General features: G+C 36.5%; 1 pseudogene; it reads left to right on the top strand.

The window, feature by feature from the left end:
• The first annotated feature begins 107994 nt into the window (after nucleotides 1–107994).
• On the top strand, nucleotides 107995–108081 carry LOC147345988 (U6 spliceosomal RNA; annotated as a pseudogene).
• Nucleotides 108082–144179: the final 36098 nt, after the last annotated feature.

The raw sequence follows: 144179 nt of genomic DNA, 5'->3' as shown, positions 1-144179 counted from the left end.
TTTATTTTTAAACTTTACAATATTGTATTAGTTCTGCCAAATATCAAAATGAATCCGTCACAGGTATACCCGCTTTCCCCATCCTGAACCCTCCACCCTCCTCCCTCCCCTCCCCTCCCCTCCCTCTGGGTTGTCCCAGTGCACCAGCCCCAAGCATCCAGTACCGTGCATCGAACCTGGACGGGCGACTCGTTTCATACATGATATTATACATGTTTCAGTGCTATTTTCCCAAATCTCCCCACCCTCTCCCTCTCCCACAGAGTCCATAAGATATTCAGAGTACATCATGAGAAATGCTGATTGGAAGAAGCACAAGCTGGAATCAAGATTGCCAGGAGAAATATCAATAACCTCAGATATGCAGATGACACCACCCTTATGGCAGAAAGTGAAGAGGAACTCAAAAGCCTCTTGATGAAAGTGAAAGTGGAGAGTGAAAAAGTTGGCTTAAAGCTCAACATTCAGAAAACGAAGATCACGGCATCTGGTTCCATCACTTCATGGGAAATAGATGGGGAAACATTGGAAACAGTGTCAGACTTTATTTTTGGGGGCTCCAAAATCACTGCAGATGGTGACTGCAGCCATGAAATTAAAAGACGCTTACTCCTTGGAAGGAAAGTTATGACCAACCTAGATAGCATATTCAAAAGCAAAGACATTACTTTGCCAACAAAGGTTCGTCTAGTCAAGGCTATGGTTTTTCCTGTGGTCATGTATGGATGTGAGAGTTGGACTGTGATAAGGCTGAACACTGAAGAATTGATGCTTTTGAACTGTGGTGTTGGAGAAGACTCTTGAGAGTCCCTTGGACTGCAAGGAGATCCAACCAGTCCATTCTGAAGGAGATCAGCCCTGGGATTTCTTTGGAAGGAATGATGCTAAAGCTGAAACTCCAGTACTTTGGCCACCTCATGCGAAGAGTTGACTCATTGGAAAAGACTCTGATGCTGGGAGGGATTGGGGGCAGGAGGAGGAGGGGACGACAGAGGATGAGATGGCTGGATGGCATCACTGACTCGATGGAAGTGAGTCTGAGTGAACTCCAGGAGTTGATGATGGACAGCGAGGCCTAGTGTGCTGCCATTCATGGAATCGCAAAGAGTCGGACACGACTGAGCGACTGAACTGATCTGAACTGAAAATATGTTTTAAAACTTAGAATAATTTTAGATTTACATTAAAGTTGTAAAGATAGTTGAGCGAGTTCTTTTATATCCCTTCATTTATTTTTTCTGAATGTTAACATCTGTCATGATACATTTAGCAAAACTAAAACTCATCATTGTAAAAAATACTATTAATTAAGTCACATACGTTAAATGAATTATATCAGATCTTGCACTAATGCAACTTTATTTTTTTTTCCTCCAAGGATTCAATCCAAGTTTTCACATTGCATTTCATCATCATTTTTCCTTAATTTTCTCAGGTCTGTGAAATTTTATCAGTTATCTTTTCTTTTCTTTTATTAACAAATTTTGAGGACAACTGAACTTCCCTGATGGTTTCACAGTAAAGAATCCACCTACTAATGCAAGAGACACAGGTTCAGTCCCTGGGTCAAGAAGATCCCCTGGAGGAGGAAATAGCAACTCCTTCCAGTATTCCAGTATTCTTGCCTAAAGAATCCCATGGACGGAGGAGCTGGTGGGCTCCTCCGTCCATGGGGTAGCAAAGAGTTCGACCCAACTTAACGACTGAGCACTTGCACATGTGGACAACTAGTCAGACATTTTACAAAATATCCCTCAATTCGGGTTTGTGATTGAGTTTGTTCTCATAGGGTATAGTAATGTGTTCTGGGGAAGAAAACCACAGAAATAAGGTGTCCTTTTCATTAAGTCATATTAGATGGAGCAGAATGCAGTATTTTTTAAATGCATATGGAATCAAATCCCTCCATAACATTTCTGTAATTACCATGACTTTATCTGGGCTACTACCATCTTACTTTTGAATCATTATGATATCCTCCTAATAGATCGATGCATGTTGATGTTTGACAGAAAGCAACAAAATTCTGTAAAGCAATTATCCTCCAATTTAAAAAAATAAATACATAAAAAAAATAGCAATCAAAGTCACCTTTTTAAAGGATTAGTCAGATCATGTCATTCTTCCACTGAGGCTCCTGTTAGAGCTTGCCATCAGACTCATAGTAAAATATATAAATATTATCATAATCAAAAATGTTCTCGACATCCCTGTTCCTCAACCCAACACTTCTCTCATTGTATGTTCTTATCCCCTTTTTTTCTCACTTCAGTCACACTGGCTGCCTTGTTTCTATAGTCACATTAAATAAACGCCCCCTTCAAAACTTTGTATTTGTTCTTTCTCGATTGCAGCTATTCCTCCTTCAGAAATGCCCACAGTCTGCCTGTTTTAGGTCTATGCTCAATGTCTCTTTCTCAGTATTATCTTCCAAGAGTCTTCTATTTAAAATCCCTCTGTCTACACTCTTGCCTACCTTTTTGGCTTTATTCTTTTATCATAACACATCACTTTCTGTGTTTAAATATGTCATGTTTTCTATGTTTCTCTTCACTAAAGTGTAAGATTTGTGGAAGTGTGGATTTTTGATTGTGGTATCTTCTTTTCTTGGTATATTAAAAAAAAAAAAAAAAAAAACCTCAGGGAATATTTGTTATATGAATACATGAACCGGGAGAGGAGATGCTGAATTTTGCTTTGTTTTACTTTATTTCATTGTGTTTAACTCTGTTCTCTGTTCATCTAATTTCCCCTCATCTCTAAACATGATGAATGCTTTTATATGCATAGGTCCAAATTCCATTATCTCTCTTAATACAGCAATCTGTGATGATCTAGAAGTCTCTTAGCTTCTCTGCTTATCTCTCAGATATTCATTAACTAGAACATATGTAAAACTAAAAGCTCAGCCACACACTGCTCATTTTATTTTCCCTCTACTTCTCTAATACACTTAAACCATCCATACAACATTTCATTAAAGAAATCTGCATATCACAGAATATAATGTGTCCCACCTGATGTGAAGAGCCAACTCACTGGAAAAGGCCCTGATGCTGGGAAAGATTGAGGGGCAGGAGAAGAAGGCGGTGACAGAGGATGAGATGGTTGGATGGCATCATCGACTCAGTGGACATGAATTTGAGCAAGCTCCTGGAGATGGTGAAGGACAGGGAAGGCTGGCAGGCTGTAGTCCATTGGGTCGCAAAGAGTTGGACACAATTAAGCAACTGAACAACAAATGTGTCCTCTGCCATCCTCACTTCTTCCTTCACTATTGTTTGCTCAGAGTTATAGTCTATGAATATTTTTTTGAAGTGGAGAGGCTGGAGAGTGGTACTATGCCTGTCATAAAAATACAGACCCAATACTGTCCCACAATGACTGTATGTGACAACATGCACATATGTGAGTACAATTGTGCATATGTATGTGTGGTGTAAGGTATACATCTTTGTACGCCCCTCTATATGTACATATGAATCTGTGTGTGCTTTCTATTTACAGTATTTTCATGAATATTTGGAAAATAATAATAAAGATGCAATTTTAATTTTAATGCCCAAATATTTTTTCACTAGTTTCCTTCTGTAATTTCTTAACTTTTTATTTTTTCATATATTGGAGTATAGCCAATTAATAGTGTTGTGATATTTTTAACAAAAATGTTATCAAATAATACATTCAGTAATAAATCTAATGTACACAGGAATCTAATGTGAATTTAAATGAAACTGAAGAGTCTGTAATTTAACTTTTGGTATCTTCTTAATGACATAAAAGACACTCCTCTTTCCTATAGGTACCAACATAAAATAAAGCCCCCCATATTTTATTGTATCTAAACAATAAAAATATCCCCAATGAGATCGTGTTAGGCTTAATGATATTATATTGGAAAATGATTTTTTTAAAGGTATTTTGTATTAAGTAAGTTGTTCAAAATGATTTGGCTGTTTAAATGACATTATAAATTAATGCTAATTGACAGAATATGACACTGTATAATCATTAAATATAGTTATAATTTGATTGGCATTTAACCCCAGAATAGTGTTTTGTGGGCAATCTGAGGAAACCTTATAAAATAATTTTTAAATAGAGGTTGAAGTATATGATGTGGAAAAAAAAGTGTAAAATAATAAGGACACAGTTGACCAGTTGGATTGCTACTTAAAATCCTCATCCTCTCTTCTCTTCTTCCAGCACACACCAAAAGAGCAGGCTGCCAATGTCTAATGCAGAGTCATTTTCATCTGCTCGTTTTATTTCTATTGCCAATTATCTTTAATTATTGAAAACTTTTTTTCAGTGTATAATGGATGCTGAAATGTTAGTATGCTCATTAAATGGAAACTTTAGATAGAGCAATAGATTCTGATAAGCACTGGTTTGTTATGGTACTGAAATTTCAAGTTATTCCTTACTCTATTAACTTCAAATTCATACTCCACAAAACATTTACTCAGAATTAATAACTATTATTTTGCCAAAGAGCCTTCACCAAATTACTTAAATGATAAAAATACAGGAATAATGTAAACTGGCATCCATGAAGGACAATTGGACCCAGAGGGTACAATTTGCTCTCGTGTGAAAGCAGGAGACCTTTAGATGGAAGCAAAATCCTTCATGTATTACTACTTAAACCTCTGTGAGTGCTTCCTTACTGTAGAAGTGTGTCCTGTCCATATTCTAACAAACTGGTGTCAGCTGATAAAAAGCTATGATAAATGATAAATCCATACACAGAGCATCTTGGAGGTCAAGAATTTTACATTGTAGATGTGAATATACATGTTTGCCTCTGTTTCACTGAAAATCAAGTTGTTTCCGGAATTCCCTCTTCTGGTTAACATTAGCCAAAAGAGAACCGAAAGAGATATTCTTTATTAGATTTGAAGACCAAGGGCATGTGTATTTCTGTGGTGTTCTAAGTCGCTTTAGTCATGTGTGAGTCTTTGCGACCCTATGGACCATAGCCTGCCAGGCTCCTCTGTCCATGGGATTTTCCAGGCAAGAATACTGGGAGGGTTGCCATGCGCTCCTCCAGGGCATCTTCCCAATCCAGGTATTGAACCCGTCTCTTATGTCTCCTGCATTGGCAGGCAGATTCTTAACACTAGCACCACTTGGGAAGCCCATCTCTAAGGCAATGAGCAACAATTTTTCTTCTGCCAACCATTCCCAGTATCAGGGTGGGCGGTGACGGAAGACGATCCCACTATGTCCTTGCATGTTCCAGTTGTCAACTCAAGTTCCAGTTTATCTTTATTCTTCTGCCCATTCAGCTTGCCTTCCCAAATGCCAATCCAGCTAACCTATATTGACTACAGGCTAAATACTACATGCAGAAACACCAGCTTGCAATGGGTGCTCCACCATTTCCTACATCAGTGGAAGGTCTGAGCCCTGCAAAAAAAAAATCTTTGTTAAAAATCAACAGTAGTTTGGCTTCTCTGATCAAAGCTTGGCTGATTCAGGTGCTATCCTCCCTTTCTTTAGAAGGTACTAGAAGAAAATATGCTCTACCAGAACAAGAGAGTAAATGTGAGGAAGACATGGAATCCCTGAAATGGGGATCCAGTGATAAAGGAAGGCCACATCATGGATAGAGTGAAATTCAAGAATAACAGCTCTTTGGAAAAATCCAGATAGGGTGTAATATAGATTTAAATATAATATCAAAGACTATAGAAAAAATAATTCCAATATAAGAGAATTAGATATCTTATATAGTTGAACACTTTTAAACTGGATTAATTAGTACTGAGTACATTTACAAAATTAAACAAAAATAAAGTGAAAACAAATGGGCAATGATTTAATCATGTAATTCTCACATGTAAAATACACTCCATTCCAACATCTCCAAAGTCTTACTAACCCATTCCAGAATCAATCGTTTTGAAAGCACTATCTAAGGATAATTAACTTAAAAACAAAATATCCCAAATATCATATGATAAATCACATAAGTCAAGTATGGGTGAGACTCTAGGTATACTTAATCTGGGGCAAAATTTCCCTCCATCTGGGTAACTACCATCTCCCTGTGTTCAAATTTCCTTTTTCTTATAAGGATACCAGTTATATTGGATTAGGGCTTAATCTTATTAACTCATCTTTACTTGAATATATCTGCAAAATCTTCTTTCCAAATAAAGTAATTTACAGGCTCTGTGGGTTAGGATTTCAACATGTCTTCTTTGGATAGGGGGTAGGACCTAATTTAACTCATAAAAATGCTATAGTAAACAAGCAAATAAAAACAATTCAACTTAAATTAATATATACCTAGATTCTAGTACCTTTCTGTTCCCACATTTGTTATTCCATCCTGTGCAGAGTGTGATGGATGTTCTCTAATGAATCTATCATTTTATAGACCTCTGTATAAACAATCAGCTCAGTTCAGTTCAGTCGCTCAGTCCTGTCGGACTCTTTGGGACCCCATGAATCGCAGCACGCCAGCCCTCCCTGTCCATCACCAACTCCTGGAGTTCACTCAGACTCACATGCATCGAGTCAGTGATGCCATCCAGTCATCTCATCCTCTGTTGTCCCCTTCTCCTCCTGCCCCCAATCCCTCCCAGCATCAGAGAATTTTGAATGAGTCAACTCTTTGCATAAGGTGGCCAAAGTACCAGAGTTTCAGCTTTAGCATCACTCCTGCCAAAGAAATCCCAGGGCTGATCTCCTTCAGAATGGACTGGTTGGATCTCCTTGCAGTCCAAGGGACTCTCAAGAGTCTTATCCAACACCGCAGTTCAAAAGCATCAGCTCTTCGGCGGTCAGCTTTCTTCACAGTCCAACTCTCACATCCATACATGACCACTGGAAAAACCATAGCCTTGACTAGACAGACCTTTGTTGGCAAAGTCAAGTCTCTGCTTTTCAATATGCTATCTAGGTTGATCATAACTTTCCTTCCAAGGAGTAAGCGTCTTTTAATTTCATGGCTGCAGTCACCACCTGCAGTGATTTTGGAGCCCCAAAAAATAAAGTCTGACACTGTTTCCACTGTTTCACCATCTATTTCCCATGAAGTGATGGGACCAGATGCCATGATCTTCATTTTCTGAATGTTGAGCTTTAAGCCAACTTTTTCACTCTCCTCTTTCACTTTCATCAAGAGGCTTTTTAGTTCCTCTTCACTTTCTGCCATAAGGGTGGTGTCATCTGCATATCTGAGGTTATTGATATTTCTCCTGGCAATCCTGATTCCAGCTTGTGCTTCTTCCAGCCCAGCATTTCTCATGATGTACTCTGCATAGAAGTTAAATAAGCAGGGTGACAATGTACAGCCTTGACATACTCCTTTTCCTATCTGGAACCAGTCTGTTGTTTCATGTCCATTTCTAACTGTTGCTTCCTGCCTTAAGAATAAATTGTTCTATAGAAAGATAGAATAACAAAGACAGCAAAAATAAGTGAACTATGATTTCAAGTCTAGAACACATCTTGATCTAATCATGTGGTCCCCTCAATACATATACTTTTTTTCTTTTTCTTTTGCTTTTATCCAAATTTTCTTCTTTTATCCAAAATAAAATCTTTAAGAAATGAGATCTGTAAGTATCTTCAATTTTGATTAAATACAGATCTTCTGTAGAATGCCTACCACCTCGAATGCCCACCACCTCTTTGAGTGGGCAAATCAACCCAGACAACAGATGATATGTCTGTTTAAAAATGCATTTTTAAGTTAAAAACAGAATAAATTGATTGATCTGGTTACTTTTAGATTTCACAGGGCCTTTAAAGATGTTAATAAGTGCTACTAATGACTGATATGTTTATCTTCTTCTCAGATGCACTAATTCTCCAAAGGGGCAGGGGGAAGTTTTGTAGGTTAGAAGTGGGAAGGCAGAAATTCATTTCCCTCTCTTAAACATTAGGTTTTAAATTTTTCAGAATTTAATTTATAAATTCTCCTGCAATACATGCAGCTCAATTTTGAGATAGCCAAGTTTTATGTCTTCATTTATTTACCACTTTGTTCTTTTCTTTCTTTTCAGTTTTCCTTGAGCACCTCCAAGTGTCTTTAGACTCTTACTGCTCAGCCTTGTGACCTGCTGAGCTAACAGTTTATCCCAAGATTGTCTCTGCCTGCATTCCTTAGGCCCAATAAGATTGAATTTCACAGTATTTTATCTTCCAGGCTTTTCATGATGCTGAAATTTTCCAGTTGATGCTTAAGCGTCTCCAAAAGCCAAATATCTCATTAATACTTTCCTTTCAGCCTTCAGATTTTTTTCATTGTGAGGATGCACACAAAGGCTTAGTAAATTAACTCAATCATTTAATAACTTTGTTCTTATAACTATTATTTGCTAGCACTCTCCTCAGTGATTATTAAAATCGAAATTCATTTTTGGACACATGCTACAAGCATTTATAAATGCTAACAAATGTACAAAAATGAATAGCTCTTTCATGTCACATTTTATTCTTTTCTTATTTTTTATTAAATATTTCTTCTTCTAGAATGTAATTAAGCTTTGCCGTTTTCAAATAAGATTCTACATCAGATTGGTATCTTATAATACTCTCCAATAATTAATCATAGCTATTCTGACTTCAGAGGATTTACAAATAAGAGTATGATATGAGAAATTTTACCTGGAGTATTTTATCAAAATATAAAACCACATAAAACGATTTTAGTGCATTTGCAATTCCTATCTGATGTCTAACTGGAAAATACAAAATTCATTCTGATTTTAAGTAGCACACTGTCAGAGGGTTATTTAAAGAGATAGATGTCCCAAGAGAGACTGTTCTTAGAGTAATTTTAGCCTCACCTTGAAAAGTTCAGAAAACCGCATTTCCCCCTCATGGTATTTAAATATTAGGTTTTGAAATTAAAAAGGGTCTGATAATAGGGAATAAAACATTCAGAATTTCATTTTTTTTTAAAGGAGTGTTCTACTAATCCTTGTGACTTGACTAGCAATAAAAATCTGACCTTTTCACCTTTAAAAGCACTAAATGGTTTAAGTATTTTATATTTAATCTCTGTGTAAATTTTCTCCAGTCTTAGGTCACATAGGATAATATAAGGAGACTGTGTCAGAGGGTTGTTGTCCCTATTAATCAAGAGTTGATGAAAATACTAATATCTCAGTGGCAGAAAGCTGACAGTTTCTTTTACAAAATGGTTTGGAAATGATGGTTACATTTTTTCATTATAAACTAAATTGTCACTTGTATTCAAAATTACATCTCTAATTCTTTTCATAATTCTTTCATTGACTTTAGAAAACTCTTTTTACTGTTTTTAGATATGCTATTCATTGATTGAATACACAATTGAAAAAATTAAGCATAGCTACTCTCTACAGATTATTGTGATGATGTCAGACATTGAGCCAATAGTTATATTTTCACATATACTGAGATACACAGATTACAAATCAGATTTTTTTTATTTTGAACACTTGATATATGTTTATTAAACATATCGATTCCTTTTTCTAAGATTGACTGTTTTTATATTGCTTTATAGCTAGTTCTCAGAATATGTTCTTCTAGTCCCATAGTTTTCAATTTCAAACCATTGTATTTGACCTTGCACTACTTATTTTTGACTATGTAATGCCAGTGCTTTATTTGAATCCAGACTCATTGAGCATCTTGTCCTCTTTAATTTGAACTCTTTGACAATTTATTTATTCAAAAAAGCTGAGTAAACATTGTGAATCCAACAATTTGCTCATTTTTTAGAAAATGCAAAATACATGAAAAGACTACACCTGACTTAAGTACTTATATCTTGCTTGTAAAATGGAGTTTTGCTTGAAAATTTCTGATCTGAAATATGACATCAGAAGTAGACATAATTGTATAATTATCTTAAAGATTAACATACAATTGGCATTTGAAGATTTGAAAAGTTTAGGCTAATAAAATTATCAAGAACAATGATTCCTGCAAATGTTTGTTCTTATTTTTTAAAGGAAATAATACATTTCAAAATGGAAAGTGAAGACAATGAGAATAGTGGAAGATGAACAGGAGAATTTTCCTCTGTGGGGTATGATTTTAAAGAATAATAGAGTAAAAAATAATGTAATGATGAATTAATTGCAGTATAGTGACAGAGCTAAATGACGGAGAACTCTGAATGATCAAATGAAACATTTGGACTTATTCTGCTTTTTGAGGGGAAAATAATACCTCTCATTATCTGTCATCTACTTATTTAATTCTGTTCTTTGTTTACATAAAAATGCATAAATATTTTAATGTAAAATGTTTCATTGAAATGCATGTAAATAATTATTGGACTTGGTAAAATATATGAAAAATAGGATAAACCTATGACTGATATTTAAAATTAAACAAAAGATAAATTGAAGAAATACTTGATGTCATAGGCCAGGAGACAGTAAACTTTTTCCATGAAAGGTCAAATATTAATAGTAAATACTTTAGCCTTTAAAGGACGTTCTCTGTCTTTACTAGTCAACTGCCATTGTTGCATGCCTGCTGCTGCTGCTGCTGCTAAGTTGCTTCGGTCGTGTCCGACTCTGTGCGACCCCATAGACGGAAGCCCACCAGGCTCCCCCGTCCCTGGGATTCTCCAGGCAAGAACACTGGAGTGGATTGCCATTTTCTTCTCCAATGCATGAAAGTGAAAAGTGAAAGTGAAGTCACTCAGTCATATCCGAGTCTTCACGACCCCATGGACTGCAGCCTACCAGGCTCCTCCGTCCGTGGGATTTTCTAGGCAAGATTACTGGAGTGGGGTGCCATCGCCTTCTCCGTATTGCATGCCTACAGCTATATAAATGAATCAGTATTACTGTATTCTATAAAACTTGATTAAAAAGTGGCAAGTAGGATTTGGCCTGTGGACCACAGTCTGCACGCCCATATTTCTTGTAGGTAAAAAGATTTTGCATTTTTGGAACACCACTGTTCATTAAGTATGAGGAGAACAAAAGCTACTCCAGAAATTTCTACTTTAAAAGGATTTAGTAGTTCTTACAGACCTCAAGGACAAGTTCCACGGCATTTAAATTGAATGGGATTGAAATTTTACTCACTAAACAATGATTAAACTAGATGAACTATGAATTGGCCTGGAAATAGAATTTACTTAGAAAAAGATCTAGTCTTTCTATTGATTGAATAAGAAGATACGGGTGGGGCAGTATGCTATTTCCCAAGCCAGTGTGTTGACAGGGCATTCTACTTAAACAGACCAGATATCCTGTGATTGAGGACAGATATGGTGAAAAAAAAACACATATTACTTAAAGCTAATGAATGTTTTTTAAGTACAAGAATGTGGGGAAAAAAATGAATTCTAAATGTTTAAATTAGGCACAGCTCCATTTAGTGGTATATTTTAAACACAAGTTCAACACTAAACTCAAAAGACAGTGATGTGAATCAATGATCTATTGCTACAATTATGGTTAGTAAATCATCCCAAAGCTCAGTGCTTCATACCAGCAAGTGTTCATTTAGTTCCCAAGATTGTATTGATAGTTTAACCATTTAGTCTGGGCTCATCTTGATTTACTCATATGTCACCTGATCAGTATAGATTGACCTTACAATGGGTGACTGGGTAGATTTGTCTCTCTAATTTTCTCATTATTTAACAGGCTATCACTGGAATGCTCTCATGGTAAAGGCAGAGGAACACAAAAACAAGTAGAAAGGCAAAGTGACATATTTGGATGTAGGAAAGTTTAAAGAAATAAAGCCCTGGATACAGTTGCTTTATCCTTCTAGTGTATTTCCAAAGGTAGATGCATAATTTGTAATTTCTGCAAACATTACAGTCAAAGTTCCATGAATAGCTTCAACTTCTGGGAGTCAGTCTCTGAAATAATATGGAAATAATACTTTTCTGGCCTGAAGACTTACTATAAAAATAAATTTAAAATAGTGAAATGATTTATGGTGAAAGTGATAATTATAAGTGATCTCTAGAAATAAGGAAATGCATTTTAGGCATTCAACTTGATATTTTAAAGCAAACCTATTTTTCATTTAGAATAAGGATTCTGTGGATATCCAGCTATCTCCACATTTGTTCTGGTACTCAATACACATACTAAATGACTTCCTATGAAAAAGTTTTGCACATTATCAGTTCACTGGTGACTTCTGATTGCAAACAAACATGCTAATGATGTTTCAGTAATTCTATTAATTATTAGCTTATATACAGAAAAATCCATGATTCCTTTTTTTGAAGTGAGAATAAGATTATAATTTATTTTTGCATTCCATCCATCATCATCTTGGTTTAAGGTTCATTGTTAACATTAAAGAAAGTCAAGAAGGAAACTGGTGGTATGTTTGAATGCTATTAGAAAAAGCAACACAGTGCACCATATGCATTCACATTATATTTGATATGCTATGGTGACAGCTAGAACAATCTGGTTTTGTTGGTAGAGTTAGCACATATGATTAAAGCACACGTGGGATAAATTTTCATGATGCTGTATAGGGTTTTAGCCTTGCATCTGTTATTAAAGTCATTAGAATTGGAATTGCTAAAGCCTTTCGTTACTCTTTGACAGTTTACTCCATATGAAGCATATAAAAGAAGCAACACACTGTTACTATTCTCTTTTTCAATTAAGTAGTTTGAACGTGGGTTACATTTCAGCCTTAAAGATGACAGATCCTATTCTTCAGGTAACAGCATTCCAATTTGACTCACTATACAAAAACAGGCACATATACACTCTGCAGATTCAAAATTATATGCCTTCAGAAATAAAACATCTTTTATGTAAATGTCCAATTTATAGATAGTCATTTGAGAATTCCAAACAACTAGCAATGCTTCCACTAGAATCAGAAGCACTTAACATTTGAATTCAAATTATGTTCTTTATATACTTTGTTTTAAAAATGTCTGGTGTAGATCAAATTTTAAATGAGTAATAGAATATTTAACAATGAAATTGCTTCTCTCATTCAAATGCTAATAGTAATTGGGTATATTACTTTCTTTTCAGGGTCTAAATTACATCCTGAGAATACATGAGCTATTTTAGTTTAGTAAGGTGTCTGTTATTTCATTAACCTTATGTTTTGTTACATTATTTAGAATCTGACAGAGCTGCACTCTACTCTCTTTCTATGTGATCTCAACCATGTGAGGCTTCAGTTTGCTCATCAGTGAAATGGCAATCTCATTCTTTATAGTGAGAATTAAAGAATAGTCACACAAACACTTCACCTTATGTCTATCACAGAGCTAGCACTCAATGCAAAGTGATTAATATTAATATGTTTGTCAAGTATAATTTACTATTATTATCAAAGGTTAATTCTAAAGTTCATGTAACCCGTTAACCTGAAATTTGAAGTATCTCAGTATCTGATTGATACTGAGATGAGGAGAACAAAAGAGGGAATTTGTAAGAGATATGTTTTCCTGGATTATAGTACAACCTGTTCCATGTGACCTAAACCACAGTAGTAATTAAACAGGTTTAGGGAATTTGAAAAATCTGATGCTGTATATCAATATAATGTTTTAGTAGAATTTAAGGTGTGAAGAGCTTTTCTAAGTGGTTTACATAATATGTCCATACATAGTAGGGAAATTGTTACATTTCGGGACGAATTTTCAGTTCAGTTCAGTCACTCAGTTGTGTCCAACTCTTCGCGACCCCATGGACTGCAGCACTCCAGGCTTCTCTGTCTATCACCAACTCCCGGGAACTTGCTCAAACTCACGTCCACAAGTTGGTGATGCCACCCAACTATCTCATCCTCTGTTACCTCCTTCTCCTCCTGCCTTCAGTCTTTCCCAGCATCAGGGTCTTTTCAAATGAGTCAGTTCTTCGCATCAGGTAGCCAAAGTATTGGAGTTTCAGCTTCAGCATCAGTCCTTCCAATGAATATTCAGGACTGATTTCCTTTAGGATGGACTGCTTGCATCTCCTCACAGTCCAAGGGACTCTCAAGAGTCTTCTCCAACACCGCAGTTCAAAAGCATCAATTCTTTGGGGCTCAGCTTTCTTCACAGTCCAACTCTCACATCCATACATGACTACTGAAAAAATCATAGCTTTGATTAGACAGACCTTTGTTGGCAAAGTAATGTCTCTGCTTTTTAATATGCTATCTAGGTTGGTCATAGCTTTTTTTCCAAGAAGAAAGTGTCTTTTAATTTCATGGCTTCAGTCACCATCTGCAGTGATTTTGGAGCCCAAGAAAATAAAGTCTCTCACTGTTTCCACTGTGTCCTTGTCTATTTGAACAGAACAAACTTTGGATAATCATAAAAATGAAAAAGCACTTTAGGGAAAGCAAGTAATCCATTCGGGCCATAAGGCTTAATATCACCTGAAGTGTCTGGTTTAAATTGCTATGCAGTGTGCCTCATTTATAATTTGACTGCTCAGATACCTCACCAGCCTCATCTTTGGCTAAGCCTCCATTCACTATGCAAATAATTCAGTTGCTATTCTGCTTATGTATATTTATTTATCCATTTTAAATGGCCATTTTCTGTTTTTTCACCTGGCAAAGAGAGATAGTGAGGGACAGGGAGGCCTGTTATGCTGCAGTCCATGAGGTTGAAAAAGAGTCAGATGACTTAGCGACTGAACAACAACAAAATAGAGGAGATTCTTAAAGTCTCAGCTCAAATCTCATCTCATTTTAAAGTATTTTTCTGAATATAATGCAAGAAATAGTAACCAATGAAGCTGCAGCTCTAGCACTTTGGCCACCTGAGGGAAGAACTGACTCATTGGAAAAGACACTGATGCTGGGAAAGATTGATGGCAAAAGGAGAAGGGGACAGCAGACCACGAGATAGTGAGATAGCATCACCAACTCAATAGACAAGAATTTGAGCAAACTCTGGGAGATATTGGGCTTCCCCGGTGGCTCAGAGGTTAAAGTGTCTGCCTGCAATGCGGGAGACCTGGGTTTGATCCCTGGGTTGGAAAGATCCCCTTGAGAAGGAAATGGCAACCCACTCCAGTATTCTTGCCTGGAAAATCCCATGCTCCGGAGGAGCCCGGTGGGCTACAGTCCATGGGCTTGCAAAGAGTCGGACACGACTGAGCGACTTCACTGGGAGATAGTGAAGGACAGAGAAGGCTGGTGGGCTATAGTCCACAGGTCACAAAGAGTCAGACATAACTTCATGACTGAACAACAACAGCTTCCTTATGTCTCCCATTTTGACCCAAATACAAAACTATCAAAGCACCTGAAACATTTTTTCACATATATTTAATTTATAAATCTCTCTCCATATTTAGGTTCTCTGAGATAATGATTTTTGCCATAATTTGCATGCTAACTTCCAAGGTGAAAAAAATTATTAATGAATGATGATTTCCCAATGAATGTTTCCTAATTTCATGACTGAGGCATAGTTCAACTGAAAGTTTTATTTGCTGCAGTTGTCTAAGAGATATAAGAGAGCAGGCAAATTACCATAACCTGACCAGGTCATTTAGGTTGAGGGCATTTGACGAGGCTTAGTACTGACTGCAAATAAAGTAATGTGTCTTAAAGATAGCCAGAACAGCTTTGATTGTCATATAGCAGTGGAGTTAAGGCATAAATCCTGTTTAATAATTACTAATTTAATTGAGTTAAACACTGAACTGAAACACTGGAACATTCATTTGTCTCAATGAGATCAGGGGAGGTCAGATCCCTGGAATTTATTGTAGATAAACTGCTGGCATTTACTTTATTTCAACTAATATTTACTTACCATACATTCTATCCCAAGCAACTAGTGCTTTGTAATCATGGACTTTCTTCCCTGAAGAAAGAGTTTCTATCCCGTACAAAAAATATACCCTAAGGAGAAATGATCATAGCAATTATTTTTCACCTTCACCCATTTTTTCCTTTAAATAAGTTTTATTGATGTAGTCACATGCAAAAGATTCCATGTATATAGAATTTACAGCTTAGTAAGTTTTGACAACTGTATACACCCATGAAGTCATCATCATAATAAAAAACAATAAACATTTCTATTACCTCCAATAGTTGCAATATACTCTGTTGTAGTTCTGTCCTCCTGCCTCTCATTCCCCCGTTTTATTCAGTGACTACTGACTTTTTGGCACCATAGATTAGTCTGCATTTTCTTTAGTTTTATATGAATGTGATCATGCTTTCTGAAATCATTTTCACCCTTTCATTCAACCTAAGTATTATGCGATTCATCCATGTTTTGCGCTGATAAATGTCCTGTCATGAATTTTACTTAAAAAATGTTATAAAACCTGTAACATATTTCAATTCCCATTTAAATAATCAAATACTGCTTAAAAATTTGAATAATAAAAATTATATATTTTTCAATGTAGTAACATTTGAGGACTCTCTATGCCTTTGTATAGATACAAATTCCTATCATGTGCCATTTTTGTTCTCAAAAAAGTTTTATAATACATATTGTAGTGTGAGTCTTCTGGTGAATAATTTTTTCAAAGTTTGTGTATCTAAAAAACAAAAGTCTTTATTTTGTCCCTATACTTTATGTTAGTTGAGTATAGAATTCTATATTCACATCTTCTTTTCTGTCAGAACTTTAAAGCTATTGCCCCATTGTCTTCTTCACTGCATTATTTCAGATAACAAATATGCTGTAATCCTCAAGTTTCTTTCTGGGAAGTTTATTTATCTTTTTTTTTTTTTTTTCTCTTTTGCTGTTTCTAAGATATGTTTTCTTTATGATTCATTTGGGCAATTGGATTATGAAATGCATTCTTGTGTTTTTATTCATGTTCCTTGTGGATGGAATTTATTGAGCTTCTTGCATTGGTTTTCATCTAATTGAAAACTTTTTTGATATTACTCCTTAAAATATGTTTTCTGTTCTCTCCCTTTGGAGACTCCAATTACACATACTGAAACTGGGAAATAATTATCTGAAATGAGCCTGTTTCACGTTTGGGGTAGTTTCCTGATGTGTTCATGGCTTATCAGGATTCAGATGAATATTAAGGGCACCCTTATCATATTTGCAGTTCTCTGTGTAGCTCTCTCTTCTGTAGTTTTCTATCCTTCAAACTCTAATTGGCTTTGTCTCTTCAGATTTTCAGTTTTATCAGTTTAGGAATCTGCTTGGTTCTACATGGCTTTCCCCCATGGCTCAGCTGTTAAAGAATCTGTCTGCAGTGTGGGAGACCTGGGTTCAATCCCTTGGTGGGAGGATCCCCTGGAGAAGGGAACAGCTACTCACTCCAGTATTCTGGCCTGGAGAATTCCATGGACTGTATAGTCCATGAGGTCAAAAAAGAGTTGGACACGACTGAGTGACTTTCGCTTTCACACTTTCACATTGGCTCTGCATGATCTCCCTCTCACAAATCCATAACCTGTAAATACTCTCAAGGCCATCAACTGGATCAGGCATAGGATTCATTTCACTTCTCAGGAATTACTGTCCTTCTATGCCTGATGTCCAGTGTGTTGAAAACCATTTTTTCAAATACTATGTATGTATTTTAGTTGTTTTAAGTATCTGGGGGTGAATAAATCTACCCCTTGTTACTCTTGCCTGGAAGAAGAAATCCAATCATAACTGTTAAACCAGCTCATCACATGTATACTTAAACATAAGACTTTTAGAATGATTGACTAATTCTCTTTTTTCTGCCTTGACAATCTGAACACTCTTAAACTTTGTTTAAAATAGGCTCACCAGCTCTTTCTGGTCCTCTCTATCTCAGATATTTTAGGTCCTGGAGTACGTAGACACTCCTGTTTATATAGCAATCTAACCACTTCCCGTGATTTTCTGGAAGAATATTAGCATATATCCATTCCATCATTCTCATTTATAATAAAGAGAGGGAAAAACAACAACTCAGAACCAATGGTTGGTTCACTCTATACTCTGAAGATACTAAGTTTAAGGGATAATTGTTTTATTTGTCTTGTTGCTGCTTTTTTTATAATTACATCATGTTCAGTTCCCATTTGATAAGACACAGCTCAAAAACTTTGATTCTTTTGTCAAATGCTACATTCAAAATATCCAGATTGGCAAATAATTTGTCATGATGCTTTAAATATATTAAATGGGAAAATTCAAACATTCAAAGATAGAATGAATGTTTATCTTTAGCTGCTCATTTATCATGTCCATAATCATTAACAAAATAGAATTTGAGATAGGTATAATATGATATTGTATTAGATTCTGAGTCAGGATCTTGAGGCACCTAAATTTTTTTAGGTTCTGAGTATTATTGTTGCTTTTTGGACAAGAGCTATGTCTATACCAAAATTCAACAAAGAAAATATTAAGGGAAAGTATTGTTTATTAAAAAAATACTATATACCTGGTATTGATATCTATATATAAGTTACAAATGATTTTATTTACACAGGAAACCTGATATCCAGTAAATAGTTCTTGTATTTTACTAGTTAGAGGGTTTAGAATCATCATGTATTCAACAGATACTTATGGAATGTCTACCAGGTTCAAGAAACTGTATTCGACATTAGAAAATCTAGGTAACCTAACAGAATGTGTACGGTGCATAAGCAATTCCGAAACTTGAACCCATATTTAACTTGTGTAAAGGACCACATGATAAATGCTATAAACTTTGTGAGCACTAGAGTCTCTCACTGGAGAAGGCAATGGCACCCCACTCAAGTACTTTTGCCTGGAAAATCCCATGGATGGAGGAGCCTGGTAGGCTGCAGTCCATGGGGTCGCTAGGAGTCGGACAGGACTGAGCAACTTCACTTTCACTTTTCACTTTCATGCATTGGAGAAGGAAATGGCAACCCACTCCAGTGTTCTTGCCTGGAGAATCCCAGGGACAGGAGCCTGGTGGGCTGCCATCTATGGGGTCGCACAGAGTCAGACACGACTGACATGACTTAGCAGCAGCAGAGTCTCTCACAAATGCTTACCTCTGCCATTGTGACGTGAAAGCAGCCAGAGATAGTATATAACAAAATGAGTTGACCATTTTCCAATAAAACATTTTTTAATACAAAACAAAAGCAGATAAAGGGCTAGATTTGTCCCATAAGACATTGCTGAGTTGTGTACTTGTCCAAATTGAAACATGACAATTTTTAAATGGATTTAAGGTACAAAACAACTCATGCAAATGGTTGATACCATCCCCACTAAGACTATTCTAAATAATTAAATTTTTTTTTTAATGAGTTTATAAGAGCCAGTGAAATAATGTTTTAAGTTTAAATCCTTTTCTCATGAAACTACTGTTATTTTTCCTCTGAATTTCATTTTTAAAACATTTGTTTTTATACAGTTATCATCATACATGGCCTAATGAAAATGTAATATATATATATATATATGTATACATAGATTTATAGACATAAATACAGATATAGACTGACAGAGATAGATATGGATATAGTTAGGCACATTTAGATAGATACATTTCCTAGACAAGAACCCAATTCAGAGATGACAGGTAAAAATTATAAAATTACAAAAACTACTTTAGAAGTAGTTAAAATTTTTAAAAAGATATGTTTGAGAGCTCTGTTTAAAAGCCATTCCACCCACTGCTTCACAAAAAAGTTCCTCACTGCTGTATCTTGCCCCTGGCCTGACTTTTCATTTCTGTTTGTTTTTGAAAATTTTAAAAGTGATTTGAGAAATGGTTCAGCATTATGGATGATTTTAATTTCCCTAAAATAATTTCTAAATGAAAATCTCCCTCCAAGATTTTGTTGTATTTTTCTTTAACTCCACTACCTTTGTAAGATTAAAGGGTTTATTAGCTTGTTTTCTTTTAAAAAGTATTGAGGCTCAATCTCTTGGTCAAAACCTCACAGAAATGTCAAATTATGTATTCACACTTCCTCAAGATCTTAGTGTTGTTATTTGCTTCAACATTCTTTTTCTTTTTTCTCTTAGCCTTAATGAGGTAGTAACAGAATATTAGGGCACCGAAATAGTTCTATAAACTAAGCAATTCTAATTGGAAGATTTACATTTAAATGGAAGAACAAATATATATGTAAGAAAATATTATTAACAACCTATACTGAAGTTGAAAACAACTAAAATTTGGAAAATAATCTAGGAATGTATAACATCTTACTTGGCAATTAAAATTTAGAAAAGAAAGTGTTAAAGTAGGTACTGAAAGTAGACTTAATTATATGGAATTTTTAGAAAATCATACTTCAATTATGAAGAAGACATGAGCTAGTTAATTATATATATAAACACATTCCATGTGTAGGCTTAGAAGGGTTGGTACTGAGAAATGAACATTTGTGGTTTAGTTGCCAAGTCATGTCTGACACTTTTGTGACTCCATGGACTGTAGCTACCAGCCGCCAGCTGTCCGTGGGATTTCCCAAGCATGAATACTGGAGTGAGTTGCTATTTCCTTCTCCAGGGGCTCTTCCCAACCCAGATATCAACCTGTGTCTCCTGCATGGGCAGGTGAATTCTTAACCACTGAATTACCAGGGAAGTCCAAGAAATGGACACATTCATAATATTAGGTAAATCTAGTTGCTGTTGTTTAGTTGCTAAGTTGTGTCCAACTCTTTGTGATTCCGTGACCTGTAGCCTGCCAGGCTCCTCTGTCTGGAATTCTTCAGGCAAGAATACTGGAGTGGGTTGCCATTTCCTTCTCCAGGGGATCTTCCCAACCCTTAGGTAAATCTTACTAATATGCATTTGATAAATTGATGCTTCTTATGAAATTATGAATAAAGAATTTATTTAGAACATAGGAACTTAAGACAAATTCCTAAGCTAGAACATGAGCCTCTGTGGGGCTGTATTAATTTCCTTTGGCTACTTTAACATGTTACATAAATGTAGAGGATTAACACATCACAATTTCATTTTCCTACAGTTCTGTAGTAATAAAGTCTGACTGAGGTCTCACTGGATTAAAATCAAGGTGTTGGCACTACTGTGTTCTCTGTGGAGGCTGTAAAGGACGATACATTAAGTGCCCCCATTCCTTGCCTCCTGGCCTCTTTCTTTGTTTTCAAAGCCAGTAACATTACATCTCTCTGGTATTTCTTTCACAGTCAACATTTCTCTCTAACTCTTTCAGTTGCTCTCTTTCACTTTTAAGGACCCTGTGATTACATTGGGTTTTCCTGGAAGTCTATGATAATCTCTTCACCTTAAGGTCAAGTGATATATTCCATCTGAGAAATGGAGTTTTTCCTGCCATATCAGTGGACAAAGGATATCATAATTATCAGCAATGCAGCCACCACTGATAGATGGTGAGCTGGTGAGTTCTAAGGGAACTCTGGAAGGGAAAGAATATGTGCCATCTAGGAGCCACTTCCTATGATGAGCCCTGAGGAAACTCAGGATGTGAAAACACAGGATACTGGCCCCATATACCTGAGATGCATATCTAAGGAACTGATTTCAGTGAGCCCAGACTCTTGCATCTTCCCATATATAGAAAAGCACTAAATTCCTTGAAATATAGATATCTGATTTTCTTTAATTAACAATAATCCTCTGACTTTCAAACGATCTGCCCTTAGTTGCAAAATTCCTGTATATCTTTGCTCCCCCCACCGCCTTCCTCCTCATAGAAGTTCTCTCACAGTTACTTGAGACGCTGCCTCCCAGACTTGAAGTGTTAAACATTCCTGTCAATTAAAACTTAACTCTCAAAAAAAGAGGTCAGGTGATTAATTCCTTTAATTTACATTTGCCTTATAAGATAACATATTCACAGCTTAGAATTATGATACACACATGTTTGGGGGACCAATATACTACCATAGTGGAGGAGGGAGCTGTAAAACCAGGGTGAGGAATGGGGTGAAGAATAAAGGTAGTTTCTACTGCCAAGGGCATGGCATTTTGAGTTCTACATAAGATAAAGGGATAAAGGTGGGAAGAGCAGAGACTGATTGATAAAGCAACAAAGAAAACCAGATAACTGACACAACTCTTGAGAAGATTCAGTTCAGTTCAGTTCAGTTCAGTCGCTCAGTTGTGTCTGACTATTTGCGACCCCATGAATTGCAGCACGCCAGGCCTCCCTGTCCATCACCAACTCCTGGAGCTTACTCTAACTCATATCTATCAAATCATCGATGGCATCGAGCCATCTCATCCTCTGTCATCTCCTTCTCCTCCTGCCCACAATCCCTCCCAGTATCAGAGTCTTTTCCAATGAGTCAACTCTTCGCATCAGGTGGCCAAAGTATTGGAGTTTCAGCTTTAGCATCAGTCCTTCCAATGAACACCCAGGACTGATCTCCTTTAGAATGGACTGGTTGAATCTCCTTGCAGTCCAAGGGACTCTCAAGAGTCTTCTCCAACACCACAGTTCAAAAGCATCAATTCTTTGGCACTAAGCTTTCTTCACAGGCCAACTCTCACATCCATACATGACCACTGGAAAAAGCCTTGACTAGATGGACCTTTGTTGGCAAAGTAATGTCTTTGCTTTTGAATATGCTATCTAGCTTGGTCATAACTTTTTTTCCAAGGAGTAAGCGTCTTTTAATTTCATGGCTGCAATCACCACCTACAGTGATTTTTGAGCCCAAAATAATAGAGTCTGCCACTGTTTCCACTGTTTGCCCATCTATTTCCCATGAAGTGATGGGACCAGATGCCATGATCTTAGTTTTCTGAATGTTGAGCTTTAAGCCACATTAATTTAAGCCTTAATCATCTTTCAGGATTAGAAATAGCTCAACTGGAATTCCAACACCTCCACTAGCTTTGTTCATAGTGATGCTTTCTAAGGCCCACTTGACTTCACATTCTAGGATGTCTGGCTCTAGGTGAGTGATCACACCATTATGATTATCTGGGTCCTGAAGATATTTTTTGTACAGTTCTTATGTGTATTCTTGCCACCTCTTCTTAATATCTTCTGCTTCTGTTAGGTCCATACCACTTCTGTCCTTTATCGAGCCCATCTTTGCATGAAATGCTGCCTTGGTATCTCTAATTTTCTTGAAGAGATCTCTAGTCTTTTCCTTTCTTATCTCTCCTTGCTATTCTTTGGAACTCTGCATTCAGATGCTTGTATCTTTCCTTTTCTCCTTTGCCTTTCGCTTCTCTTCTTTTCACTACTATTTGTAAGGCCTCCCCAGACAGTCATTTTGCTTTTTTGCATTTCTTTTCCTTGAGGATGGTCTTGATCCCTGTCTCCTGTACAATGTCACGAACCTTCAACCATAGTTCATCAGGCACTCTGTCTATCAGATCTAGGCTCTTAAATCTATTTCTCACTTCCACTGTATAATAATAAGGGATTTGATTTAGGTCATACCTGAATGGTCTAGTGGTTTTCCCTACTTTCTTCAATTTAGTCTGAATTTGGCAATAAGGAATTCATGATCTGAGCCACAGTCAGCTCCCGGTCTTGTTTTTGCTGATTGTATAGAGTTTCTCCATCTTTGGCTGCAAAGAATGTAATCAATCTAATTTCGATGTTGACCATCTGGTGATGTCCATGTGTAGAGTCTTTTCTTGTGTTGTTGGAAGAGGGTGTTTGCTATGACCAGTGTGTTCTCTTGGCAAAACTCTATTAGCCTTTGCCCTGCTTCATTCCATATTCCAAGGCCAAATTTGCCTGTTACTCCAGGTGTTTCTTGACTTCCTACTTTTGCATTCCAGTCCCTTATAATGAAAAGGACATGTTTTGTAGGTGTTAGTTCTAAAAGGTCTTGTAGGTCTTCATAGAACTATTCAACTTCAGCTTATTCAGCGTTACTGGTTGGGGCATAGACTTGGATTACTGTGATATTGAATGGTTTGCCTTGGAAACGAACAGAGATCATTCTGTCGTTTTTGAGATTGCATCCAAGTACTGCATTTCGGACTCTTTTTTTGAGAAGATTACCCAAGTGGATCTGGGCAAAAATGGAGAAACCGAGATTTTTTAGAGCATATAAACTTCTTTCATATTACAAAAAAAAAAAAAAAAAAGACATAGAGGGAATCTGGCATAGCAATTCAGAGCATACTTGTCACTTTCTGTACTGCTACTATGACTTAGTTTTTCATCTATAAAATGGTTAAAAAAATAGTACGTATGCCATGGGTTTGTTGTGATTAGATATGCATAGGTCAATGCATAAAGTAGAACCCAAAATAAGCATGATATATGTTAGTAGTTTTTATTACTGTTTCTCACAAGTAGTAAGTCAAATATATTAGGCTAGTACCATTGAATATCAGGCAACTTTGTATTTGAGTTTAGTATCCAGGAACTAAAAAATCCTATCACTATGTTTTATTATTGTCAAACATCATTTAGCTATTGAGGTGCAGATGCTGAATAGGTGGATGGCTTCACAGAGTCTTCATTTCTTTATTTCCCACCTGAAATTTTTTCAATGGAATAATTTTCATAATCCTGAGAGAGTTAGTATTCTGAGGTCAAATTTGTTTATTCTAAGGACTTGTTCTAAATCTATGTATGAATAGTTAAACAGTAAAGACTGAAATATATAGCATTCCATGCCAGATGCTCTACTATTTGGTGTTAACTTACCTCTTAGATTGTCTGTCCTATTGAGTTCCTGTTATATTCTGAGATACTCATAATTCTCTGAAAACACACTATTAATGCCTTCAGGTCTAGACAGAAAGAGAGATATCGTGATATATACGCAGTTGTCCTACATTAGTCCGTTGCCAAATTCTATTCTTATTTTGGACTCAGAAGTTAATTTCTGCATAATAACTTCAACAAACAAAAAGTAAGAATCTCTGTGGATTTATAGATTTTATTTGTACCTGTAATATGCATTTTCTTCTTCTTTGTCATTTATCATTAGTTCTACTTGACTATTCTTTCACTCCAAACATGGATAATGCCTATATAATTTTTTATCCCCAACTCTGGCTGCCATAATGCCTTATACAAAGTAGAGACTAAATAATTTGCCTTTTGAGTTGAATATTCAAATTACATAACTATGTTGTAGCCCCTATGTCTTTTCTTTCCTTTTTATGTAATATATATTATTAATAATAATTACTATTATTATAAGTAGAAAAAATCCAAAAGTGGTTGTAAAATTTAAAATGTGTGCAGACTGATTATTTTCATAGTTCTGCCAGTCAAATTCCAAGCAAAATAATTGCTTCCCCTGGGTCTTCAGTAACCCAGAGAATGTAATGTATATAATAATAATATATTTCAATAATGATTCAGAAACAACATAAGTGAGGAAATAGTGGTTTGGGTTCACATTCTAAAATTAAAGAGTGTTATAAATAATTAGTCACACTGGATAAAATTTATTTTTTTTACAAAATCAATCATAAACTGTTCAAAATATTGCTTTTAAGCCTGACTGCACCAGATTTTTCTGATATATTTTTACATATATCTTCAGGGCTTCCCTGGTAGCTAGGAGACCCTGGTTCAACTCCTGAGTTGGGAAAATCCACTGGAGAAGGGGTAGACTATCCACTCCAGTATTCCTGGGCTTCCCTGGTGGCTCAGTTGGTAAAGAATACACCTGCAATGCGGGAGACCTGGGTTCGATCCCTGGGTTGGGAAGATCCCTTGGAGAAGGGAAAGACTACCCACTCCAGTATTCTGGCCTGGAGAATCCTATGAACTATAGTGTCCATGGTGTCTCAGAGTAGGACACGACTGAGCCACTTTCACTTTCACTTTAGAAGGTGTACAAGAGTTTACTGGGAAAGGAAATGTTTCTCATTGATATAGTCTGTGGCTATTTTGAATAGTGCTTCAGTGAACATGAGAGTGCAGGTATCACTTCTTAATCCTAATTCCAGATAGAAGTCATAGAAGCAGAAGGTAGAATGATGGTTATCAGTGGCTAGTGGGAGGAGGAAACGGGGAGTTGTTCAACATGTATAAAGTTTCATTATACAAGAGGAATAAGTTCTAGAGAGCTGCTCTGCAACACAGTGCCTACAATAAACAATTGTTGATGTTTAGTTGCTAAGTCATGTCTAACTCTTTTTGCGACCTCAGACCTCATGAACTGTAGCCTGCCAGGCATCTCTGTCCATGGGATTTCCCAGGCAAGAATACTGGAGAAGGTTGCCATTTCCTTCTCCAGGGCATCATCTTAACCCAGATATCAAACTTGTGTCTCCTGCATTGGCAGGTGGATTCTTTATCATTGAGTCACCAGGGAAGCCCCAGAGTAGACAATACTGCATTGTAAACAGAAAAATTTGCTGAGAGTAGCTCAAGTTAAATGTTCTTAGCATAAAAAATGTGGAGGGCAGGAGGAAACTTTTAAAGATGATGGATATGTTTACTACCTTGCTTGCGGTGACAGTTTCACTGGTGTATGCATATGTTTAATCCCATCAAATTAAATAGTAAGTATATGCTGTTTTTGTATGTTATTATCAAGGCTATGGTTTTTCCAGTGGTCATGTATGGATGTGAGAGTTGGACTGTGAAGAAAGCTGAGCGCCAAAGAATTGATGCTTTTGAACTGTGATGTTGGAGAAGACTCTTGAGAGTCTCTTGGACTGTAAGGAGATCCAACCAGTCCATTCTAAAGGAAAATGGTCCTGGGTATTCTTTGGAAGGACTGATGCTAAAGCTGAAACTCCAGTACTTTGGCCACCTCACGTGAAGAGTGGACTCATTGGAAAAGACTCTGATGCTGGGAGGGATTGGGGGCAGGAGGAGAAGGGGACGACAGAGGATGAGATGGCTGGATGGCATCACCGACTCCATGGATGTGAGTTTGAGTGAACTCCGGGAGATGGTGATGGACAGGGAGGCCTGGAGTGCTGCAATTCATGGGGTCTCAAAGAGTTGGACACGACTAAGTGACTGAACTGACTGAACTGATTGATACTTCATTAAAGCTGTTAAAAATAAGATATAGCAAAATAAATGCTAACCAGATTAAAATAATAAAATATCAATAAGAAGAGAAATTTGAAAATAAAATGTTTTGGGAAAAGAGATACAGGTAGTAAGAATTTAAAAAATATTATGTCTTTGAATTTCAGGTAGAGATTAAATGCACCTACCACAACCTCTCCATAAAATAACTCTTGGTTATATTGGTCTTAATGCTGTTCCTAATGTTCCAGTTTTCTGGATAGTATTGGATGTGTTTTTCTTTTAAATTTAAGAACAATACATGTATATTTAATATAATTTAATAATAAAAATACTTTACAAATTTTGATCCATCAGTAGCTGGTAAAACATACATGTGACTTAGTGTCAGAGTAATGCTCTCAAAATTCTAGAAAATTTGATCTCTCTTTTATAATTAGTTACAAAGAAGCAGTCTAATTTCTTATATAATACTAAGGTATTTCTTTTGATCAATAAATGAAGCACTAATGCTTCTCATGGAACTGTCAAACCTAGGTCACACTGGAGTAAATATTATTAGTCATTGTATACTAAACTTTTCAATTTATGTAACTGAAAGTCACTGAAATTTCTCCCATACAAGTGATATTTTAGTATGTTCTCAGTGCCTCTAAGAATCAAGAAACATCCCAAGGTGTTCTTTGAAAATAAATGGCATCTTAGCTATATATCTCATAAAAAATTAATTTTAAAAACCTTTATAATTTCAGGTAAGAGCTTGTATTATTTTCTAATTTTAAAGTACATCTAATATTTTTACTAACTTTCTGATAATTTAGATAATAAAATATAACTCTGAAAGGAAAGTAATAGAAAAAGAAAAAGTAATAAATTCTAGAGAATCCAAGATGAAAAATAGGACAAATATTCAGCTTTCTTATTGTTAACTATGTAAACTCTAAAATCATAATTGGACATATGGAGAATTTATACAAAAAAGACAAGTTTTGATCACCTATAGGAGAAAATTCCTTGATGAAAATGAACTCAGACTAAAATAAGACTATGTTTTCTTAAGTCTTCCCCCTACATTCAGTTGTTTATTTGAAATGTCATTAGCTGAAAATTAGCATTCATTTTCAATTCTAACTAATTCTCCTGGAAACAAATATTCTAGATGAAAATTTACATTTGTGGAAAAACAAATGGAATGTATAACAATGATGGTATTAACACAGAGATTCAATGCTAGAAAACAAGAACAACTTTGTGAAATAGTTGGCATGCCTAACCAGAAATCAGAGCTAAGTCCCACCTCTGCCACTTAGAAGAACCTTCACCGGCCTGAGCTTGAGTATCCCCAGCTGCAACGTGGGCCTTGGTGCCTAATAAGGGGATCAAAAGCTCAATGAGACTAAGTACATAAGAAATCCAGACTTGGGAACAAATGCTGCCTCTGGCCTTTGTTTTTTTTTTGTTGTTGTTGTTTGTTTATTGTTGTTTCATTTCTCCAAGTTCTTTAAATAGACATTTGTGAATGATAGTGTCTTCCCCAAACTTCTAAGAACTAATTAGGTCCTTCTATAGTTAAAACTCTTTGTTGCTTTTATGTACACTTTGTTCCTTAGGATTAACAGACTTGTCTCACTAGCACATCAGATTAGTGTTTATTGAAAGTGAAAGTGTAGTTGCTCAGTCATCTCTCACTCTTTGCGACCCCATGGACTCCGCCAGGCTCCTTTGTCCATGGAATTCTCCAGGCAAGAATAGTGGAGTGGGTTGCCATTCCCTTATCCAGGGGATCTTCTCAACCCAGGTATTGAACCTGGGTCTCCTGCATTGCATGCAGGTTCCTTACTATCTGAGCCACCAGGGAAGCTGTTTATTGACATTAGAGACAAATCTTACTGACAAAATGTCTGGAAACAGGTTTAGCACTCTCTGGCTATTAGGAAAATATTTTATGATCGCCACCATGGATATTTTCTAGGTTTTTGCTTTTGCATTAAACTAGATGTTTTCTAGTTCCTTGCATTTATATTAAATAAATGTGTAAATGTGTGTTTCTGGTGTTTGTGTACTTTTGGGCTTTTTATGTGCACTTTCTAATTTTTCAGGTAAAAATTTTATACACACATGAATAATTTGACTGGTACTTTTATAGTTTGAACTTTCACAGTTTTGTATTGCTATGGTTAATCATATAAATTAAAATGATCTCATTGAACATATAGATATAACAGTCCTTTCAGAAGCTACACATCAGCTTATCACTTTTCAATAAATATTATTTATAATATATCTCTTTTTCTTCATCCAGTAATATCTTTTTTAAAAACTCAAGGTCAATTTATTTGAAAACATAAACCTCTGGAATCTTTTTAGTTTCATACTAATGATTCTTTCCTTCCTACTATAACCATCACATGTGTAATACAAAAATACTGTAACCTTTAGCTCATTTTTTCTTGGTCAGTGATATTTGGATACTTCATGAGGGTAAAATAATTAGAGGTAATTCTCTCTAATTGAGATAGAATAATTTTCTCTGTATTTTAAAACTTGCACAATGATTATTTCTCTAGTGAACACTGAACAAACAATTCAAATATTAAACTAGCCCTAATTTAAATTCAAATTTTAGTATCTTATACAAATCATGACTCTTGAAAGGACACTGTTTTTTGAGTCACATTTAGTATATATATTTTTCCTACTTCAAGATTCCATGAGGCCTCTGAAAACGGGGATAAAAAGACATGATCTGGACATCTCTCTTCATTTCTTTTTGTTGATCCATAAAGATTCAAATAATAAATAGCTGATATTGATTCTAATTTCCTGAAAAATTCTAAATAAATTTAATAAAGCCTCTGTTACAAGGTCATGGAAAAGTGTAAATCCTTTGACACACATTCTTCACATATCTGTTATCCAGTTAAACAAGTTTGCCAATGATGATTTGTGGGAAAAAACAGTGACCACAAAATGAGAATAAAATGTGTTACAAATATGTTATATGCTAGCTTTGAAATCTTTGGAAAATTACCTAAAATCAGTTGTTCTTCATATTTAAAATGTGATTAAAATAATCACATCAATAATTGTTTAAAGAATTAAATGAAATAACCATAAAATCCTTAAGCACAGTGATGGCGATATAGTGAGTCTCTATGAAATACTTTCTCACATTAGTCTTTATAGAAGTGAGCTTTTGGGTCTTTTTTTGTGTCCTTAGAAGGATATTAAGTCCAAGTAAATGTCTACATTTTTCTTTCCTTCATGTATTGTTCCAAATCCCAACATGGTTCCCTAAAGAATTATGTAAAAATTCAAGGTGGGTCCATATAGTCTAGGACATCTAGGCATCGAAGTGATACAGTCTAAGCCTCTATATATAGCCTCCTTTACTTCTGACCTTAGACACACAACAGAACAGGTAAAGGGGTTAAGAAGGGTTGCATCTTAACCACATTCTTTAAAATAGTTCCTCTTCACTGTCTCTAAAATATATTTTGACATAACAGGTGCTAATACTCTGATGAGAAAACATGAGAGAAAAGGAAGTGGGGACTGAATAACTGACTCAATGTTCAGAAAATAATTGTGTAGAGAAGGTAGTTAAAAAAGCAAAGTCTTCATATATATATATATATATTAGGGTTAGGGTTATGTATATATATATAATATACATATACATACATATATATGTATATACAACTGCCAGCTGTATATACATATATATATGTATGTATATATATGTATATTATATATATAACCCTAACCCTAATATATATATATATATATATATATATGAAGACTTTGCTTTTTTAACTACCTTCTCTACACAATTATTTTCTGAACATTGAGTATATATATATATATGTATATATATATATATATATATACCTCCATCAACTGCCAGCTGGCTCCCTGCCTCAACACTGTCCTATATAAATGAACATTACTGGATCTTCAAAATTATTCAACTATAAACTTGCTACATAAAATTAGGCAATTTTAATTGTTTAATTCAGCCCTTGAAATTAATAAAAAAATTCTGCAATGTACACAAATTTACAGACCCTTCTGTAAAGGCAAATATATAAAATTAAATAAAAAGATTATCACAAGTTTAAAATACATCTTTTGTGCTAAAATTGAGAAACTGTCCAAAAAATGAAATGTAGAATTCCTAGATGGCAAAGAATGTGTCATTTGTGTTTTTTTCTATTTATTTATTTATTTGAGGTTAATTAGTTTACAATATTGTATTGGTTTTTCCATATATTGACATGAATCCACCATGGGTGTACATGTGTTCCCCATCCTGAACCCCACTCCCACCTCCCAATCCCATTCTATCCCTCTGGGTCATCCCAGTGCACCAGCCCCAAGCACCCTGTATCATGCATTGAACCTGGACTCTCAATCTATTTCACATATGATAATATACATGTTTCAATGCCATGCTCCCAAATCACCCCACCTCCGCCCTCTCCCACAGAGTCCAAAAGACTGTTCTATACATCTGTGTCTCTTTTGCTATCTTGCATGCAGGGTTATTGTTACCATCTTTCTAAATTGTATATATATGCATTAGTATACTGTATTGGTGTTTTTCTTTCTGGCTTACTTCACTCTGTATAATAGGCTCCAGTTTCATCCACCTCATTAGAACTGATTCAAATGTATTCTTTTTAATGGCTGAGTAATATTCCATTGTGTGTATGTACCACAGCTTTCTTATCTATTTGTCTGATGATGGACATCTAGGTTGCTTCCATGTCCTGGCTATTGTAAACAGTGCTGCAATGAACATCGGGGTACACATGTCTCTTTCAATTCTCGTTTCCTCAGTGTGTATGCCCAGCAGTGGGATTGCTGGGTCATATGCCAGTTCTATTTCCAGTTTTTTAAGGAATCTCCACACTGTTGTCCATAGTGGCTATACTAGTTTGCATTCCCACCAACAGTGTAAGAGGGTTCCCTTTTCTCCACACCCTCTCCAGCATTTATTGCTTGTAGACTTTTGGATAGCAGCCATTCTGACTGGCATGAAATGGTACCTCATTGTGGTTTTGATTTGCATTTCTCTGATAATGAATGATGTTGAGCATCTTTTCATGTGTTTGTTAGCCATCTGTATGTCTTCTTTGGAGAAATGTCTGTTTATTTCTTTGGCCCATTTTTTTGATTGGGCCGTTTATTTTTTTGGAATTGAGCTGCAGCAGTTGCTTGTATATTTTTGAGGTTAATTTGTCAGTTGCTTTGCTATTATTTTCTCCCATTCTGAAGGCTGTCTTTTCACCTTGCTTATAGTTTCCTCTATTGTGCAGAAGCTTTTAAGTTTAATTAGGTCCCACTTGTTTATTTTTGCTTTTATTTCCAATATTCTGGGAGGTGGGTCATAGAGGATTCTGCTGTGATTTATGTCAGAGAGTGTTTTGCCCATGTTTTCCTCTAGGAGTTTTAGTTTCTGGTCTTAAGTTGAGATCTTTAATCAATTTTGAGTTTATTTTTGTGTATGGTGTTAGAAAGTGTTCTAGTTTCATTTTTTTTTGCAAGTCGTTGACCAGTTTTCCCAGCACCACTCGTTAAAGATTTGTCTTTAATCCATTGTATATTCTTGCCTCCTTTGTCAAAGATAAGGTGTCCATAGGTGCGTGGATTTACATCTAGGCTTTCTATTTTGTTCCGTTTATCTATATTTCTGTCTTTGTGTCAGTACCATACTGTCTTGATGACTGTGGCTTTGTAGTAGAGCCTGAAGTCAGGCAGGTTGATTCCTCCAGTTCCATTCTTCTTTCTCAAGATTGCTTTGGCTATTCGAGGTTTTTTGTATTTCCATACAAATTGTGAAATTATTTGATCTAGTTATGTGAAAAATACCATTGGTAGCTTCATAGGGATTACATTGAATCTATAGATTGCTTTGGTTAGTATACTCATTTACACTATACTGATTCTTCCGATCCACGAACACAGTATATTTCTTCATTTGTATCCTCTTTGATTTCTTTCACCGGTGTTTTACAGTTTTCTGTACATAGGTCTTTTGTTTCTTTAGGTAGATATATTCCTAAGTATTTTATTCTTTTCGTTGCAATGGTGAATGGAATTGTTTCCTTAATTTCTCTTTCTGTTTTCTCATTGTTAGTGTATAGGAATGCAAGGGATTTCTGTGTGTTGATTTTATATCTTGCAACTTTACTATATTAATTGATTAGCTCTCGTAATTTTTTGGTGGAGTCTTTAGGGTTTTCTATGTAGAAGATCATGTTATCTGCAAACAGTGAGTTTTACTTCTTCTTTTCCAATCTGGATTCCTTTTTATTTCTTTTTCTGCTGATTGCTGTGGCCAAAAATTCCAGAACTATCTTGAATAGTAGTGGTGAGAGTGGGCACCCTTGTCGTGTTCCTGACTTTAGGGGAAATGCTTTCAATTTTTCACCATTGAGGATAATGTTTACTGTGGGTTTGTCATATATAGCTTTTATTATGTTGAGGTATGTTCCTTTTATTTCTGCTTTCTGGAGGGTTTTTATCATAAATGGATGTTGAATTTTGTCAAAGGCTTTCTCTGCATCTATTGAGATAATCATATGGTTTTTATTTTTCAAGTTGTTAATGTGGCGTATTATGTTGATTGATTTGCGGATATTGAAGAATCCTTGCATCCCTGGGATAAGGCCCACTTGGTCATGGTGTATGATATGTTTAATGTGTTATTGGATTCTGTTTGCTAGAATTTTGTTAAGGATTTTTGCATCTATGTTCATCAGTGATATTGGCCTGTAGTTTTCTTTTTTTGTGGCATCTTTGTCAGGTTTTGGTTTTAGGGTGATGGTGGCCTCATAGAATGAGTTTGGAAGTTTACCTTCCTCTGCAATTTTCTGCAAGAGTTTGAGTAGGATAGGTGTTAGCTTTTGTCTAAATTTTTGGTAGAATTCAGCTGTGAAGCCATCTGGTCCTGGGCTTTTGTTTGCTGGAAGATTTCTGATTACAGTTTCAATTTCCATGCTAATGATGGGTCTGTTAAGATTTTCCATTTCTTCCTGGTCCAGTTTTGGAAAGTTTTACTTTTCTAAGAATTTGTCCATTTCTTCCAAATTGTCCATTTTATTGGCATATAGTTGCTGATAGTAGTCTCTTATGATTCTTTGTATTTCTGTGTTGTTGTTGTGATCTCTCCATTTTCATTTCTAATTTTATTGATTTGATTTTTCTCCCTTTGTTTCTTGATGAGTCTGGCTAATGGTTTGTCAATTTTATTTAACTTCTCAAAGAACCAGATTTTGGCTTTGTTGATTCTTCCTATGATCTCATTTGTTTCTTTTGTATTTATTTCTGCCCTAATTTTTAAGATTTCTTTCCTTCTACTAACCCTGGGGTTCTTCATGTCTTCCTTTTCTAGTTGCTTTAGGTGTAGAGTTAGGTTATTTATTTGACTTTTTTCTTATTTCTTGAGGTAAGCCTGTATTGTTATGAACCTTCCCCTTAGCACTGCTTTTACAGTGTCCCATAGGTTTTGAGTTGTTGTGTTTTCATTTTCATTCATTTCTATGCATATTTTGATTTCTTTTTTGATTTCTTGGGTGATTTGTTGGTTATTCAGTGGCGTGTTGTTCAGCCTCCATATGTTGTAATTTTTGATAGTTTTTCTCCTATAATTGAGATCTAATCTTACTGCATTATGGTCAGAAAAGATGCTTGGAATGATTTCTTTTTTTTTTTTGAATTTACCAAGGCTAGCTTTATGGCCCAGGATGTGATCTATCCTGGAGAAGGTTCCATGTGTGCTTGAGAAAAAGTTGAAATTCATTGTTTTTGGGTGAAATGTCCTACAGATATCAATTAGGTCTAACTGCTCTGTTGTATCATTTAAAGTTTGTGTTTCCTTGTTAATTTTCTGTTTAGTTGATCTATCCATAGGTGTGAGTGGGGTATTAAAGTCTCCCACTGTTATTGTGTTATTATTAATTTCCCCTTTCATACTTGATAGCATTTGTCTTACATATTGTGGTGCTCCTATGTTGGGTGCATATATATTTATAATTGTTATATCTTCTTCTTGGATTGATCCTTTGATCATTATGTAGTGTCCTTCTTTGTCTCTTTTCACAGCCTTTGTTTTAAAGTCTATTTTATCTGATATGAGTATTGCTACTCCTGCTTTCTTTTGGTCTCTATTTGTGTGGAATATCTTTTTCCAGTTCTTTACTTTTAGTCTGTATGTGTCCCTTGTTTTGAGGTGGGTCTTTTGTAGACAACATATATAGGGGTCTTGTTTTTGTATCCATTCAGCCAGTCTTCGTCTTTTGGTTGGTGCATAGAACCCATTTACATTTAAGGTAATTATTGATAAGTATGATCCCATTGCCATTTACTTTATTGTTTTGGGTTCAAGTTTATACACCCTTTCTGTGTTTCCTGTTTAGAGAAGATCCTTTAGCATTTGTTGGAGAGCTGGTTTGGTGGTGCTTAATTCTCTCAGCTTTTGCTTATCTGTAAAGCTTTTGATTTCTCCTTCATATTTGAATGAGATCTTTGCTGGGTACAGTAATCTGAGCTGTAGGTTATTTTCTTTCATCACTCTAAGTATGTCTTTCCATTCCCTCCTGGCCTGAAGAGTTTCTATTGAAAGATCAGCTGTTATCCTTATGGGAATCCCCTTGTGTGTTATTTGTTGTTTTTCCCCTGCTGCTTTTAATATTTGTTCTTTGTGTTTGATCTTTGTTAATTTGATTAATATGTGTCTTGGGGTGTTTTGCCTTGGGTTTATCCTGTTTGGGACTCTCTGGGTTTCTTGGACTTAGGTGATAATAATCACTTCCCCATTTTAGGAGAGTTTTCAACTATTATCTCCTCAAGTATTTTCTCATGGTCTTTCTTTTTGTCTTCTTTTTCTGGGACTCTTATGATTCGCATGTTGGGGCATTTAACATTGTCTCAGAGGTCTCTGAGGATGTCCTCATTTCTTTTAATTCTTTTTTCTTTTTTCCTCTCTGTTTCATTTATTTCTACCATTCTATCTTCTACCTCACTTATCCTATCTTCTGTCTCTGTTATTCTACTGTTGGTTCCCTCCAGAGTGATTTTTGACTCATTTATTGAATTATTCATTATATATTGACTCTTTGTTATTTCTTCTAGGTTCTTGTTAAACATTTCTTGCATCTTCTTGATCCTTGTCTCCAGGCTATTTATCTGTAACTCCATTTTGTTTTCAAGATTTTAGATCATTTTTACTATCATTATTCGGAATTCTTTACCAGGTAGATTCCCTATCTCTTCCTCTTTTGTTTAGTTTGGTGGGCATTTATCCTGTTCCTTTCCCTGCTGGGTATTTTTCTGCCTTTTCATCTTGTTTATATTGCTGAGTTTGGGGTGTCCTTTCTGTATTCTGGCAGTTTGTGGTTCCTCTTTATTGTGGAGGTTCCTCGCTGTGGGTGGGGTTGGACGTGTGGCTTGTCAAGGTTTCCTGGTTCGGTAAGCTTGTGTTAGTGTTCTGGTGGGTGGAGCAGTATTTCTTCTCTCTGGTGTGCACTGTCCAGTTTTGAGATGTCAATGGGTTGGTTGTGACTTTGGGCAGCCTGTATACTGAAGCTCAGGGCTATGTTCCTATGTTGCTGAAGAATTTGCATGGTATGTCTTTCTCTGGAACTTGTTGGCCCTTGGGTGGTGCTTGGTTTCAGTGTAGGTATGGAGGTGTTTGATGAGCTCCTATTGATTTATGTTCCCTGGAGTGAGGAGTTCTCTGGTGTTCTCAGGATGTGGACTTAAGCCTGCTGCCTCTGGTTTTCAGTCTTATTCTTACAATAGCCTCAAGACTTCTCCATCTCCTTTCAAAGACACTGGGCTGCCTTTCTGGGTGCCTGATGTCATCTGCCAGCATTCAGAAGTTGTTTTGTGGAATTTGCTCAGCGTTCAAATGTTCTTTCAATGAATTTGTAGGGGAGAAAGTGGTCTCCCCATCCTATTCCTCCACCATCTTAGGACTGCCCCCCCCCCCATTTATTTTTGTTTCCCTGGAATTTCTAAGAGTTCCACAGCTAATACTAGTAAATAAATAAATAAAGTGAATTAGTAAAAAGTAAATAAATAAATTTAATAAATAAAACTATGCTTTAATGCAATGTTTTACTCATTTTGCACTGTTATGCAAATAGATTTTACCTCTTTGATTCTGTTCATGAAAAACATTTTCACAAACATTGGAGAAATTTGAAATATGTCTACAAGCAAATATTCCAGTGTGATGGGAACTCAATAACCCTCCAAAACTTGAAAATTTGTTGTAAATTATAACTTAGCCAAGTTTTCTTTTGTTAATAATTGATTTTTTTAGGAGTACTTTGTTTTCTCTCTGTGACTTACACTTTAGAAATGCTGTCTTTGAAGAGTATTTCAATAACTGGTGATATAAAAATATAAAAAACAATGCTTTCTTACTCAAACTGAGTTTAGTAACATATTTCAAATGTATTTATTCACTTATAATATTAAAATATTTAATTTTCAATAAGGCAATAAATTATATTTAATACAGTTAAAATCATTTTATACAGTTAAAAAATAAGTCTAGTGATAATAGAATATAGATCCAGCTGGGTTACACATCAGCTTCAGCAAATAATGACTGCCACATAAAGTCTCCTCCATTGAAAATAAATTGGGATATTTAGGAAAGTTTATTCCTTTAGACACATTAGGAACTTTCTAATCATTTTAGATTTCCAAATTAAAATCCAAAATTGTTATCAAAGGGTATGACTTATAAATTGTTAAAAAAATCTGCTATTATAAAAGGGAAATTACATTTTAACTAAACTGATACCATTTACATATCTTACATGATCTATACATGGCCATAGGACTTGCAAGCCTAGAGAGAGAAAACTTATTTTCAAATTACTAAGTACCATTGAATTACTGTGGGGCTTTTCTAAATTTCATTTCTGAGCATTAGTTTGTGAAATTAGCATTTTCATGCCTGTCATACATAGTTTACTTTTAAACTAAGGTGTAATGTGAGATAACACTAATGTATTTTAAACTGTCAATTGTTACACAAATTATACTTATGCTATCACAAATTGCAATAATTATGTATACTTAAGTTTACTGGAAGAGGTCAGTTTTCATACCAATTCCAAAGACAGGCAATGCCAAAGAATGCTGCAATTATAGCACAATTGCACATATCTCACACGCTAATAGGGCTTCCCTTGTGGCTCAGCTGGTAAAGAATCTGCCTGCAAAGCAGGAGACCCCAGTTCAATCACTGGGTTGGGAAGATCCTCTGGAGAAAGGAAAGGCTACCCACTCCAGTGTTCTGGCCTGGAGAATTCCAGGGAATATACAGTCCATGGGGTCACAAAGAGTTGGACACAACTAAGCAACTTTCACACGCTAATAAAATAATGCTCAAAATTCTCCAAGCCAGGCTCCAGCAGTACATGAACCGTGAACTTCCAGATGTGCAAGCTGGATTTAGAAAACGCAGAAGAACCAGAGATCAAATTGCCAACATCTGATGGCTCATAGTAAAAGCAAGAGAGTTTCAGAAAAACATCTACTTCTGCTTTATTGACTATGCCAAAGCCTTTGTGTGGATCACGATAAACTGTGGAAAATTCTGAAAGAGATGGGAATACCAGACCACCTACCTGCCTCTTGAGAAATATGTATGCAGGTCAAGAAACAACAGTTAGAACTGGACATGGAACAACAGACTGGTTCCAAATTGGGAAAGGAGTAAGCCAAGGCTTCGTATTGTCACCCTGCTTGTTTAAATTATATCAGATCAGATCAGATCAGTCGCTCAGTCATGTCCGACTCTTTGTGACCCCATGATGCAGAGTACTTTATGAGAAATGCTGGGCTGGATGAAGCAGAAACTGGAATCAAGATTGCTGGGAGAAATACCAATAACCTCAGATATGCAGATGATACTACCCTTATGGCAGAAAGTGAAGAAGAAGTAAAGAGCCTCTTGATGAAACTGAAAGAAGACAGTGAAAAAGTTGGCTTAAAGCTCAACATTCAGAAAACTAAGAACATGGCATCTGGTCCCATCACTTCTTGGGAAATAGATGTGGAAGCAGTGGAAACAGTGTCAGACTTTATTTTTCTGGGCTCCAAAATCACTACAGATGGTGATTTCAGCCATGAAAAAAGATGCTTAACTCCTAGGAAGGAAAGTTATGACCAACCTAAAGAGCATATTCAAAAGCAGAGACATTACGTTGCCAACAAAGGTCCATCTAGTCAAGGCTGTGGTTTTTCCAGTGGTCATGTATGGATGTGAGAGTTGGACTATAAAGAAAGCTGAGCATCGAAGAATTGATGCTTTTGAACTGAGGTGTTGGAGAAGACTCTTGAGAGTCTCTTGGACTGCAAGGAGATCCAACCAGTCCATTCTAAAGGAGATCAGTCCTGGGTGTTCATTGGAAGGACTGATGCTGAAGCCGAAACTCCAATACTTTGACCACCTGATGAGAGGAGCTGACTCCTTTGAAAAGACCCTGATGCTGGGAAAGATTGAGGGCAGGAGGAGAAGGGGACAACAGAGGATGAGGTGGTTGGATGGCATCACCAAATCGATGAACATGGGTTTGGTTGGACTCCGAGAGTTGGTGACGGACAGGGAGGCCAGGTGTGCTGTAGTTTATTGGGTCACAAAGAGTCAGACATGACTGAGTGGCTGAAATAAACTGAACTGAACTGAAAATCACTGCAAATGGTGACTGCAACCATGAAATAAAAGACGCTTGTTTCTTAGAAGAAAAGTTATGACCAACCTAGGCAACATATTAAAAAGCAGAGACATTACTTTGCCAATAAAGGTCCATTTACTCAAAGCTATGGTTTTTCCAATAGTCATGCATGGATGTGAGAGTTGGACTATAAAGAAAGCTGACTGCCGAACAATTGATGCTTCTGAACTGTGGTGCTGGAGAAGCCTCTTGATAGTCCCTTGGACTGCAAGGAGATCCAAGCAGTCCATCCTAAGGGATATCAGTCCTGAATATTCATTGGAAGCACTGATGCTGAAGCTGAAACTCCAATACTTTGGCCACCTGATGTCAAGAGCTGACTCATTTGAAAAGACCCTGAGGTTCAGAAAGATTGAAGGTGGGAGCAGAAGGAGTCGACAGAGTATGAGATGGTTGGATGGCATCACCGACTCAATGGAGATGAGTTTTAGTAAACTCCGGGAGTTGGTGATAAGACAAGGAAGCCTGGCATGTTGCAGTCCATGGGCACAAAGAGTTGGACATGACTGAGTTACTGAACTGAGCTGAAGTTTTCATTCAGTATAATGAATAAATATATTTCATTTTCAATCAATATATTGAAACAACATAGATAGAATTACCGGAGAAGGCAATGGCAACCCACTCCAGTACTCTTGCCTGGCAAATCCCATTGATGGAGGAGCCTAGTGGGCTGCAGTCCATGGGGTCCCTAAGAGTTGGACATGACTGAGTGACTTAACTTTCACTTTTCACTTTCATGTATTGGAGAAGGCAATGGCAACCCACTCCAGTGTTCTTGCCTGGAGAATCCCAGGGACCGGGGAGCCTTGTAGGCTGCTGTCTCTGGGATCACACAGAGTCGAACACAACTGAAGTGACTTACCAGCATCAGCAGCACTAGATAGAATTATTATGACACAGTCACAGTAGCAGAGGACTGAAATCGTTTATACAAATATAACTATGCCAACTAGTTTTTACTAAGTCTTATTATTCTCAGTTTTATCAACAACAAAATTGGGATACCCCTGATTTTACAGTAGTATGGTGGAAAGAAAAGGAAAAATAATATAAAATACTTGATTCATGGTGAGAACTGAGAGCATGTTATTAAGTTAGCAAGTTGTGGTATAGGTAATTCATATAGGTCTATAACATTGAAAATAATATGGCCATTTGTTGTAAAATAAACATTATTTTCTTCCTAATTCATGGGAGAATTGACAGAAAAGTAACAAAATTCTTGTAAAAATGTTTATAAAATTAGCAAGAATGATTTCAAAGCAATTTTTCAATTTATTTTAGAAAGTAGGAAAATGTTTTGTAAAAATGATTTCATACAATTTGCTTTAACATTTGAGCCCAGAAACTCATTTTACTGAGAATATCTAGAAATTTTTTTTAAATTACAATCTAACTCTTCATATAACAATCCTTTGGCATAATTTTATCTGAAAGTTTTAGGAGTTATGAGTTAATTTACCAGCCTGTAGATGCATAGATATAATAACCCATAGGTCATACAATCAATATTTACTGAGCAGGGGAGGGGTCCATTAAAATAATAGTATGTTCTAAATTCAGGCCCTTTGCAAATTCTCTCCAGTCTGCCTAGATCAATCTTCTTTGAAATATTCACCTGTTCATTCTCATAATAAAATTGATCTCTGCTCAAATGTCACCTCACCAGAGAGGTTCTATTTCATTATCTAATATAGTATCTATATCTATTCATAAACTCATCCATGTTCTCTTCATAGAACTTACTGATTATGTATTACATTTTATTTTTTAGAGCACTTTTAGGTTCACAACAAAACTGAGCAAAAGGTACAGAGATTTCCAATATACTTCCAATCCCTTCAGATGCACAGCCATCCCCATTATTAACATTTCCCACCACTGTGGAACATTTGCTACTGTTGATGAACCTACATTGACACATCATAAGCACACAAATTCCACAGGTTAATTATAATTCACTAATGATGTTGTAGCCATGAAATTAAAAAACGCTTACTCCTTGGAAGAAAAGTTATGACCAACCTAGATAGCATAATGAAACGCAGAGACATTACTTTGCCAACAAAGGTCTGTCTAGTCAAAGCTATGGTTTTTCCAGTGGTCATGTATGGATGTGAGAGTTGGACTGTGAAGAAAGCTGAGCGCCAAAGAATTGATGCTTTTGAACTGTGGTGTTGGAGAAGACTCTTGAGAGTCCTTTGGACTACAAGGAGATTCAACCAGTCCATTCTAAAGGAGATCGGTCCTGGGTATTCTTTGGAAGGACTGATGCTAAAGCTGAAACTCCAGTACTTTGGCCACCTCATGTGAAGAGTTGACTCATTGGAAAAGACTCTGATGCTGGGAGGGGTTGGGGGCAGGAGGAGAAGGGGATGACAGAGGATGAGAAGCCTGGATGGCATCACCGACTCGATGGACAGGGAGGCCTGGCGTGCTGCGATTCATGGGGTTATAAAGAGTCGGACACAACTGAGTGACTGAACTGAACTGAATGATGCTGCATATTCTGTGAGCACAGACAAGTGTATAATGACATGTATCCAACATGATAGTATCACACAGAATAGTTTCACTACTCTAAAAAACCTGTCTTCTGCCTATACATCCCTCTCTTCCTACTAGCATCAGGCAACCAATGAACTTTTTACTATTTCCATAGTTTTGCCTTTTCCAGAGTGTCATATATTAATAGTTTGAAATCATACAGTGTTTTACACTGCTTGGTCTACTGTAACAAAATGCTACAACCTGAGTGGTTTATATAGATAACAAAAACTTTTTTTTACAATCCTGGAGGCTGCAGAGGATTTTCTGATTTATCTTCAGTTCAGTTCATTCACTCAGTCGTGTCTGACTCTTTGTGACCCCATGAATCACAGCACGCCAGGCCTTCCTGTCCATCACCAACTCCCGGACTTCACTCAGACTCATGTCCATCGAGTCAGTGATGCCATCCAGCCATCTCATCCTCCGTTGTCTTCTTCTCCTCCTGCCCCCAATTCCTCCCAGCATCACAGTCTTCTCCAATGAGTCAACTCTTCACATGAGGTGGCCAAAGTACTGGAGTTTCAGCTTTAGCATCAGTCCTTCCAAAGAATACCCAGGACTGATTTCCTTCAGAATGGACTGGTTGTATCTCCTTGTAGTCCAAGGGACTCTCAAGAGTCTTCTCCAACACCACAGTTCAAAAGCATCAATTCTTTGGCGCTCAGCTTTCTTCACAGTTCAACTCTCACATCCATACATGACCACAGGAAAAACCATAGCCTTGAGTAGACAGACCTTTGTTGGCAAAGTAATGTCTCTGCTTTTCATTGTGCTATCTAGGTTGGTCATAACTTTTTTTCCAAGGAGTAAGAGTGTTTTAATTTCATGGCTGCAGTCACCATCTGCAGTCCTTTTGGAGCCCCAAAAAATAAAGTCTGACACTGTTTCTCCATCTATTTGCCATGAAGTGATGGGACCAGATGCCATGATCTTTGTTTTCTGAATGTTGAGCTTTAAGCCAACTTTTTTCACTCTCCTCTTTCACCTTCATCAAGAGGCTTTTATCTTAGGGATGGTAAATTATTTTTCAAAATTATACAACTAGTAGGTTTCAAAGCTAAGAAATGTAGACATATGGTTTGAGTTCATTAGATTTCACTATGTATAATTTTGCCTACAAAATCACTTTCAATAACTTGTGGCATTATTGTAGAGACAGCTATATAAATTAGATGCATTATTGAAAAGTATGTGATTTGAAAATTGGACATTAAGGAAAAAAAAACACTAAGGCATATTAAGATAAAATTGCTTAAAGGAGTAACAAATGGAAAATCTTAAAAGTAGACCAAACACAATGAAATTACATGTAGTGTCACAAAGATAAGAAGGAGAGTAGGCTTTTAGCCAGACATTTTGCAAGCTAGAAGACAATGCGGGGAAATCTTTAAAGGCCAAAAAAAAAAGGTTGTTAAACTAGAATTTTATGCATAGATAATTAGTCTTTTTTTTAGACAAACAAAAGCTGATAGAATTTATCACCATCAGACATGCAATTTAATAAATGTTAAAGAAATGTATTCAGAAAATAATAATTAATTAGAGTGAAAAAATTGTATATTTATTTTAAAAATATCTATAAAAGATAATTGTGACTTCTGAGGTGCTGAATTCAAAGGCAATGGTCTAGGTGCCACCTCCCAATTTATCCTCCAAACACAAAATACTAGAAGGGAAAAGGATTTGACAAAATTTGACATAGCATTCATTTAAAAAACCACTTTAAACTAGAAAATAATGGGAAATCCCTTAGCCAGATAAAATGCATCTGTGAAAACCTGTAGCTACCATTTTTCTTAATGATGAAACACTACACTCATTCTCCCCAAATTAGAAAAAAGGCAAGGATTCCATTCTCCTCACTAGTATTCAGTATTCAGTGGAACTCACAGCTAGCACAATATGAATGTGAAACAAAATGCTTGTTAAGCTTTTCAATTTCACATAAAATCCTCTTACTATTTATTTATCTATATATTTGGCCCTTCTCCATTTATTTAGATATTTTAAAATTTCTCTTATCAACAGTTTGCATCTGGAAGTACAAAAGGACCTAGAATGAATAAAACATTTTTGAAAAATCTAGTACAAATTTGGAGAATACATATATCTTAAAACTTATTGTATGTGGGAAGCTATTGCTGTTTTTCAGTCTCTCACTCATGTCTGAATCTTTGCAACCCCATGGACTGCAGCACACCAGGGTTTGCTGTCCTTCACTATCTCCAGGAGCTTGCTCAAACTCATGTCCACTGAGTTGGTGATGCCATCCAACCGTCTCATCCTTTGTCACCCGCTTCTAAGCCTGCCCTCAATCTTTCCCAGCATCAGGATATTTTCTAGTGAGTCAGCTCTTCACATCAGGTGGACAAAGGTTTAGAACTTCAGATACAACATCAGTCCTTCCAATGAATATTCGGGGTTGATTTCCTTTCGGATTGACTGGCTTGATCTTCCTTGCTGTCCAAGGAACTCTCAAGAGTCTTCCCCAGAACCACATTTCAAAAGCATCAATCCTTCAGTGCTCAGCCTTCTTTATGGTCCAACTCTCACATCCATGCATGACTACTGGAAAAAAACATAGCTTTGATTATATGGACCTTTATTGGTGATGTGATATCTCTGCTTTTTAATATGCTGCCTAAGTTTGTCATAGCTTTCCTTCCAAGGAATATGGAATGAGGACATTTAGGGACTGATGAAAATACACTTTGCCTTGATTTTGGTACAGGTTGCATGTCTCTAGACATTTGTTCTAACTCATCTGGATGCATAGCTAGAAGGAACAAATTTAATTGTGTGTAAATGACCCCTTTATAAACCTGAATGACTAAAGGTAAAAATAAAATTTAAAAGATAAGCCATAGAAACACCAATCAAACCTAAGAGACTATATCAATATGAGATAATGATAACATGGACTGTGGAAATGGAATACAAGCATGTGCAAAGAGGATAATTGTATAATGATAAAACAATCATTTCAAGAGAATCAAAAAAAGAAAGAAGACACTGCAAATTCTAAATGAATATGCACATAATAGAGTTTTAGAAAACATGAAGCAAAATCTGACTGAACTGAAAGGAGAAACAATTATAGCTAGGAATTTCAAGGCCCTTTCTCAGATAAATCTCTTTGGTAGAACTAAATAGACTAACAATCAGTAAGGTTATACAAGACCGCCACAGCACAATAAAGAAAACTGACCTAATTGACAGTCTACCTAACAAGAGGAGAATACACATCACCTTCAACTCACATGAACATTTATCAAGATAGAAGTGATTAAAAAAGATACAGGTGATTTTTTTAAATTTTTCTAACAATTGGGAGAAGATTCTACATGCATCTTTTTGTTAATGATTCATAATTTAATTTTATCATAAAATATATTCTGTAACTTTGAATATTTTAGAAATTCAGTGAAATTTATTACATGATCCAGCATTTGGTCCTCTTTGGTGATCACACTGTATACTTAAGAAGAATATATATTATACTGTTTGGCATTAGATGGTGTTGACCAGGCCTCTATATCTTTTTCTATTTTTTTCTAGTGGTTCTGAGTGGCTTCTCAAAAATCTTCATCTTATGTCTGTGGTTGTGCCTATTAGTATCTTAATTTGGTCAGTTTTCTATCTTTATTGAAGATATTTTTACCAGATACAGAATTCTATGTTGACTATTTCCCCAGGGATTAAATATAATGTCTATTGTTTTCTAGTCTCCATTGTTTTTTGACAAGATGTAAGTATATACATATAAAACACTAGGAGATAGTGAAGGACAGAAGAGCCTAGCATGCTGTAGTTGTTCCTGGGGTCACAAAGAGTCAGATGTGACAAATGACCTAGTGACAGAACAACAACAACGAAGTATTTATAAATATATTAATAGATCACTCTTCTTCTTTATACAAATTATTCTTTTTCTCTAGTTGTTTTCATCACTTGATTCTCTATTTCTGACTTTAGTCACCTATATGTGACTTAGTTTTTATTTAGGATTTGAGAATGTCTTAGGATTCACTCGTGTTCTTCATTTGTAAGTAAATGTGTTTCACTAAATCTAGGAAATTTGCAAAATTATTTCTTCAAATGATTTCAACTGCCCCTTTTCTCTTTCTCCTTCTGGAATGCACAATAAAAATAGACCTGTTTGCACATCTTTGGTCTCTGAAACACTTCAATTTTTTTTTTAAGTCCTTTGTCATTCTTTTCCTCTGATAAGATTATTTTACTATTTGATGTTTCAGTACCTTGACATTTTCTTCTTTGATCTAGTTAACTGATGAGTGAAATTTTTCTTTCCAGATATTGATTTTATTCATAGAATTACCATTTAGTTCTTGTTCTTACGGTTTCCATTTTAATCCACAAATTATCCATTTCTTTACTCATTATTTTCATTATTTCTTGTAGATTAGGTATAAGGTTTTCTGTTTGTGGGTAGCATAATTGTAGGAAATTCAAATCTATTATCTTCCTTTCACTAGTGTTGATGTTTGGCCTAGATGGCAGAGATTCTATTCAGTTAAATCCTAACCTCTATTACTCCTCTGATGAGCCAGAACTGAAACTTCTACTTTTTTATTTTAGATTTCCAGATGTTACTTTCTTTTTTCCCCTGGGAAATTTGACGTGTCCTCCATGTAGGTGTATTTCAATGACCAGACAAGGACTGCATAGTATATATGCAGATTTTGGAGTACTTTCCTGTGTTCATATTATACAGCAAGGACTCTATTTTCTCTCAGGTAAAAAGACTTATAAAGGCAAATCCAAATCAGTAGCTTCATTTCTCCAGTGACCACTTTCCTTCAAACTCTGCCTTTCTGTGTCACTCTTTAAGTTACTCTTTAACAGGCAGTTGTTGGTATGTAATTTTCCAGAGATTACATTGGTTGTCAGTAGGTGGGTTAATCAGATCTCCTATTCCATCACTACTGAATTGGATTCATACTATAGCAGCTTTGAGTAAGAAACTTAAAATATTTTAGGTTTTTTAAGGGTAGATTAAATAATGATGGGATACAGTTTGCACAACTGAACATTTTCTAAAGAAAGACTACCTTGGAGCATGCTGCTATTTGTCAGCAAAATTTTAATAAAATTTTTATAGCATTTTACTCTCTGGATGTCACTAATATCCACTAAGCATTCAGGCAGGTTTAAACATCTTTACTGCAGAAAAAAAGTGTAAGTTATAGCATTAAAAGCCAAAATAGTTGTGCTATAGAGTCTTCCTGATGGATTTTTGAAAATGTTCTGTGATGTGTAATATAATGAGCTAGAATTAGCATTTACCATTTAACTTATATTTACCAGGATTCATCAAGATTGCCTGAAAAATATCAAGAACTTCAAATATGCAGATGATACCACCCTTATGGCAGAAAGCAAAGAAGAACTAAAGAGCCTCTTGATGAAAGTGAAAGAGAAGAGTGAAATGTTGGCTTAAAGCTCAACATTCAGAAAACTAACTAAGATCATGAATCTGGTCCCATCACTTCATGGCAAATAGATGGGGAAACAGTGGAAACAGTGACAGGCTTTATTTTGGGGGGCTCCAAAATCACTGCAGATGGTGACTGCAGCCATGAAATTAAAGACGCCTGCTCCTTAGAAGAAAAGTTACGACCAACCTAGACAGCTTATTAAAAAGCAGAGACACTACTTTGCAAACAAAGGTCTGTCTAGTCAAAGTTATGGTTTTTCCAAGTAGGCATGTATGGATGTGACAGTTGGACTATAAAGAAAGCTGAGCGCCGAGAATTGATGCTTTTGAACTGTGGTGTTGGACAAGACTCTTGAGAGTCCTTTGGACTGCAAGGAGATCCAACCAAACCACCCTAAAGGAAATCAGTCCTGAATATTCATTGGAAGGACTGATGCTGAAGTTGAAACTCCAATACTTTGGCCATCTGATGCCCAGAACTGACTCATCTGAAAAGACCCTGATGCTGGGAAAGATTGAAGGCAGGAGAAGAAGGGGATGAGATATTTGGATGGCATCACCGACTCAATGGAGATGAGTTTGAGTAAACTCTGGGAGTCGGGGATGGACAGGGAGGCCTGGCCTGTTGCAGTCCACGAAGTCACAAGGAGTCAGACATGACTGAGCAATTGAACTGAACTGAACTGAACCAGGATTCAAAATTTCAGAATGGAGGTCATGAACAGTGGGTAAGAACATCTCGATTTATAATGTTTAGATACAACTAGAAAATGAACAAGTACTGCAACTGGATGTAAAGTGGTCAACAGATGTAGCTGGAACTCCTTTTGTTTTGTTTCAATGAGAAGCACAAAGGGAAAATGTAGAGATGAAAAGTATGTGCCTATAAAGTACAGCATATATTCACACACACTGTATCTTTATACAGATTATGTGTTTATTTGTATACAAATTTTTATTTTATAGATAAGAAATATAGCATTTATTGAGGTCAACTATTTATCTCATGTGACAGAGTTTCTGGGTAATGGAACCAGAATCTGAATAGAGGGACACCCACTTCTAGATCTCATGAATTTTTGAGGCCATCCGCACCATGTAGTCTTCAGCAGAATCTACCACCTTGAATATAAGCATCTCCTCTCAGGAAGGGCATGCGGAAACTCAAATATAAAAACTGCTCTGAGTTTACAGATGGCAAATAGGTGAACAGGAAGATTACAGCATATGGTTCATGTTCGGTCCTGCCAATTGAGAATGCAGGATTCACACAGAGATGGCTAAAAGCAAACATTTTTAAAAGATATCTATTTTAATTTCTTGATGTGCCCAAGAATATAGATGTACATTTAGCAATTTGAGAATTTTATGGATTATATTTGTATTTTCAATCACTATATTTTGTTCAAAGCTTTTCTTCATTTCTTTTCAATCCCTTCATGAATTCAAATGTTATATTCCCACAAGAAGACTTTATTAGATAGTCTACCATAATTGGTATTGCTATTTTTAAGTGCTTAATAATATTATAAGAACTTACTTTATATTATATAAATATAGTCATTTATTATGTATTTATTTTATGACCCATTAAGATGACAGAAAACAAGGGCTAACTCAAGTTAATTAACACTTTAGACACTTAATGTACTCCGTCAATACTCCTAATTTTAATGATAAAACATTTTGTAGTAGTTTCACTCTATAAATTGGCTCAGCCATTTAGGAGTCCAGTGTATAGATGAGCTCTAATTTTTTCTTACTTTTCACATTAAATTAAACAAAACATTGTCTCAATTTATTTATGTTCCAAGGATTGTTATAATGTGGCTCATACATAGATTTTATTTTATTTATTTATTTTTTTCATACATAGATTTTAAAAGGCTATTGTGGAATAATGGATTTTCTTCCAAACATGTTCTTAAGGAACAGAATCAATAATATGACTGCAAGACATTAAATTCATATTGAGTCTCTTTTCTGATATCCAGTCACTTTTTTCCATAACTCTATGTTACCATGTCTTCTCAGGTTTATATAATTGATTGCCTAAACTGCAGTATTTAGGAAAGTTTGTGCACTTGGCACCATAGTATCTTAAGTTTCTAACCTCATTTCATTTGTGACTTTTGAATGCTAGCAGTCAAGTCATGTCTTTTCAGCCTAAGACTCTAAGGAATTACACAGCTAAAGAACTAAAAGAAAAAGTGAGTTGAAAAGAGTCAAAAGCAAGCTGGACTAGAAGGGGATACAAGCAGCATAGAAACAACAGAAAGCACAGCTTCAAAGTAGGATATGTGGAATCTCATGGTACACACAGATATCAAAAGGAAAACAAAGGATAACATTTTGGTATTCACCTAACCTTCAAAAGGAAGCCTCTAGAGAAACTGGGTGGGGAAAAAAAAAATAATTTTAAGCAATTTTTACCTCTGAGATTGAATTTGCTCAAAAGATGTAGATTGTGATGAATAAAAACCTTCTTTCAGAATATATTTTCATTCTCTACATGTAGAAATAATGCTTTATAAACAGATAGGCATGTCTCTTTGTTTTCCTGAAGGAAGCTGTGATTTTGAGGAGACTGGTAGGATTTCTCAGGTCAGAAATAGGTAGTGTTTCTTCAGTTATGTAAAAATGCACTTGGCATAGTGAGTTTCACTTCAAGCATACTTAACTAAAATTGTGTTTCATTTTATACATAACGTACAAAACTTTGTTTCATGAAGATAACTATACCATAAGTCACTATTTTCATTGATTTTAGTTAAGATTTATAAAAAAAAGTTTTGAGATATTCAAGCCAACCTTCATACCAAATCACCTTACCTAGTAGATTTATAGATAATGTATTGAGATTGTCCTTCACTTTTTGAATGGTAAGGTAGCCTTCAGGTGTTGTTAGTAATATTGAGATTTAGAATCAAAATGGATATTCTAATATAAGTTTAATTTAAAATTTATTTATATAATTGTATGTAAACAGGGAACTGTATAAATGAGTCTGAGTACCAAAAACACCCATTGGCAATAATATTGCTTAGGAATCAGATGGATAATGGGTTGTGCCTACAGACAGATCCACAATCATCTGTTTGATAAAAATCACTTCTTTTAAGTGGAATCTTGTTTGGTTTATAAATGTTGTGATCTATATATTTTTAAAGTCAACAGTGAGTAAAAATAAAACAGATATATCTAAAATGCTGGTATTTCTTTTTGACAGTGGAATTTTTACTAGTGGAATATTTATAAAAACAATATTGGGGTATTTAAATACATTACATGAAGCTTTCTGAAATAAATCAATTAGTAGAAGGATTAAAACTGTTCTTCTGTAAATAATTTTCCATGTGTTGGAGCCATTATATTAATAAATGTTATATCTACCTTTTAGGTAGATATATATATGTATAATATATATATATATATATTATACATATATTGTCCTCATTCATCCTTAAAATTATATTGGAATATATAGTGATACATATATTGGCCATCTGGGAAGCCCAAAGTAAGTTTTTTACGCGTGCAATTATGGGGTAAACACAGGTTTTGACACACCTGACTTTAAATTTAAAGCATCCTTTCTCCAGCCCTCCACTCTTGCATTCCTTCTGATCCTCAGTCTGTATTTCCCAGTGGTCCCCTTTCAAAGGCTCTGACTATGATCTTGGGGGTTTAGATTTCCTTCACTTTTGCTGGAGTTCTTTTCCCCAAGGTCTGACACTATCCTATTTGGAAAAGGACGAGTTTGCTCTTTGTTGGCACTTGTCTCGTGTCTAAACAAAACTCAGTGTCTTCACAATCCCATAAGACTCATGGAAAGGTGTACTGACCCCAAACCTCAATAGAACACTCCTCTGGGATTTTAACAGAAATTTAAAAAAAAAATTTTTTTTTAAGGAAAAAGCATGTAAGAGTCTAAGTTGCAAACGTTCTGGTGATATTTAGATCTATTCATTGATATATACTTATCTCACAATCTAAGAGATGAGACAATTTACTTCCCTTTATCATCTTCGTTTCTACTTTGTTAAATGTCAGCATTCAAATATTACTGTTGTATTGTGATGGGGTTCATGGCAGGTCACCTCAAAATATGACACTTTGGTATAGTGATTACTTTGAATTAAAGTGACTTAAAAAACAGCCAATACAAGAAGGACACCTTAACCCTCCTAACCTACCCTTTGTTCTGAAAGCAAGAAATAAATCTCGCTTGTGAAGGTACTATCCATCAAGAGAGTTGAAGACATTCTTATCACCAGAAATAGGAAATTCAAGGCCAAGAAGCCTGTAGGAACAAAATTTGTTACTTCTTTGTTAATTTGCTACTTCAACAACCTTCCTATTTTATTACATCTTCATGAATAATTGCTTCTATCTCTGAAAAATTATAAAAGCATCCTACTTTGATCACTTATTTGGGTCTCATATTCTTATGAGACTCCTGTGGTAGTGGTGGTTTAGTTGCTAAGTCAAGATCCGCTCTTGCAACCCCATGGGCAGTAGCCTCCAAGGCTCCTCTGTCCATGGAATTCTTCAGGCAACAATACTAGAGTGGGTTGCCATTTTCTTCTCCATGGTATTTTCCCAACCCAGGCATAGAATCCACATCTCCTACATTTCTGGCATTGTAGGCAGATTCTTTACCAATTGAGCCAGCAGGGAAGGGAAGCTGTGAGACTGCTGTACATACATGATTAAATTTAGATTTCTTTCTAAAGTTAATCTGTCTTGTGTCAATTTGATTATTAGAACAGCCAAAAGAACCATGAGGGTTCCCCTCCTTGGCAGATGCTTTCCCTTTCCACAAATGATTGGTTACTCAAATTGGTAAAGATTTAGGAGCAAATGGCATGAAATCTATTAGCATAGAAATACTATCTCTCTACTCATTACAAACTATAAGAATATTCACTCAACTAGCTTTTATTCTCTGTTTCAGTTCTTAAATATTATTTCTATATTGAGTACAATAAAATTAATCATTTGATACCTTCAGTCATGCCAAAGCAATCAATAATTCCCACGAATCCCCTGAAGGTGTGGTATATGAAGATCTACAATACAAGAAGCAGGTAACATTTTCAGGTTTTTAAAACATGTATCAAGAAAAGGAAATAATTTACAATGGCAACAATACTACATTATAGCCTTTTAAAAGCCCTCCAATCTCCTTCAGTCAATACAAAAATGCTTTCTTCTGTCTCCTTATTCTCTTCTCATTAGCATCTGCTAAACATTGCATATGAATATCAAGATAAATTTAAAATGGTTTCTTACTACATTTTATTGTTTTTCCTTTTGTCTAATTAGTAATATTGCATAAAATTTATTTTTATTGTTTTGTTACTTTGTTTTAGATTAAGTAATGATTTGGGAGATAGAGAACGTGAATTTTCTTAATAAAGCACTATTATGGGAGAATGTTTTCTATTTCTAATATCTATTTACCAAGGAACTTCTGGGAAAGAAAAACATTTAATAGTTTATGACTATGTAATGTAGCAGACACTAACAGAACACACAAAAAATCTTATTAAAGCATCATTTTGTAGAAAAGATACTTACCTAATGCTTCCCACCATGAGCAGTTAAATAGTTTTCACTGTCAGGAGGACTTGATCATTCCATCTTGTGTAGCTGTTTATTCATCCCAGAAATTTCTTAAAGAAAAATGAAAAATGGAGATTATTTAAACCTTTAAGAAAGAACAGAAGGTATACTAATTAATCATAAACATATAAAACAATGAAACATGTTAGTTTCACACATGTACAATGAACTTTGTAGCAGATTACATTATTTCCTAACTTTTTTCTCCTTACTAGGAACTGGAATGGATCTTTCCTGGTTGCTCAAATGGAAAGGACTCTTACACCATGTGGGTAAGATGAGTCTCTCTTTTAGACTGCTTTGTATTTCTCATTATATTTGTTGATCCTGTACCCTCACAATTTTCTGCTAAATTGTCTGCCTTGGAAATGAATTTTTGAGTGGTGGTTAGTAAGGAGACCTGGTTTCATATCTTTGCTGAATCAAATTATAGCTAACTGATTCTGAGTAAAGTATTTAATCTCTCTTGGCTTCAATGTATAATATATCTCTCTTTGCTTTCTATGGTAAAGGAAAAAAGAAGAATTAATTGCACTATTTACTTTTCCTTGCTAATGATAGGCTACTTTCACCATACCTCCAGGGTTTATCTACTTACTTGCACAATATTTTCTGAAAGACATTGACTTCTTGCTTGTGTACAGCTCTACATGATGAAAGTGAAAGAAGAAAGTGAAAAAGTTGGCTTAAAGCCCAACATTCAGAAAACAAAGATCATGGCATCTGGTCCCATCACTTTATGTGAAATAGATGGGGAAACAGTGGAAACAGTGTCAGACTTTATTTTTCTGGGCTCCAAAATCACTGCAGACAGTGACTGCAGCCATGAAATTAAAAGACATTTACTCCTTGGAAGAAAAGTTATGACCAACCTAGATAGCATACTGAAAAGCAGAGACATTACTTTGCCAACAAAGGTCCATCTAGTCAAGGCTATGGTTTTTCCAGTAGTCATGTATGGATGTGAGAGTTGGACTGTGAAGAAAGCTGAGCGCTGAAGAATTGATGCTTTTGAACTGTGGTGTTGGAGAAGACTCTTGAGAGTCCCCTGGACTGCAAGGAGATCCAACCAGTCCATTCTGAAGGAGATCAGCCCTGGGATTTCTTTGGAAGGGCTGATGCTAAAGCTGAAACTCCAGTACTTTGGCCACCTCCTGTGAAGTGTTGACTCATTGGAAAAGACTCTGATGCTGGAAGGGATTGGGGGCAGGAGGAAAAGGGGACGACAGAGGATGAGATAGCTGGATGGCATCACCGTCGATGGACGTGAGTTTGAGTGAACTCCGGGAGATGGTGATGGACAGGGAGGCCTGTCTTGCTGTGATTCATGGGGTTGCAAAGAGTTGGACACGAGTGAGCGACTGAACTAAACTGAACTGAACTACGTGTTTTCTTAGCCCTCTAGCTTTGTGTGTCTACACGTTGTAAGTTGTCTATTATGATCAAAGCACTTGGGGGTATTAAGGGAATGTATATGAAAGGGAAATCTAATCTGTGGAGGGAAATCTACTTTATATGAAAATAGTCTGTGGTAGTGTATTACACTGAAAAATGCCCCCCTTGGTAAACAGTAATATACTGGACATGATTACACTGGATACACTATGGGTAGAAACTCCTTATTTTTATTTTTATCAATATTCAAGGAGCTGATATACATACATACATATATATATATATATAAATCATAGTCCTTTAAACAATAATACCATTTCTATTTTTTTATGTTTTTACTATATTATTTATTTTTAATTTTTGAATTTTATTTATGATAGACAAATTGAATATGAAAAATTTGTAGTCAAAAGCATACAAATGTTCAGTCATAAAATGAATAAGTTTTGGGGATCTATTGTGCAGTTTGATGACTAAGGTTAATAATACTGCGTTATACAGCTGAAATTTATTAAGAGAGTAAATCTTAAGTGTTTTCACCCCACATGTTCGTGTACACACACACACACACACACACACACAAAGGTAAGACGTGAGATGATCAATGTGTTAATTGTGGTATTCATTTCACAGTATGTACCTATACTGAACCATCACATATAGACCTTAAAAACAATGTTTTATAATCTAGACTGGATTATGTGCTTCAGTGGCCTTTCACATGTTTGGAGAATGACATCTTGATATAGACAAAGCAGATGTAGCAGTTGAGATAGTCCTGAATCAGCCAAAATAGGAAAAAAAAAAAAAGTATACAAATACTGGATTACTAAGCACAAAAACATTAAGGTATAAGACACAAAGATTCAATATCAAATGAGAATCTGAAAGTTAAGGTTTGTGTTTCACCCCACAGAATAGATAAAATAGATCACAGAAAGTGGAAGAGTCAAAGAAATCAAGTAGATGGTACAGCATGATGCTGCAAAGCTCCAGATTCTACCACATCTAATTCCACCCTTCCCCATTATTGTGGAGTTGTGTGGATTTTGAATCAATATTGCCAGTTACAAACTAACAATCAAAACACACTGATCATGGTGGGAAGTGACTCTTATATATGGGTCACTCTATTTAGAAACATACTTGCACCAATGACTCAGTTCTATTTCATGGTGACAACCTTCAGCGCAAGTATAATCACTTCCTTCCCTCCAAATATATACAGAACATTTTCACGTTTTATGAAATGAATTTAGTGTGAAGAATTATATACTTCACCATGGAGGGATTTAAAAAATCCAGTGAGAAATATCCCAGCAGAGCCATGAGAGTAGTATAACACCTAGCCCTTCACACATCCAAGGCCCTTTACAGATTCAACTTACTTTTCAAGTGTCATCTTCTAAGTAGCATTAAGTATGAACACATTTTAATACACGAGGCTCTGAGATATAGCCTTGCTCTTTAACTTCTCCATAGGTTCCAGTGCATTATTTATGTAAAAGCTAGCTAGAAGTCACATTTTTCTCTTATTGTTTAAAGATTACTTTTTTCCTTATCTGTATTCGCATTGAAGTTTAACTCTTCACTTATAGTTCTCATCCCAAATACTGTATTTTTTCAATTATCTTCTGTCTTAATTCTGAAGAATTTATCACTGTCCTCTATTAATGCTTTGTTTCACTAATAATATTTGATGTTTCAACTACAAGAAACGATTAAAATCTGACATTAATTAGTAAGAGTGGCCAGCATTTAGTAAACATTTATTAAATATTGAATACAAAAATAGGTGAGAGATTTCTTTAGGGTAACATGATTGATTTGTGGCTAGCCACAATTATAAGCAAAGCCTCCATATTTCTGGACTTAACTACTTTCTACAGGGTAATAAAATGATATTAAATAAGTTAATTATTAAATTTAATCACTCCATAAAAATACGAGGAAATCCACCTGACCTGCCCCTTGAGAAACCTGTATGCAGGTCATGAAGCAACAGTTAGAACTGGACATGGAACAACAGACTGGTTCCAAATAGGAAAAGGAGTGCGTCAAGGCTGTATATTGTCACCCTGCTTATTTAACTTATATGCAGAGTACATCATGAGAAATGCTGGGCTGGAAGAAGCACAAGCTAGAATCAAGATTGCCGGGAGAAATATCAATAACCTCAGATATGCAGATGACACCACTCTTATGGCAAAGTGAAGAGGAACTAAAAAGCCTCTTGATGAAAGTGAAAGTGGAGAGTGAAAAAGTTGGCTTAAAGCTCAACATTCAGAAAATGAAGATCATGGCGTCTGGTCCCATCACTTCATGGCAAATGGATGGGGAAACAGTGGAACAGTGTCAGACTTTATTTTGGGGGGCTCCAAAATCACTGCAGATGGTGACTGCAGCCATGAAATTAAAAGACGCTTACCCCTTGGAAGGGAAGTTATGACCAACCTAGATAGCATATTGAAAAGCAGAGACATTACTTTGCCAACAAAGGTCCGTCTAGTCAAGGCTATGGTTTTTCCTGTGGTCATGTAGGGATGTGAGAGTTGGACTGTGAAGAAAGCTAAGTGCCGAAGAATTGATGCTTTTGAACTGTGTTGTTGGAGAAGATTCTTGAGAGTCCCTTGGACTACAAGGAGATCCAACCAGTCCATTCTGAAGGCGATCAGCCCTGGGATTTCTTTGGAAGGAATGATGCTAAAGCTGAAACTCCAGTACTTTGGCCACCTCATGCGAAGAGTTGACTCATTGGAAAAGACTCTGATTCTGGGAGGGATTGGGGGCAGGAGGTGAAGGGGACGACAGAGGATGAGATGCCTGGATGGCATCACCGACTTGATGGACGTGAGTCTGAGTGAACTCCGGGAGCTGGTGATGGACAGGGAGGCCTGGCGTGCTGAGATTCATGGGGTCGCAAAGAGCTGGACACGACTGAGAGACTGAACTGAACTGCATTGCACTGCACGGCACTGCACTGCAAAACATCAGCATCCTCAATAGGCCACCTAGCTGTACTCTAACTAAATTGTTGTGGAACACAGAACAATTTTTATTGTACTTCATTTTCTTTTTATATCAAACCACCTTACAACATGAAAGAAAACAACTTAGAAAAAAAAATTCATTAGTCAAACTCTTTCCATGAAATGTTTAATTTGACATTAAATTGCCATTAAAGTTTTGAAGGTCATTAAAGCAATTCATATGTGCTGCCTTAAAAGTAGTTTGGGCCAGACTATTCTATGATATCATATGTCAAATATCGACCTTATTTGTAACTGCAGAATCTTACAGCATTTTTCCTGAAGTAGGAAATTCATTTACTATGTCTCAATCCTGCAAACAGGGTAAGGCCACAAATTCTAAGAGCTCTCGTAAGTGGCGGTTTTGGATTGACTTTTTTTTTTTTAATGTTCAATTACCCCTTAAGTGAAGCTGAGTTGCCAAAACTTGCTTTTAGTTTCCTCTTTTATCCTGGTTTATTCTTAATGCTTTGGAATTGACTTGTAGAACATTTTGTGTTCTTGAAATAAGTTCTTTAAACTATGTACTTGTATACTACAGAGTTTGAATACATACTTTCTGTTGACTGTATGAAAGATTTTAGAGTTAAAACATGTGTCTTAATATTCTCCCCTCCACTCTCCTGAAATGTACTTTCCTATCTAGTATTTCCTAATTATCCCTGGTAATACACAAATATATGGCTGGCTAAGGCTTTCATTTATTAATTTTACAAGAAAGATACATACACACTTTCTGATCTTCTTCTTGCCTCTAGTATTTATGTGTTTCTTCCATGCAAAACAGTCTTGGATACCTATATACATACATCCAAAACTAATAACAACTTTCCTCTCATCCATCTAATCTCATTTGTTTAAGCTGAGGCATTTATAAAGCTTATCTTGTCATCCATTCCTGAAATTTTATCAATTACTAATGTCAATCTGTTCACTGATGTTTGTATAATTACTACTTTATACATTTAGCTTGAATAACTTAAAGTTACTGAAGTTTCCATTTTCCTGAACTGGTGGGAATTTACCTTGAATTACCAAGTTTGCTTCCCTGTCTGTATTCTTCTAGGATCACATTTGAATGAAGTAGGCTTTATAAACAGCCTAGGGTGGGAGGGGGGTGACAGTCCCCTAATCTCTATTCTATTGTGGCTATAGTGACATCCCCACCAGGGAACAATTTCTCACTGAAGTTTTATCATTTTCTCAGATATTGTCAGGAGTGCTCTGTAGAGTTCCCAGTATGTCAGGATCCACAAACTTGTGTATTTTCTCTGGTGACAGAATAACTAAGACTGTTTTGTTCCTTTTATTGCCTGTCTACAGTAAAATGATCTTAGTTTTCAGAGAAACACAGCCAGAACATATATAGTTTTTCTGGAAATATGTAGTTTTTTGGTTGTTTGTTTTTGTATTTTTTTGAGGGGAGGAGGATGGGGTCTCTTCTGTTTCTCTTGCTATTGTAAACTTTAAATTTTCCTGAGGCAGAGAATATGTTCGAGGGTTTAAAATGTTTTATGCCAAAAAGTGAGCAGTACTACAGTGAGTAAAAATGAGTTGGGTCCTGGCTTAAGGTTACAGTATAGGGACAAAAAATTCATCTACCATACCATGCTGCTGCTAAGTCACTTCAGTTGTGTCCGACTCTGTGCAACCCCATAGATGGCAGCCCACCAGGCTCCACCATCCCTGGGATTCTCCAGGCAAGAACACTGGAGTGGGTTGCCATTTCCTTCTCCAATGCATGAAAGTGAAAAGTGAAAGTGAAGTCGCTCAGTCGTGTCCAACTCTTGGCGACCCCATGGACTGCAGCCTACCAGGCTCCTCCATCTATGGGATTTTCCAGGCAAGAGTACTGGAGTGGGGTGCCATTGCCTTCTCTGCTACCATACCATACTGGTAAGCAAAAGATGTTGAAGCCATCAAGTCATCAGCCAAAACAGTCACCCCCAACTGTGCACTCTGAGGGGATTCGGGATGAAGAAAAACAAGACCCTGGCCCTAGAGAGTTAATCTGTATAGCAGAGGACTGATTTCAATAAGCCCAGACTCTTACATCGTCCCATACACAGAATAGCTGAACAAAACTTAATTCTCAACTTTTAGGCTGTGTGTGTACGTGTGTTTCAGTTAACAAGTGGAATAACTATTGTTAGAGCAATCTATTTCTCTGCTGATAACAATTATCAACTCAGAAATAACACCAAAAAAAAAAAAACATAAAACCCCCCAAAATAAAAGAAGCAAACACACAAAAATTTAGAAGGCATTGTAGAGGGACCAAAAGAAGCAGACCTGAAGGGAATATGGTCTTCATAGAAGGTGAAGATGATGAAGTGAGATCTGCATTCATCCACCTTCTTTTCTGAAGGCACTTCCAGGGTGTTCAAGAGATGAAGCTCAAGTAGAAGTAGCTGTCACTTAAGGCTGAGGAGTCAGAGACCACAGTTTGAGCCTGCAAGAACTGAAAAGTATAAGCTACAAGGGTGGGAGTCCTAGGGTGTGAATAGAAACATATCATATATCCTTGGGTGACACCAGCCAGCATTTCTGCAAGAATGACTCCAAACAGCCCAGGGAAGTACTGCAGAGTTTTCATCATCTCTACCACTAGGAACACAGTGTTAGAGGTTGTATTTCTGCCAAGTTAGAAGGATTCAGTAACATCTCAAACTTGTGATTAAAACTTAGCATTATTCCATTTTGAACATTAAGCAATCAGTATATAAGTCTGGTTTTAATCTCGTCTTTCTAACAGTTTACATATTCAAACTTTTAGATCTTTCCCTAATTCAATAGATGAGAATTGATATTTCAGTTCAGCTTGCTCTTTATATATAGTGAGGATAAGTATGTTTTCATATGTTCAAGGACTATTTGAAAACTTTAGACTACATTAAAACATAAAGATGTATAGAAAATATAAAAATATTTCCTGTAAAATTTTGAAAAACAGTAGTAATGCTCAAACAATTGCAAAGTACTATAATCTCTCACAATTATGGAATTCATCAACATTAACATCAATGGTTGACTTTTATCATAAAATATAGAAAGCAGAAGACAATGAAGTAACACTTCTAATGTGGTGGGGAAAAAATAGACATAATAAAACTGCATTGATCTAAGCACACACACATCCATAATGCATGAAAAACTAGTGAACCTGAAAAAGCTGTCAATAATACTAGTATCAATGTCTTGGTTTTCATATTTTACTATAAATACACGAGACACTTTCACTAGAGGAAACAAGGTAAAGAATATATGGAATACCTCTATAAATTTTTCCAACATTGTCTGACTCTCTAACAATAAAAACAGAACTTGAGAAAGTCTACATTTTAGAAACTAGAATTGCAACCCATAAGTAAGGACAACACTTATGGGAAATACTAAAAACCATCATCCATAACATCAAGATGATATTGTAGCAGTTTTTCTTCTTCCAAGAATAAAATTCAACACTTTGCTGAATATAAAGACTTCACTTTCTCTACAATGTATGACTGACAATTTCTAGTTTGTGATAAAAGCTAACATACATATGAAATTACAGGAAAATATGATCAACATCAAGGGATATATAGTCAATATAAACAGAACTAAAGTGAACAGGTACTATAATTAGCAGAAAATACATTTAAAACCACCATGATGAATATGGTAGAGAATCTACAAGAAAAGATTGAAATGAAACATCACATAGGATAATACATAAATAGTATGGAAACTTTTATGGAAGTGTACAATATAAATATTAGAAGTAAGAAATACAACAAAACACACACACATACACACACACACATACACACACAGCCAAACCACACCTCAATAAACTGGATTAACAACAGAGTGGACACAGTAGAAAAAAGGGTCGATAGAATAATGATAAATCAACAGAATTGGTCCAAACTGAAAAGCACAGAGAGAGGAAAAAAGTTTTGAAAACAGTAAAGTGTCTTAAAAGCCTGTAGAATAGCTCAAGTAGGCTAACATATATGTATTAAAGTTCCAGAAAAAGAAAACAATAGCAGGGCCCAAAAACATTAAAAAAAAATACAAGCCAACATTTTTCTAAATTTAAACAAAAATCCAATTACATATACAGAAATTAAAGAAAATGACAGTAGAATAAGTGCAAAGAATCCAACTTAAAATGATGAAATTATGAGTTTCTTTAGACATACAAAAAGATACACGCACCTCAATGTTCATTGCAGCATTATTTACAATAGCCAAGACATGGAAGCAATATAAATTTCCATCATCAGATGAATGGATAAAGAAGATGTGGCACATACATACAATGGAATATCACTCAGTCATAAAAAAGAGTGAAATAATGTCACTTGCAGCAACATGGGTGGACCTGTAGATTGTCATACTGAGTGAAGTAAGCCAGAAAGAAATCAACAAGACAAAGAATAAACAATTTACAATATATTTTTGTAATAATGTATCCCCAGGTCTCCGGCATTGCAGGCAGATGCTTTACCCTCTGAGCCACCAGGGAAGCCCACAATAAAAATGAAGAGAATACAAAAAACAAGCTGGGTAAATTCCAGAATCATTGTATTATATGAAAAAAGGAAAATGAGTACATTCTATTTGACTCCATTTATGGTGATTGCAGCCATGAAATTAAAATATGCTGACTCCTTAGAAGGAAAGTTATGACCAACCTAGACAGTATATTAAAAAGCAGAGACATTACTTTGTCAACAAAGGTCTGTGTAGTCAAAGCTATGGTTTTTCCAGTAGTCATGTATGGATATGAGAGTTGGACTATAAAGAAAGCTGAGCACCGAAGAATTGATGCTTTTGAACTATGGTGTTGGAGAAGACTCTTCAGAGTCCCTTGGACTGCAGTGAGACCCAACCAGTCCATCCTAAAGGAGATCAGTCCTGGTGTTCATTGGAAGGACTGATGTTGAAGCTGAAACTCCAATACTTTGGCCATCTGATGTGAAGAACTAACTCATTGAAAAAGACCCTCATGCTGGGGAAGATTGAGGGCAGGAGGAGAAGGGGACGACAGAGGATGAGATGGTTGGATGGCATCACCGACTTGATGTACATGGGTTTGGGTAGATTCCGGGAGTTGGTGATGGACAGGGAGGCCTGGCGTGCTGCGGTTCATGGGGTGGCAAAGAGTTGGACCCCACTGAGAGACTGAACTGAACTGATATAACTGTTTGTTGTGGTTATTACATACAAGTAGAGAGACTGGGAAGTGTAGATGGCATTTCTAGAGAGATGAAAGCACTCTATATTTTGATTGGAGTTATATAGCTACATGGATACATACATTTTTCAAATGTCATTAAGCTCTACACTTATAAAAATGTATTCTATTAGATGTACATGACATCTCAATTAAAAAAAAAAACAAAACTGATCTTGACCAAGCTGATTTAGTTGTAACTGAGCATTTGATTAATGGTTCTCAAGCCTTCCTATATGTTATAATTGCCTGGGTATTTTTTTAAGACAACAAATGCATACAATTATCCTACTGTAAAACATAAACATTTTCTGTGATAAATCCTTGACATTTTATTTCTTAAAATTTTCATCCTGACTCTTTCAAGCAAACAGTATTGATATTCTTGAATGAGATAATTTCTAAAATATCTTCCAGCAATCAGTTTCAAGAGCTTTTACAATGAATGCCTGAAAATAAATTCCATAATTATGAGAAAAATATTATTGTTCAATTGTTTGAGCATTACTATCACTTTTCAATAATTTACGGAAAATATTTTCCATATCTTTCTTTACATCTTTATGTGTTAACGTAGTCTTTTGCAAATAGCCCTTGAACATATGAAAACATGCTTATCCTCCTTATATATAAAAAGCAAGCCAAGAGGAAATATCAATTCTCAAATGTTGAATTAAGAAAATATCTAAAAGTTTCAATATAAACTGCTAGAAAGACAAGACTAAAAGACACTCATACATTGCTTGGCTAATGTCCAAGATGGAATAATGTTATGTAAGTTAATTTCTCAGTATATTATTGAGTTATATTTGCACTAGCCAATTTTAGAAATCTAAGCAAATATCTTAACAAATACAAAATATATGCCAAACATTATTCATAATGGGCTTATTTTTAATATTAGCAATTTGGGAAATTCAGGTCAGTTCAGTTCAGTCACTGAGTCGGGTCAGCTCTTTGTGACCCCATGAATCGCAACACGCCAGGCTTCCCTGACCATCACCAGATCCCAGAGTTTATTCAAACTCATGTCCATTGAGTCGGTGATGCCATTCAGCCATCTCATCCTCTGTCGTCCCCTTCTCCTCCTGCCCCCAATCCCTCCCAGCACCAGAGTCTTTCCAATTAATCAACTCTTCATGTAAGGTGGTCAAAGTATTGGAGTTTCAGCTTCAGCATCATTCCTTCCAAAGAACACCCAGGGCTGATCTTCTTTAGAATGGACCAGTTGGATCTCCTTGCAGTCCAAGGGACTCTCAAGTGTCTTCTCCAACACCACAGTTCAAAAGCATCAATTCTTCTGTGCTCAGCTTTCTTCACAGTCCAACTCTCACATCCATACATGGCCAATGGAAAAACCATAGCCTTGACTAGATGGACCTCTGTTGGCAAAGTAATCTCTCTGCTTTTGAATATGTTATCTAGGTTGGTCATAAATTCCCTTCCAAGAAATAAGCGTCTTTTAATTTCATGGCTGCAATCATCATCTGCAGTGATTTTGAGCCCAAAAAATAAAGTCTGACACCGTTTCCAGTGTTTCCCCATCTATTTCCCATGAAGTGATGGGACCAGATGCCATGATCTTCGTTTTCTGAATGTTGAGCTTCAAGCCAACATTTCACTCTCTTCTTTCACTTTCATCAAGAGGCTTTTTAGTTCCTCTTCACTTTCGGCCATAAGGGTGGTATCATCTGCATATCTGAGGTTATTGATATTTCTCCCTGCAATCTTGATTCCAGCTTGTGCTTCTTCCAGCCCAGCTTTTCTCATGATGTACTCTGCATAGAAGTTAAATAAACAGGGTGACAATATACAGCCTTGACATACTTCATAAATGTGGGATGACTAAATACACTAAGACAGATCCATACCTGAAATTGCCTATATTCCTAAAACAATGCATAAAATTTCCATGTACTATTTTGGAATGATATCCAGAATATATTTTTTAATGAAACTACCTAGAGCCAAAGTATCATACATAACATGTCACTTTTTTAAATCTTGTGTCAATGTACACATGTATATCATATTTCAGTAGACCAAGATAAGACAGGCATAGTTCATACTGGACATTTATAAACATACATATATTTCAATTGGACATGAATTTGAGCAAACTCTGGAAGATAGTGGAGGGCAGAAGAGGCTGGTATGCTACAGTCCATGGGATCACAAAGACTAGGACATGACTTAGTTACTGAAAAACAACAACATATTTTAATATTATAATATAAATTGACATTATATTACTATCTTACATTTATTAAATGCTCATGTGCATATGTGTACATATGTATATATCCATATTCATAGTCATACCAACATCTATCATACATAATATTATATAGATATATAATATATCTCTCCCTGTATCTTTTTTTTTTCTAATTTTATTTTATTTTTAAACTTTACATAATTGTATTAGTTTTGCCAAATATCAAAATGAATCCGCCACAGGTATACATGTGTTCCCCATCCCGAACCCTCCTCCCTCCTCCCTCCCCATACCATCCCTCTGGGCCATCCCAGTGCACCAGCCCCAAGCATCCAGCATCGTGCATCGAACCTGGACTGGCAACTCGTTTCCTATATGATATTCTACATGTTTCAATGCCACTCTCCCAAATCTTCCCACCCTCTCCCTCTCCCACAGAGTCCATAAGACTGTTCTATACATCAGTGTCTCTTTTGCTGTCTCGTACACTGGGTTATTGTTACCATCTTTCTAAATTCCATATATATGCGTTAGTATACTGTATTTATGTTTTTCCTTCTGGCTTACTTCACTCTGTATAATAGGCTCCAGTTTCATCCACCTCATTAGAACTGATTCAAATGTATTCTTTTTAATGGCTGAGTAATACTCCATTGTGTATATGTACCACAGCTTTCTTATCCATTCATCTGCTGATGGACATCTAGGTTGCTTCCATGTCCTGGCTATTATAAACAGTGCTGCGATGAACGTTGGGGTACACGTGTCTCTTTCCCTTCTGGTTTCCTCAGTGTGTATGCCCAGCAGTGGGATTGCTGGATCATAACGCAGTTCTATTTCCAGTTTTTTAAGGAATCTCCACACTGTTCTCCATAGTGGCTGTACTAGTTTGCATTCCCACCAACAGTGTAAGAGGGTTCCCTTTTCTCCACACCCTCTCCAGCATTTATTATTTGTAGACTTTTGGATCACAGCCATTCTGACTGGTGTGAAATGGTACCTCATAGTGGTTTTGATTTGCATTTCTCTGATAATGAGTGATGTTGAGCATCTTTTCATGTGTTTGTTAGCCATCTGTATGTCTTCTTTGGAGAAATGTCTATTTAGTTCTTTGGCCCATTTTTTGATTGGGTCGTTTATTTTTCTGGAGTTGAGCTGTAGGAGTTGCTTGTATATTTTTGAGATTAGTTGTTTGTCGGTTGCTTCATTTGCTATTATTTTCTCCCATTCTGAAGGCTGTCTTTTCACCTTGCTAATAGTTTCCTTTGATGTGCAGAAGCTTTTAAGGTTAATTAGGTCCCATTTGTTTATTTTTGCTTTTATTTCCAATATTCTGGGAGGTGGGTCATAGAGGATCCTGCTGTGATGTATGTCGGAGAGTGTTTTGCCTATGTTCTCCTCTAGGAGTTTTATAGTTTCTGGTCTTACGTTGAGATCTTTAATCCATTTTGAGTTTATTTTTGTGTATGGTGTTAGAAAGTGGTCTAGTTTCATTCTTTTACAAGTGGTTGACCAGATTTCCCAGCACCACTTGTTAAAGAGATTGTCTTTAATCCATTGTATATTCTTGCCTCCTTTGTCAAAGATAAGGTGTCCATATGTGTGTGGATTTATCTCTGGGCTTTCTATTTTATTCCATGGATCAATATTTCTGTCTTTGTGCCAGTACCATACTGTCTTGATAACTGTGGCTTTGTAGTAGAGCCTGAAGTCAGGTAGGTTGATTCCTCCAGTTCCATTCTTCTTTCTCAAGATCGCTTTGGCTATTCGAGGTTTTTTGTATTTCCATACAAATTGTGAAATTATTTGTTCTAGCTCTGTGAAGAATACTGTTGGTAGCTTGATAGGGATTGCGTTGAATCTATAAATTGCTTTGGGTAGTATACTCATTTTCACTATATTGATTCTTCCAATCCATGAACATGGTATATTTCTCCATCTATTAGTGTCCTCTTTGATTTCTTTCACCAGTGTTTTATAGTTTTCTATATATAGGTCTTTAGTTTCTTTAGGTAGATATATTCCTAAGTATTTTATTCTTTCTGTTGCAATGGTGAATGGAATTGTTTCCTTAATTTCTCTTTCTGTTTTCTCATTATTAGTATATAGGAATGCAAGGGATTTCTGTGTGTTGATTTTATATCCTGCAACTTTACTATAGTCATTGATTATTTCTAGTAATTTTCTGGTGGAGTCTTTAGGGTTTTCTATGTAGAGGATCATGTCATCTGCAAATAGTGAGAGTTTTACTTCTTCTTTTCCAATTTGGATTCCTTTTATTTCTTTTTCTGCTCTGATTGCTGTGGCCAAAACTTCCAAAACTATGTTGAATAGTAATGGTGAAAGTGGGCACCCTCGTCTTGTTCCTGACTTTAGAGGAAATGCTTTCAATTTTTCACCATTGAGGATAATGTTTGCTGTGGGTTTGTCATATATAGCTTTTATTATGTTGAGGTATGTTCCTTCTATTCCTGCTTTCTGGAGAGTTTTTTATCATAAATGGATGTTGAATTTTGTCAAAGGCTTTCTCTGCATCTATTGAGATAATCATACGGTTTTTATTTTTCAATTTGTTAATGTGGTGTATTACATTGATTGATTTGCGGATATTGAAGAATCCTTGCATCCCTGGGATAAAGCCCACTCGATCATGGTGTATGATCTTTTTAATGTGTTGTTGGATTCTGATTGCTAGAATTTTGTTAAGGATTTTTGCATCTATGTTCATCAGTGATATTGGCCTGTAGTTTTCTTTTTTTGTGGGATCTTTGTCAGGTTTTGGTATTAGGGTGATGGTGGCCTCATAGAATGAATTTGGAAGTTTACCTTCCTCTGCAATTTTCTGGAAGAATGTGAGCAGGATAGGTGTTAGCTCTTCTCTAAATTTTTGGTAGAATTCAGCTGTGAAGCCGTCTGGACTGGGGCTTTTGTTTGCTGGAAGATTTTTGATTACAGTTTCAATTTCCGTGCTTGTGATGGGTCTGTTAAGATTTTCTATTTCTTCCTGGTCCAGTTTTGGAAAGTTGTACTTTTCTAAGAATTTGTCCATTTCTTCCACGTTGTCCATTTTATTGGCATATAATTGTTGATAGTAGTCTCTTATGATCCTTTGTATTTCTGTGTTGTCTGTTGTGATCTCTCCATTTTCATTTCTAATTTTGTTGATTTGATTTTTCTCCTTTTGTTTTTTGATGAGTCTGGCTAATGGTTTGTCAATTTTATTTATCCTTTCAAAGAACCAGCTTTTGGTTTTGTTGATTTTTGCTATGGTCTCTTTTGTTTCTTTTGCATTTATTTCTGCTCTAATTTTTAAGATTTCTTTCCTGGGGTTCTTCATTTCTTCCTTTTCTAGTTGCTTTAGGTGTAGAGTTAGGTTATTTATTTGACTTTTTTCTTGTTTCTTGAGGTGTGCCTGTATTGCTATGAACTTTCCCCTTAGGACTGCTTTTACCGTGTCCCACAGGTTTTGGGTTGTTGTGTTTTCATTTTCATTCGTTTCTATGCAAATTTTGATTTCTTTTTTGATTTCTTCTGTGATTTGTTTGTTATTCAGCAGCGTGTTGTTCAGCCTCCATATGTTGGAATTTTTAATAGTTTTTCTCCTGTAATTGAGATCTAATCTTACTGCATTGCGGTCAGAAAAAATGCTTGGAATGATTTCTATTTTTTTGAATTTACCAAGGCTAGCTTTATGGCCCAGGATGTGATCTATCCTGGAGAAGGTTCCATGTGCGCTTGAGAAAAAGGTGAAATTCATTGTTTTGGGATGAAATGTCCTATAGATATCAATTAGGTCTAACTGGTCTATTGTATCATTTAAAGTTTGTGTTTCCTTGTTAATTTTCCGTTTAGTTGATCTATCCATAGGTGTAAGTGGGGTATTAAAGTCTCCCACTATTATTGTGTTATTGTTAATTTCTCCTTTCATACTTGTTAGCATTTGTCTTACGTACTGTGGTGCTCCCGTGTTGGGTGCACATATATTTATAATTGTTATATCTTCTTCTTGGATTGATTCTTTGATCATTATGTAGTGACCTTCTTTGTCTCTTTTCACAGCCTTTGTTTTAAAGTCTATTTTATCTGATATGAGTATTGCTACTCCTGCTTTCTTTTGGTCCCTATTTGCATGGAAAATCTTTTTCCAGCCCTTCACTTTCAGTCTGTATGTGTCCTCTGTTTTGAGGTGGGTCTCTTGTAGACAACATATGTAGGGGTCTTGTTTTTGTATCCATTCAGCCAGTCTTTGTCTTTTGGTTGGGGCATTCAACCCATTTACGTTTAAGGTAATTACTGATAAGTATGATCCCGTTGCCATTTACTTTATTGTTTTGGGTTCGAGTTTATACACCGTTTTTGTGTTTCCTGTCTAGAGAATATCCTTTAGTATTTGTTGGAGAGCTGGTTTGGTGGTGCAGAATTCTCTCAGCTTTTGCTTGTCTGAAAAGCTTTTGATTTCTCCTTCATACTTGAATGAGGTCCTTGCTGGGTACAATAATCTGGGCTGTAGGTTATTTTCTTTCATCATTTTAAGTATGTCTTGCCATTCCCTCCTGGCCTGAAGAGTTTCTATTGAAAGATCAGCTGTTATCCTTATGGGGATTCCCTTGTGTGTTATTTGTTGTTTTTCCCTTGCTGCTTTTAATATTTGTTCTTTGTGTTTGATCTTTGTTAATTTGATTAATATGTGTCTTGGGGTGTTTCTCCTTGGGTTTATCCTGTTTGGGACTCTCTGGGTTTCTTGTACTTGGGTGATTATTTCCTTCCCCATTTTAGGGAAGTTTTCCACTATTATCTCCTCAAGTATTTTCTCATGGTCTTTCTTTTTGTCTTCTTCTTCTGGAACCCCTATGATTCGAATGTTGTAGTGTTTAATATTGTCCTGGAGGTCTCTGAGATTGTCCTCATTTCTTTTAATTCGTTTTTCTTTTATCCTCTCTGATTCATTTCCCTGTATCTTTGTATATCTATACTGAAATTGACAAGATGAAATAACACTTTGGTAGAAGCACCTAACATAAAAATTTCGATTTCACTAAAGGAAATTAGAAAATTCTTTGGAGAAATGAATTATTCTATATAACTAGCAGCAATATTTTATTAGGTCCAAAAGAAAAAAGAACATAAGTACCAAAAAAACTTTGGGAAGTATCAATGAGCTAGCTAAGATTCAGATAATACGAGCTAAAGTTTTTGATCACCTAATCAAAATGAAAAAAGATTGTAACCAATTTTAATATTTTGAATACGTAAAAAATCCTCTAAAAGATAGGATGTTGTTGTTGTTTAGTCACCCACTTGTGTCCCACTGTTTATGACCCCATAGACTGCAGCCCGCCAGGCCTTCCTGTCATGCTGGAGTACATGAATACCCACTAGAGAGATGGGTATTAAAATAATCCATTGTGCTGAAAATTTGTAATAAAAAAGGATAAATTAAGCATTCATTTGTCCCAGAACATCTGTAAAGCACTCCCTTTTTAGTGAAAGAAATCAGTGTGTGTGTGTGTGTGTGCATGTGTGATGGTTTTAGCAAGAGGGAATAGAATTTTTTGAGAAATATTTGGAATAATTATCATTCCATGCTTGATTTTTAATAAAAATTTTGTTCAGTTAATTGTTGGGACATAGGATTATGACTTCCTTTGCCATGTCATTCCTGACCATAAAATGATGGGCAAAATAGTTTCCTGTTAAAAGTATTGCAAACTAACCTCTAGAAAGCTTTTTTCATGAGCAGAGCCATTTTCCCAGAAATGGTAATATGGTATTGATCTTCACTGTATTATAATTCTTAACTTTGTTTTCCACAGGCATGAGTATTACTGACTTGCTGATGCAACATTTAAAATAAATTCAAAAATGTGTACTAGGTGGTGAGATGGTAATACAGCTCCAGGAAGATAATATAATATATTATTGAATATTTTAGATTCAACATTAATGCTATTGGTATTATTCCTAACCATTTTTTTTTAGGTTTTATTGAGAAAAATGTCTGTTTCATACTTAAGAAATACTGTATTCTCTATTGTAGCACCACTGCCTCGTGAAGAAGTTTGGGTTTCAACCTTTCACATTCAATATGAACATCATGATACAGAATGTATACATAGAAACATTTTTTAAAGGCAGGACAATAAACCAATCTGAAAATACACAGTAAAGAATCAGCATATTTCAGCCTTGAACTCCTAGTCTTTATAATAAAAAGAAAGATCTGATCTACTCTTAATTTTTTTAAAATTTCATGATGAATATGCACTTTCTTTTCATTATCATTAATTTTATTAACTCCTTTATTGAAGCATAAGTGACATAAAATTAACGACACACATTTAAAGGCTATTTTTTATACAAGAGCAGACCTGTGAAACATCGCCACCAAAAAGATATTGAACACTACCCAAAACAGTTTCCTTGCATCCTACTGTATTCCCTCCTTTCTTATTATCCCTACACCAGCCCTATCCCTGCAACTACTGATCTGCATTCTTTCACTACAGTTTGCAATCTCTTGTATTTAATATAAATAGAATCACACAGTATGTTCATTTTCCACTCAGACTAGTGGAACCAAGTATTTTTCTTTGATCTGTGTGTCATCCAGGCACTATTCATCTCTTTTCAAATAGTTCTAAGCCTGTGCCATATGCATGTGTTGATCAGTAATTATGTGAATATTTGAAAACACTTTTGTGCAGATATATGGTGTTCTCTCTCTCTTCTCCAGTACTCTGTCCAGAAAATGTTAAACACCTTGGTCTCCTTAGACTCCTAGTTCTACCTCCACAATCGGGGGTTTGCAGGACTTGCCTTTGTTGCCATCTCTACTAATCTCTAATGAAGGTAGTTGGTTGTTCATAGGGCTGAACTTGTTTCCCATTTTCTAAGGGATACTCTACTTCATTGTCTAGCATCTAGCTCTATGAAAACCACTGCTTCAAATACACTGTCTTTGGTTGTTTTGGTTTCTATAAATTATAAACTGAAATATGTCCTCCAATATGTACAATCTCTGTCTATTTTGTTGAGATATTTGAGATAACTATAATGAGAAGAATTCCCCACAGTTTATTGTGATCCACACAGTCAAAGGCTTTGGCATAGTCAATAAACCAGAAATAGATGTTTTCTGGAACTCTCTTGCTTTTTCCATGATCCAGTGGATGTTGCCAATTTGATCTCTGGTTCCTCTGCCTTTTCTAAAACCAGTTTGAACATCTGGAATTTCATGGTTCATGTATTGCTGAAGCCTGGCTTAGAGAATTTTGAACATTACTTTACTAGCGTGTGAGATGAGTGCAGTTGTGCAGTACTTTGAGCATTCTTTGGCATTGCCTTTCTTTGGGACTGGAATGAAAACGGACTTTTCCAGTCCTGTGGCCACTGCTGAGTTTTCCAAATTTGCTGGCATATTGAGTGCAGCACTTTCACAGCATCATCTGTCAGGATTTGAAATAGCTCCATTGGAATTCCATCCCCTCCACCAGCTTTGTTCATAGTGATGCTTTCTAAGGCCCACTTAACTTCACATTCCAGGATGTTTGGCTCTAGGTCAGTGATCACACCATCATGATTATCTGGGTCATGAAGATTTTTTTTTTTTTGTACAGTTCTTCTGTGTATTCTTGCCACCTCTTCTTAATATCTTCTGCTTCTGTTAGGTCCATACCATTTCTGCCCTTCATTGAGCCCATCTTTGCATGAAATGTTCCCTTGGTATCTCTAATTTTCTTGAAGAAATCTCTAGTCTTTCCCCTTCTGTTGTTTTCCTCTATTTCTTTGCATTGATTGCTGAGGAAGGCTTTCTTATCTCTCCTTGCTATTCTTTGCAACTCTGCATTCAAATGCTTATATCTTTCCTTTTCTTCTTTGCTTTTCACTTCTCTTCTTTTCACAGCTATTTGTAAGGCCTCCCCACACAACCATTTTGCTTTTTTGCATTTCTTTTCCATGGGGATGGTCTTGATCCCTGTCTCCTGCACAATGTCACGAACCTCCATCCATAGTTCATTAGGCACTCTGTCTAACAAATCTAGTCCCTGAAATCTATTTCTCACTTTCAGTGTATAATCATAAGGGATTTGATTTAGGTCATAACTGAATGGTCCAGTGGTTGTCCCCACTTTCTTCAATTTAAGTCTGAATTTGGCAATAAGGAGTTCATGATCTGAGCCACATTCAGCTCCCGGCTTGTTTTTGCTGACTGTATAGAGCTTCTCCATCTTTGGCTGCAAAGAATATAATCAATCTGATTTCGGTGTTGACCATCTGGTGATGTCTATGTGTAGAGTCTTCTATTGTGTTGTTGGAAGAGGGTGTTTGCTATGACCAGTGTGTTCTCTTGGCAAAACTCTATTAGCCTTTGCCCTGCTTCATTCTGTATTCCAAGGCCAAACGTGCCTATTACTCCAGGTGTTTCTTGACTTCCTACTTTTGCATTCCAGTCCCCTATAATGAAAAGGACATCTTTTTTGGGTGTTAGTCCTAAAAGGCCTTGTAGGTCTTCATAGAACTGTTCAACTTCAGCTTCTTCAGAGTTACTAATTGGGGCATAGGTTTGGATTACTGTGATATTGAATGGTTTGCCTTGGAAATGAACAGAGATCATTCTGTCGTTTTTGAGATAGCATCCAAGTACTGCATTTCGGACTCTTTTTTTGACCATGATGGTCACTCCTTTTCTTCTAAGGGATTCCTGCCCACAGTAGTAGATATAATGGTCATCTGCATTAAATTCACCCTTTCCAGTCCATTTTAGTTCGCTGATTCCTAGAATATCAACATTCACTCTTGCCATCTCCTGTTTGACCACTTCCAATTTGCCTTGATTCACGGATCTGACATTCCAGGTTCTTATGCAATATTGCTCTTTACAGCATCAGAACTTGCTTCCATTCACCAGTCACACCCACAACTGGGTACTGTTTTTGGTTTGCCTCCATCCCTTCATTCTTTCTGGAGTTATTACTCCACTGATCTCCAGTAACATATTGGGCACCTACAGATCCACAGAGTTCCCCTTTCAGTATCCTATCATTTTGCCTTTTAATACTGTTCATGGGGATCTCAAGGCAAGAATACTGAAGTGGTTTGCCATTCCCTTTTCCTGACCTGTGTCTTGAGAAACCTGTATGCAGGTCAGGAAGCAACAGTTAGAACTGGACATGGAACAACAGACTGGTTCCAAATAGGAAAAGGAGTACGTCAAGGCTGTATATTGTCACCCTGCTTATTTAACTTCTATGCAGAGTACACCATGAGAAACGCTGGGCTGGAAGAAGCACAAGCTGGAATCAAGATTGCCGGGAGAAATATCAATAACCTCAGATATGCAGATGACACCACCCTTATGGCAGAAAGTGAAGAGGAACTAAAAAGCCTCTTGATGAAAGTGAAAGAGGAGAGTGAAAAAGTTGGCTTAAAGCTCAACATTCAGATAACAAAGATCATGGCATCTGGTCCCATCACTTCATGGCAAATAGATGAGGAAACAGTGGAAACAGTGCCAGACTTTATTTTTGGGGGCTCCAAATTCACTGCAGATGGTGATTGTAGCCATGAAATTAAAAGACACTTACTCCTTGGAAGGCAAAGTTATGACCAACCTAGACAGCATATTAAAAAGCAGAGAATTACTTTGCCAACAAAGGTTTGTCTAGTCAAAGCTATGGTTTTTCCAGTGGTCATGTATGGATGTGAGAGTTGGACTGTGAAGAAAGCTAAGAGCCAAAGAATTGATGCTTTTGAACTGTGGTGTTGGAGAAGACTCTTCAGAATCGCTTGAACTGCAAGGAGATCCAATCAGTCCATTCTAAAGAAGATCAGCCCTGGGTGTTCTTTGGAAGGACTGATGCTAAAGCTGAAACTCCAATACTTTGGCCCCCTCATGCAAAGAGTTTACTCATTAAAAAAGACTCTGATGCTGGGAGGGATTGGGGGCAGGAGGAGAAGGGGACGACAGAGGATGAGATCGCTGGATGGCATCACTGACTCGATGGACATGAATTTGGGTGAACTCCAGGAATTGGTGATGTACAGGGAGGCCTCGAGTGCTGTAATTCATGGGATCGCAAAGAGTTGGACACGACTGAGTGTTTGAACTGAAGTGAACTGAAATAATCAGAAATGCTCTACATTGTTCTTTTTTCGTAGAGAGCATTTATTTAGACCTAATATATGCTTCTAAATCCATTGAAGTAGTGTTTCAATAATTTGATCAAGGACTTTTCCAAAGCTAAAATAGAACCATAGATCACTGGTTAACACTTTCCTTACAGATATCTCATTCTGTATTGCCTATTACTATTATTCTGTCTGGGCTCATTCACATTTCATTATGCCACTCTGAAGAGTCTGCAGTTAGCCCCACATATGGATTAAAGGAATATCTACATCAAGGGCTAAATGGTGGTGATGGAGATGAGAATGGAAGTTTTGGTGATATCTTTTTTTTTCTATATTATTATGATTTCACAGATCTTCATATCAAGGTCCTTTTAAGTAATATTCTACATGCAATGTAATGACAATTTATGACATTTTGTGATTCTGGAAATTGAGATGCAATACTCTCTATTGTTTGGAATACACAAATCATTTCACGATGTCAACAACTCAATTTTCTAAAACGTCACACACTTATAGATCATCTATTAATACTATGCATAAGGCAGTGTCTTCTACTTGGTTGGATGAATCAAAAATTATTAACAAGGCTAAATATAACTTCTTTCAGTCCTACACAGAGTAGCAAAGTGCCCCATGGAATTTAATTGACCCATAGTATGTATCGTTCATCATGTAAATATTATTATTCAATGTAATGCATAACTTCACTGTTTTTGGTAGACTGCAAGTTCATTTGGAAAATAAAGTCTTTTGCAATTAATATAAATATAACCAAAATTTATTTCTTACTATACCTTGATGTTTCTATGTCAGCTGTTAAATAAAACTGTACACTCTAGGCATTTTCAATACAAAAATTAATATGATAAATCAAATTGTTTACATTAAATAGCAAATGTTTGTACTCTGTCTTAAAAGAGAGACGAGCCAAATAGCTACACAGGTGTTTCTGTATTCAAGACTGAAATAGAGAATTAAAAACTATCTATATTATTCAAGGGTGAAATTTTACTGTTACTAATTAGCTCTGTGAAATTCTTTAATTGTACATTAGGCATAAATAATCTGATTTCATCTCAATTTTAAACTGCATTTAAATAGCCCTCAAATATATCAATCGTATATGATTACTTCTCAATATATTATATAGTTAAAACTTAAAAGTAACCATTTTATATTAACAATGATATTTTATATAAATTTTCATATTAAAGTGTGTAATTTGAGGATATTAGTAAAGCTAACATAAAAAACAACAAATAAAGTTGACTTTATATCTTAGAAATCACTTGGAATTCAAATCATACTTTTGTAGAATAGAGTTATGGAAATATTAGAAATAAAAAATTCATCATTAAGTTATATTACACAGAGGAATGAATTACCTTCAAAGTATTTTAAAGTTAAAGTAATTTAAAATATAAATTAGAAGGAAATTATAGAGAATTTCTCTTTCCCTAGTAGGAATTCTAACTTTATTCTTTTTTATATTCATTATAAATGACAATCCTTTTATCTTTTAACTTTATTAGAACTCCTCATCAAATTTCAGTCACTTGTGACAAGTTTATCTTATGTGAGCATATAAATGACATTTTCTTTTCTATTGCAAGTAACTGGCAAGTAACTCTCAAAATCAAGTAACAATTATTTGTGTTAATATTCACTGAGCAGACATTTATCAAACACCAGCCCCCTCCAATAATGTGTCAAATCTATATAGAATAAAAGAATGGGAAAAAAGAGGTTTGAGCTAAATTAATCCATCAGAGATCAGATCAGTCGCTCAGTCGTGTCCAACTCTTTGCGACCCCATGAATTGCAGCACGCCAGGCCTCCCTGTCCATCACCAACTCCCGGAGTTCACTCAGACTCACATCCATCGAGTCAGCCATGCCATCCAGCCATCTCATCCTCTGTCGTCCCCTTCTCCTCCTGCCCCCAATCCCTCCCAGCATCAGAGTCTTTTCCAATGAGTCAACTCTTCGCATGAGGTGGCCAAAGTACTGGAGTTTCAGCTTTAGTATCATTCCTTCTAAAGAAATCCCAGGGCTGATCTCCTTCAGAATGGACTGGTTGGATCTCCTTGTAGTCCAAGGGACTCTCAAAAGTCTTCTCCAACACTACAGTTCAAAAGCATCAATTTTTCGGTGCTCAGCCTTCTTCACAATCCATAGTCTCATCATATTCATAATGTATCAATTAACTGGATATTGCTGAAGACACAAAGCATGTACAATATAAGACATGAGATATATCCTCACAACACTTAAGATCTCACATGGGACAGGGGGTATATAAAAAATGGTAAAGAATAATTTAAAAATACTGTAATTAATATTAAAATATATTAATTTAACAAACATATCCATGTTATTTGGTCTGAGATACTTCATCTTACACCTTGAAATTAATGATAAAAAATAGTTTTGTAAGGATGTAAAAGAAAGAGAGGCTAAGGCCAGTTGACATGCAAATATCTTAGTCTTGTTTCCAATGTCTAAAGTTCTTTCAATCACTTCAGCTCTTCTGGACTGATGTTGGATTTCTTCACACCCTCATCATCTAGTACTCTGATGATAATTCAGGAGTGAGGACGTGAAAAACCTCAGTTCCCATTTCCCTGACTCCAACTTTGCCTAAAGCATTTTGCTTCTGTTTCCAAGCTGCATCAAAACAAGACTTTCCAACTTGTATTATCTGTGGGCGTTTCCATCTCTGAAAAAATAATGAAGTGGGAATACTGATGGTGGAAAAGGAGGTATGCTGCTGCTGCTGCTGCTGCTAAGTCGCTTCAGTCGTGTCCGACTCTGTGCGACCCCATAGACGGCAGCCCACCAGCCTCCCCCGTCCCTGGGATTCTCCAGGCAAGAACACTGGAGTGGGTTGCCATTTCCTTCTCCAATGCATGAAAGTGAAAAGCGAAAGTGAAGTCGCTCAGTCATATCCAACTCTTAGCGACCCCATGGATGGCAGCCTACCAGGCTCCTCCATCCATGGGATTTTCCAGGCAAGAGTACTGGAGTGGGGTGCCATTGTCTTCTCCGGAAAAGGAGGTATAACAGCATGTAATTCAACATTGTAGTTTTTGACATTGTGGCTGCTTCCAGAACCTACTGCTGTTGCCACTCATCTGTAAAAACAGTGTGTATTAGTATCTACTTGTTTCAGCCTGGTGGGTTTTCTCCAGTTGATGGGATAAAACAAAGGTCTCTAGTTAGTGATCTCATGAGTTCAGTTTAGTCATACTATCTCAAGGGAATAAATTCCATAACCTTAAATATAAGGAGAATGACCTAAATAATTTTTGATATTGTGATGAATATTAGTGATTTCTGAATTTTATCAATATTTTTGAAAGAACTCAGGAGAAACTTCTGAAATGGCTATATGGATGCTGTTTGAAACAAGAAGTATCTTTAGTCTGTCCTTATAAATACCATGCACTCATCTCACACACTAGCAAAGTAATGCTCAAAATTCTCCAAACCAGGCTTCAATAGTACCTGAACTGAGAACTTTCAGATGTTCAAGCTTGATTTAGAAAAGGCAGAGAAACGAGAAATCAAATTGTCAACATTTGTTGGGTCACATAAAAAGCAAGAAAATTCCATAAAAACATCTACTTCTGCTTTATTGACTACATCAAAGCCTTTAACTGTGTGGATCACAACAAACAGTGGAAAATTCTTCAAGAGATGGGAATACCAGACCACCATACCTGCCTCCTGAGAAATCTGTATGCAGGTCAAGAAGCAACAGTTAGGACTTGAACGGAAGAACGAACTGGTTCCAAATCGCAAAAGGAGTACATCAAGGCTATATTGTCACCCTGCTTATTTACTTATATGCAGGGTATATCATGTGAAATGCTGGGCTGGATGAAGCACAAGCTGGAATCAAGATTGCTGGGAGAATTATCAAACCTCAGATATGCAGATAACACCACCCTTATGGCAGAGGGTGAATAGGAACTAAAGAGCCTTTTGATGAAAGTGAAAGAGGAAAGTGAAAAAGCTGGCTTAAAACTCAACATCAGAAAATGAAGATCAAGGCATCTGGTCCCAACACTTCATGGCAAATAGATGAGAAAACAATGGAAACAGTGACAGACCTTATTTTCTTGGGCTCCAAAATCACTGTAGATGGTGACTGCAGCCATGAAATTTAAAGACACTTGCTCCTTGGAAGAAAAGCTATGACCAACCTAGACAGCATATTAAAAAGCAGACATATTACTTTGCCAACAAAGGCCCGTCTAGTCAGAGCTATGGTTTTTCCAGTAGTCAAGTTTGGATGTGAGAGTTAGACTGTGAAGAAAGCTGAGCACTAAAGAATCGATACTTTTGAACTATGGTGTTGGAGAAGACTCTTGAGAGTCCCTTGGACTGCAAGGAGATCAAACCAATCAATCTTAAAGGAAATCAGTCCTGAATATTCATTGGAAGGGCTGATGCTGAAGCTGAAACTCCAATTCTTTGGCCACCTGATGGGAAGAATTGACTCATTGAAAAAGACCCTGATGCTGGGAAAGATTGAAGGCAGAGGAGAAGGGGACGACAGAGGATGAGATGGGTGGATAGCATTACTGACTCGATGGACATGACTTTGAGCAAGCTCCGGGAGTTGGTGATGGACAGGGAGGCCTGGCGTGCTGCAGTCCATGGGGTCACAAAGAACTAGACACAACCGAGCAACTGAACTGATAAATTCCATGAGTGGATTTTTTACCTCTGGTATCAGTAGCAAGTGTAGCTAAAATTCTTTGAAAAAATCTGTGGGTGATGTATGTGTATGCATGGTCTAAATACAGTTTATTTTAGATTTTCATAAATATTAAAGTAAATTTCTTCTTGTCTATATACAGTGATATTTTTTCCATAAGACTAAAACATTGCTTAATTGACATTATGATTTTATTATATTTTTATATATTTATATATTATATATATTATATGATTATATATTATATATTTATTGTATTGATAAATGTTAAATATATTTTATACATGTATGTTCTTGAGGACTTTAGGAAAAAAGAAATCTATTTGAAAATATGATTTAGATGTGTTTGTGTGCAAAATAATTCTGTTTCATGTAAGGATCAGGAAAAAAATAAATTATGAAAAATTATTTGTACCAGGTACCATGGTAAGCACAATATTGCTACTACTGTTTTGTATTAATAGTAAAGTGTCCTTTGTTCCTCTGTTTTTCCAGTAGCAGAAAATTGTGTTTTTGTAATCCCACTTATTTGGATGGTCCTATATTCTGAGAATCCAGCATGAATTGCCCTTGAAATGAAGGTAAACACAGGAAGTACTGTGAGAAGCTGCTGCTTGTCTTGGCTTTCTCAGTGTGATGCATAACATAGTCTCCTGAATTCCCATATTTTCTTCTCTTAGTCTGGAATAGCTACTGATCAATTGGGATCAGTATTTGTCAGACTCCTGAAGGAAGCAGTTGGTAAATGTGCATGTTCTGCATGCAAAATAAAATGTTTAAGTATACAGGCACCAGATCAGTTAGACTGACTTTAAATTCTTATGTCTGAAATTTATTGGAGGTTTTTTGTCTGTATTTTACTAAACAAAGATTACCTGCTGTCATTGGTGATCTTTATTTGTTTTGTTTTTGCTGTGATTATGATTTTTGTTTAGCTGAGATAAAGAAATAGTTGGTATCATCAAACAGAAGGATTTACATTTTTGCATACTATGTGCCAGGCATTATTACAAACATTTATGTGTATTAATTAATATGATTATGCTATGAAAGTGAAAGTGAAGTCACTCAGTTGTGTCTGACTCTTTGCGACCCCGTGGGCTGTAGCCTACCAGGCTCCTCTGTCCATGGGATTTTCCAGGCAATAGTACTAGAGTGGATTGCCATTTCCTTCTCCAGATGATCTTCCCAACCCAGGGATTGAACCCAGGTCTCCTGCATTGTAGACAGATGCTTTACTGTCTGGGCCACCAGGGAAGTAAGTCTCTGAGCCACCAGGGCTATAGTATTGCCTTAACCAGTAGCCAATGCAATAACATAGATGATGTACACTATGAATTCCATGAGGGAAGTCCACAAAAAGCCCCTCTTCCTACAGAGAACCAAAAAGGTTTGTGAATTTTTAGCTACAGCTTGGGCCTTTTAGAAGCTGTACTAAGCCACTCTCCTTTAAAATTCATTAAATAAATATATGTATCACCTTTCAGTGATCTACTTTTGCTGAGTCACATTCCCGTAAATGGCATCTGGAGCAGAAAGAGATCAAGTGATTGAAATGAAGTTTCCCTCAGAAGAAGTCTGAAAGGTATATGATATCAGATAGCTCTTTAAGTTGCAACAGAAATCTATTTTCATAGCTCCCATTCATCAAAATCATTTTGCAAATGCATTGCACATTTCTGGTTTAACTATTATACCTCCCTTTCTGAGAAGATAGGTAGTGTGGTTATTAATAATTTCAAAAACGAGAATATTTGTGATGGATGCATGGATATCTGTTTCTGGATTGAATTGTTTGGCAATGTTGGGTCAGTGCTCTCTATGACATTGAATTTCTTAGAGATTATCTGGTTGCACTGCTAGTATTTCCTCTCTTAGTCACTATATCTAATACACACTTTTTGCACTATTAGATAGCAAGAGCTGATAGTTGAGCTAGGTCTCCCTCACAACGAATCTATTTGACTTAGCTCTTTGACTGTTTTTACGTGTTTCATATTTTAGTGTCCCCTCTATCTCAGTTATGAAGCATGCAAGAAATTTCTAGCACATACAGTAAAGAGGACCAGCAAATAAGAGCCACGGTTATTTCTCAGTTTGACCATTGAGACAAAAATAGAGGTTGATTTAAAACTATACCTGCTGCCAGGAAAATAAAAAGTTTGGCTCAATATAGCAGAATTCTTACAGAAGCCTTAGGAAATGTCTCCTAGTGTGACATCCTACAGTTTATCCCATACTAGACAGGAGCTTTTTACACAACTGAACATCACTCTGAGAGAGTTTGAAAACCAGGAAGGTAGCAAAGAGAATAAAATGTTCACTCTTATTTCTACTAAGCCATTATTTTTATTAGAGACAAAACTATAAGATTATTGGCAGAATGAAGGTTTGTTAATGTTGCCACAAAATTCAGTTTCTAAAGAATTTGTATATGTGAAAATATAGGTCCTTTACCTAGCATTTAACACGTTTAAATCTCAGAAATTCTTATTTTCTGAACAAGGAAAATTGGTAAGGTTTCAGAGTTTTGTAAACTTTTAGAAGAATATGTTTAGCCTTTAAGTAAATATGAGTATTTTCCCTCTCAACATTAGAATGATCTACAGAATAGTAGAATCAGTGAATTTACAAAAATATAAAAATGGCAAAGCTAATGATGGGAATTATATGTATCTAAAAATCTGCTTGACATTGCGATTGACCCATGGTGCTGAAAATGTAATGAATGTGATCTGAGTTGAATAATCAGACAAAACAATAGTAAGACAAAAGCTCACATCTGCAAGAATGGCTATCATCAAAATGTCTACAAATAATAAATTTGGAAAGGACGTGGAGAAAAGAGAATTCTTGCACATTGTTGGTAGGAGTGCAAATTGGTGCTGCCACTATGGAAAACAGTATGGAGGTTCCTCAAAAAACTAAAAACAGAACTACTACATGATTCAACAAGTCCACTCCTGGGAATATATCCAATGAAATGAAAACATTAATCTGAAAAGATAAATGCACCCCAGTGTTCATAGCAGCACTATTTACAATAGTCAAGATATGAAAGCAACCCAAGTGCCCATCAACAGAGGAATGGAATGGATAAAGAATGTGCGGGATATATCTATATCTACAGCGGAACATTACTCAGCCATAAAGAGAATGAAATTTTGTCACTTGCAGCAATGTGAATGGGCCTAAAGAATACTCTGGTTAGTGAAATAAATCAGAGAAAGTTAATGCTGTATGATACCACTTCTATGTTGAATCTAAAAAATAATACGAATGAATTTATATACAAACCACAAAAAGTATCACAAATACAGAAAAAAAAAAAAAAAAACAACTAGTGATTACCAAAGGGGAGAAAGGGAGATTAGAGGTATGAGATTAAGATATACAAACTACTATGTATAAAACAGATAAGCAACAAGGATATACTGTACAGGACAGGAAATTAAAACATTATTGTGCAATGATTTTTAACAGAATATAGTCTATAAAGAAACCTAAATCATAATGCTGCACACTTGAAACTAATATAACACTGTAAATCAACTATTGTTGTCATGGTTCTTTAATTGCTAAGTCATGTCCAATTCTGTGACCCCACGGACTGCAGCCCATCAGACTCCTCTGTCCATAGGATTTTCCCGGCAAGAATACTGGAGTGGGTTGCCATTTCCTTCTCCAGGGGATCTTCCCCACTGAGGGATCCAACTGCACCTCCTACATTAGCAGGTAGATTCTTCAATTAAAAAAAAAATTATTTTAAAATTATGAGTAATCATGGTTAATTAGATAACTAGAAGCCTTTTATACCTTTACAGTTTAATGACAGATTATAGTTCTTAAACTCTACTGTGTAGTTTTTGTACAAACATCTATAAATACAAGCAATAGTTACAACTAGTGACACTCATTTCTTCATTTAAAAAATGTACAAAAGATTTTTTAAAGGAAAAATGTATTTTAACAAGAATCCATCTAACTTTATTTTCTTTTTTTAAAAGCCAATACATTTTCTTCAGGAATGAAGTACATTTTCTTTTTAAATTGAGAGAAAATATTCTTCCTGTGGAAATAATATCATTAGCCAAGGAACATTTCAAAGTAACAAATCACCGACACAAGCATTTCCCAAAGAAACAAACAGGAAATGTAGTTTGAATTTCACCAAGATTTATAAAAACTGGAGTTAGAAACAGAACTCAGTATTGATTTCCTAATGATCTTGTTTTTTTTTTTTTTAATAAAATAACATTACTTTCTTGAGATCATCTAAGTCTCAGTAATTCTTTTTGCTGTTTTTTGTTTACATCTTATGTCTTTCCCCCTAAATAGCTGTATATGCAAAAAAATAAAAGTATTAAAGTTTAATATTTTTATTCTATAGTAGGAGATATTGAAGGATAAAATAGTTTAGACTTCTCTCCTTTCCTCCCACTTAAATACAACTATAAGCCCTAAAAAGAACACAAGAGAAAGCTAAAAAAAAAGAACACTAAAAGGCAGTGAGAAAGTAAATGGATTTTGTTAGGGAGATACATTAAAGTTGAGAAACAACACAGCTGGAAGAGGTTAGCCCAGACTTACCATTTCTCAATCTCCAATCCAGAAACAGAAGACCGCCCAGGTTCTGCAGACAATTCGTAGGTGTCCCTTTCTTTCGGGTCCGTCACTGGAGTTTTGCCAGTTTCCTTAGAGGAATTGCCGTTTCCTTGATATCAGGATCTTTGTGCTCTTCCGTTGGCGTCTGCATATTTGAGGGTGTAGGCACCTCCTCCAGTCTTCGGAGACGGGCTTCATTAGGCAAACCCTGTCACCAGTCAGCCCCCTAGAGATCCTGCTGGTGTACATGGCTGCTGGAGACCTTGGGCAGGTAGGCCTGGTGCCTAGGTCAGCAGGTGGGCTGGTCTGGGTTTTGGTTCCTGGGGCTTGTCCTGGTGCTACGGTCCAGACATGCAGGCCTGGACCTTGGGTTCAAGGAGGCAGGGTTGGTACTGGAGTCGCTTCTGATGGGCTTGGGCCCTTGACTCTGGCTCCAAAGGGGTCAACCAGGCGCCGGGAATAATGGCTTATGCCTGGCCTCTGAGTCCACAGTGCTGCACAGGAGCCGCAGGAACCCTGAGGTGCGGTGGTGGCTCCAGGCCTCGGCTGGCTAGGAGAGCCAGACGCTCAGAAGCCTCATGGGACTTCGCTGGGAAGCCACCTGTGTCCTCCCACAGGAGTATCTGCCACTCTGTGAACCAGTGGGCCTATGTTCACCGGCTTTCTGAGAGCCTGGGCAGAAGGAAGCCAACCGGCGCCCTGAGACTCGCCTAGGCCAGGAGCTCGCTGATGCCCAGTTGAGCTGAGCCTCAGTTCACGGAGAACCTCCTCGCGAGAACCTGGTGCTAGGGAAGCCGTCTGAAGCCGCTGGTGTCCGGACCTGCAGGCCTCGGTTTGCTGCAGCCGCAGAACTCGGTGACTTGGGAGCAGCTCGAGGCCGGGGAACCCTCCCGGGGCCACTGGAGCCAGTGGACACTGAAGTGAGTGGGCCTAGATTGGTGGAAGCTCACCAGGGTCCAGTGTCAGGGACACTGTCCTGGGGCCTTGTTGCCTTAAGACACAGGGGGAGAGCCTGGAATGGCAGCAGTTTGCCAGAGCCTGTGTGCTGGATGTCACTGGGGGTCCGGGGGGGGGTCACCTCTGAGGTCAGCAGGCACCCACATGCGCTCAGGGCCCGGGTTCTTGGGAACCTGCTGCCAGAGCCTGGAGTTGGGGAGGCCACCTGGGGCCTTGAGCCAGAAAGGTGCTGAGGGAGCCGGGAGCAGAGGAATGAGGATGCTTCTGGGGCAACTGGAGGGACAGGTACGGTGCGCTGGGCCTGGATTCCTGCAGAGCCACAGAGGTTGGCCTCGATCCGAGTCCACAGTGATCGAGTGCCTACTTCGCCCTCCTCTGGCACAGGGTGGCCAGGGCTACAGGGAGGGGCGAGGGGCTGTGCCCCCTCCTTTCCAACTTTCTCAGTATTTCTGTTCTTCACCCAGATGGCTGAGTCCCTTCCCTGGAATCCTTGGCTCCTGTGAATGTTTCATGAGCTGGTAACTGCTCAAATGGATGCTGGGGCGGGAGAAGGGACTTCTGGATGAGGGCTTAGATGGAGGGAGTTCCTATGCAGCCTTTTTTGCTCCATTTATTTGTTAGTCTTTTTTTTATTTGGAGACAAATCAATTTTATCTAAGCTATGTTTTACTTGTGCGTACTAGGAATGCATTAGTTAATCTTTGCTGTGTGTTTGCTAATTTCTTTTACATTTCCTAATTTTGTGATTCTTCATTAACCCGATGAAAACTTTTAAGATATTGGGTTATTTGAACCAGCTTTCGGTTTGATTGTTTCTATGTCTTTTTAGTTAATATGAGCTTTTACCTTTATTTTATTGTGTCTGCTTTCTTTGGATTTATTTTGTTGTTCCTTCCCCAACACTTTTTATTTATTTATTTTTATTTATTTTAATTGGAGGCTAATTACTTTACAATATTGTATTGGTTTTGCCATACATTGACATGAATCCGCCATGGGTGTACATGTGTTCCCCATCCTGAACCCCCTCTTACCTTCCTCCGCATCCCATCCCTCTGGGTGATTACTGCTCTGCAAGCTATCCCTGTTGCAACCCTCTAAAATACCCAGTCATCTTCTCAATCTAAGTGGGAATTTCTCTCAGTGACAAGGATCAGATTCATTAGCATAACTCTCTCTCAACCAATTTTCTACATGCCCAAATCCCATGATGCCTTAATTTGGACATTAAATTTGGGTATTTTCTTTGACTGAGACAAAGAAAATTATTACAGTTAAAGTATTTGTTTCTTCCTTTCACTGGGATCTCTTGAGCTTTTTTTAAAAATTAAGGATGAGTATTTGATATTATCAATTAAATTTTGTAAAACTACTGATATGGCTTTTTATTGATTGGCATAATTATAATCAGTTATGTGTAGAAGATCAGATGGTTTCTTAGAAAATATGTCAGGTGGTGGGGGTGTATTCTACTTTGAGTCAGATTGCTAATACTTATTTGAAGTTATTCCTCTTCATTTGTGAGAGATGTTTCTCCTGTAACTCAAACCTATCTTATTTTGCTTTAATTGGGCATTATCATTAATGAAAATAAGTGTGTTTACACAGTCTGTTAATGTCTATGGTAGTACGTTTTCACCCTCCCCCTTTTAAATAAGAAAGAGAAACTTTTCTAGATCAATACCTATATAGATGTTTACCAAAGTGAATATTCTAGTTTGTACTTGCATTTTCTTTGCAAATCTTATTAAAATACATTTTGTGTTTATTCCATAATTACATTTAAGTCATGTAAGGATATTTGCTTAGTATTGTCAGATCAATTACTTTATTTAGAGTTTCTAGGTCTTTTATCTTTTCAGTGATCATTCTGTTTGCTCATACTTACTAAGAGAAGTCTGTGTTTATTCAGATTTGATTGTTGACATGAGGGCTTTTCATGGAATGTGTTATTCTTATTTAAAGTATTCTGGCTCAGGGAAAAAAAATGAGGGGAAAATCTGCATGTTGTTACTGATAATACTTTTTTCATAGTTTAGAGGGGGAGCTGTATGCAGCCTGAGTAAAAATAAAGCAAGTATTTTGCCTATTATTGTCTTTTTCATGTATATTGTGGTTACATGCTAATTAATTAATCAGTGCCCTATTTATTAACAGGGATGTATATTAGTCTCACTCTCTGTATTATGCTGTCCATTGTAAGTACAACTAGGAATGAACATCATGAATTGCTGCTTTTACTTTATATATATCTTAACTGGGAAGACCCAGTGGAACTGAGAGTTGATTTCATCCTATGAAATTAAAGCTGTTTTTTGCCAGCATCCTTTGTGTCTCTGAATCATACATCATCAGTGTATACTTGTGAAGCTTGAAAATTTATTCCTTAATTCATTCATTCCATACATATTTATTTAGTTCCTTCTATAGTCCAGGCAGGTGGTTGCAGAGATAGCCGCGACTGAAATGACAGCACACGTGCATGCACATAGTCCAGGCACTATTTTGGGAAATGAATATATAATAAAGCACAAAAGAGACATGATTATAGAAGAAGTTCTGATGTACAAACAAGGATTAAATACATATAATCAAACCAACAAACATATACAATGAAACCCTGAGAAGGTGTAAGAATTAGAAGAATAAGGTATTAAATAACAGACATTTGGGAGTCATCAAGCAGCTTCTTTCATTATGGATTAAATTTCTATTTCTAGAAATAAGGTTAATAAGAATGTTCCCCTGAAACTGACATAACATTTTAAATCAACTATAGTTTGATAAAAATAAAAAAAAAAAATGTTCTGCTCTTTCCTCTCCAAATGACTTTATAAAAAAAAAAAAACTCATGCAGAAGAGTTATGGATAAGATATAAATTAACTTTAATGTTAAAGATCAGATAAGGCAGGAAGATAGAAAGCTGAGTGAAAAGAGAAATCAAATTGTTAGTGTCCCTATTCACGCTAATTAAGATATAGTGGAGAAGAGAATTGAAATTGTTTTGATAGCCTCTGAATCTTCTAGAAAACTGGATTGTTAACTTGTCAATTCAGGCAGAAAACTTATATTCCTGAATGTGGGCTTATGACAATTTCAGCACTAAGCAGTATACACTCTGTTATCTAAGGCTGTCTTGGACACATGGCCATTAGGCCTCTCAGACTACTTGGTAATGGCCTTTTTTTAAAATTTTTCTAATTTTCAATTAATTAATTTTATTTGGAGGATAATTACTTTACAGTATTGTGATGGTTTTGCTATACATAGACATGAATCAGCCACAGGTGCACGTGTCCCCCCCATCTTGAACCCCCCTCCCACCTCTCTCCCCACCCCATTCTTTCCGGTTGTCACAGAGCACTGGCTTTGAGTGCCCCGCTTCATCCATCGAACTTGCACTGGTCATCTATTTCACATATGGTAATAAACATGTTTCAATGCTACTCTCTCAAATCATCCCACCCTTGCCTCTCCCAGTAGTCCAAAAGTCTGTTCTTTATATCTGTGTCTCTTTTGCTGCCTTGCATATAGGATTGTCTAGTTCAGTTCAGTTCAGTTCAGTCACTCTGTCTTTCTAAATTCCATATATATATATATATATATATATATGTGTGTTAATATGCTATATTGGTGTTTCTCTTTCTGACTTACTTCACTTTGTATAATAGGCTCCAGTTTCATCCACCTTATTAGAACTGACTCAAGTGTGTTCTTTTTTATAGCTGAATGATATTCCATTGTATATATGTATCACAACTTCCTTATCTATATGTCTGCTGATGGACATCTAGATTGCTTCCCTGTCCTTGCTATTGTGAACGGTACTGCAATGAACATTGGGGTTCATGTGTCTCTTTCAATTCTGGTTTCCTCAGTGTGTATGCCCAGAAGTAGGATTGCTGGGTCATATGGCAGTTCTGTTTCCAGTTTTTAAAGGAATCTCCACACTGTTCTCCACAGTGGCTGTACCAGCATTCCCAGCAGCAGTGTAAGAGGGTTCCCTTTTCTCCATACTCTCTCCAGAATTTATTTTTGTAGACTTTTTGATGGCGGCCATTCTGACAGCCTGAAATGATACCTCACTGTGGTTTTGATTTGCATCTTTCTAATAATGAATGATGTTGTGCATCTATGTTTATTTTCCATCTGTATGTCTCCTTTGGAGAAATTTCTGTTTAGTTCTTTGGCCCATTTTTTGATTGGGTTGTTTGTTTTTCTGATATTGAGCTGCCTGAGCTGCTTGTATATTTTAGAGATTAATTATTTGCCAGTTGTTTCATTTGCTGTTATTTTCTCCCATTCTAAAGACTGCCTTTTCACCTTGCTTATAGTTTCCTTCCTAATGCAGAAGCTTTTAAGTTTGATTAGGTCCCACTTGTTTATTTTTGTTTTCTTAATGGCCTTTAAGTGTGACCAGACATTGAGGGGGTAGGCTGTCCAGGCTCAAATAACTCATCAGTCTTCTACAAATACATTCCTAAGCATAACTCCTCTTTTTGTTTTATCCATAATTTTGCTGGCTAAACTCAAAGCACTTTGTCATAACCAGATTGCTCCTGATTATAACATAATATGGTATAATAAGTGATATATATTAACTGAGTGTGAAAGTCACTCAGTCATGTCTGACTCTTTGCAACACCATGAACTATACAGTCCATGGAATTCTCCAAGCCAGAATACTGGAGTGGGGAATCTTTCCAACTTCTCCAGGGGATCTTCCCAACCCAGGTATCAAACCAGTTCTCCTGCATTGCAGGTGGATTCTTTACCAGTTGACCCATAGGGAAGCCCAAGAATACTGGTGTGGGTAGCCTATCCCTTCTCCAGTAGATCTTCCCGAGCCAAGAATCAAACTGGGGTCTCCTGCATTGCAGGCAGCTTCTTTACCAACTGAGCTTTCAGGGAAGCCTGATTAGTGTAATATAATATGAAATAATAACAAATAAAGCTTTAAATCCTTAGATTATTAGGACTCGCACTAATAATCCCATTTCTTCCAAGCCTCCCAAAGATCAACTTTCCCTGTGCTGTTCGTTTCCTTTGAACTGATCATTTATCACCAGCAGAATAGAAAGTGGGTTAGGACAAAGAAAAGAACTTAGAAAAGTGCTATTCAAATGTTTTCTGTACTAGACCCTTAGACTGGCATTCAATGGCAAATTAAGACTTCTCGGTATTGAGCCCAAAACACAAAGCAATTGATTTTTTAAAGGCTAAATTAACACAGTTATGTTGTACTTAATTACTTAGTCATGTCCGATTCTTAGAGCCGGCCAGACTCCTCCATTCATGGGGATTCTCCAGGCCAGAATACTGGAATGGGTAGCCATGCCCTCTTCCAGGGGATCTTCCCAACCCAGGGATTGAACCCAGGTCTCTTGCATTGCAGGAGGATTCTTTGCCTTCTGAGTCACTAGGGAAGACCAAGTATACTGAAGTGGGTAGCCTTATCCCTTCTCCAGGGGATCTTCCCAACCCAGGAAATCAAACTGGGGTCTCCTGCATTGCAGGTGGGTTCATTACTGGCTGAGCTACCAGGGAAGCACCAAAAGTCTTTGTCTAGTCTCTTTCTCTGTACATATGTTTCTTTCAATCTGTCGGTAGCAGAGTTGGTGACTTAAAGTCAATTATTGTTAATTTTCTCAAAGTTAAAACTGTCTTCATATATCTCCCTATATGTATGCTTTGTATACCCCATCCTTTTCCCCAGTTTACTTATTCACTGTATTCCCTCTCCATTCTTCCCTTTACAGTTATTATCTATTATACATCTTTAAATATTCCTTCTATATGAATCATTCTAAGATGATAACTAAATATTTTATTCTTCTTGGAAACTCACTTGATCAAATAAACTTTCAAATGATTTAAAAGTTGTAGTCATTTTTTTTTCTTTTTATAGGCTAGGTAAGTCTGTAATGCAGATAATTCATTTGAGAGTTATCCCTGGACATACTAAGCATAGTCAGAGAGTGTTTGGCAAGGGACCAAACAGACTATGTCTTGATGGCTCTACCCTGTGAAACGTGTGTGTTGAGTTGGACAGCCTGATGTGAGTTGGGGGTGAGGAGGGTAGATCAGGAGTAGATCAGCAAGGTCCATCTCAACCTACCCAGAGTCTTGTGTAAAATTTCTAAAGGGTGGAGGAGGGAGAAAAATATTACTTTCCTTCTCTTGTCCATGAATTTTTCTGCACATATATTTGTTTGGGGGACTTCAAGGGAAAGAGTGAGATATGAATGAGTGTTCCCAGGTCAAATATTGTATTACAACCTTTTAATGCCACCCTTATGGCAGAAACTGAAGAAGAACTAAAGAGCCTCTTGATGAAAGTGAAAGAGGAGGGTGAAAAAGTTGGCTTAAAGCTCAACATTCAGAAAAGGAAGATCATGGCATCCGGTCCCATCACATCATGGCAAATAGATGGGGAAACAGTGGAAACCATGGAAACAGTGGCTGACTTTATTTTTCTGGGCCCCAAAATCACTGCAAATGGTGATTGCAGACATGAAATTAAAAGATGCTTACTCCTTGGAAGGAAAGTTACAACCAACCTGGAGAGCATATTAAAAAACAGAGACATTACTTTGCCAGCAAAGGTCCATCTAGTCAAGGCTATGGTTTTGCCAGTGGTCATGTATGGATGTGAGAGTTGGACTATAAAGAAAGCTGAGGGCCAAAGAATTGATGCTTTTGAACTGTTGTGTTGGAGAAGAATCTTGAGAGTCCCTTGGACTGCAAGGAGATCCAACCAATCCATTCTAAAGGGAATAAGTCCTGGGTGTTCATTGGAAGGACTGATGTTGAAGGTGAAACTCCAATACTTTGGCCACCTGATGCGAAGAGCTGATTCATTGGAAAAGACCCTGATGCTGGGAAAGATTGAGGGCAGGAGGAGAAGGAGATGACAGAGGATGAGATGATTGGATGGCATCACCGACTCGATGGACATGGGATTGGTTCGACTCCGGCAGTTGGTGATTTACAGGGAAGCCTGGCATGCTGTGGTTCATGGGGTCATAAAGAGTCGGACACGACTGAGTGACTGAACTGAACTGAATCTAAGTCACATCTTCAGCCAAGTAAATTGTTTGCTATATCAGAGTAATTTATCTACGTGCTCTGTGTTTAAAATCCTATCCATCTCTAAAGGCATACTTAAAATTATACCACGTGTTGCAATATTTTATAGTTTGTAAAATTATGGTTTGTAAACAGTGTCTTCAGTTCAGTTCAGTTCAGTCCAGTTCAGTTCAGTTCAGTCACTCAGTCGTGTCTGACTCTTTGCGACCCCATGAACCGCAGCACGCCAGGCCTCCCTGTCCATCACCAACTCCCAGAGTCTACCCAAACCCATGTCCATTGAGTTGGTGAGGCCATCCAACCATCTCATCCTCTGTCATCACCTTCTCTTCCTGCCCCCAGTCCCCCAAGCATCAGGGTCTTTTCCAGTGAGTCAGCTCTTCGCATCAGGTGGCCAAAGTATTGGAGTTTCAGCTTCAGCATCTGTCCTTCCAATGAACACCCAGGACTAATCTCCTTTAGGATGGACTGGTTGGATCTCCTTGCAGTCCAAGGGACTCTCAAGAGTCTTCTCCAACACCACAGTTCAAAAGCATCAATTCTTCAGCACTCAGCTTTCTTTATAGTCCAACTCTTACATCCATACATGACCACTGGAAAAACCATAGCCTTGACTAGGTGGACCTTTGTTGGCAAAGTAATGTCTCTTATGAAGATCTTATTTGGGACAGATGTTCAATATATAGGATAATAGGAAAGAGTCAGAATATGGATTCAGAAAGCAAGATTGACCTTCAGATATGCTGTTTAAGAGAGTACAATTTCGAGAAAGTAATTTATATCCCTTATATATACCACTTTGTTCAGCTGTATTCAGCAATATAGTAACTCATTCTACTAGGTAATTAAAGGAAATAATATATAAGGTTTATCATGAGTAAAATGTTTCATAACAGTCATATAAGTATAAACAAATTGATATGAATATTTATATAAATATTATGAAATTACTAAGTAGAGCTGATGTTACTCTCACTTTACAAATGAGGAAATAGTAATTGATATGTCCTATATATGACAATATTTAGATGCCACTGGTAAAAGCAAAGTTCAGTCTGTTTTGATATCCATTATCCATCACTGTGTCTATTATGCCTAAGACCTTAGGCAGAAAGCATGACACAATTTTGAACCCCTATTTTTCTATGTATTTAATCATTTTTCTTGAATGTGTAAGGCATTTTTTTTTGTAGTTTGCTAGTTGTAAATAATTGTGTAGTTGCTTACAATCTGTATATCAGATTGGAAGCACTTTTAGATGCTTATGACATCTTTACATTATGAATACTATGGTCAAGCTGAGGCAGCAGAGAAAAAAAGTAAGACAAAGAGTTAATTAAACTATCTAAAGTCACAAAGTCAGTGAATAGCAGATTTGGGAATTTGAATCCAGTAGTCCAGCTCCAAAGGCTGTGTTCTTTATACATGTTTATTTTGCCTATCTAGTAACAACTCACTCTTTTAATTCTCTAAGTTCATCAATCAGTGACTAATAATTGAAATGGATGGAATGTAAGGTTAAAATATATTTGTTAATAATGACTGATCATTTTTAGAGACCACTGTAACATATCATAATTTTAAGTTACTCCTTTAAGAAAACTTTCATTCAATATACTTAATAAAACCATGTTACATCTGATTTTTTTAATGTAATGATCCAGTGAGTTTATGGAAAATTTTGTTCAATTTAATGTAAAGTTTGACTTACTAGAATAAGTTTTCAAAACATGATAGAAAAGAGAGATACCTGTAACAACCCACAGATTGTCTAATCAGTTAATTTTTATTGATTTTAGCCATAAACTATTTGCTGGCATTAAGGAAGGGAAAGAAAAAGAAAGTATTAAAGGAAAGTATTATTAGTCAAATTTAGTATTGGTGGTGATTATTTTCAACTTACCAGAAAAATACAAAAAAAAAAAAAGGGAAAGGTAAAAGAAACATTTCTAGTGCACCAGCCCCAAGCATCTAGTATCGTGCATCGAACCTGGACTGGTGACTCATTTCATATATGATATTATGGACGACCCAGAGGGATGGTATGGGGAGGAGGGAGGGGGGTTCAGGATGGGGAACACGTGTATGCCTGTGGTGGATTCATTTCTATATATGGCAGAACCAATCAATATTGTAAAGTTTAAAAATAAAATAAATCAAAAAGTCAAAAAAAAAAGAAACACTTCTTTTAAGAAATAATTATGCAGAATAATTTAAAATGACAATATAATTTATTTATGTTAGCTTAAAGACATTTCAATTCTTGAAGCTCAAGCACTCATTTGAATACATATGCTCCAAGCTAAAACTTAAGACTTGCTTTTAAAATGCCCAGTGTCCATGGTTACTTCAAATCCTAATTGTCCAAATCTGAATTCAGCCACTCACTTTTCTACAAAATTATTACACCTATTCTTTCCTCCCAAGCCTCCATATCGCCCTAGGCATCTACCAAGTATGTAGTTATGAATATCAGAAACCCAATAATCAGCCCAAATTCCTCTCTTTTTTATTCACCCTCTTTTGATTTTTTTTTTTACCAGGTTTTGTAGAATCTTGTTTTTGAATCTGGCTTCAATCTACTCCAATAATCTGTCTCTACATAACTACTTAGTTCAGCCCCCTATTAGCCTGTCATCTAAATCTAATTAATTTCTAAATGGTCTCCTTTTGTCCAGTGTTATCATTTTTTAAATGATCTTCCAGGTTGCAGTAAGATTCACCCTTTTTAAATAAAATGTGAATGTGTAATTCACTCTTTTGTTTAAAAAATCCTCATTTGCTCCACAGCTACTAAGAGGAATTGTTTAATCTCTATTGTCTGGCATAAAGGCCCTTAATGAAGTGACCTGAGGCTGCTTCTAACTCAACATCTGTTCCTTTATATCATATCCTTTAAACTGTAGTTTCCAGCACATGCCATGATAGATTCATGATTTATTCAAAATACTCCTTTGATTGAAAAAATCTTTTCCCTGCTTTCATCTTGTTAATTCCCATCAGCCTTTTCTAATAATGATCAACTGTTATTTTTACCACAAAATCTTTCCTGAACAACAATGACCAAAATAATTATCCCTTTAAATTATCTTGAAGTACCTTGACTGTGTGCACAGCATAGCATTTACCACAATTTAATTATGTAATTTCTTAAAAATATTAAATAATGCTGTCTCATCCACTTTTTTGGATGCCTGGCAGGGACCAAATAATAGCCCTTTAAAAACGAGACCATTTGGCAGTGCCTGAGTGTTACCAGATATGCAGTAAATACTGGTGAAGCTTAAAGATAAGTGCATGCTCTATTTGCTTATATGAATAGAATATTCTACATGGGTCAGCTCAGTAATTTAACATCAAGCTAAATTTTAATGAAGAATATCCTATCACTGATAACACATATTTAAATTTCTGATATTTCATTTGTATTAATCTGTATTTTATACAAAAAGTTTTATGAGAATAACAGACTACGTGTGATAGAATTACAAAATATATAAAGTTTATATATATATACACAAACTGTATATATGAAATTTATTTCTAAATATCAAGAAATGATGTCAGTGTGTATATGTATATATATCATATGTGGTTTGTATATCATACGTGTGTGATATGTCCAAACACTTTTGTTGGAAATAAAGTATATCTTTTTAATAAAGAGAAAATAAAATAATAAAGTTCATCATTGGAGAGGGGTTTATTGCTTCTCAAAAATTGCACCCAAGGCCAGAATCTCTTGAGAGAGTTTGTATTAACTATAGAATTTTATGCTTTTGAACTGTGGTGTTGGAGAAGACTCTTGAGAGTCCTTTGGACTGCAAGAAGATCCAACCAGTCCATCCTAAAGGAGATAAGTCCTGGGTGTTCATTGGAAAAACTGATGCTGAAGCTGAAACTCCAATACTTTGGCCACCTCATGTGAAGAGCTGACTCATTGGAAAAGACCCCGATGCTGGGAGGGATTGGGGGCAGGAGGAGAAGGGGACAACAGAGGATGAGATGGCTGGATGGCATCACCGACTCTATGGATGTGAGTTTGGGTAAACTCCAGGAATTGCCTGGTGTGCTGCAGTTCATGGGGTCACAAAGAGTCAGACCCGACTGAGCGACTGAACTGAACTGACTGATAAGATTTTAAGTCAAGTTATTCAACTTTACAGCTTTTATTTTATTTTTTTTGAGATCTTAGATAAGTTACTTCTTAAGAAATATATTTTTTTCCTCTCAAGATAGGATGTTTAATACTTTGTATCTGACTCTATTAAAAATAAAAAATATATATATAATATTAAAGCATATCCAATTTTTCTCATTATAAAAAAAATTCCAAGCGTGAAGGTCACTTGCAAAACAAATATTTGCAGGAATGACCCATCTAACCACTGAGGACTCTGTCTTGATACAAATGAGCACCTTAAACCATAAATTGGTGTTATTCAGAGAGGCATTGAAAAATAAACTGTTATAAAATTGTCAGCAGCTGACAACCAGAGAACTGATTCTGTAATTTAGTGAGAAACTAAAAAGATCAAAATCACATTTCTGCCTTTTAACGGGCCTTTGGCTGTTGCACAGAACCTGCTAATAGCTACGTAGAAGGGAAGGGAGAAGTAAAGGTCATAAGGTCTACTTTACAGTGTTGGCAAGATGGATGTGCCTATTCTTAGGTTGCTGTGAGTCCTAAGAACAGAAGACTTAAAGATGTGCTGGCCTTACTCTGAGATTTGATCATAAAAACTCAGAAAAAGCATCTTCCTCTGTGTATAACAATTAGTTTATCTCCTAATAATTGCAACATATTTTGTTTACCTCTTTGTTCAGAAGCATGGAACAATTAGTATATACTCTCTAGTTTACCCTCAGAACTGGATTCAGGAGGATGGATCACCCACCTGGCTTTTACACATTTTTCTCACTTTAGCCTATTTATCAGTGTATCTCCTACATCTTTTGGATACCATATAATAATCTTTTTGCATTTTATATTAATATCGATTTCAATAAGCTTCACTTGACTCCAGATTTGATTATATTTCTAATCCTGCCTCATGAAAGTTAAGTAAGAAAGTACTTTTTCTCTTTTTTGAACTCCTGATCTGGTTAGTTAGCATAGAAACACCACAGTACTAAAGAAAAAGACTTAGTTGTAGACATTTTAAGAGCTAGGATATTGGAAATGCACAAAAACACATACTGTCCTCCCAAGGAGCTGAGTATGTGTCAGTATTTAGTGGCCTTCCCCAAAAACGTTCATAACAACTAATATAGTAGTAAGTCTTAGTAGGTTATGTATGTACAGGCAGAGAAATTATTAATTTCTTATAGTCATGTGCTAAAAGTACAGCCTCAGGAATATGCCATGGAGATGCCGCTGATTCTTGCTTTGCTTTAATTATTACTGTTTTTCATTTTAGGTTGACAGCTCTTCTCTCCCAGGTACACTTACTGCTCAACATGTCCTGTTACCTTCAATTCACTTTCCTTTAATGTATTTTTTTTAATTCAAAACTCCTTCTCAATTGCTAATTCTGTATACACTATTATGAATTATCTTCCAAATGGTAGCCATTAGAAAGTTTTCTTTTCTCTGATGGTTGAGATCTCCCCAGATAAAAAATGAATGCTTTAGAGGTGTGAAATACAACTCATAGAATACAAGCCAACAGAACAAAGTTGACTGAAATTGGGCATACAAAATTAGTGGGAATGAATATTTAAAGTGAAAGTTTTATCTAGATGTTGACACAAAACTGTGTAAATGTGTCAATAAACTTGGCTTCCCTGGTGACTCAGTGGTAAAGAATCCCCTTGCAGGAGACGCAGGTTTGACCCTGGGTCAGGAGGATCCCCATGGGAAATGGCAACCCATTCCCATATTCTTGCTTGGGAAATCCCATGGACAGAGGAGCCTGGTGGCCTGCGGTCACAAAAGACTCGGACATGACAGTGACTAAACAACAGCAACTTCAATAAACTTACTCATATTGCTGGTTTCCACAACATTTATTCATATTGCTGCTAAATGAAGTTTTCTCAGAAATTAGGTACATATCAATCTTTTGTCAACTGACTTATGATTTTGAGGGACCTTATTGTTTAAAAAGAACTTTATGTCATTTCCTTTTTAAATGGGAAAAGCAGCCTTTTCAAATAAGAATCTGTATTTGTTCAAAACAGGCTTGAGTAATATGTTCTTTGTTATTATTACAAATGATATGCTGGAACATTCAAGGGAAGTTTGTTGGTAAAAACAGAGGATAAGAAAACTGAACTGATTTATAAGTGGCTGTAATAACAAATTTACAAAAGCAATTTGCACAATTTTTGGACCTCTGTTTTGTAGCAATAGAATTAAATCAGCAAAAAAAAAAAAAAAAAAAGAGAGAGAGAGAGAGACAGAAAGAACACAACCAAAACAAAACTGTACCTGTCAGCACACATACAAAATGTGTTCTTTATCCAAAGAACTCAGTCACAATGAAAGAGAACATCATCCATTGAAACACAGAAAGTAATTTCTTGACTCTCTCTCCCTATTCAGGGATATAAATTATCAAAGATTTTTCCCCTTCATAATGTGTTTTGTTTTCCTCGGTGCCTTTGTATGATAACTCTAGCCTGAGTGATTCTTTTATCTAGAAGACTAAAGTGCTATTCCCAAGTAGCCCAATCCCAGCCACCACTCCTTTAGAGGTCTCCTTTTATTATTATGTAAAAATGCAGGTTTAAATTTTATATATTCAATCAGCATTGTGTGCCTTGCTCAGCAATTCCCAGTCCTATGGACTGAAGTTCATTTACCAGGAGTCACTGCTTGGACTGGGCGATACTTTACCATGGTCACATGAGATGCATCAAGAATCATCTCCATTTACTGCCACATTTCTGTGCACTGACTGCACATTTCTCTGCACTATCATACGCAAGTCAGCGTGGGCTTTACCCACCTTTACAGATGTTGTTTATTCACTTAGTAAAGTCCGACTCTTTGTGACCCATGGATTGCAGCACGCCTGGCTTCCCTGTCCTTTACTGTCTCCTGGAATTTGCTCAAACTTATGTCCTTTGAGTCGGTGGTGCAATCCAACCATCTCATGTTCTATTGCCCCCTTTTCCTCCCATCCCTAACCTCTGTTCCTGACCAACATCAGGGTCTTTTCCAATGAATTGGCTCTTCACATCAGGTGGACATTTTAGCATCATTACAGATGAGCTGAGGGTAAATAAGTGATGGCATCATATGGTTTTTGGGAGCAAAGAAGAATTATAATTATACTAATACTCTGAAAATGACAATTTCTTCAATCCAAGGAAGGGAAATTATGTCTATGGGGCTTATAAATCTATCAACTAGTATATAAAACTCACTTCTCTAGGTTCAAATTCACTCCTCGTTTCAGGAGCCACATCCTTAAAAAAAAAGAAAAAACAAAACTCAGTTGTGACATACTCTCCCCTTTAATGACCTCTGTAGATGTTGATCTGATCAGAACCAATCCCTTTCACAGATACCCTTCACTCAGACAAGCAGTAGAACACATTAATGTTCCAGCAGTTAAAAGGCTTCTGAAGAACACGAAAGTGTGGATTTTAGCTCAGATTTCAAAGTTGTGTTCAAAGATACACATAAGACTCTTCAATTTAAATCATCATAGAATTATGGAAAACTAGTAATTAAAACACACACACACAGACACACATGTTCAAGCCAAATAAAAATCCTCAGATTTGCAATGCTGTTTGAAATTATATCTCACATTCTTTTAATTGCTGATCAATCTTTACAGTGACCCCTGTGTGTGACAGATCATATTTGTCATTCACCTTGAAGCATGGTAGTAGTTTGTACATATTTTTATTCCTGGTTTTATGCTGTGCATAGTGGTTTGCACATTAACAAGAGACTCTTAGATATGGTGCCTCTTGCAAGACCAGTAAGTGTCCAACATAAAATGCAAGCACACATCGATATCTGTGTCCCATTTTCATTGTGGCTGCACTAGAGATGGGAATACCAGACCACCTGACCTGACTCTTGGTCAGGAAGCAACAGTTAGAACTGGACATGGAATAACAGACTGGTTCCAAATAGGAAAAGGAGTACGTCAAGGCTGTATATTGTCACCCTGTTTATTTAACTTATATGCAGAGTACATCATGAGAAACGCTGGACTGGAAGAAACACAAGCTGGAATCAAGATTGCCGGGAGAAGTATCAATAACCTCAGATATGCAGATGACACCACCCTTATGGCAGAAAGTGAAGAGGAACTAAAAAGCCTCTTCATGAAAGTGAAAGAGAAGAGTGAAAAAGTTGGCTTAAAGCTCAACATTCAGAAAATGAAGATCATGGCATCCGGTCCCACCACTTCATGGGAAAGAGATGGGGAAACAGTGGAAACAGTGTCAGACTTTATTTTTCTGGGCTCCAAAATCACTACAGATGGGGACTGCAGCCATGAAATTAAAAGACACTTACTCCTTGGAAGGAAAGTTATGACCAACCTGGAGAGCATATTCGAAAGCAGAGACATTACTTTGCCAACAAAGGTTCGTCTAGTCAAGGCTATGGTTTTTCCCGTGGTCATGTATGGATGTGAGAGTTGGACTGTGAAGAAGGCTGAGCATCGAAGAATTGATGCCTTTGAACTGTGGTGTTGGAGAAGACTCTTGAGAGTCCCTTGGACTGCAAGGAGATCCAACCAGTCCATTATGAAGGAGATCAGCCCTGGGATTTCTTTGGAAGGAATGATGCTAAAGCAGAAACTCCAGTACTTTGGCCACCTCATGTGAAGAGTTGACTCATTGGAGAAGACTCTGATGCTGGGAGGGATTGGGGGCAGGAGGAGAAGGGGACGACAGAGGATAAAATGGCTGGATGGCATCACTGACTCGATGGACATGAGTCTGAGTGAACTCCAGGAGTTGGTGATGGACAGGGAGGCCTGGCGTGCTGCGATTCATGGGGTCGCAAAGAGTCCGACACGACTAAGCGACTAATCTGATCTGGAGCTCTTAAGTTAACTCCTTCTCCAAAAGAGGTGGTGGGGGACAGCCCCCCGTAAAGTCAGAGGTGTAGGTGAGAGCACAAAGTAGTAAAGTAGGCAGACTCTGGTTTTGGGGGTAGATGCTCGAGAATTTATAGGGGGACTCCTGAGGCCCGATCCTGCCTTTGCGTATGCCAAGCCTCCTTCCTCATGACCTTTGCCACAGGCGGAGTTCCTCACGCTGGCTCCCAGTATTAATGGACCTTAATTATTTTCTCAATAGCCAGGCATATTAGGTAAAGGAAATGCTATAAATACTAATGTGATGGTGAGATATAGGGGAAGGAGAAACATTCTATAGTACTAAGTTTGCTGCTGCTACCGCTGCTGCTATGTTGCTTCAGTCGTGTCCGACTCTGTGCGACCCCATAGACAGCAGCCTACCAGGCTCCCCTGTCCTTGGGATTCTCCAGGCAAGAACACTGGAGTGGGTTGCCATTTCCTTCTCCAATGCATGAAAGTGAAAAGTGAAAGTGAAGTCGCTCAGTCGTGTCCTACTCTAGCAACCCCATGGACTGCAGCCCACCAGGCTCCTCCGTCCATGGGATTTTCCAGGCAAAAGTACTAAGTTTAGGTCTCTGTTTTTTAGTCACCCTAAACCTCTGGACAGTGAACGTCACAAGTATTTCAGTTTTGTTTTGTTTTGTTTTCCTTCATACTTGGTGTGAGAGTAGATGTGTAGAGTGCACTGGAGTTGGTGTTTCCCTTTTTCTACATGGAGCTGACTAGAGTTGTGTATTTCACTTACCCCAAATCATTTAAACTCCAATTAATACCCCAGCAGGTTAGGCTTTGGTTAACTAATTTCTCCTAAGAGCAGACTTCATTGAAAAGAGCAGCATGTGCTCTATTTCAAAATGGTTCATTTGCCCTCTTTTTACAGAAAGTACAATGGGAACCCTCTTACACTGTTGGTGGTTATGAAAACTAGTACAGCCACTATGGAGAACTGTATGGAAATTCCTTTAGAAAATGGAAATAGAACTGCCATATGACCCAGCAATCCCACTGCTGGGCATACACACTGAGGAAACCAGAATTGAAAGACACACGTGTACCCCAATGTTCATCGCAGCACTGTTTACAATAGCCAGGACATGGAAACAACCTAGATGTCTATCAGCAGATGAATAAATAAGAAAGCTGTGGTACCTATACACAATGGAGTATTACTCAGCTGTTAAAAAGAATACATTTGAATCAGTTCTAATGAGGTGGATGAAATTGGAGTCTGTTATACAGAGTGAAGTAAACCAGAAAGAAAAACATCAATACAGTATACTAACACATATATATGGAATTTAGAAAGATGGTAACGACAACCCTGTATGTGAGACAGCAAAAGAGACACAGATATATAGAACAGTCTTTTGGACTCTGTGGGAGAGGGAGAGGGGGATGATTTGGGAGAATGGCATTAAAACATGTATAATATCATATAAGAAATGAATTGCCAGTCCAGATTCGATGCAGGATACAGGAAGCTTGGGGCTGGGGCACTGGGATGACCCAGAGGGATGGTATGGGGAGGGAAGGGGGTTCAGGATGGGGAACACATGTACACCCATGCTGGATGCATGTTGATGTATGGCAAAACCAATACAATATTGTAAAGTAAAGAAATAATAATAAACAAATAAATAAATAAAATTAAAAAGAAAAAAGAAAGTACAATGGAATATTTTTCTGATAGTTACTGTGAGAACCAGCTCCAGTTCCAAGAGGAATATCTCACAAAGTTGTGGAGCACCTTCTACAATGAGTCCTCTGGAGTTTTTATCTTTCATATTGAGGCACTCACAATTCATCAGTTACGGTGTAGGCTTTCCTACCTTAGCAGAATCTCTCTGCCACTAAGCCATGACTCCCTGTATCCACTTATCTCTCCAATCTTGGGACAACTGTTTACCCTGTTTTCTTACCTCTCTTACAGATCCAAAAAGAGTTGTTGATTTTTTCCATCAACTCAGCTTTTTACTTGATGTTAAGATAAAGTTGTGATTTCTTACATCCTTATATACAAAACTAGAAACCAGATGTTGAACTTTGTTTGCCATTTTAAACCTTGAGTGGTAATATTTAACTGAGTCAACTTATTGGATAATATTTGGGGCTTGATTGTTTGCAAATATTTCATATACTTATATATTTTCAGCTGGAAAATGCATTTCCATTTACATACAACTGCATAATAAAAATCTGAGAAAGTTTCTACAGTTTACCTGGCTCTTATATTGTGCTGCTTCATCACATCTCTAGTTATTTCAGCTCATTATTGTTAGTGTAATGCAAAATGCTGTAATGCAAAAAGGTGAGTAAGGGCTGATGAACTAGGTAGATCCAAGTCTGTATTACATCCCTTGCTTCCTGACAAACCTTTTACTATTTCCACTTATTTTCCAATTCAAAAGAGAAATTGGTTTAAGTTAAACTTGCTTTAATTTTCTCTTCTAAATATTTTCTGAAATGACTTTTATAACAACAATCTTAAAATTAAAACATAATTGAGTTAGTAAGCAGGTGAAATTATCTTATTACGACTGTAGTGTTTTCTGATCCACCTGTGTCTTAGAGAGGTGTTTGTGTTTTCATAAGATTCGTTATTTCATTTCCAAGATAACTGCAGAGCTGAAAGAAGGAATTCAATTGACTGTCCATGTTTAATCTTGGGAAGACAATGTATTTTAAACAATACTTTTAGTTGTCATTTTAGTCATTTTTACCTATCAATAAAGTAGTTTAATCATTCAAAATGTATTTTGAAAAGATTCCTAATAAAACTTGATTAGTTTCTAATACAATTTTTCTTGATTTAATATAAGTATTCTGGTTTTTCAGAAGTGTGCAATTATGAGGTACGAAGTATATATTATATGGCATATTGGGAATTTTTATCTGGCAGAAAATCAGCTTTATGTTCTAGGTAAAATTATCTTCATGGCCATAAAAAAAGCATTGATATTGAGGCTAGTTATTTCTTTATTTCAATTGTTCTACTAGGGCCTATGTTTCTAGTTTGTAATAAGATCAGAATAAAGTCAGAATTAATGAGTGTTTTAAAATTACATCTAGAGATAGTTATAAATAGAATGATGGTTTCTATTAGAATATAGATTACAAAAAGAACATAGCATACTATTTAAATCATTTAAGGTCACAACAATAAATGATAATAATTGTTGTTTCATTTAAAACTTCATTTTCTTAGATATCATTTATTTAAGACTCCTCATTCTGAGTAAAAGCCATACATAGAGAATAAGGAAACTATACATTCTTATTCAGTAAAAATGGTGTCATCTTATTCATGTATAAAATTTACTAGCTGAAAGAATACTTAAGGCCTAATTGAAAGCTTATTTAGTTTATAATTTAATTATAATATACTTTCTATCTAATTTTCTGACCCATAGTAGATTAAAAATGTAATGATTAACAAAACAAATGATATGTTAATATAATGAAATATTAATGAAATGTTTAAATGAAATGTTAATATAACATTTTATATGAGGCACACAGTAATTTTTCTAAGAAAAATAACATAAAAGAGGGTTCAGAAAAATAGTTAAAATTCTCATATTTAAGTAGCGTGACAAATTGTGACAAACCTATAATTTATGTGCAAAAGATTTTAGATTGTTTCTTTCAATATGAGGGTGTTTTATTATAGTTTCTAAGAGTTCAACATTAAGCATAATATTTGTTATGATTTGCCTAGGGACGATAAAAGGTAAAAGTATATCTAGTATAGCAGTGCTGTTGATTCTGTAGCTCTGTTCTAAGGCCTAAATTTCTGCTCTCTGACAATCATGTCAGGTATTGCCAGTGATTCTGGTCATGGATCACCCTTTGGAAATGAAGTATTTGACCTATTCCTGAATATTTTATTGCATGTGTCATCATTTAAGAGTATTGTTGGCAGTCTAAATTATATTTAAAAATATAATTTTGTTTTTCATAATATCTTAAAAATATATTATTTCAATAAAAAAGCAGAAGTTGAGGAATGATGATATTTATTTGACAGAAGTATTACATAGGAGAAAAGAGAGATGTGGAAGCTTTCTTAATAATTTGGGACACTGCAACTGGTTGCTGCAAAGTTTCACCTCAAAGGGGAGCTTGTTAAGAGAACTGCTTCCGCTTCCCCCAAAATTGAATTCCTGCCAGAACAGGATATATTCCATATAGCCGAGCATATTCTGCATGGTCTGGCTGAACACGTGGGGATTCCTGAAGTAGATTAAAGGAAATCTGCCTAGAATTTACCAGAATTTATATACTCTTTCTCATATGGAAGATCTTCAGAAAATACAGAATTGTATAAAATAATGAGAAGAGGGAAAAAGTATACACTTAAGGTGGACACAGCACCTTAAAATAAACTCAAGCAGGCAAAATAGTGTTCATTTGATTTGTATAATAAAAGGAATAATTTTCTAATAGTATTTTCTTTGTGTGTGTACACATCTTCTAATAGTATTTTGAAGCAAAAAATGTATAACTCTCTTGTTAACAGTGAGAAAAGAATAAAAGAAATAGGGATAATCCTTTTGAACCCATAATAATGTTAAATTTATGAAAAAATAAAGTGAAAACTGATATATGAGGCAGATTATTTAATTAAGTAGCAGAACATCTAAAAACTCTTCCTTTGTGTTGTATTTATGTAATTTGCAAAGAAGATAAAGATTCTCATTAAAAATTTTTTTTCAACCTGTTTGATATCTATTTTATTTATAAAGCAAATCCTTTTGTCTTTAATTTTTTAACTTTTCTTTCCCCCTCTCAGCTCAAGGAATAAATAAACAAATATTTAAAAATTACAAAAAAATCATGAAATCTCAGGGAGTAAGTGCTAGAGTGTTTGAGTATGCTAAACTGAGTGTATGAAAATTACCGTTATATTTTTCCCACAATGATATAATTATTTTCAAAATGTCAGAGACTTGTGGAGTTAGAAGGGATGTTAAAGGCAAATGTGTCCCAACTCCCGTGTGTCCAGAATGAGAAAATAGGGACTCAAAGACATAAAACTGGCTTGTGGGAGAGAAAGGACATAATCTTAAACATCTGATTCCAACTTTAGTGTTCTTCCTAGCATGTCACCAATATTTGAGATGTTATTTCTGAATGTGAAAGTAAGCTTTTAACAAATTTTAGCTTCCAAAATGTATGATACTCCCTTAGAGTTCAGTTCAGTTCAGTCGTTCAGTCGTGTCTGACTCTTTGCGACCCCATGAACCGCACCACGCCAGGCCTTCCTGTCCATCACCAAATCCCGGAGTTTACCCAAACCCATGTCCATTGAGTCGGTTATGCCATCCAACCATCTCATCCTCTGTCGTCCCCTTCTCCTCCTGCCCTCAATCTTTCCCAGTATCAGGATCTTTTCAAATGAGTCAATGACATTATGATCTCTGTTCATTTCCAAGGCACACCATTCAGTATCATGGTAATCCAAGTCTATGCCCCGACCAGTAACACTGAAGAAGATGAAGCTGAACGGTTCTATGAAGACCTACAAGACCTTTTAGAACTAACACCCAGAAAAAGATGTCCTTTTCATTATAGGGGACTGGAATTCAAAAGTAGGAAGTCAAGAAACACCTGGAGTAACAGGCAAAGTTGGCCTTGGAGTACAAAATGAAGCAGGGCAAAGGCTAATAGAGTTTTGCCAAAAGAATGCACTGGTCATAGCAAACACTCTCTTCCCTTAGAGTAAGTGAATTAAAATAAGAACATGAGTTAAGATATAATGAAGAACAGACATTATTCTATATCAATGAAGACTGATATACAGGGTAATTAAATAAATCCCATAAATTATGAAGGATGTAGTTATTTGGCTGGTTGGAGAATAGATAATATCCAAGCAAGAGGATTTAACACAAATCTTCACTTATGGAAGAAGCATTTTTTTTTTCTAAATAGATTGCAACTAATGTCATATAAAAGTACTTTGCAGCAGCTCAATGAGCATCTTTTCAATTGTTATAAATGGATTTTTCTAACTCTTTCAAACTCCTCAAATAGGAAACATGTATAAGTTATAGTTTGTAATAATAATCAAAGGTAACTTGAGCATGCAGTGGGAATGCAGTAAGCCAGATATCAGTAGACCTTGTTCTTAACTAGGTCTTTTAATTTATTTTCTTATAAACAAGGACAAACAAGGGCGTGGGCTCACATTTCATATTTTCAAGACAGTAAAAGTAGGTACTGCTCTGTCTACTTCAGTCAATATTAAGAAGGATCAAATGAAAGACCATATAAATGTTCATTTATAATCCTTTGTGTTGGTATGTCAGTTAAATTATTAAATGAAAGAGTGTAGAGTTCCTAGTTTTCAGATGAATAATGGAACGTTCCATTGTGCTCACTTCAGCAGCACATATATAGAGATTAGTATGGCCCCTGTGAAAGGATGACTCTCAAATTCTTGAAGCAGTCCATATTTTTAAATATATAGCCAATGGGAATTTGCTCTGAACTCAGGGAACTCAAATAGGGGCTCTGAAACAAACTAGAGGGGTGGAATGGAGAGGGAGATGAAAAGGAGGTTCAAGAGGGAGGCCTATGGTGATTCATGATGGTGCTTAGCAGAAACCAACAAAATTCTGTAAAGCAATTATCCTTCAACTCAAAAAAAAAAAAAAAAAAAGTAATCACTTTCTCAAGGCCATATAGATAAATAAACAGTACCAAAATCAAGAATGGATATATGGTCAAACACTAAATTCCACTTAGATCCAAATTGTGGTATTCACTCATTATTTTCTTTAGTGCCACTTCCTTTCAGAGAATGTGTGATACTCTGTGTGATAAAGGAGTATCACACATTTTTTCCAGAGGAAAAAATTGTTATTCAAATATTTTACTATAAAATATTACCTTCCAATTGTTTTAGTGTTACATTTTGTACTTTTCAAAATAGTGAAGTGCCTCCTTTTTGTACAGGTAAGATACTTGCAGTATATTAGTCTGGTATGAAAAAGTGAAGCATTGTTTTGTAAATACTGAATCTATTTCCCTTACCAGTTAGTATTTAGTGCTTTTAAATTGATTTAAATATAATTTTACTTTTTAAAAAAAAATTACAAATCCTTTCCAAACAACAGGACATAATTAATCCAGAAGTTATATTTTTGTATGCTTATGGCATTTATCTTTTTAGGGCCTAATTAACATCAGACTCAGAGAAAGCAATGGCACCCCACTCCAGTACTCTTGCCTGGAAAATCCCATGGACGCAGGAGCCTGGTAGGCTGCAGCCCATGGGGTCGCTAAGAATCGTATACGACTGAGCGACTTCACTTTCACTCTTCACTTTCATGCATTGGAGAAGGAAATGGCAACCTACTCCAGTGTTCTTGCCTTGAGAATCCCTGGGATGGGGGAGCCTGGTGGGCTGCTGTCTATGGGGTCGCACAGAGTTGGACACGACTGAAGTGACTTAGCAGCAGCAGCAGCAACATCAGACTAATTATTTTAGGGATAAGGCAGTAATAGAAGCTGCTATAATCTAAGGAGCCATGATATTCTAAAGCACAGAGTTTATATTATTAGAATAATGGAATGATATATACACGCCCAGATGACTGTATAAGTATATAATCAATGCTCTATTACATAATTTGAATACATAAAATATATACATTTCTGCATCAATCACTAATCGTCAGGGAAATGCAAATCAAAATCACAGTGAGATATCATGTTATACCAGTTAGGTTGACTGTTATTAAAAAGTTAAAAAAAGATCACAGGTGTTGCTAAAGGCATAGGAAAAAAGAGAACCTTTGTGCACTGTTGGTAGAATGTAAATTGTTATAGCCGTTATAGGAAACAGTATGGAGTTTCCTCAAAAAATTAAAAACTACAACTATCATATGGTCTAGCAATCCCACTTCTGCAAATACATCCAAAAGACATTAAATCATTATCTTGAAGATATATATGCCCTCCCATGTTTCATTACAACATTGTTTGCAATAGCCAAGTATGGAAACAACCTAAGTGGCCTTTGATGGATAAAGAATACCTAGAATATAGGTGGCTCGGTCATGAAGAATCTGCCTGCCAATTCAGGAGACTTGGATTCAGTCCCTGGGTTGAGAAGCTCTCCTGCAGAAGGAAATAACAACCCACTCTACGTTTCTTGCCTGAGAGATCCCATGGACAGAGGACCCTGGCAGGGTACAGTCCATGGGGTTGCAAAAGTTGGATATAACTTAATGACTAAACACCACCACCAACAACAAATATATAGATGTAAAATTCCAACTTTGAAAAAAAAAAAATGAAATCCTGCCAATTACAACAACTTGAATGAACCTGGAGGGCACTTTACCAAGTGAAATATAAACAAGATACATTGATACAAGATACATGAAATACTGTGTGATTTCATTTATATGTGGAATCTAAAAAAGTTGAAATAACAGAAACAGTAGACTGTTGGGGGTGGGGAAATTGGGGAGATATTGGTCAAAATTTACAAATTTTCAATTATAAGGTGAATACATTCTGGAGATCTAATATACAGCATGGTGACATTTAAAATGAAATATACTTTACAATTTGTTAATATAATAGATCCTAAGCATCCTCTCTGAGGTGATAGATATGTTACTGGCTTTTATTGTAGTAATCATTTTACAATGTAAACATATGAGAAGGCGATGGCACCCCACTCCAGTACTCTTGCCTGGAAAATCCCATATACGGAGGAGCCTGGTAGGCTGTAGTCCGTGGGGTCGCAAAGAGTCGGACACGACAGAGTGACTTCACTTTCACTTTTCATTTTCATGCATTGGAGAAGGAAATGGCAACCCATCCCAGTGTTCTTGCCTGGAGAATCCCAGGGACAGGGGAGCCTGGTGGGCTGCCATCTGTGGGGTCACACAGAGTCGGACACGACTGAAGTGACTTAGCAGCAGCAGCAGCAGCATACCCTAAATATAATTTTGTCACTCATACTGCAGTAAATCTGTGTTTAATAAATCAATATAGATTTTGTATTATTGAAATAATAGAATGACATAAACATACTAAAGATGATTAAATATATTATTCGTTATTATATCTTTTGAATTCATAAAAATATAAATATATAGAAGTATGTTAATTGTTGCAAGTGGATGCCTCTAAATTCTAAAAAGTAAAGTAATAATCAGTCTTTCAAGTAATAATGAAATATATATGCATATAATACTGAACATGGAACAACAGACTGGTTCCAAATAGGAAAAGGAGTACGTCAAGGCTGTAATTTGTCACCCTGCTTATTTAACTTATATGCAGACTACATCATGAGAAACGCTGGGCTGGAAGAAGCACAAGCTGGAATCAAGATTGCCAGGAGAAATATCAATAACCTCAGATATGCAGATGACACCACCCTTATGGCAGAAAATGAAGAGGAACTCAAAAGCCTCTTAATGAAAGTAAAAGAAGAGAGTGAAAAAGTTGGCTTAAAGCTCAACATTCAGAAAACAAAGATCATGGCATCTGGTCCCATCACTTCATGGCAAATAGATGGGGAAACAGTGGCTGACTTTATTTTTCTTGCCTCCAAAATCACTGCAGCCATGAAATTAAACGTCACTTGCTCCTTGGAAGGAAAGTTATGACCAACCTAGACAGCATATTCAAAAGCAGAGACATTACTTTGCCAACAAAGTTCCATCTAATCAAGGCTATGGTTTTTCCATTGGTCATGTATGGATGTGAGAGTTGAACTATAAAGAAAGCTGAGCACCAAAGAATTGATGCTTTTGAACTGTGGTGTTGGAGAAGACTCTTGAGAGTCACTTGAATGGCAAGGAGATCAAATCAGTCCATCCTAAAGGAAATCAGTCCTAAATATTCATTGGGAGGACTGATGTTGAAGCTGAAACTCCAATACTTTGGCCACCTGATGTGAAGAGCTGACTCATTTGAAAAGACCCAGATGCTGGGAAAGATTGAAGGCAGGAGGAGAAGGGGACGACAGAGGATGAGATGGTTGGATGGTATCACCAACACAATGGACATGGGTTTGGGTGGACTCCGGGAGTTGGTGATGGCCAGGGAGGCCTGGCATACTGTGGTTCATGAGGTCACAAAGAGTCGGACATGACTGAGTGACTGAACTGAACTGAACTGATTGTTCAGAGAGAATCAAAATTAAAAGAAATTATTAGGGGACTTCGTAGGTCCAGTGGCTAATACTCCAGGCTCCCAATGCAGGGGGCCCAGGCTCATTCCCTGGTCAGGGAACTAGATCCCACATGCTGCAACTAAGAGCCAGCACAGCCAAATAAATAAAAATAAATAAATATATTTTAAAAAGCAAATTATTGTAATGTGAAATTGGATAAAATTAACCAAAGTTGTCATGTCACACATAACCTCTAAAAGGACTACCATACACTGAGAAATTTATTAGTTATCTCTCTGAAATATTTTTAATATGGATTATGCTTTCATGCCACTTACACTTCTGCTTGCATTTTATTTTATTTTTTTGGTCTAAATCCAACTGCTGTCTTAGTATTCTCCACATGGAAAGTGAAGCGACCTTATTTGCATTTTAAAAGACTGTGACGTGGTAAATCATGCCCAATGCCAAAACTGAATTATTTCTTTAATATGGTCGTGATGTAACCTGTCCCAGTGTTATTGAGATGTACACAGAATTCTTAACCTCGAGCCTTCTGAATTTAATACAGCCCTCTATTAGAAAAATGTGTATAGTTTCTCAAAATGAACAGAAGCTAGATTTCAGTGAGATTTCATTCCTAGGTTTTTGCAATATTTAACCCTTTCATATTTAAGTATTTCCTTTTTTAAAAAAAGTTCAGTTCAGTTGCTGAGGCGTGTCTGACTCTTTATGACCCCATGGACTGCACCATTTTAGATGAAATAGCTTACAACTATAGAGTCAGAAAGTATATTAGTGGTAAGAGAGCTGGAGGGGAAGTTGGAGAGAAACAGAGGTTACTGCCAAGGGGCACAAGGTTTCTTTTTTGCAGGTGAAAATGCCTTAATTGATATTGGTAGTGGTTGCATAATTCTGTGAATAAACTAAGAAAAACTGAATTGAACACTTTAAATGCTTGGATTTTATGGTATATAAACTATTGTTGTTGTCCTTTAGTCTCTAAGTCTTGTCCAGCTCTTTTGTAGCCCTATGGACTGTAGCCCACTAGACTCCACTGTCCATGGGATTTCCCAGCAAGAACACTGGAGTGGGTTGCCATTTCCTTCTCCAGGGAATCATCCAGACCCAGGAATCAAACCCATGTCTCTTGCTTTACAGATGGATTCTTTAACACTGAGCCACCAGGGAAGCCCAATATGTAAATTATCTCAATAAAGATGTCGAAAATTTAGCCTGCAAATAAAAATGGAAAAATCATATATTCTTTCAGTAGTAATGTAGTGAAAAAGATTTTTTGAGACTACCTTGGAAATTCTGAAGTTTGATCATTTTCTCAAGTATTATGGTTACATTTCCAAGCTTTTACAAATATAAATCAGTTTACAGGATTTTTTTTTTCCAAATGGACACACTTTTTGACCAAATTCTATGTTCCTGTTTAAGATCAAAGTAAGAATAAAAGACCATTTTTATTTGAAATAACTTTAATTTCTCATGAAGAATATTTACTTTTCTGTCTAAAGTGTTTCCAAGTTATCAAAGCTAAATTTATTGTTGATATTATTATGAATTCTTCTTTGCATATACTTACCTATTTAATCCAATATCCGCTGGATCATGGGAAAAGCAAGAGAGTTCCAGAAAAACATCTATTTCTGCTTTATTGACCATGCCAAAGCCTTTGACTGTGTGGATTACAATAAATTGTGGACAATTCTGAAAGAGATGGGAATACCAGACCACCTGATCTGCCTCTTGAGAAATTTGTATGAAGGTCAGGAAGCAACAGTTAGAACTGGACGTGGAACAGCAGACTGGTTCCAAATAGGAAAAGGAGTACTTCAAGGCTGTATATTGTCACCCTGCTTATTTAACTTATATGCAGAGTACCTCATAAGAAACGCTGGACTGGAAGAAGCACAAACTGGTATCAAGATTGCCAGGAGAAATATCAATAACCTCAGATATGCAGGTGACACCACCTTTATGGCAGAAAGTAAAGAGGAACTAAAAAGCCTCTTGATGAAAGTGAAAGAGGAGAGTGAAAAAGTTGGCTTAAAGCTCTACATTCAGAAAACTAACATCATGGCATCTGGTCCCATCACTTCATGGGAAATAGATGGAGAAACAGTGGAAACAGTGTCAGACTTTATTTTTCTGGGCTCCAAAATCACTACAGATGGGGACTGCAGCCATGAAATTAAAAGATGCTTACTCCTTGGAAGGAAAGTTAGGACCAACCTAGATAACATATTCAAAAGCAGAGATATTACTTTGCCAACAAAGGTTCGTCTAGTCAAGACTATGGTTTTTCCTGTGGTCATGTATGGATGTGAGAGTTGGACTGTGAAGAAGGCTGAGTGTCAAATAATTGATGCCTTTGAACTGTGGTGTTGAAGAAGACTCTTGAGAGTCATTGGACTGCAAGGAGATCCAACCAGTCCATTCTGAAGGAGATCAGCCCTGGGATTTCTTTGGAAGGAATGATGCTAAAGCTGAAACTCCAGTACTTTGGCCACCTCATGCGAAGAGTTGACTCATTGGAAAAGACTCTGATGCTGGGAGGGATTCGGGGCAGGAGGAGAAGGGGACGACAGAGGATGAGATGGCTGGATGGCATCACTGATGCGATGGACGTGAGTCTGAGTGAACTCCAGGAGTTGGTGATGGACAGGGAGGCCTGGCGTGCTGCGATTCATGGGGTCGCAAAGAGTTGGACAGGACTGAGCGACTGATCTGATCTGATCTGAAGCTTTTTAAAAACTTTTCTAGGAAAGTTGTTGCCTAAAGGCATGTAGATGTGCCTAGGCATGAGCTTGTTGACCAATAGGCTAATTTCTCATAGGGAAAATATCAAAGATAGTATTAAGTATTACTTATGAGTCTGTTACAGAGCTCAAGTCAAATGCATGTCTAACTGTATTTGTGGTAAAAAATCTAATATAATTTTATTGCACTTCTGAAATATACTGGGCTTCTCTGATCACTCAGTTGGTAAAGAATTTGCCTGCAATGGAGGAGACCCCAGTTCAATTCCTGAGTCAGAAAGATCTGCTGAAGAAGGGATAGGCTACCCACTCCAGTATTCTCAGGCTTCCCTTGTGGCTCAGCTGGTAAAGAATCCACCTGCAATGCAGGAGACCTGGGGTTGATCCCTGGATTGGGAAGATCCCCTGGAGAAGTGAAAGGCTACCCACTCCAGCATTCTGGCCTGAAGAATTCCATGGACCGTATAGTCCATGGGGCCGCATAGAGTCTTTGCTTCATGTTTTATGTGTATGTAATGTAATATATATGTATATATGTATGCATATATGTGTGTGTATGTATATATGTAATGTATATGTATGAGATGTAATATATATTTAGGTATATATACTTCACGTAATGACAGCTAAAGGGGAATCATATAATTAGAAAAGAACAAAAACATATGCTTTCATTACCCAGTTTAATAATAAAAGTGTGTAGGGTGTGTTATGTGAATATATATATTGGAGGGGGAAGTCAGAATATCTTAAAATCTTAATTTTTTAAAGAAAATTATAGATTTTTGAACCTAGTATCTCAGACACCTTCTTATCCCCTAACTCTCTTTTAAAGTTGATTTTCTTTAAACATTTGTCTATGCTCCTCATTCATTTTTACATTTACACTGTATGAAAAATCCATTACTCAATAAGAATATTTAGTTCAGTGGCATCATGTTCAAAGTCAATGGAAGTTTCAGAACTCATCTTTCTTGGCCTTTCAGTGGCCTTTAAAAAATGCCCCTTCTTCATATTATAAACTTTTTTTTTTTGGCCTGTAGCTTTAATGATGACATAATCTCCTGGTTTTCCTGCTACCTCCCTGGTCTCATCATCTCTTTTGCTTTATTCTATATTCTACATTCCCTATACATTTCTATTAGTTGAAATATTTCCTCAAGGTCTTGTCTTGCATCTTTTCTCTTCTCCATATTCTATCACCAATGTTTTCCCTGTATTTTCCAAAAGAAATAATACAAATATGTAAGATAAATAGAGCACTCCAATTTATATAAAATAGATGTTCTTTGACAAGAAAACCAGGATGGTAACTTTTGGAATGGTGGAATAACAACCTCTGAAAATCCAGTTTTAAGTAAAAGCAATAAAGCACTGGCAAAACTATCAAAAAACAACTTTCAAAGAACGCTGAGAATTAACAACCTCGACAGCATATTAAAAAGCAGAGACATTACTTTGCCAACAAAGGTCCGTCTAGTCAAAGCTATGTTTTTTCCAGTAGTCATGTATGGATGTGAGAGATGGACCATAAAGAAAGCTGAACATCAAAGAATTGATGCATTTGAACTTTGGTGTTGGTGAAGACGCTTGAGAGTCCCTTAGACTACAAGGAGATCAAACCAGTCCATCCTAAAAGAAATCAGTCCTGAATATTCACTGGAAGGACTGATGTTGAAGCTGAAACTCCAATACTTTGGTCACCTGATGCGAAGAGCTGACTCATTTGAAAAGACCCTGATGAGGGGAAAAATTGAAGGCAGGAGGAGAAAGGGACAACAGAGGATGAGATGGTTGGATGGCATCACCAACTCAATGGACATGAGTTTGAGCAAGCTCCGGGAGTTGGTGATGGGCAGGGAAGCCTGGTGTGCTGCCATCCATGTGGTTGCGAAGAGTTGGACACAACTGATTGACTGAACTGAACTGAAGTGAACTGAGAAGTAACAAAAAGCTTTTAGTAATCTAATTATTAAAGAAAAAGTGCTAAATTTAGTAAGAAGTGTGACTTTTATTTTGTATTAACCTTTCCTAATCCCAGCCCTCTAAAACCAACAGTCTTGCAATTATGTGCTGAGTTTAGTCATTCAGTCATGTCAGATTCTTTTCAACTTCCTGGACTGTAGCCCACCAGTCTCTTCTGTCTGTGGAATTATCCAGGTGAGAATACTGGAGTGGGTTGCCATGAACTTCTCCAGGGATCTTTCCAACCCAGTGATCGAACTCGGTTCTCACACATTGCAGGCAGATTCTTTACCCACAGAGCCACCAGAGAAGCAGCTATAGTTGCTGTCAAAGCAAGTAGTATAGCAGCCATCGGAGGAGGGAAAACAAGCTGGGAGCTACCCCAAATCTTCATCCCCAGAGAACTAGCACTATTTAACCTGTGTCAACCACAGTTGCAAGCTCCATTCCCAGGGATTGTCTTTGACAGACTCACTGTTTGCAAACAGGATTGCCCACAGGGCATTTGTCAAAAATTATCAAGGGCAATTGTTTAACATTGCAGCTGTCAAACATAGCAAAACAAGTAGGTCTAAAAAGACACTGACAAAAACAACTTCAGAAACTGGCAAATGAAATATCCATAAGGAGATTTGTAAAGCTCCAACATATTCATAGCAATCTAGAAGGCTACACATATATATACAGTTGCTCACATGCCATGTACCCTAGAAGGCTTCAAACTCTAACTGAGCAAGACCAGTAATGTGAGATTGGTTCAAAATGTAATGCTCAATCAATGTACTGTGTCATATATGTAATAAAGGACAAACGCCCCATGATTATCTATATAGTCAGAAAAAAATATCGAATGCCAACATCGTTTTATAATAAAAAAGCTTCAACCAGGAATAGAAAGAGATTTCTTCAACTTGATAAAAACTACATCTGAAATACTCACACTAACATTACATAAAGTTTTAAAAGGCTAGCTGTGTCGCTCTAAATACCAGAAACAAGTGAAAGATGTTGGCATTTGCCACTTCTACTCAATATTTTACTGAAAGTTCTACCTAGGGTAATTAGACAACAAAAATAAACAGATATATAGATAGAATAGGAAAAAATGCAAATATCTCTATTCTCAAAAGAAAATATCTTCTATATAGAAAAACCAAAGTAATAGACAAATGTGTATTAGAACTCATTAACATGCTCAGCATAGTTGAAAGATTCAAGATTAATGCAAAACAAGTTATATTGCTAGACACTTAACAATGAGCAGTACAAATGTCAAGTTCTTAGAAAAACTGTTCAGAATGATCTTTTGTTTTCATTAAGAGGTCAAATTTGATATTTTGATACAACTTTCATGTCATTCTTGTAATTTGCTTGAATTCTTTTCATAATCTATCACATTTTTTTTGTTTTATGGATGTACTTAGGATAAAAAAGATGTGGCATGATATGGCTAGTTTTTGTTATGTTTTTAATGTCTATAAAAGCATTTATTTAAAAATGATCATTGTGAGTTTTTATTCACTCAAAATATATATATATAGTGTGTGTGTATGTGTGTGTGTATATATATGTGTATTTTTTAAAATATTTTAGGCTCTTCCTTCTCTTTAAAATCTATGGCAATAATTCCATTTAAGTCTCTGAAAAGCAACATAAAATTTCAATCCTGGCATAAGCTGTACTTTCAATATTTATACTTCAGTCCCTTCTAAGTTGAGCAAATCATTTTATTATAATCAAAAGTTTAGTTTAAAAATCTAAAGAAAATCACAGTTAACTGAGCACCTGTCCTAAGAATAATCTTCACTTGGTAAGTCATGGTGGAACACTTAAAATAAAACCGAAGTGCTCTTGAATGTATCCTGTATATGCTTACAAGAACTGCATAGATCTGACGGCTCTAAGAATGATAAATATAGTATAGAATATAGGGTTAGACAAACTCAGAGCCTATTTTTTCAGCCACGATACATAGCCCAGTGGAAATATTTGCATTTATATATATCGAAGAAGGCAATGGCACCCTGCTCCAGTACTCTTGCCCGGAAAATCCCATGGACAGAGGAGCCTGGAAGGCTGCAGTCCATGCAGTCGCTGAGGGTCAGGGACACGACTGAGCGACTTCACTTTCACTTTTCACTTTCATGCATTGGAGAAGGAAATGGCAACCCACTCCAGTGTTCTTGCCTGGAGAATCCCAGGGACGGGGGAGCCTGGTGGGCTGCCATCTATGGGGTCGCACAGAGTCGGACATGACTGAAGTGACTTAGAAGCAGCAGCAATATATATATATATATATAAATAGGTTCATCTTCAAACCAATTTTGAAAAGAGTTCTTCAATCTTTTATTTTTAAAACTAGTCTTCAGAGTATACATCTTTTCTCATCCATGCCAAAGCATGCTGGAAGGCAAGAGATGCTGTCCCATTCAGTACAGACTGAGATGTATTGCAATATGGACTCCTTTATTATGTCCATACCTCATCTAAAGCATGAGCTTCAAAGTCAAACAGTATCATCATTTTGATCATAAAAATGATAGCATTCCAAGTTGCTCACTCCTATCAGGTTTCATTAAGATAATTATGCTACATTAAAATTCAAAATAAATCTGAAAGTGCTTTTAAATTTTAAAAAATCTACAATTTTCAACAACAACAAATTTTCAAGTGAGACAAACGAAACATTTGAATGTGAACACTTGTCCAAAGCCACGTAGTGGTTATTTTGAACTGACCTTAAAACCCAGATGTCCTAATCACAAACCCAGTGTCTGTCTCACTGAACATCAAAATCTCTGGAGAATGTTTTTTTACTCCAAATCATAGGATTTTATGGAGGTATTTTGGCTCATTTATATTATGAAAATAGCAGGATAAACTTTCTGAATCTGATTGTTATGTTCTATTAAATCTAAATTTAATAAATCTGTTCAGAAATAACTGTAATTCAGATTATTTATTTTATTAATTTCTATGTGTTTTTTTTGTATAGAGCAAAGCAATTTTATTATTCAATAGACATTTACTTAAATTTCTGTTACTGGTTAAATACAGTGCTACATCATGTGGATATGAAGTTGAAAGGAAGTAAGACCTTTCCCTTAAAAATGCTTACCAGTTTTATCTGAGAGATTTTGAAAAGTCATTATATTATAAAATATAATTCCCATTTCTTGTACTTCCTTCCTTGAACGTGCATATCACGAGGGCCTTGATTTGGCTGTTAAATTATTAAGCAGAGATCTATATGTCACTTCTGAGCAGAAGCTTTAATAGTTTCTATGTGATTTGCCAGATTTTCTTTTCCCTGGCTTGAATATAATAGAAACATAGAAATAGACATAGAGCCTTTGTTAGAGTAGAAACCAAATCTATTTTGACTTATACACACTGTGTTTTATGTATTGTCAAGTACCTAGAAAGAAACACTTGGCACTCTCAAACTTGGAAATTAGAAAAAAAAAAATTAAGAAAGGAATCATTTGTAATGATGAAATTAAGGTGAAAGGAATCATTAGTGATAGTATAGTAGACCAGGATTAAAATATTTTGCATCATCAATACTCCCAGACCTGAAAATACAAGTACAAAAGTTACTGGGATGTGAAGAAAAAGAGAATGTATTCTTGGAAGCATCCATCTCAAGATATCTCTGCAAGAAAGGAGTAAAGGGAACTAATGGTACAGTCTCATTTTCTTTCCTGCCTCATGCTGCTGCTGCTGCTGCTGCTAAGTCACTTCAGTTGTGTCTGACTGTGCAACCCCATGGACGGCAGCCCACCAGCCTCCCCCGTCCCTGGGATTCTCCAGGCAAGAACACTGGAGTGGGTTGCCATTTCCTTCTCCAATGCATGAAAGTTAAAAATGAAAGTGAAGTCGCTCAGTCACATCCGACTCTTAGCGACCCCATGGACTGCAGCCTACCAGGCTCGTCCATCTGTGGGATTTTCCAGGCAAGAGTACGGAGTGGGGTGCCATGGCCTTCTCCGTTCCTGCCTCATACCTACAGCCAAATGGAAGTTGGTTTTACAAAGATCAGCCTCTCAGTAAGTAGAGCAGGCTGGAACATGCATCTGGAAGGGAACTGGGGAGATTATCTGACACAAGCACAAAACCTTACCCATGGTCAGATTATTGTGGGAACACATGAAATAGCAGATAAAAAGAGGACTTTCAGGAAAGTTATAAGGAATACAACGTGAGCTGAATCGTAGAGGTATAACATAATTACTTTAGACAATTTGTGATGATCTTTTGATCTAGGTGTCAAGGAAAGCCTGTGTGTAGAGGAAAACCTAAGCAAATACAGTGTTTTCAGAAATAAAGATTTAGATTAAAGAATAAAGATTTAATATCAGACCTAGGACTATGAAACGATAAGGTTGACCAGAACATGGAAAACTTTCTGTATTACATTAAATAATGTTGACTTTACCCTGAAGTCCAAGAGGAAGTTCTGAAGGATTTAAAAACAGTGACATGCCTGGGTTTCTAATTAAAGTCAAAATACAGCAGTGCTAATAATCACTTACAATGGGCCGAATCGTGTTCTGAGCTCTAAGCACTACCGAGAGTCAGATACTATCATTTTGGCTATTTTGTAAGTGAAGATACTGAAGCAGAAAGTAGTTATTCTAGATGACATAATAGTACATAATGGAGTGGAGATGTGAAACTAGTTTTTGTAGAAAATGTATGAATATGAATGCAGGATCGAGGCAGGAAGACAGTGTAAAAGTTATTCAGATAAGGAACAATAACCAGAGGGATAGTGCTAATAATGGGGACAAGAAAAGCCACTCTAAAGCTTAAACCTGTCAGATACGTGCTTGATTGACTATGTGAAATGAAGGGAAGAGGGAAATCGGCCATACCCACATGGTATCGTTAACTGAAAATATGTGTTACACTTAACATGTTACCCAACTGCCATTTTCATTTTGAACAAAAATATGCAAAATTATCAAAGATCATGTAGATTCACAGATGTTAATGAGCGTATTTAATTTGGGGTGGGGACTGTTAAATTTATTTCAGATTTCTGCATTAAAAAGGGAAACATATAATTTAATATTGCAAATATTATCTCTTAGAGCTTGCAAATTAAAAATGAAAGTGACAAATAGCAAAGAGAGTAAAATTTGAGTTTAGCTCAGTCATGAAACTCATAAAGCTAGGGTAAATGATACTGGGACTTTGTGATACCTGCTTTAATAGATCTGTGTCATCTGAGTATTTGAAAAGCTAATTAAAGCAGCAACTATAACTTCTTATCTCCATCATCATCTCACTAATTTTGTAGGTCAATCCTATTTTTATCTTCATTAAATGCTTAACTAGCTCTTATCTTCTTCTAAGGTAATCTAGGATATTTTTGGTTGTGGTAAAATTTAGATGTGTTGTAAATGAGTAATTTACACAGTTTTGACATTAACTAAAGTATTCCTCTTGTTTTTATTTTCTTCTTTACCTTGGCGTGTAAACAGTTTCACATAAAGATGAAATATCTATGACAAGAAATTGCTTCTATTTTTTACAGTTGAGAATATTATCTACACTTTATACTCACAAACACAGGCACACACACTCAAAAATCATCTATCTTAAACAGGTACTATTTTTAAATTAAATTCTACTTTAAAATTAAAGACTATCAGTGCTTATGTTGATAAAGGTAGCATAGTAGCATTAGAAAATGCAGAGTGTAATAATATACTGGGGAAGATATGTTACTTTATTTTAAAGAATAAGGGTAACTATTGTATTATTATTATTAAGGAAACAGTGGCATTGAATGCAGATCTATGAAAACATTAATGGAAAAGACATAAACGATTAGTCACATGTATAAACTGAAGGGACTAGATACTTTAGCATTTTATTAATTGGAGGCTTCAGTTCCTCACCTCATTAGTCTATTCATGACATGGTAACCGGTTTCTTTCAGAATGTGTGATTGAAGAAAGAGATAGAGATTATATAGAAGCCACTTATCTTTTATAACCTAGTGATGAAAGTCACATATAATTACCTCTTCCCATCTTGTTCTCTTGGCACATAGAAAAATCTTAATAAAAATATGTAGCAGAGGACTTCATGAGAGTGTTACTGTCAGAAAGTTATTTTCCTTTATTTACAGTGAATATCCTGGCTTCCAGCAATAGATAAGGATTCTTTTGTTGTTGTTTCTTAGCACATCTACAGTAGTCTCAGAACTGCTTTAACCATAACTCTTACCAGTACATACATATGCTGAAAAAGAGAGTTCAAATTTCCTTATGGTTCTTTTCCATCCCCAAACCTTCTTAGGAGTCTGGGTACATAGTTAAATTCTATGTTTCATTTTCCTTCCTGTACTTCTCACAATGGAAATGAAAGTAGATTTTTATCTTAGTTTATGATAAAAATGATCTACTACATAGTTTCTCTTTTCATCTTCTTAAATATTTTTCAGATATGTTCAAAGTTTCAAATATTTGAAAGCTCCTTATAAGGAAGGAAGGAAAAATCGCTTCCTTATTTTTGTTTGAATTTTTACCTTTTTCATGTACTAGTGCATCATTACATGTCACTTATAGCAAAAAGAAAAGCCCAACATTTAATTTTCCATTCAGCATAAAGCTATACAATTGCATTTATTCATGAGACCACTGTATAGTTCATTTAAATGCTTTAACTCACAAATCTAGGTTATAACTTAAAGGACTTCTGACTTTCAAATCACCATGACAATAATCTTTTACTATTCTGTCCTTCCTTCTGTCACTTTCTGTCTTAAAATTGAGTTGTTCAGTTCAATCTGAGCATATATATATGTGTATATATATATATTTTTTAAAATTTGGTTGTATTGTGATTGAACAGAAAAATAAAAGCTCTTCAGTTCAGTTCAGTCGCTCAGTCATGTCCGACTCTTTGTGACCCCATGAATCGCAAAAGCTCTTCAGATGGATGCAGTCACCATTTCTGGAAAAGTACACTTAAGACAGACTGTGATGAATGTTGAAGGAGGAGACTAGAAAGAGTAGTATTGAATCCAAGGACATACCATAAGCCCGATTTTAAATTGTTCCCACATCTCCTTCCAGTCCTGTCACTACACTTTGATTATGAAAATAAAGGTTGTGGATAAAAGACAACTTAATATTGATCTCTGTGCAGCCTGCATTACATAAGAGAAGCTTTGTAAGATGCACTGAGTTATAAGTGTTGGATTCAGTCAGGGCTAGTTTCATGGACCTTTGACTGACCCAGTCAGAAATATACCTACAGCAAATAAGTTTTGTGGTTGCTGGTGTGTGTGTGCCTCTCACTGTAAGGTTTATTCAGCACTGGTCATTTTCTTGTTACCTTGGGCGTCAGGTGAAGATGGAGTCCAGGTGTCCCACCTTCCCGGTGGCTGCACTGTCTGGAATCCTGGCCTTTGAGGTTATCGTAATGAAACTGAAAGCAGTAAAGGGACATACTGATCAGAAGTGTCATGCATGCATCACCTTCCACTTCCTTAAGGCACTGTTTTGCTCTCAACTAGCCTACACAGAGCTTTTAAATACTATCTTAATGCTTCTTTTCATTAGTTTTACCAACTTCTTTCCCTATATTCACACTTGTCATTTTGATGTATTTGCTTCTTACCACCTAAGTGAATACATGTTTCAAAATTTAGCCAGATACTCAGACATTTGGGCAGAGTTTAGACAAAGATTTGATGTTCTCAATATTTGTCATTCTACTATTATTCGATAAATAATATTATATAATTAATATTGTATAAATTGGAATATTATGTAAATAATATCTATTATTATTTTTCCATTAATTAGTGACTATGATAGTCACTGGAGAGGGCAATGGCACCCCATTCCAGTACTTTTGCCTAGAAAATCCCATGGACGGAGGAGCCTGGTGGGCTGCAATCCATGGGGTCGTTAAGAGTCGGGCACGACTGAGAGACTTCACTTTCACTTTTCACTTTCATGCATTGGAGAAGGAAATGGCAACCCACTCCAGTGTTCTTGCCTGGAGAATCCCAGGGACAGGAAGCCTGGTGGGCTGCCGTCTATGGGTTGCACAGAGTTGGACACGACTGAAGCGACTTAGCAGCAGCAGCAGCAGCAGCATTATAGTCACAGATGTCATCCCATGATTCTTTGAACTAGAAATATTTCAGATTTTCTATCAATGTTTTCACCAGAGTAAACAGCAATGATTGTTGCCTACTCTCTCACTGAAAGACAGACGAAATGGGAATCCCTTGTCAATGGAAAATTTGCCTGCTTCATTTCCCTTTCTAACACCTTCAGATCTTTGTACTTTTTAAAAACACTTCTTACCAGTGTTATTATTGTTTTTCCTACAGGAGCATTCTTTGGCAGACCAGAAGCAGATCTCCCATATCTTTATATGCACTTGATCAGTTTTATGAGTGAATAATTTAGGTACAATATGTTACAATCATTTAAGGTCTGATTATTATTAAGGTCTGATAATCATTAAGGTCAGTGTCATTTGCCAGATACAGGCACTAACACACCACTGCTACAAGCAAAATGCAGAGCATTTCCATCAACCCCCAAAACTTCCCCATGTGTTACTGGATTGCATCATTATCTCTGTACCCAGCTTAAACCAAACACTGATCTTTCTGCTATCACTAGAGTTTAGATTGCACTTATTGAAATTTTCTATTTCAGATTTGTATTTATTTATTTGTTTACCTATTATTTGTATTTGTTTTCTTGCATTTAGTAAAATGACTTTTGCTCATGCTTATTGTTTCTTATACTAGTATTCATTTTTATCACTGAGAAGAACATAGAGAATAATATATAATTTCCAAAAAATGCATTTTCATATTTTATGTTAATATCATTACACATACATAAAATGGTTTATGTTATACTATATCAATGTGTCTTTGGACAAGGTGAAGTATGACTGTGCCTCAGGTTGGTATCTAGAAAACTGGTCACCCAAGGTATCCCTGGTGTTGACATTATGATCAGATTAGATTCTCTTTGATTCCTCCTTTTGTCTGTATGGGCTTCCCTTGTGGTTCAGGTGGTAAAGAATCCACCTGCAATGCAGAAGACCTGGGTTCGATCCCTGGGTTGGGAAGATGCCCTGGAGAAGGGAAAGGCTACCCACTCCAGTATTTTGGCCTGGAGAATTACATGGACTGTATAGTCCATGGGGTCACAAGAGTCAGACACAATTGAGCAATTTTCACTTTCACTTTGTCTTTATAGCTCTTTATTTAATAAATAAATACAGAATGTTAAGAACTGTACAAAAAAGATCTTCACGACCCAGATAATCATGATGGTGTGATCACTGACCTAGAGCCAGACATCCTGGAATGTGAAGTCAAGTGGGCCTTAGAAAGCATCACTATGAACAAAGCTAGTGAAGGTGATGGAATTCCAGTTGAGGTCTTTCAAATCCTGAAAGATGATGCTGTGAAAGTGCTGTACTCAATATGCCAGCAAATTTGGAAACCTCAGCAGTGGCGACAGGACTGGAAAAGGTCAGTTTTCATTCCAATCCCAAAGAAGGGCAATGCCAAAGAATACTCAAACTACCGCACAATTGCACTCATCTCACATGCTAGTAAAGTAATGCTCAAAATTCTCCACGCCAGGCTTCAGCAATATGTGAACCATGAACTTCTGATGTTCAAGCTGGCTTTAGAAAAGGCAGAGGAACCAGAGATCAAATTGCCAACATCCACCGGATCATGGAAAAAGCAAGAGAGTTCCAGAAAAGCATCTATTTCTGCTTTATTGACTATGCCAAAGCTTTTGACTGTGTGGATCACAATAAACTGGAAAATTCTTCAAGAGATGGGAATACCAGACCACCTGACCTGCCTCTTGAGAAATTTGTATGCAGGTTGGGAAGCAACAGTTAGAACTGGACATGGAACAGCAGACTGGTTCCAAATAGGAAAAGGAGTTCGTCAAGGCTGTATATTGTCACCCTGCTTATTTAACTTATTTGCAGAGTACATCATGAGAAACGCTGGACTGGAAGAAACACAAGCTTGAATCAAGATTGCCGGGAGAAATATCAATAACCTCAGATATGCAGATGACACCACCGTTATGGCAGAAAGTGAGAGGAACTCAAAAGCCTCTTGATGAAAGTGAAAGAGGAGAGTGAAAAAGTTGGCTTAAAGCTCAACATTCAGAAAACGAAGATCATGGCATCCGGTCCTACCACTTCATGGGAAATAGATAGGGAAACAGTGGAAACAGTGTCAGACTTTATTTTTCTGGGCTCCAAAATCACTATGGATGGTGACTGCAGCCATGAAATTAAAAGACACTTACTCCTTGGAAGGAAAGTTATGACCAACTTAGATAGCATATTCAAAAGCAGAAACATTACTTTGCCAACAAAAGTTCGTCTAGTCAAGGCTATGGTTTTTCCAATGGTCATGTATGGATGTGAGTTGGACTGTGAAGGCTGAGAACCGAAGAATTGATGCTTTTGAACTGTGGTGTTGGAGAAGACTCTTGAGAGTCCCTTGGACTGCAAGGAGATCCAACCAGTCCATTCTAAAGGATATATCAGCCCTGGGTGTTCTTTGGAAGAACTGATGCTAAAGCTGAAACTCCAATACTTTGGCCACCTCATGCGAAAAGTTGACTCATTAGAAAAGTCTCTGGTGCTGGGAGGGATTGGGGGCAGGAGGAGAAGGGGATGACAGAGGATGAGATGTCTGGATGGCATCACTGACTCGATGGACGTGAGTCTGAGTGAACTCCGGGAGTTGGTGATGGACAGGGAGGCCTGGCGTGCTGCGATTCATGGGGTCACAAAGAGTTGGACATGACTGAGCGACTGAACTGAACTGAACTGAATACAGAATGTTTATGTTTTATATAACAAAAAGTATCCTGTTCCCATTAAGGCTCTTAAGAAATATTCCAGACATAGTAAGGTTGCATATGCTAGGAAACCTGGAAAAAAAAAAAAAAAAAGTGTGTACTGCTGGAAGTAATATCACTTGTGACAGAGAACCATTTCTTAGAAGCTCATAATATTACTCAGTTTTACTTTTTTATTATTTAATGTAGGTAAAATTTAATAGCTTTAAATTAAATATTGAATGTAATAGGTTTCCCTGTTGACTCAGCAGTAAAGAATCCTCCTACAATGCAGGAGATACAAGTTTGATACCTGGGTCAGGAAAATCCTTGGAGGAGAGCATGGCAACCCACTCCTGAGTTCTTACCTGGAGATCCTATGGACAAAGGAGCCTGGTGTGCTACAGTCTATAGGGTCGCAGAGTCAGGCAGGACTGAAGCGACTGAACACACACACACACACACACACACACACACACACACACTCACACACACACAGAGCATGTAATAATAACCTGTTTTAAAGAGTTTTATTTGCATCTTTATCTACAGTTTATCCCTCTATTACTTGGTCTTTACATATAAGGTGAGGAATGTCTAAAGCACCATTTGCGGTGTATTATCACTAAATGTTTCTGATTGAGGGAATGTGAGGTAGTTTGCTTTTTTCTTGTTCATACTGCTTGAATTTTAAATAATAAACATGGATACTTATACAAAGTCAAAAAAAGCCATTCATATTAAACCCCAAAATTGAAAAACTTGCACTCATCAATGCTGAGTGTTGTGCAAATTGGTAGAACTGATCTTGGTTGTTGAAGGAAACAGGCAACCCACTGCTGTATTCTTGCCTGGGAAATCCCATGGACAAAGAAGTCTGGCAGGCTATAGCTCATGGGGTCAAGAGTTGGACATGACCTCTTCTATGAAATCTAGTCTGCAAAATTTAAAAACAGTATATTGAAACATTTTAGAACTGCATTCATAACACTTTGCAAAAGTGTTTGCAAAAGCAAAATGTTGGAAAGCTTCATTTAATTGAAGGAAAAAAAGTGAAAGTGAAGTCGCTTAGTCAGGTCCAACTCTTTGTGACCCCATGGACCATAGCCTACCAGGCTCCTTTGCTCATGGGATTTTCCAGGCAAGAGTACTGGAGTGGGCTGCCATTTCCTTCTCCAGGGTATCTTCCCAATACAGGGATTGAACCTGGATTTCCTGCATTGCAGACAGATGCTGAGGGTATATTAAATATGGCAATTCCCTATTCTGGGATGCACTGCAATCATAAAAAAACAAGGTACAGCTATATATTCTAACCTCAGGAGAATGGAATTGCTACCCATTACATTATTCTTGCCTGGGGAATTCCATGGACAGAAGAGCCTAGAAGGCTAGAGTCCATGAAGTCACAAAGAGTAGGACATGACTGAGCCATTAACACATTCACTTTCACATGTGGTCTAATTTGGAAGACTATGAGAGCTTATGAAGAGAAAAAATAGAAAAATAATTTTTCAATGTGCTAGGCATTGTTATAGCAATTTACACATGTGAACTTAAGTACATAGAGCATCCTGAGGATTTCAGTCTTTACCTGCAGTTTAAAGATGGGCATACTGCATCACTGTGAATGTAGCTTACTCTTTTGGCAGAGGTGCTGACAGCAGTCTGGCTCCATTGCTGTTTCTTGTAACACTTTGATATAACATGTCTAACACTGGAGCTAATGTGTATAGTTACGATTCCATTTTTGTATGAGACAGTGAGAGAGAGAGAAAGAGAGGTGTTTAATGACAATGAGACAGAGACACAAATCAAGATCAAGGTCTGTTTACATCTGCAAAAGAATCATACAGCGTTTGCCCCAGGTCAACCACATAATTATCTCAAGAGAAGAAGAATTTTACTTCTTTCTATAGATCAGCCCTGGGATTTCTTTGGAGGGAATGATGCTGAAGCTGAAACTCTAGTACTTTGGCCACTTCATGCAAAGAGTTGACTTATTGGAAAAGACTCTGATGCTGGGAGGGATTGGGGGCAGGAGGAGAAGGGGATGACAGAGGATGAGATGGCTGGATGACATCACCAACTCAATGGACGTGAGTTTGAGTAAACTCCGGGAGTTGGTGATGGACAGGGAGGCCTGGCGTGCTGCAATTCATGGGGTTGCAAAGAGTCGGACATGACTGAGAGACTAAACTGAACTGAACTGAACTGATACAATATTTTTTAATTTTTTTTCTCTGTGTGTGTACTTTTCTGAAACTTTCAGATGGAAGTAAATCATTAAATAAAGAGCCAACCCTCACAGTGTTCTATCTATGACACTTTGAGCATTTACATAACATTTCTTAGTATGTTTCCTCACCCTTATTGGATAAAATAATAACACAAATATCATTCGTTTCTTGTGAAGATCAGATGAGATTGTTAAACTTCTAAGAACAGTTAGTTCCTGGTATAAAATAAAAGGTAATAGTTTTTTAAAAAATTTATTTTTGATTGGATGATAATTGCTTTACAATGTTGTGCTGATTTCTGCCATACAACAATAATCAGCCATAAGTCTACATATATCCCCTCCTTCTTGAACCTCCCCATCCCGACCCCCTATCTCACCCTTCTAGGTCATCACAGAGCCCAGGGCTGAGCTCCCTGTATTATATAGCAGCTTCCCACTAGATACCTTTTACACATGATAGTGTATATATGTTAACGCTCCTCTCTCAATTCTTCCCACCCTTTCCTTCCCCTGCTGTGTCCATGAGTTCATACTCTATGTCTGAGTGTCTCAATTCAGTTCAGTCACTCAGTTGTGTCTGACTCTTTGTGACCCCATGAACCACAGCACGTCGGGTCTCCATGTCCATCACCAATTCCTGGAGTCCACCCAAACCCATGTCCATCCAGTCGGTGATGCCATCCAGCCATCTCATCCTCTGTCATCCCCTTCTCCTCCTGCCCTCAGTCTTTCCCAGCATCAGGGTCTTTTCCAATGAGTCAGCACTTCGCATGAGGTGGCCAAAGTTTTGGAGTTTCAGCTTCAACATCAGTCCTTCCAATGAACACCCAGAACTGATCTCCTTTAGGATGGACTGGTTGGAGCTCCTTGCAGTCCAAGGGACTCTCAAGAGTCTTCTCCAACACCACAGTTCAAAAGCATCAATTCTTCGGCGCTCAGCTTTCTTCAAAGTCCAACTTTCACATCCATACATGACCACTGGAAAAACCATAGCCTTGAGTAGACAGACCTTTGTTGGCAAAGTAATGTCTCTGCTTTTGAATATGCTATCTAGGTTGGTCATAACGTTCCTTCCAAGGAGTAAGCATCTTTTAATTTCATGACTGCAATCACCATCTGCAGTGATTTTGGAGCCCAGAAAAATAAGTCAGCCACTGTTTCCACCCTAGATTTAAGGGACTAGATCTGATAGACAGAGTGTCTGATGAACTATGGATGGAGATTAGTGACATTGTACAGGAGACAGGAATTAAGACCATCCCCAAGAAAAAGAAGCACACATATTACTACTGGAGCTCAAATTTTTCAAAATGTTAATAAATGTATTTGAATATGTGGAGAAAAAGAAATGCAAAAAAGCAAAATGACTGTCTGAGGAGGCCTTACAAATAGCTGTGAAAAGAAGGGGAGTGAAAAGCAGAGGAGAAAAGGAAAGTTATACCCATTTGAATGCAGAGTTTCAAAGAATAGCAAGGAGAGATAAGAAAGCCTTCCTCAGGGACCAGTGCAAAGAAATAGAGGAAAACAATAGAATGGAAAAGACTAGATATCTCTTCAAGAAAATTAGAGATACCAAGGGAACTTTTCATGCAAAGATGGGCTCAATAAAGGACAGAAATGGTATGGACCTAACAGAAGCAGATGATATTAAGAAGAGGTGGCAAGAATACACAGAAGAACTGTACAAAAAAGATCTTTATGACCCAGATAATCATGACGGTGTGATCACTCACCTAGAGCCAGACATCCTGGAATGTGAAGTCTGAGTGTCTGCTGCTGCTGCTAAGTTGCTTCAGTCGTGTCCGACTCTGTGTGACCCCATAGATGGCAGCCCACCAGGCTCCCCCGTCCCTGGAATTCTCCAGGCAAGAACACTGGAGGGAGTTGCCATTTCCTTCTCCAGTGCAGGAAAGTGAAAAGTGAAAGTGAAGTTGCTCAGGTGTGTACGACCCTTAGCGACCCCATGGACTGCAGCCTACCAGGCTCCTCTGTTCATGGGACTTTCCAGGCAAGAGTACTGGAGTAGGTTGCCATTGCCTTTTCCGCCATATATATGTATTAATATTTTATTCATAAAAAGTTATGCATGAATCACTTATATATGAGCCCAAACAGATACAAGATTGATAGAATAAGCTAAAAAAAGAGCAAAGTAGTGTAGTATGTGTCAACTTAAATAAAGAGGCAAATTGAGGCATGCTTAAATTATTTGGGAATAACAAATATTGCAATTTGGTACATGTAACTGAAGAATCTACAGATGATCCCAAATTTTTCCATGTGTAAAATAAGCTTTGAATTGATTGCTTTCCCAAGCATACCTGGTTTTTTATAAGGATCAAATAAAATAATATAAAAGTACTCTGGAACTTAAAAATCATCCTTTAAATACAAGTAGTTTTTCTTATTCTGGTTTTTATTATTCTAAATGACTTATTGCTGGCTTTGTGTCATGCTGTATTAATATACTGGTAGAATTACTATTCCAAACATCAAATGATAAATACTTTAAAAGGCAGGAAATATTCTAGATATTTAAAAAAACAGTTAATAATTTTACACACTTAGATTTCATGAATTGTACTATAGAGTGATGAAAGTTAACTGTTAAGTGGCAATTAATAGCAAGTTGATATTTATTTTGAGTCAATCTGTGCCAGCCTTATCAGGACAACATGAATTCTGAGACTACAATAACAGTAAATAAAATATTAGCATGCTTAGAGGGGAAAATGTTTGTATGTTTCCAGGTTCTCCAAAATATAATTAATTTTCAGAAGCTTTTCTTAAAAAGGTTAATAATGATTAGTTGAACAATACTAAGTATTTGTCTTTCATTTTTATATCTTTTAGAATATATATAGTATGGAAAACATTAAATCATGAAATAAAATGATTTGAAAAATATGATATATCTCAGTGGATCATGTTTATCACATCATTTTTAATATTTGCTTCTACATTTTAACATGTATAAAAAGATTTCAATCTAAAACTAGAGGATATTGAAATAGAATTTCTCACTCATGTTCCCTCAGAAGAATAGAACTTAAGAACCGAGAAACTGGTTTCCTGTATATGCCCCATTTATTGAAGAATAAGACTTAACTCCTGACCAATGAACATCTGCCAAGAACTCTCTCAGTTCTCAAACCAATTAACTTACTGCTTCAACTCAGGCTAGGCTTTGCCCATTTGCACTCTTGCCCATAAATAGAACCTGACCCAAAGGACTCATCTGTAGCTTGGCGCACTCAGCTGTGTCCAACTGTTTGCGACTCCATGGACTCTTCTGTCCATAGGGTTCTCTCCAGGCAAAAATACTGGAGTGGATAGTCATTCCCTTCTCCAGGGGGTCTTCCCAACCCAGGGGTCAAACTTGAGTCTCCTGCACTGCAGGCAGATTCTTTACCTTCTGAGCCACCAGGCAAGCTTTTATGTGTCCCAAATTGCAATTCCTCTGCTATTTCCAAATAAACTCCATTTCTGGTCATTTGAACTTGCTTCAGTTTAACCTCCTTTATTTAGGTCAATACATACAAATATTTGATCACATCTTAAAAAATATAAATAGGTATTCTTTATCCTGAGCTTCCCTTGTGGCTCAGAAGGTAAAGAATCTGCCTGCCATGCGGGAGACCTGTGTTTGATCACTAGTTATTATCTTGTGATGTTTTGAGAAATGCAATATTATTCCTGAATAGTAAATAATGGTTCATGTGACTATGCTGTCCCTTTGAAAGATTTTCTAATAACTGGCACTAAACCATAAGTTAAGGGAATGAAATGTTAGAAATACTAAATTTGTGATGAGAAGTGTTATGCAAAGTTTGACATACTGTTTTGAATTGCATACTGATAATCAAAAGATTGTTAACAGAAATGAAACATGTAACTGCAAGCAATTATAATTTACCAGGTTACATATATGTTGGTCAAATTTATTTGGCGCTAGTAACAAAGCAAAACCTATCATTTTAAATGACTGATCAAGATATAGGCAATTTTGATGCTCAGCAGTTGGGCTTCAGTAAAATAAACTTGCCGTTTGAATGGAGATAGGTGGAACAGCATGGAGTTTATATTTTAATTACTTCAGTATCTCACTGACATTAAAATGTTCCTTTTGGCAAAGGATGGAGTTTTACAGAGCACGTGTGATAAGTAATACACCAGTTGCAGAGTAACTATATGGATTGACTCTATAGTTTACAGGAATGAATGCACTGGTACTTTTCAATAAAAGAATAAAGATATTCTTACTCAGTCACTGTCCCATCTGACTCACAATCTGCGGGGCTCTTGCCAAAATTGAATTATATGTTTCTTGGGAAAGGAATTTTTTTTTTAGAGACATACTACTTAAATAAATAGAGTGAGATTGGGAGACCCAGTTCCTTGGAGAAAAGTTTGCTGACCACCATAGGATTGACAAAGATTTTCTTTCACATCACTGTCACCAAATACCTTCTGCTTACACCCTCTGAGCACTTATTGTAGTATGTTATAGGTAAATTTTTTAGCTATCTCTCATTGTTTAATTGGGAAATAACCTGTCAATGATGTCTGATAGGCAATGTGCCATGTATCATGTTAAAATGTTAATGAAAGTTTTATATAACATTTTAGCATAGAATATTCTGCTATATATTATTAAAAATTGATGCTATGTATGAATTTACTAATGAATTTACATATTATGATAAAATTAAGGAGAAAACAACCCCAAAACCTAAATTTCAAAATGGGCAAAAGATATGTATACAGAAAAGATACATATTGATTGTTCATGCAAAATGAAATAATAACATGAAAAGAAATTCAGTGTCACGTATAGTAAGGCAAACAAAAAGCTACTAATGTAATTTTTACTCATCATTAAGAAAATTCATCATATATTTGAATTATATAGGGTGCAGTCCTTTGACTTTGGCTTCTTTCCTTGCTCAGGAAACTTTGGAGATTCATGCATGTATGTGTAAGTAGTTCATTCGTATTTTTTAATAGTATTTCATTGCCTTATGTACCACAATTTGTTTAACCATTCAGCATTTATTGGACATCTTTCCCAATTTTGGCAATGATGGAAAGGCTGACATAAACATTCTTTACTGATTTTTCCATGGACCTCTTTTTTTTTTCTTTTTTCTGGTGATGTGTGTGTATAATATGAATCAGATGTGAATTTTACAAGCTCTTTCTGTAAATGGTCCAACTTAAAGTCGCTGAATGTTACATACATACTGTGGTTTAGACATTCATCCTTCTTATCTATGAGAGTCCGATTCTTGGGATCATTCCTGTTGCTATTTAAATATAGAGTTGCACTGACACATTGAATCAGAAAAACAGGGGTCATTCCATTTCTTCATTTTGAAATAATTTTAGTTATACAAACTAGTAATGATAGTAAAAAGATAAAAAAAAATTATAGTAAAATGATAAAAGATATAATGATAGTAAAAAGAGTTCCTATAGAATCTTTCACCTAGCTTCACCTAATGACTACATCTGTATAATCCTGGTACATGGATCAAACTGAGAAATTAACCAATGGTTATATAACACTATAAACTACAGACTATACTTGAAATTCATTTTTTCCCCCTACTGATGCCCTTTTTTATTTCTTCCATGATTCTTCTATACAGGAGACCACGTTGCACTTAGTCGTGATCCTTAATCTCCTCAAACTTTTACTGTTTTCTCAATCTTTCCTTGTTTTTGTTACACTGACACCTTTGAAAAGTATTGGTCAGTTATGAAGGATGCCCCTCATTTTGGGTTTGCCTGGTTTCACGTAAGTAGATCAGGGTCATGATTTTTAGAAAGTGCCTTTGTATCAATGATACACGATAGCAATGCAGTCTAATGATGTTAACCTCCTATCTCTTGGTTAAGGTGGTGACTTCTAGGTTTCTCTACTGTAAAACTGCCTTCCTTTCCATACTCTAGTAATGAATAATAAAGGGAGTCAGTACATTCAAACAATAGTTAAAGAAAAAAGAATTTAATTCCATCTACTGGAAGAAGAGTATCACAGAATTTGTAAACATGGTAAAACAACCATAGTAATAAATAAATATACTGGAGGAGATATTTGAAGCTATATGAAATCCTTGCTCTTTTAAAAAGTTTTGCATTCTAATTTAATATTAATATTAATTAATCTGTGTATTTTAGATACAGTGGGTTACAGTGGATTTCTGAGGATAACTTTCTATTGCCTTTATTCTTTCTGTATTTATTACTTGGAATTCTTCTATTGAAAAGATTATACTTTCTCTCTGTACACTTATTCAATAATTTTTTCCTATTAGTATGAACTCATGAATATTTACTTTTGCTCAAATATTTTCAGTTTTAACTGGGAAATCTTTCAGGTTGATTTTTTTAGCATCTTTTTAGCATGCTCTCATTTATATATTCATTGTTTTATTTATTTACTTATTTCATCTTGTCCTTATTTTTTTAATAGCTTCAAGCCTACCTTATTTTCTCTGTCCCAGTTCTAGATTCAGTCATTTATCATTGAAACACTAGTTATTAACTCATTATTTCTGTATTTATTTTCTTCTGATAGTTGCATATATTTATATATATGTGTGTATGTGTGTGTGTATGATATATTTTGAGTTTAATTTTGTTTAATATGTGTGATGTATATTTAGGATTTTGGGGTTTTGTTTGTTTTATTTTGTGTTTGCCATTTGTTAGATTAAGGGTGTTTCATTTTGTTTCTAATATGCTATTTTCTGAGAGTTTTTTTTTTTTTTAAAAGCAAGAATGGCTTTACAATGCTTTTCGTATATCACTTGACATGGCTATAGTCATAGACTGTTAAAATGGCAAAATATATTGATTGGTTTTCAAATGTTGAAGTAGCCTTTCATTCCTGGGATGAAATGCACTTTGTTGTAATTGTTGTTGCTGTTCAGTCACTAAGTCACGTCCAACTCTTTGCAATCCCAAGGACTGCAGCATGCCAGGCTTCTTTGTCCTTCATTATGTCCCAGAGTTTGCTCAAACTCATGTCCATTGAGTTGTGATGCCATCCAACCGTGTATCCTCTGTTGCCCGCTTCTCCTCCTTCCCTCAGTCTTTCCTAGCATCAGGGTTCAGCCTATATTTTGCGGCATTTTATTCATAACTATCCAAATTTGTGGGAGTTGTCCAGGTATTTTATATTGATTCATAGCTTCATTGTATTATATCTTATAACTTACTTCACATAATTTATATTATTTCATATTTGTTTAGCTTTCACTGCCCAGAATATATTTTGGTGAATTTGAACGTATATAATACTTAAAAATGTATTTTCAGCTGCTTTGGAGTGCAGCAATTTTTCCATATAAATTTGGTCATATTGGTTGATATTCTTAAATAATTTATCAATAGTCATATTGGTATTTTGTCACTTCTCTTATCAATTTCTCAGAAAGGAGTGTTAATGTTTCAAACTATGATTATATATTTTCCTATTTCTCTTTTATGTCTATTATTTTTTGCTTCATATATTTTGAAGTTCTGTTGTTAGGTATTTACATATTTAGGAGGACTGACCCATTTATCAGTATGCAGTATACCTTATCACTGATAATATTACTTGTTCTGAGTCTTCGCTGCATGAAAGTAATATGGGACACCCCAGATTTCTTTGATCAATCCAAGTATATCTTTATCCATTTACCGTTAATGGCTCTGTGTCTTTGTATTTAAAGTATATTTCATATAGGCAAAGTATACCTGAGACTTGTATTTTTATATATGAAAATCTCCTTTAGTATATTTAGAACATACTCATTTAAAATACTACTTTTTAGTGTAGATGGATTGAAATATATCATGTTGGTAGACATTTTGGAAGACTTTGAAGTTGTTACTTTCTTATCTTCTTACTTTCATGATTCTTAAACAAGAAGTCAGCTTCAATTCCTATGCTTATCTTTAGGTAGTGTTTTTTTTGTTTGTTTGTTTGTTTCATATGCCTTTAATACTTTCCCTGACTTTGGTTATCAGTTGATTGAATATGACATGCATTTTTTAAATTTATGTTTCTTTTGGTATTTTCCCTCTTTGGTGTTCTCTAAGATATTTGGTCATATAATGTAGAACATGTCAAACATTTTTTTTCAAAATTCTTTGCCATTTTTTTCTTCAGATATTTCTTCTGACTCTTTCTCTCTTTCCCTTCTGATGTTCCAAGTATGCACATGTTAGACTATTTGATAGTGTATATTTGTAATGTATTGCTCTTTTTTGCCCTTTATTTTTCTTTTAATATTTCAGGTTATATAATTTCTGATGACCTGCATTCAGTCTCACAAATTCATCAGCGGTGTCAAGTCCACTGATGAGCCTGTCACAGATTCCATTCCTACAAATATTTTTGTTGTTTTGATTGTGTTTCATTTCTAATATTCCCATGTGATTTATTCTTATACTTTCCATTTCTCTGGTGAAAATACTTTTCTAATCTTAGATGTTGTCTATCTTCTTATGTTAGAGCCTTTAAGAAATCAATCTTGGTTATTTAAATTCCTTCTCTGATACTTCAAACATTTGTATTATGTCTGATTCTGTTGCTGATGAATGCTTTGTCACTTCATATTGTGCTTTTCCTTGCCTTTGATATACCTTGTGTTTTTTGAAGCCAAATATGTTTTAATCAAATAATGGACACAATACTTTTTTAGACTTGAAGCAGTATTTTTTTTCTGGAAGGCCATTTTGGGGGACTTGTGTTAATGGAGATAGGAGTTCACTTTTTTGCTACTTATTCTCTGCCTGTCTTTTGAGTCTCCCTGTTTGACTTTGAATTTTGTGTGTGTGCTGTTCACTGGGATGACGCTCCCAGCTGTATTAAAACCTCAATTTTCCTTGACACCTGTTTGCATTCTGGTGGGAGTATAGGAGTGGGGACCATCTCTGATCTACTGATTAAATCTCAGCCTAAAACAAGCTCTCTGAACCCGTGTCTTAATAATGTGGCCTTCAAAATCACTGCTGCTCCTCTATCAGATGTAGTTATGTATTCCTACTCTTCTCCCAGAGCTTTTATTTTTCCTGTTTCTCTACCACAGATGTAGTGAGTTTCCTGCAGTACTCCTGAATACAAATTTTTTGTCCATTCCCCTGTAGATTAAGGTTTTCCCATAGTGCCAGTGTGCAGTAGAAAGTGATCAAGAGAATATACAGTTCCCCTCAGCATAATTAAACTTTATTCCCTAGTGCTTCAGTGGCTAAGAATTTACACTTCCAATTCAGGGCACCCAGATCCCATCCCTGGTCAGGGAACTGGTATATCGCACATACCACGCTAAGAGTTTGCATGCCTGAACTAAAAAATTCATGTGCCACAATAAAGATCGAGGATCCTGCATGCCACGACTAAGACCCCGTGCAGCCAAATAGACACATGAATAAAATATTTTAAAAATTAAAGGACCCTCAAACAACAACAACAAAAGAAAAACAACTCTAGACAGGCTTCTTCCTGATGTTAGACGCTGGACCTTCCTTTTCTGTACCATTTACTTTAGAAAACTTGAAATTGTTAATTTTTTCTCTGCCTCTTTGAGAAGTACATCCTCTTTCATCCTCTTGCCAGTTTTATAACCAGGAACGTCTTTTTCAACAACCTGAAAGCCATCTCTTTGAAATGTAATCATTAACAAGGATGCATGCATGCTAACTTGCTTCAGTTGTGTCCAACTCTCTGAGACCCCGTGGACTGTAGCTGCCAGGCTCGTCTATCCATGGGAGTCTCCAGACAAGACTACTGCAGTGAATTGCCATGTCCTCCTCCAGGAGATCTTCTAGACTCAGAGACTGAACCTGTGTCTTCTGCATTGGCAGGTGGGTTCTTTACCACTGAGCCACCTGAGAAGCCCATTAGCAAGGATAGCACCCCTATTTCTCAGTTTCTGTGTGAAGGTGGGAGCCTAGCTTTAATAAGCACCAACTGACAAACACAGATGCCCTAATTCCATATATCAACACCACCCCAGTATCCTCCAGAACTTTTTCTCACCCCAGTGTTTTAATTCCTTTCACCTCCCCCTTACAGCTCCCTTTGGGGTTGAGTTCAGTCTCTCCTGCTGCAATATTCTTGACCCCAAATTACAAGAATCTTAGATAAGTCCTCCTTTTGGTCCTTAATGTGTCGGTGACGTTTTTCTTTGACAATAAGGAGAATGGGCCTGGGGGCATTTGAGACAGTAGCAATCGCTCGTTTTTAGGCAGCACTAATTATCCTGGGCTCCAAAATCACTTCAGATGCTGACTGCAGCCATGAAATTAAAAGATGCTTACTCCTTGGAAGAAGAGTTAAGACCAACCTACATAGCATATTCAAAAGCAGAGACATTACTTTGCCAACAAAGGTCCGTCTAGTCAAGGCTATGGTTTTTCCAGTGGTCATGAGAGTTGGACTGTGAAGAAAGCTGAGTGCCAAAGAATTGATGCCTTTGAACTGTAGTGTTGGAGAAGACTCTTGAGAGTCCCTTGGACTGCAAGGAGATCCAACCAGTCCATTCTGAAGGAGATCAGCCCTGGGATTTCTTTGTAAGGACTAATGCTAAAGCTGAAACTCCAGTACTTTGGCCACCTCATGCAAAGAGTTGACTCATTGGAAAAGACTCTGATGCTGGGAGGGATTGGGGGCAGGAGAAGGGGATGACAGAGGATGAGATGGCTGGATGGCATCACTGACAAGATGGATGTGAGTCTGAGTGAACTCTGGGAGTTGGTGATGGACAGGGAAGCCTGGCGTGCTGCGATTCATGGGGTCACAAAGAGTCGGACACAACTGAGCGACTGAACTGAACTGAACTGAATTATCCTGGGCAGAATTATCCCAGGATATCATGGTCATCCCTGTGAACACTTGAGAGATTTTGTAAGAGCGAGTGAATCTGCTCTGAATACTGCCCCCAGGGACTCCCCACTGGCACATCAACACATACTCAATGTACAGCAAATTTAAAATCATCTTTGTCTGGATTTTCTTGTTCAGTGGCCTCTGTCCTAGTCATCCAACGCTTTGATTCTGTTTCTGACTGTTGTTATTTAGTTGTTCAGTCACGTCCAACTCTTTTGTTGCCCCACGGACTCCTCTGTCCCACCAGGCTCCTCTGTCCATGGGGCTTTCCAGGCAAGGATACTGGAGTGGCTTGCCATGTCCTTCTCCAGGGGATCTTCCCAACCTATGGGATGGAACCCACATCTCCTGCACTGGCAGGCGGATTATTTTAGGTGCCTGTCATTCTTCAGATTTCAACCTAGTTGTTTGCTCTTTACAACTTCAGTTCTCTCAGGTGTTCAACAATGTCAGTATTTTCCAGTCTGTTCAGCCATTATCTTATAATAAGGTTAAAAGGAACTCTCCTTTCAGGTGAATGTTATCAGGAGCTGGGTATGTTTAACAGATAAGAAATAATACGGTGGGCTTCCCTGGTGGCTCAGATGGTAAAGACTCTTCCCAAAATATGGAAGACCTGGGTTCGATCCCTGGGTTGGGAAGATCCCCTAGAGAAGGGAATGGGAACCTACTCCAGTATTGTTGCCTGGAGCATTCCATGGACAGAAGCCTGACAAGCTACTGTCCATGGGGTTGCAAAGGGTCGGACACGACTGAGCAACTAACACAAACACACACGTACACACACACAAAGAGAAAACTGAAACACTTACGGCAAAAAAAAAAAAAAAAAAAAAAAACTACCAAAATGGCTTTCACATCTCAGGCTAGCAGGACAAAAGGAAGTTAGAGTCTTTAGAACCTGGCATCTTGGGAAAGTGTTCCCAAAGACACAAGGCTCAACTCATTGAGCAGAGGGCACTGACCAAGAATGCTGTTGTCTGAGGAGCCCGGAAGTGCCTGTGTGGAGCTGGACCCACACCTTTTAGGCCGAGGCCCGTCTGACTCATGACACTGAAGACAACCGCTGCCATCCTCACTGCATATCCAAGGGGGTGAGGACTGTTGCTAGGGTGACGCTGAGACTACTGAGCAAATTAGTTGTAATGTGACCACTCAGATTCCTTCAGATTCTCAGTCTCTCTAGTGTTCGCTGTTGGTTGAATGTAACAGTAATAAAGCCAGCAAATAAAAACAAATGTCTTGCTCTGGTGCCACCAGAATATTGAAAGATACATATGGCACTGAGAGAAAATAGCCCAATAATCAGCACAAAAATGCCTTTGTCTTATATTAAAAACTAAATTTATATTATTCCAATTTATATCTCAATATATATTTTATTTGTATAAGAAATATATACATTAAATGTTGCACCTTGTTATTGGATGCTTTCTTTTAATGGCCAGAGGACCTGGGAGATTATAAAGACACACACACAAAGAGAGAAGCTGAGAAGTTAATGGTTCTATTTGAAAGTTTGATTTTTCTTTACTTGCTCTTTGATTTCATTGTTTATTTGTTCACATTGATAAAAGAGACATGTAAGTGCTAGAATCTAAAATTTTAAGGCTGTTAGAATGACCTATCCGCTTCAACAGATGCATTCTCTTAGGGCAAGGTTCTCCGTCATGTAATAAAGGCAGCTTCAGAAAGCATATCATTAGAAATGTAATACCATATTCTCAATACATCATGTCACATTATGGGGTACATTATCCTTCTGCTGTGTGAATTTTATTTCCATTACCGCAGAGAGAAAATGCAAAGAAAATTAAACCTTAAGAGTTTGCTTTCTTTAGGGCTTATTGGATATTGTTGCTAATGAATTTTTATCAATATTACATGGAAAGAAAAGATAAAAGTTGTATGTATCTATTGTTCTTCGCTTTTTTACAGTGAGTTTTACATTACTGTTTCTAGAGCCATTTCATTGTAGTTTTCTTTTTCTCTTAAGAATAGTTTGTTCCTATAACAAGTCATTTAAATGTTACTATATGGAAAGTTACCATATGAAAAGATTTCCCAAAATTTATATTGTAAAATCATGTATATAGGGGCAGTTAATATAAAATAAGGCAAGTACACACTTGCACAGGAAATGCATTCTTTAAAATTGAATATAGTTGATTTCCCTGGTGGCTCAGATGGTCCAGAGTCTGCCTGCAATACAGGGGACCAGGTTTAGTCCCTGGGTGGGGAAGATCCCCTGAAGAAGGGAAAGGTTACCCACTCCAGTATTCTTGCCTGGAGAATTCCATGGACAGAGGAGCTTGGTGGGCTACAGTCCTTGGGGTCGCAAAGAGTCAGATACAGCTGAGTGACTAATACATTTCAGACTTTTTTCATAGTTGTTTTCTATGTCTATGAATGTGATGCCACATATAAGTGAAATCATATAATACTTGTCTTTGACTAACTACACTTTGACTAACTACACTTTGACTAACTACATTGAGTGTGATATTCTCAATCCATCTATGTTGCTGCAAATGGCAATATTTACTTCTTTTTTACAAAAGTGAAACTTAGTCACTCGGTCGTGTCCGACCCTTTGCAACCCCAGGACTATAGCCTGTCAGGTTCCTCTGTCCATGGGATTTTCCAGGCAAGAAAAGGAGGAAAGGAGTGGGTTGCCATTTCCTCCTCCAGGGGAGCTTCCTCACCCAGGGATCAAACCTGGATCCCCTGCACTTCAGGCAGATTCTTTACTGTCTATAGATAGATAGATAGATAGATAGATAGACATAGATATACAGATATAGATAGATATAAAGGAAGAAATCATATCTTCTTAAACCAGTCATCCATTTGTGAGCACTTGGGCTGTTTCCATGTCTTGGCTATTGTAAATAGCATCACTGTAAACATTAGAGTGCACGTATCTTTTCCAGTTAGCATTTTTATCTTTTCCAGATACATGCCTAGGAATGGGATTGCTAGATCACATAGTACTCTATTTTTATTTTTTAAACAAACCTCCATACTCTTTTCCATTGTGGCTAAACCTATTTACATTTCCAGTAACTGTATAGGAGGATTCCCTTTTCTTCACACCCCACCCAACAATTAGTTATCTGTAGACTTTTTGATGATGGCCATTCTGACTGGTATGAGGTGATACTGCACTGTGGTTATAATTTGCACTTCTCTAATAATTAGCAATGTTAAGCATCTTTCATGTGACTGTTGGCCACCTAGAAACACTTTCTTGAGTAGCATACTGTGCTTCTTTCAGCAGCTATCTTTGCTCAAAACTTTAGCATACTTGCAGATCATTTACCATATGTTTGATATACAATACCAATGCAAACTCTCTTTAAGCTGTATCCATGATTGGGTAAATAATCAGTTTGCTAAAAATGAACATAAAGGGGATACTCTTGAAGAATTTTTACCAAAACGTGTTGTTACGACATCACAGCTAGAACTCTGAATGTGTTTATGTTCGTGTATCCATTTATTATACTTTAAAATTTACCATCTGTGTAATCATATTTTTTGTCTACACAAGTAAACCTTCTCAGTAGATATGTGTAAGTTGGGACTTATAATTCAAAGACATAAGTAAAATCAAAAGTAAAACATAATTGAATATTTTGTTTTGGTGGTGGTAGCAGATAATCCTGTTTCCATTTTA

This window comes from Bos grunniens, chromosome 24 (genome assembly GCF_055505025.1).
Source record: "Bos grunniens cultivar Pamir isolate PY7600 chromosome 24, Bosgru_T2T1.0, whole genome shotgun sequence".
NCBI lineage: Eukaryota > Metazoa > Chordata > Mammalia > Artiodactyla > Bovidae > Bos > Bos grunniens.
Note: the sequence above shows the minus strand (reverse complement) of the source record. Positions and strands in the feature narration are given on the sequence as shown.